Source organism: Dasypus novemcinctus, chromosome 24 (genome assembly GCF_030445035.2).
Source record: "Dasypus novemcinctus isolate mDasNov1 chromosome 24, mDasNov1.1.hap2, whole genome shotgun sequence".
Classification (NCBI taxonomy): domain Eukaryota; kingdom Metazoa; phylum Chordata; class Mammalia; order Cingulata; family Dasypodidae; genus Dasypus; species Dasypus novemcinctus.
The window spans coordinates 55,785,588-55,929,766 of record NC_080696.1 but is presented as its reverse complement, the minus strand read 5'-3'; the positions used below and the strand labels follow the sequence as shown (position 1 = coordinate 55,929,766).

At 43.5% G+C, this 144,179-nt stretch overlaps 1 protein-coding gene and 1 long non-coding RNA gene across 10 annotated transcripts; one reads left to right on the top strand and one right to left on the bottom strand.

The window, feature by feature from the left end:
* The first annotated feature begins 22,945 nt into the window (after positions 1–22,945).
* On the top strand, positions 22,946–100,356 carry ZFP64 (ZFP64 zinc finger protein). Of its 9 annotated transcripts, none has more exons than XM_004476971.5 (9): positions 22,946–23,174; positions 26,602–26,841; positions 41,208–41,369; positions 42,417–42,479; positions 44,950–45,201; positions 82,660–82,809; positions 83,045–83,107; positions 95,972–96,223; positions 99,061–100,356. In XM_004476971.5, the coding sequence occupies exons 1-9, from the start codon at positions 23,129–23,131 to the stop codon at positions 99,768–99,770; spliced, it is 1,938 nt and encodes a 645-aa protein (XP_004477028.1). In that variant the 5' UTR covers positions 22,946–23,128; the 3' UTR covers positions 99,771–100,356. The 9 variants fall into 9 exon arrangements, with proteins under 9 accessions (XP_004477028.1, XP_058143219.1, XP_004477027.1 ...); XM_058287236.2 differs by having other exon boundaries at positions 22,947–23,174; positions 26,608–26,841; XM_004476970.4 differs by lacking the exons at positions 82,660–82,809; positions 83,045–83,107; positions 95,972–96,223; positions 99,061–100,356 and adding an exon at positions 50,543–52,160 and having other exon boundaries at positions 22,958–23,174; positions 26,608–26,841.
* On the bottom strand, positions 79,106–108,885 carry LOC139437512 (uncharacterized). Its single transcript, XR_011647372.1, has 3 exons — positions 108,635–108,885; positions 101,364–101,506; positions 79,106–79,351 (listed from the first exon to the last, which is right to left on the bottom strand). It is a non-coding gene; the product is annotated as an uncharacterized lncRNA (long non-coding RNA).
* Between the last annotated feature and the right edge of the window lie 35,294 nt (positions 108,886–144,179).

The window sequence follows — 144,179 nt, the reverse complement described above, 5'->3', positions numbered from 1 at the left end:
GAGGAAGGTTGCGAGCTGATGCCTACACGGGTGAAATCTATGATAAGCTGGAGGTAAGTATTTGTACAGGGAAGGGATAAGATGGGGGCATAGCAATACCTTTGGGTGGGGCTTTGTGCCCTTGAGGGAGGCTAGGGTTGGTAGGATGGGTCAGATGGTCCAAGGAATTGGGGGGACGGTTGGGGGGAACCATTGAATATGGGAGAATGTCAGGCATATGGATGAAACTATAATGTTGAGAAAACTCTTTAGAAAATATAATAAGAAGGATTACGTGTTTAAGGTGCTTAAGGGGGGACATCTAGTACAGGGGCAAGCTTCTAGGGAGTGTGTGAGTGCTCATTTTGTCATAGTGTGTTTTATCATTGGGTGGAGATTCATACAATGAGTGTGAAGGTGTACCCACATCCTGGGGAGACCTGATATTCCCAAATAGAGGAAATTGTGTCTCTTGAGAGAATCAGTGGCTCCCAATTAGTTAGGGCAGTCTAGTATATCAAGCCCTCAGCATTGTTACAGTATCTGTAAATCTGGTCCCTCAAGTAGTGAAGATTGATTGTCACTGTGGGCCCTGAGGAGAGGGGGAGAGAGGTACAGTATAGATGGAAGCAGAGCAATGAGGGGGCAATAGAAGTGCTCCACAAGATAATGCAATGATGGATATAGGACATGTTAACTTACACCAACAGTGTATAAAAGTCTATAAGCTAAAATGTAAACCATAATGTAAAACATAAGGAAGCTAAAAATTTAGAAATTTGTATAGTCTAAAATATAAACCATAATGTAAACCAAAATGGAGCCATGTTTGATAGCTATGTTTCAAAATCTGTACTTCAGCTGCAGCAAATATAACATGAACACGTAAAAAGATCATTGCTGGGGAAAGGAGAAAAGGGTTTGATGTTGGATATATGGGAGTCCCCTATATTGTGTATGTGAATTACTGTGATCTAAAATATTTTTGAAGACAAAATTAAAAATTAGAAAGAAAAAAAAAAAAAGGTTGTAGACAGTGAAGAAGAAATGAAAGAAAGTCTCTTGCCGCTGTACATACAAGGCAACACCTATTACAGTGAAGAAAGGCAAAATGTTTGAAACAAAGCTTTATAATATTTTTCATTTTATTAATACACCAATTCATTTTTACTTTATTTTAGTATTTCTAAATTATTATGTATTCTATTTCTAAACTTTAAATCCATCACTATATTTCAGTTTCCTATTTGAATTTGGCAATATATTAGGCTTCATTGTTAAAGAAGTTTTGGACCACAGAAGGTTCAACTGTGGCAGGGGAGGAACACTGGTGTGGGGTGTTATTGATGAGGGGGCACGTGAGTTGGGGGGAGTTCTCCATGACATATATATAGAGGACATAAAAATGTTCTGATATATATTGGGTATTTTTATAGAAGTTACAATTACAAATGTCAACTGAAGGAGTGCTGAGTTCCTACCCAGGGGAGCTCTGTCACATTCCCCAATGGAACAACAATAATCCCCCAAGTGCAATGACAAAGACCAACGAGAAAGGATGGTCCAATAATGAGCCCTTGATACTGATGACTATGCTTATGAGTCTGTGTGCCTGAGCCTAGGCCTAGAGCTGCAGGGTGCCTAAGAGTTACCTCCTGAGAGCTTCCATGTTGCTCAAATGTGGCTACTCTCCTCAGCATGTAAATGCATTACCTTCCCCCCAATGTGGGACATGACTCCTGGGGATGAGCCTCCCTGGCTCCAAGAGATTACTACCAATCACTAACTGGTGATGCAACTAGAAAGAGACCTTGAATAAAAGAGTCAACTCAGACAAGCAGAATATCTCAGCCTGTATGTTGGATCAAGTATTAAAAACTACTTTTTGACCTTGAATAAAAGGGGGAAATGGCAAAGACAAATGAATTTATATGGCTAAGAGTCTTCCAAAAAGTCAGGAAGTCATCAGAGGGGTCATGCTTACACACACCTCAGCAGGATCCCAGAGAGAGCCAAAGTAGATACAACCTTAGGTGCTGATTCTCCTGAAGGCTACAGAGATCCACAGGGTATATGGTCATGGCAGATGGATTTGGAGTTCTGTGCCAAGTCAGAGGGCCCTACTTCGGAATTTGTGCTCCTGAGTGTAATGGAGCTGGACTCAGTTGTGACCTTCCTATACATGCCTCTTCTGTCACTTTTATAGACCCTGTGGTTGGCACTAGGGTTGGTGCATACTCAGGGAACTTGAATCTCTGGACTGTCCATGTGCCAGCTGGGCCCTGAGCCTCAACAGATTTCCAACTCCTACTCTTTGTTTTATTGGACTTACCCAGCTAACAGGGAGGTGAAGATGGTCAACCACCACACCAGAGAATCAAGAGTGCCAACAAGTCAAGCAGAGGAATTGCATCCAACATCCATGTGGAATCTAAGCCCCCTCTTTTTTTTTTTTTTGTCTTTATTTATTTTTGTTTGTTGAATGTTACATTAAAAAAATATGAGGTCCCCATATACCCCACACCCCCCTCACCCCACTCCTCCCCTCATAACAACAACCTCCTCCATCATCATGAGACATTCATTGCACTTTGTGAATACATCTCTGAGCACCGCTGCACCTCATGGTCAATGGTCCACACTATAGCTCACACTCTCCCACAGTCCACCCAGTGGGCCATGGGAGGACATACAATGTCCGGTAACTGTCCCTGCAACACCACCCAGGACAACTCCAACTCCTGAAAATGCTCCCACATCACATCTCTTCCTCCCATTCCTTACCCCCAGCAGCCACCATGGCCACTTTCTCCACACCAATACCACATTTTCTTCGATTACTAATCACAATAGTTCATGAATAAAATATCAGTAAGTCCACTCTAATCCATACTCTATTCCTCCATCCTGTGGACCTTGGAATGGTTGTGTCCACTCCACATCTGTATCAAGAGGGGGCTTAGATTTCATATGGATGCTGAGATGCAATTCTCCTGCTTTCAGCTGTAGGCACTCTTGGCTCCCTGGTGTGGTGGTTGACCTTCTTTACCTCCATGTTAGCTGAGTGAGGTAAGTCCAATAAACCACCAGAGTGTAGGAGTTGCAAGTCTGTTGAGGCTCAGGGCCTGGCTATCCATAGAGGTGGAGGGGACATCGCCATCCCAGGGCCCACAGAATGGAGGAATATAATATAGACTAGAGTGGACTTACTGATATTCTACTATAAAACTATTGTGACTAGTAATAGAAGAAATTTTAGCATCAAGGTGGAGAATGTGGCCACAGCAGTTGCTGAGGGCAGAGAGAGGGAAGAAGAGATGTGATGTAGGGGCCATTTTGGGACTTTGGAGTTGTCCTAAATGATATTACAGGGTCAGATGCTGGACTTTATATATCCTCCTATAACCCACTGAATGCACTGGGGGAGAGTGTGAACTACAGGGTAAACTATTATCTATGTGGTGCAGCAGTGCTCCAAAATGTGTTCAAGTGCGATGAGTGTGCCACAATGATGAGAGAGGTTGTTGGTGTGGGAGGAGTGGGGTGGGGGTTGGGGGGTGTATGGGAACCTCTTATATTTTTTAATGTGACTTTTTTTGTGATGTATGTATTTTCCAAAAAATGCAATTTACAAAAATGATGGAGTCAGGGAATGGGGAGTGGGGTATATGGGAACCTCTTATGTTTTTTGTTTTTTAATGTAACATTCTTTATGATCTATTAACTTTAATAAAAAAGTGTAAAAAAGAAAGAAAAATAATACTTGTTAAAAATTAATTAAAAAAAAAAAAAGAAGACGACTAGATTGAAGGAGTCAGGGCCTCTGAAACACAGAAGAGGCTACAACAACCCATCTGCTTATGACCACACTCGACGTGAGAGAGAAATGAATATCTCTTTATTCAACTGCTATAACTCTGGGTCTTTGTCACAGCAACCAAACTTATGTCCTTACCAATACTCCCTCTTAATCTGCAGGGCATTAAGAGGAAAAAGAAAACAGAACGCTTTTTAACACTCCCACCCTAATTTTTGTGAGACTTCCAAAGTAAACATAATTCCCAACAAGTATTTCTCCCTCACACCTAAGGTCAAGGGAAGGAGGGACCTCGTTTTCCTAGTTCCTGGTCTCTCCAGAGCCATGCAATTTAATGGGTAAAAACAGTTACCCGCCCAAGTGTTCAGGTTACTATTTCTGCATAACAAATTACCCTAAAACTCAGTGGCTTAAAACAACAACAATCATAACATTTTATTTTCTCTGATGGTTACTTCAGGAAGGGCTCAGCAGGACAGTGCCAGCTTTAGGATCTTGCTGTTGGGTTGGGTTTAGGCAGATGGTTACTGGAGCTACTGGCCTGGCATCTCTCTCTCTCTCTCTCTCTCTCTCTCTCTCTCTCTCTCTCTCTCTGTCTCTCTCTCTCTCTCTCTCTCTCTCCATATACTCTAAGGCCTCTCCAAATGGTCTCTTCCCATGGGCTCATTTGAGTCTCCTCCATCATAGCGACCTCAGGCAGTCTCACAACTTGCTTGGTGTCCAAAAGCTTCCAGATCGAGTATTGTGTGAGCAAGGCAAAGCTGAATTGCTTATTATCACCTAACCTAGATGTCACATCATGCCACTTCTCCTATCTCTATTGATCAAAACAGCCCACCTAATTTCAAAGAGAGGAAACATGGACCCCACCCTTGATGTGTTAAAGAATTTGCAGGCATATATTTAAATATATCATTTTCATGTCTTTAAATCTGGCTATTTACTAATTATATGGCCTAGAGTAAATTACTCATTCTTTCTGTGCCTAAGTTTTTCATCTGTAAAATGAGAATAACAATAATAGTAACTGTGTCATGGTTTGAGGATTAAATGAGGGTAATATGGAAAGTCTTAGAATAGCACCTGCTGAACAATACTATTTTGTCAAGTGGGTGAATCCCAGGCAAGAAAATTTTTTCTGCAATAAGTCAGAGCCCTTAGAGATGGGGAAAAAAAAAAAAAAAAGTCTTAATGTCCCTCTTCAATCATGAGTGGAATCACCTTAGTGGATTTTCCCACCCAAACATCACCCAAGGAGACTCAGCAATGCCTGCTGAGTTAGGGCCTGCCTGTTAATAACTGTAAGTCATCTGCAAAGTCTATTTGAGTCTAAATCAGCATTTCAGACAGGGGACCAGCAGAATTAATGCCCAAGTGACAGAACCATATCCAATTAATATTTCTAGAATCTGGGAGAGAATACAAATTTTCCAGAACAAAAACATTTGGCTTCACACAAAACTCATCCTTCCAGTCTGGCCTAATCTCTAACCCTCATTCTTCTCCAAATCATCTCCCATGCCTTCCTGTTTCATTGTACCTGTGTCAGAATCTCCTGGGGCATCTATTTAAAAGGTAGACTTCTAGGCCCCATTCTTTTTTTTTTTTCTTCAAAGATATATTTATTTATTTCTCTCCCCTTCCCCCGCCCACCCGCCCCCATTGTCTGTTCTCTGTGTCTATTCGCTGTGTCTTCTTCTTTGTCCGCTTCTGTTGTTGTCCGCGGCACAGGAATCTGTGTTTCTTTTTGTTGCGTCATCTTGTTGTGTCAGCTTTCCGTGTGTGCGGTGCCATTCTTGGGCAGGCTGCACTTTCTTTCGAGCTGGGCGGCTCTCCTTATGGGGCACACTCTTGGTGCGTGGGGCTCCCTGACGCGTGGGACACCCCTGCGTGGCAGGGCACTCCTTGCGCGCATCATCACTGCGCGTAGGCCAGCTGCACACGGGTCAAGGAGGTCAGGGGTTTGAACCGCGGACCTCCCATGTGGTAGACGGACACCCTAACCACTGGGCCAAGTCCGCTTCCTTCTAGGGCCCATTCTGATGACCTTCATCAGAATTTGGTGTTTTTTTTGTTTTTGTTTTTTAAATATTTATTTATTTATTTCCCCTCCCCCCACCCCGGTTGTCTGTTCTCTGTGTCTGTTCGCTGTGTCTTCTTCTTTGTCCGCTTCTGTTGTTGTCAGTGGCACGGGAATCTGTGTTTCTTTTTGTTGTGTCATCTTGTTGTGTCAGCTCTTCATGTGTTTGGCACCATTCCTGGGCAGGCTGCACTTTCTTTCACACTGGGCGGCTCTCCTTACAGGGCGCACTCCTTGTGCGTGGGGCTCCCCTATGCGGGGACACCCCTGCGTGGCATGGCACTCCTTGTGTGCATCCGCACTGCGCGTGGGCCAGCTGCACAAGGGTCAAGGAGGCCCGGGGTTTGAACCACGGACCTCCCGTGTGGTAGATGGACGCCCTAACCACTGGGCCAAATCCACTTCCCCTTCATCAGAATTTGGACAGGCAGGAAACCTGACTCAAGTGGGCTATGGGAAATATATATACATTTTTATTGCATTTTATTTTATTTTATTTATTTCTCTCCCCTTTCCCCCTATTGTCTGCTCTGCGTGTTCTTCTGTGTCCACTTTCATTCTTGTCAGTGGCACTGGGAATCTCTGTCTCTTTTTTGTTGAGTCATCTTGCTGTGTCAGCTCTCCATGTGCGTGGCACCATTCCTGGGCAGGCTGCGCTTTTTTTGGTGCAGGGAAGCTCTTGTTGCAGGGCACTTTCCTTGCACATGGGGGACCCCTAAACGGGGGACACCCCTGCTTGGCACAGCACTCCTTGCACGTGGCAGCACTGTTCATGGGCCAGCTCACCACGTGGGACAGAAGGCCCTGGGTACTGAACCCTGGACCCTCCATATGGTAGGCGGATGCACTATCAGTCGAACCACAACCGCTTCCCTATATATATTTTAATTTAATTTAATTTTCCTTTTTTTTTTTTTGAGGTACCAGGGCTGGGGATTGAACCCAGGATCTCTTAAATGGTAGGCCAGCACTCAACCACTGAGCCACATCGGCTCCCCTGAGTTGGGTTTTTTCATTTGGTTGCTTGTTGTTTGTTTTTGTTTTGCTTTTAAGAGGCATTTTGAACTGAACCTGGGACATCCCATGTGGAAAACAGGCACTCAAACCTTTGAGCCACGTTTGCTCCCAGAAACACATATCTAGCCAGGAATGATTCTATGTGTTGCTCTGAACAGATTTGAAGGCATGCTACAACTTCCTAGCTCAGATTTGGGGGAAAGGTCATCTGTATTTCTACTGGGTGGGGCCATTTATTCTTGCGTCATCACCACCACCACCATCATCATCATCATTAGACATGGGTAAGATATCCATTCTATTCTTGCAAAAAGAGTATACAGGTGCATTGACTTATAGAAACTAGCAGGATCTGGTTTGCCTTCCTGGAACATGAGAATTTCTGTTTTAAAACTGGGATACCCTACTAAGCTTTGTTAATATAGTTTCTGGCATCAAAGTTAAAGGTCCACTCCTGTGTCAAGTACGAGAGTAGAAAAAGTATAGAGTTGTCATTAAGAAAGAGCACTCAAGGCAAACAACCCCTAAGTTTCAATCCCAGTTAAATATTGTTTAGACACTCCAAAAATAATATAATAACAACAACTAACACTTAATATGTCCTTACTTTGATTCAGGCTCTGCTCAACACTTTGCATATGCTATCTCTTTTAACCACCACCCAAAGTTTGTAAGGGAGGCACCATCATTTTCCTCATTTTACAGCAGATCAGAGAGGTTGAACTGCTTACCAAAAGTCCCCCAGCAAGCAGGTAAGAGGTCATAGAGAGGAGGTATTGTACATACCCTGAACTTTGAGGTCCAACTTATCAGCTATATATTCAAAGTGATTATTTTGGAGCCTGACATTTAGCCAAGAACATAGCTGTAATTATTATTGGCTGCTATTTGTGCAAGCATTTAGCAGCTCGAGCTGAAACACCTCTGTGACTACTTTTAGCATTGCCAACTTGGAAGTATAATTGTGACCCAGTTCTTCTTTAATAAACCTAGAGACCAGAAACAGCCACGTGCAGTTTCCAATTTTCTAAAGCAGTACATCCTATACCTAGGATACATCAGAGTCACCTAAGAAATTTGGTGAAAATACTTATTGTGGGGTCCCACCCTCACATATTCTGATTCAGTATTCTGTGCCCAGAAATCTGCATTTTTACCATATTGCCCCCACCTGAGATGATTCTGAGGCAGGCTGTCTGAGCCACGCAGAAGTGGATCTTGTTCTCAGCATGCAAGTGTGGTCCCCCATGGGCCTCTGTGTGGCCCAGGGGAGAAGCACAGAGAACCCAAGTCTGCCGATTGCCTAGAGTAGAGATCAATGTCAGGGGAAAGTACAGAATGTGAGACTGTTGCTTCGGAAATAAGTATTTCACAATGAGTGGTCAGCAACCGGGAGTGCTGTGTCAAAAGGACTGGTACAAGGTTAATTACACTCTGTGCTTTTGGTGACACCTCCGTCATTTCAGTGGGTCAAAGATTCCTAAACCCTAAACCAGTGGTTCTCTACTGGAGGGCAGGGGACAATTCGCCTATCCCCAAGGGGATATTTGTCAATGGCTGGAGTACTTTTTGTTGTCACTACCGGGTGGGTACAACTGGCATCTAGTGGGTGAAGGCCAGGGATGATCTTAAACATCCTACAATAACAGGACAATCCCCCTTTATAAAAAATGATCCAGCCCCAAACGCCAATAGTGCTGAGGTTGAGAAACGCTGCCCGAAAGTAAATTATTTGTGTGTCTCTTCAGACATCTCCCACTTAGGAGACTGTCTTAGTTTCCAGGCTGGGATAACCAATACCGCACAACGTGTTAGCACAAACAATGAGAATTTATTGGCTCGCAGTTTCAGTGGCTGGAAGGCTTCCTTCTTCTCAGGGCGGGCAGCCTTCTGGCTAGCCAGCAGTCCTTGGGTTCTTTGGCTTTCCCACTGCATGGCAAACATTTCTTTTTCTTCTGGGTTCCGTTGACTTGCAGCTTCCTGCTTCCAATTTCCTTTGTTGAGAAGGTCTTCGGCCATATTGGATTGGGGCCCGCTCTCATTCAGTGTGGGCTCACCTTAATTAATAACATCTGCAAAGGTCCTAGTAACATATGGGACCAGGACCAGGGGTTAGGACCCAAACATGCCTTTTGTGGGGACATGATTCAATCCCCAACAGAAGCCTTTAAAGAAAAAATAAGAAAGACATGTTGGAAACTTGTACCTGGAATCGGCTAGCTATTGTGAGACCGTATTGGAATCTTCTACTGGTCAATTCTCTTCATTTTTCTTTTTCCCCTTTTCACTCTAGGTCTGGCCAGCCAACTTCAAGGGCCAAAGTCATCTTTTTCCTTTTTTTTTTTAAACTTGAGCTAAATACGCTAGGACACAGGACTAAAGAGTAATGACACCATGAAATGCTGAACAAGGTTTTTGGGGGAAAAAAATATGTCACATATCTGCCAATAAAAAATGAAGTGAACACAAAGTCTCTGGTAAAAATAAAAAAGAGTTGGTTGTGATGTTTCAACCATAAAGTCATCTTTGTAATGTGGGAAGAGATTAGTCAGTAACTTTCACTGTGGAACTTTGACGCCTCCTGGACGCGATCTCATTAGCACCATCTTTATTTCCTACGTCTACAAGAGGGTTTATGTCTGACTTTATGAACTACAGTCAGACATAAATGCTGACCCAACAGGATCTTTGTTTCTCACACCTTTAGTTGAACTTCTGTTACATTAATAGGAGTTTGGGGACTTGAATACATTTTGAAAGCCATGTAAGTGATCCTGATGTAGTAAAAGTGTACTTTAATCCAGGCTGCAGGCGTCCCTTTGAGTTATTCATTAAGTTAGTGAGTTATTCAAACACTTCTACACACCAACCTTTTTAGGTCAGGCCCTGCTACTAAAATCTCCTTTGTGTCCCAACACAGAAAGGAGGCGAATTAGTTTCTGATTGTTGCTGTGACAAATTAGTACAAACTTAGTGGCTTAAAGCAAAGCAAATTTATTATCTGACAGCTCTAGAGGCCAGAAGTCCAAACACCTGTCACACTAGGCTGAATTCCATGTGTTGGCTGGTGCCTCCTGGAGCCTCTGAGAGAAGAATCCATTTCCTTGCCTTTTCCAACTTCTAGAGGTCACCTGCATTCCTTGGTTTGTGGCCCCTTCCTCTAACTTCAAAGCCAACAGCAGAGTATCTTCTCTCCTTTCTGACCTCCGTTTCCATCGACATTTCTCCTTCCCTGCCTCTGACCCTCCTGTCTCCATCTTATCAGGATCTTTGTGACTATACTGGACCCCCCAGGTGATCCAGGATAATCTTCCCATTTCAAGATCCTTCACTTAACCGCACCTGCAACATCCCTTTCACCATATAAGGAAATATATTCACAGGCTTCAGGAATTAGGACACAGATATCTTTGGGGAGGCCAATACTGAGCCTACATCAGGAGGAGAGTTGGAAAATATGGAACCAACTGGCCTTTAATGCAGTGTTGGTGAAGGATATATTCATCCACCTCCTTTAAAATGCACTTGTCCTCCTATGACCCCCAAATCTCAACACCACAGAGCCCAGAGCTTGAAGTTCAGAAGAGACCCATTTTTCCATGAGTTAACGTCAGACTTTAACGACATGTGTCTTATGTTGGTTTTCTTAGAAGCAGAACTAATATGGGGATTCTGGTGGAAGTGATTTATTAAGGAGGGCTGTCAAGAGAACGGGATGATGCCACAGGCTGAAACAGAATGCAATAAGGCTGAACACTTATTGTATTCTGATCCCTCAAGGAATTCCAAAACACAAATTGGCCCCAGAGCTATTTCTACCTCAAGGCAACTGCACAACTGTGTAATTGGCTGAAGGCTGGAAGGGTTAGAGGGGGTGGGGGGGAAGACTGTGGAGCTGGGAGGGTCCCATCCTCCAGAGAAGGATGCTGTAAACTGTTTGTCAGCAGCAGCCAGGAGATGAACACACCAGCCTGGTGGAAGGGATTTGGGGAAAAGGACCAGTAGTACCCATTACAGCAGTGGATCTCAAACTCTTGGGTGCATCTGAACACCTGGAAAGTTTGTAAAACCCAGGTTGCAGGCCCTATCCCCAGAGTATCTGACTTGGTAGATCTGAAGGGGAGCCTGAGAATTTGCTTTTCTAACAAGCTGGGGACCACACTTTGAGAACAACAGAGCTATAAGCATGACTGATTGAATGGTAGATTTTCTCCTTCCCTATATTCCCATAATCAAAGAAATCTTAATATCTGGGGAGTCAAGGCCCTATTAAGAATCTGAACAAGCTGTGTTTGACACCCTCTCTTCTGCCTGTCCAGTTTCCCTTCATCCTTCTTCTAGTACCAGGGTCACCCTACTTAGGGGTCTCTCCTTCCTTCAGCCCTGTGGCTGCCCCTATATGGAAGTGGGCACAGGTCCCGGGCTGGCCAGTTAAGGACCCTAGCAAAGAGACCTAGGTAGGTTATGTGGATCCTTGGGAACTCACTGGAGGTGTGAGGGAGGAGAAGGCAAATTCTTGTTTTGTGAAATTGCTAGTTCTAAGGAAAAGATTAAGGTAGAGTAATGGGTGGACATTTGGGTGAACTTGTGGAGAAAGCTCAGCTAAGAAGAAAGCCAACATTGAGGAAAGCAGAGCTGAGAGAAGCACACATGCAGCTATTATCACTTCCTTTTTCTCTGAACTCCACCCAACAGCAGAAACAGTCTTTTGTAGGGCATAAACTCACTAAGAAACAGAAAATGGGAGAAGGAGCAATAGCAATAAAATTTTGAAATATTGTCTAGGAAGAAATCTGTACTTCAAGGAAATCACATGATTTGATTCTGATTCTGTGGGCACTCTCTACACCTCTGTAAGTTGTAGAGCTGATAGCAAAGCAGAATAATTCTTAATTATAGACTTGCAAATAAATTCTGTCAAGTGAAGGGATAATCCTTCCTCATCCTTCCCAACCCATTTGTGGAAGAACCAGTTTTGCCTCCTATGGGAGTGAGAAAAATGAGGTCCACATCCTAATCTCTTGTGAATCTGCTACTTTACGTAGCTATGTAGCAAAACGGAATTTGCAGATGTGATTACATTAAGGATCTTGAGTTGGGAAAATCATCCTGGACTGTCTGGGTGAACTCCATGTAACCACAAGGGTCCTTATAAGAGCAAGGCTGGAGGGGCAGGGGCAGGCGAGATGTGATGACAAAAGCAGAGGTCAGAGAGAGAAAGATTTGAAGATGCTCTGCTGCTGACTTTGAAGAAAGGGCCATGAACCAAGGAATACAGGAGGCCTCTAGAAACTGGGAATGGCAAGGAAGGGATTCTTCCCTCAGAGCTTTCAGAGGGAGCATGGCCCTGCCAACACCTTGCTTTCAGGACTTCTGACCTCCAGAACTGTAAGCCAATAGGCCTCTTAATATTTTAGGTCACTAATTTTGTGGTCATTTGTTACAGCAGCACTAGGAAACTAATACACCTCCATTTGCACATTCATGTCAATATTCCTGAGCTATTAAGGTGTCTATTCTTTAGATTCTCCTTTGTGCAGGTTCTACCATCTCACCGGTGTCCTTACTGAGTTAAATAAAATCTTTAACGTGTTTATTTTCTCTTGTATGAGAGTCATGATATCACCTTTTTAAAAAAAATTTACCTTTAATGCTGGAAACCAGACGAGCAAGTGGTAACTGAATTAGCAGACCTGGAAAGCTGAATGCTAAGCCAGAGTGGGAAAGGTCAAAAGGAGCCTGTGTGTCCTGCAGAGCCCTGGAAACACTCAGGAATCAGTGGGACCTGCTACCTCTTCATGATAGAGGTGAAGTGAGGCAAAAAAGAGAGAAAGAGCAATTGCAAATCTAAGCAGTTAGACCTCCAGATTGCCTCTCCTGTGCCACATGGTGACATCTGATTCTCGCCTACCCTGCTCAGAAGACCTGACTTCATTCATTTGAGAGGATACAAGAGAGAGTCTCTGGACTAGATAGCATTAGGCCCAGGTGAGGTCTGCCGACTAAACTGAAAAGAGGGAGCTAGAGGAGGGTTTATAAAATGATTGCTGAGACCCTTTATCTCCCTTGTCCACCAAGTTCCAAGAGCAAGGAAAAAGGATTATATCCTCTAGGTGGACAAGTAGCCCAGTGTTCCCTGGGAAATTTGCCCAGTTTAGAAACAAGAAACCTAAGGACACTGATATGGGGACAGGGGTGGGGGGTTAAGAACACAGCCCAGCCAGTCACCCTGCAGTGACGCCCCTGCTTGACAAGCACCACCACCCCCATGCTCTCAGTACTGACAGTCAGCTCTTTCGAGCCTCCTTCGAGGGTGTGATTGGGCAGCCAAGGCATTTGAGGAAACTGAAAGTCAAAGGCAAGACCACCAAGTACAAAAAAGGCAGGTCATGCAGAGACCAAAACTATGCAGTTGGAAAAAAGTTCCATCCCCTAAACATTCACATCCCGAGATGTAAAGCACTGCAGCCACAAATACGAAGAACGATTTTATTTACACATATTAATAAAGCATATAATTTATCCAAAGTGTACAATCAATCACATAGTTGGGCATCCATCTGTCATTATTAGAGCATCTTCATTATTTCAACAATAATAATAATAATACAAAAAACAAACAAGAAAATTCTTTACCTCTCAACCTCTCTATGCTTCCCCTTGTGTACCTAGCTGCTATTTCTTTTGCACATTTATTTATTTATTTATTTAGCAGTTTTAATGAGATACATTCACATACCATAAGATCTATCCAAAGCGTGTAATCAATGGCTTTTAGTATAATCACAATGTTGTGCATTCAATACCACAAAAAAGTTTAGAACAAATTCACTTAACAAAAATGAACTCTTTATTCTATTGAATAAAGAGTTCAGGGAAATTAAAAATATGAGAACAGAAAGGAAAAACTAAATAGAAAGGATGAAAGATACAGTTGAGGAAATATCCCAGAAAGTAGGGCAAAAGGACAAAGACATGGAAATTGAAAATAAATGACAAGAAAATGAGAGAGCCAGAGCAGGTGTTTCAATTCTAAATAACAGGAGTTTAAGAAAGACAAAACAGAAAAGACAGAAGGGAAGAAAAGTTATTCAATAAAACGCTCCAGAACTAGAGAAGATGAGTTAAGTAGGGGGTCATCTGAGTGCCCCGGACAAGGGGTGGAAGTAGACCACACTGATAAATATTACCTCACAGTTCAGATTATTAAAAGACAAGGAAAAGTTCCTGAAAGCTGGCAAAAAAAAAAAAAAAAAAAAAAAAAACAGAGTTCCCTAAAGCATCAATGATCAGAAAGGCAGCGCTTATAATCAGCAACATGGGAAATCCAAGGACCATGGAATCATGCCTTCAAATTTCTGAGGGACAATTACTTCTTAGAATTTATTTTATCTTTAATTTAAAATATAGCTATCTTGATTTTTTTTCTTCTTTCAGTATACAATTCCATGGGTTTTAATGCATGTATAGATTTGGGTAACTGCTACCACTCTCAGGATACAAAACAGTTCCATCATCCCAAAACCCTCCTTTGTGCTGCCCCTTTGTGGTCACACCCTCCCCACCATAACCTCGGCAATCACTGGTCTGTTGACCATCACTACAGTTTTATCTTTTCAAGAACGTCATATAAATGGAATTGTACAGTATGACTTTTTGAGATTGGCTTCTCTCATTCACACAGTATCTCTGAGATTTATCCAAGTTTGTTTACTTTTCATTTTTTATTTTTATTTTTTGAAGTACTGGGGCTGGGGATTGAACCTGGGACCTTGTATGTGGGAAGCCAGTGCTCAACCACTGAACCATACCGGCTTCCCTGAGTTGGTTTTTTCACTTACTTACTGGAACTGAACCCGGGACCTCCCATGTGGGAAGTAGGTGCTTTACCACTTGAGCCACATCGGCTCCAGTTTCTTTTTTATTACTGAGTAGATTCCACTTACCCTAGAATTTTAAACATAGTCAAAAACCAACAAAATTTGAGTGTAGAATAGGTATGTTCAGACCTGTAGAAATTCTATTTTAGCAAATTATTCTATGGATGTACTTTCTCATGTGCATATAGCAAGACAGATACAGATCTTAACATTCATTGCAGCTGCATTTGTAGTAACAAAAACCTGGAAACAGACTCAATGTCCATTAACAGGGGCTGCTTAAATAAATTTGCTCATGTCTACTTACAGTGAAAAACTGATATCTTCCTAAAGCAATGAGACAAATCTATCATATAGATGTACTTACAAGCAAGGCTTTCTAAGACACATTGTAAAAAAAAGGAGGGAGGGAAGAGAAGAAAGGAAGAAAGAAAGGGAGGAAAGGAGGAAGGAAAAAGAGAATGAGAAAGAAAGAAAAGGAAAGGAAAGGAAAAGAAAGGGAAGGAATGCTTTTTGCACTGTAGTAAAATTTGGTAAAAATTAAGGGATGAATATACATATGCCTTTTTTGTATATATTTAGGAACGTTCTGAAGAACACCGAAGAAACGGGTAACACGGTTGCTTCTTAGAATGGAAACTGGGGGGCCGGGGAAGATGAAGGGACACTCACTTTTCACTGTTTATTTTTTGTACTATTCCTTCATTATCTCATAAAATAATGAAAAAATCAGGCCAGTGCATGTTCACACATGAAATTATATAAGTGAGTAAACTATTAAAACACAAGCGTGCCACCTTGGGTGCCAGGCGAGACTCAAAGCCAGCTCTCATCAAAATAATTGGCTGTGTAGTCACCACTTAACACCCAACAGGTCTAGTCTTGATCAGTCATATTATAGAGGGGTTCCCGCCTCTTTTAAGTTTCAGGTGTTCCTTCTCTGTGTGCATGTGTGTAAAGGAAGGCAGGTGGTTGTTAAATATTGTTAGTGAATCTATTTGGGGGGCGGGGATTCCCACTGATCCCCTTCCAAGCACTCAGGAGGCACCGGTTGAGTCGCCAAGGCCTGTCTACCCTTGGGGCATGCCTGGACTGCAACCCCAAGATCGTGTTCCAGGGGAGCTGGGTGGTGCCCGCGCATGTGCATCCCTAACAAGTTCCCGCAGGAGGTCCTGGGGCACTGCCGTTAAGAGTCCTCTTAACTGGAGTTAAGAAAAAGCAGGAATAAAATTCTAAGTCCCATATCCTTTAATCCAGCTATGTCAGTCAGGGTCCAGCCAGAAAAAGAGAAGCGACTCTGAGAATGTAAGTAAATGTACTGCAGGGCATTTGATACGCAGGTGATGAAAGAGTTGAACAGCCAAATGGGAATGGGTAAGCAGCCCAGAGATGTTTAACAGCTGGAAGCCACGAGCCCCTCTCCCCCAGTGGTGGGGGCGGGGGGGGGGGGGTGCTTCCAGGGACCAGAGTCACCCCGCCTGGCAGAATCGGAGGCCACAGCAGGCCCATCCGACGGGTTCTGGAGCAATGGAGGAAACACCAGGGCAGGCTGGGAGTAGGCGGAACACCTGGCTTCTCCCACCCACCCCTTGGCAAACCCGGCAGGGAGCTATAGGCCCTGGGAGGTGGAAAATGCAGCCAACAGTGTTCAGCCCGCTGTCGTGTGGAGGACGGAGGGCAAGGAAGGGTCAGAGGGCTACAGACCTAGGACTGACCCAGGAGCCTGGGTTAAATGTAGAGTTCGAAACCTGAGACTACAATTTTCTGTGGTTCTTATGAGCAACTTTGAGTGGAAAGTCTTTTGACGAAAGTGCTTTGGAGACTGCAAAGCCCTGGGTTAGCTACTCTTAGATTTTGTTTTGAAAAATAAGGGAGGTTTCAAAATATTTGCATATCGGTTACCATAAAATTGAAAAGAAATTATACTGTTTTCTGGATTTCATCATCATAACACATTTGGGTGCCTGTTTATTACAAGGGAAAAAATGCTTTCCTGTGATAGTCAACAGTTTAACAGTTATCGTCCAAAGCAACTCTTCATTCATCCATCCATCCACCCATCCATCCATCCAGCTCTTTCTAAACACTGCTTTAGCTGCCTGGTATACAAGGCACGACAAAAAGTTTGGGCCTGAGAACTTCTACAGGAAACTGTGTTTGTTAAAATGTTTACTACAGAGAAACTTTTGGCCACTTGAAATTGTAAACTATTCTGTTAAGAGAAGGATTTCTTGGCTCACAAAATTTATGATAATTAACCTACTATGACTTCTTTATTCGCGTGATTAGTTTCCAGAATTTTTTAAAACGTGTATATTCTCTTAAAATTTAAGAATGTACCTAAAGACCTCCTGCCCGAAATTATCTAAGCAAAGGAGAAATTCTAACAGATTGATTTAGAAACACTATGCAAATCTCTTTCATTTACAGTTTCTGATGTTAGCACTCAAAGATTCTTAACTGACAGAGTCCTTTACTGGCCATATGATGGCAGAAATTTAACTTACTGCTGTGAGACTCAATTTCCTTTTCTATATAATAGCGAAAATGGTTTTTACCCATCATTCCTGTTTTGAGAATTAAGTGACATAGTGTCGTTAAAGTAGGTAATACCTTGATAGAGATTTTTAATCAATAGATGTATTTAAACCATGGGATGGAAAAATCCATTTTTTATTAAATATATACAGGAAACGTTGGAAAAATTCAAATATATGAAGCACAAGGGCAAAGATATACTCAGCCTTGATTGAAGGCGTAATTGGGAGGGGTGTGGTCTGGGGTAAACTGGAAAGTTTGGACTCCATTCAAAGAAGGACTGATTTTTCAGGTTCAGTCAAGTGTTACCATACGACAATACAGTCCAGGTTTCCCAGATCGTTCCATGTGTTTCAAAGAAACAAAAAAATCTATAAAATCCCAATTTTTATGAGAAATCCATCAACTTTTAAGCATTGGCAAGAAAGGCAAATTTAATTTAGATCCTAGATTTACAGCATGGAGTAGGATCACCAATATATCAACATCCCACCAGAAGTTGGCAATTTCTATAATATATTTTATCTATTAAATGAGAAGTGATCAGAAACTTGAAAAGAAACCATGAGTATTCTACTCAAGCGAAGGCTGTTGACATTTCAAGATATGTAACCTTACTGAGAAATAGATCTAGAAGGAAATCATCTTGTGAAAATATCAGAAAAGGAGAAGGAAGAAAAAGTCTTCCAAATGGTATTGAAACAAGATACCCAGGCAGCTACATGTAGGAGGGTTGTACATAGAGGCATAATGGAATCACATGAGCCAATAAAAAAGCTACTGCAGTACATTACTTAGAATATCCAAAAAGAGCAAACATCCAGTAGCACAGCAAATAAATTATGATGTAACCCCATAATGAAATATTATACAACCATTAAAAGTAATGGCGGGGAGCAGAGGTTTTTAAACACAGGGTACATCAGGGAGTTTGTCAAAAGTAGAGATGCCCAGACCTCACCCCATCATTCTAAAGCTGTCTCCGAAAGTGGGATTGGGACATCTGCATATTTAACAACTTCCAAGGTTGATTCTAATGGATCCACTAAATTGTGGAAACTCTTCAAAATGAAAAAGTCAATTATGAAATAGTAGCATAGTATCGTATTTAATATGTGAATTTAGGGGAAGTCGATGTGGCTCAAGCGATTGAGCTCCTGCCTACCACATGGGAGGTCCCAGGTTTGGTTCCTGGTGCCTCCCGAAAAGAAGACGAACAGACAGCAAGCACAAACAACCAGGGGGTGGGGAGAAATAAATAAATTTTTGAAAAAAATTCTTAAGTAAAACTGGTTTGTTTATAAATAAATATGTGAATTTAATTCAGCTGCACGTGAAGGAAACCCCCAAAGAACAGTAGTTTAAATAAGGCAAAATTGTATTTCTTATGTGAATGAAGACCTGTAGTAGGCAGTTCAGTTGGCAGTTCCACAAAGAAGTTAGGGACCTGGGCTACTTCCTGCTCACCACTCCACCACACCTAGGGTGTAGTTTCCTTCTCCTAGTCCAAAACGGCAGCTAGAACCCATCCCAAATAACAAAGGATAAAGAAGGAGCAAAGGATCTATGTCATCAGTACTTTTTAGGAGATATCCCAGAAGTTGTAATATTCCATTTGCATTGGAATAACAACATTCCATGTATACTTCCAGAATTTAGTCACACTGTCAGACCTAGCTGCAAAGCATGCTGGAAAGTGTCTTTGCAGGAGGCCATGTGCCAACAGAAAATCAGGAATTGTATTCTAAAAAACATGGGGAAAACAGGTGTTGGGTATACAAACAGCACTCTCTTCCAGAAGGATAATATCAAGTGGGAATATATGTTACGTTGAACCATAAGAAACTATCACCTTTAAGTACAAATAAATATCAGTAATTTATATAGTTCATTCTATTATATTTCTAAAGAAAAAGTCTAGAAAAATACACAGTACATAATGATGTAAATACTTGTTATCTCTGGTTGGTGGGATCTCTCAAGTATTATTTGTATTATCTGTATAGTTTTAAAAATCATGATCAGGGAAACAATGTGGCTCAAGCAGTTGAGCTCCTGTCTACCATATAGGAGGTCCAGGGTTCGATACCCAGGGCCTCCTGGTAAAGGCAAGCTGGCCCACATGGACTGCCGGCCCACACAGAATGCCACCCCACACAGGAGTGCTGACCCACATGGAGAGCTGATGCAGCAAGATGATGCAACAAAAAGAGACACAGAGGAGAGACAATAAGTGATGCAACACACCAGGGAGCTGAGGTGGTGCAAGAGAATGATCACCTCTCTCCCACTCTGGAAGGTCCCCGGATCAGTTCCTGAAGCTGCCTAATGAGAATACAAGCAGACACCGAAGAACACACAGTGAATGGACACAGAGAACAGACAACGGAGGGGGAGAGAATAAATAAATAAAAATGAAAAAAAAAAATCATAATCATAGTATGTTCATAAAAAATGAGGTTAAAGCAGCACGTAGGCAACAGATGTGGCTTAAGCAGTTAAGTACCTGCTTTCCACATGGGAAGGTCCTGGATTTTGTTCCCAGTGCCCCCTAAAAAAACAAAAAAACAAAGCAAACAGGCAAAACAAAAAAATCAACTCAGGGAAGCCGATGTGGCTCAGTGGCTGAGTGCTGGCTTCCCACGTACAAGGTCCCAGGTTCATTCCTTGGCCCCAGTACTTAAAAAAAAAAGCAAGCAAATTATGACATTTTGGTAAAATATATAAATACTATTTGTGTGAGAGATTGTGTGTGCATGCATATACATGTACATACATATGGGTACACACACAAAGAAAAAAATCAAAATGTTATTACTGGGTAGTAGATTGTGAGTTTTTATTTTTTTCCTTATATTTTTCTGGTTTTTTTTCCCCTAATTTCTAACCAAGAACTTACAATACTCTTGTAATAAAAACAATTACAGATATTTTTTAAAAACCAAGAAACGAAAAAGAGGACAGTTTAAAATAAGTAATTGCAATGATCCATGTGTGCAAAAAAGACAGTCTGACTGGGCATGGCAGCAAAGGGTTAAAATGCAGCTGATGGTACAATTTGTGATTTCATTCAACAAAAAAAATGTACTGGGGGCCCCTGTGTGCTAGGTCCTGCTTAGTGCCCAAGCATACAGGGTGAATAAAATTGAGGGGCTCTGTGCTTTCTAGAGCCTAATCTGGTGAGGAGACAGATAATAACCAAGTGTAAATAAAAATGGTAATAGCTAAGATTTGTTGTGCAGTTATATGAGCCAGGCACTATTCTGAGCGCTTTATGCATATTGACTCATTTCCTCTGCAAAAGAACCTAACGAAGTAGATACCACTCACCTCCAATTTGCAGGAAACTGAGACCGAAGGGTGGACCCTACTGAAGTATAGTAGCACCAAGTTTTGTCTGGCTGTGGAATGGCCTGACTCCAGGACCCATGCACTTGACCACTAAGCCATTAATGCTCAGACTTACATCATGATAAGAATTATACTAGGGGCATTTGTGAAATACATGCAAATTTCCAAGGCTTACCCCAGGAGATTGTATGCAATAAATCGGGGTTGGGACTCAAGCATCTGTTCTTTAGCAAGCCCTGTGGGTGCTGCCTTCTCCTCAGGCAGATAGGAAAAATACTGCCAGCACCACAAAGGCTGAAAGAAGTCAGTAAGTGGTTAATTAACCTGCAGGGTGGGGGAGCAAGACGAGCCTAGATCGAGCCTAGATCGGGTAGGTGTTTGAGGGAGCCAGCAGGGTGCTGGAAATGTTCTGTGTCTTGATCTGGGAGAAGAGTTAACCAGGTATACACATATGTAAACATTCATCGGGCAATAAAAAAAAAACATTGCCCTAAACTGCAGTTCCTTTCTGGATCACATCAGCTGGGGATATGTATAAGAAAGGTGATGTGGTAGAGAGGGTGAGGGAGAAGGTGCTTTAAATAGGTGACAGAAAAGGTCTCTCTGGGAATTTGACCCTGGATGGCCTGAGAGCAATTCAGGCAGAGGGAGGGGCAGTTGCAAAGCCTCTGGAGCAGGAAGAGCTGAGCATGTTTGAGGAACAGCAAGGAGGGAAGGAGTATAGCAATGCAGGTGGCAAGTGGTAAGACTTGCAGTGGGACTGGTGAGCAAAAGACCAGTTCACCTCTAGCTCCTTCCTGCCTCAGGGTTCTCACTGCCCTTTCCCCTCCCCTCCTCTCCAACCCCTCCTTCCCTCTTCCCCTCCTTTTCACTCCTCCTCACAGGGCCTACGCCTTCCCAGCTCTCTTTCAAATATTACCTACTTAGAGGCCTTCCTTGCCTACTCCGGCCAGTCCCTACCCCATCCCTGTTTTATGGTCTTGCAGATATCATTCCCATCAGAAATCACACCGCTGATTTGATCCCCACACTTGGCGAAATTCTATTAGAGCGCAAGCCCCGCCTTCCTAACTGATAGGACTAGCACTGGAGTATTTAACGTCATAAATAGTTGCTCAGTGAAAAGATAAGACCCTAAGCAGCAGGGAAATTTCCATTAGTCACACAAGCATTATTTCCTGAGAGCCTACTATGTGTCAGGCACAGTGGTAGTTGCTGAGGATACAGCTATGAAACTGACTTTTAAAAATTCTAGCTTTTATGACTTTAATTATGAATGTAAGGGAGAGAAGTGTGGGGGAAAACTGACAATATACCAGATAGAGACATGCATGTCGATGTTTAAGTTAGATGTGGTAAATTCGAAGAAGGATAAGGCAGGCAGGAGGGAGGTAAGTAGGGGGGCAGCGGGAGCTGCAGGGTTAAAACAGGCCTGCAGGCGTTGGGGGGGGGGGGGAGGGGGGGCGGAGGGGTATCTGGGAAGTGGGAATAGTAAGCCCAAAAGCCTGGGGGCCAGAACGTGCTGGAGGGTCGCCACAGAGGCAGAGACCCCAGGGCTGAAGCCGGAGGGAGGGGGCGAGCAGTAAGAGATGACCGGGAAAGTGGACAGCCCAGAGAGGCAGCGTGGACACCGACCAGAATCAGGGACATCGCCTGGGAACTCAGCAATTCAAATTCCTGGGCCCAACCCCTCCTGCCTCAGATCTACCGAGTTAGACACTCAGGGTGGGTCCAGCGGTCCGGGCTGTCGCAGGCCTCCAGGGAATCCTGGTGCACAATAAAGCTTGACAAACCCGGGAGCGGGCGGCCCTCGGCCCTGACGGCCACGGCGGTGAGCCTCATCACCCGCATCATCACAGTCCCCTTCCCTGCACTCCCCGGGCCGGGGGCCCGCCCAGCGCTGACGCTCGGCAGGGGCTCTCTCCCAGGCCCGCGGCGCCCACTCGCGTCCCCCGCGCAACTGCAGCGGTTCTCTCCCCGCAGCCCCCGGGCGCGCTCCCACAGCCACGCGGCACGGCGTCGGGGGCCGGGGCGCGCAGGCGGCAGGTGCAGAGGCGCCCCGAGACGGGAGGCCGGAGGCGGCCGCGAAGCGCGGGGGCGGCGGCGGCGCGTCCCCGGCCGCCCGTGGCCCCCCACGGCCGCCGGGCCGCGGGTCCCCTGCCCGGCTCCCCCGGGAGGGCCTGCGGGCCCGAAGCCGCGCGGCCGGGGCCTCGGGGTTTCCCCGCAGCCTCCCCGGGGAGCCGCGGCGGCGGACGCAGGTCGGGGCCGCCGCGCCGGGCCAGCGCCCTCTAGGCAGCGGAAGTGGAGCTTGCTTTACATCCGTCCTCCCCGCCGCGCAGAGTTGGGAGAAGGAAGGTTGGGGGGGCGGGGGTGTGGAAAAATAAAAAGGAAAAGTCCGTGCACCATGTAAACCCGCGCCCCCCACCCCGGCTCCGCGGCCGCCCGGGGACCCCCGAGGCCGCGGCCATGAACGCCACCAGCGAGGGCGAGAGCTTCCCGGGCTCGGTGCAAAGTAAGTGCTTTTCCGGGCGCAGCGCGCGCTCCGGGGCCCAGTGCGCGCTCCGGGGCCCGGGCCCAAGCGCGTCGGCGACGCAGCGAGCAGGCCCGGGGCCCCGAAATCGGGGTGACGGGCGCGAGCGGGCGTCTCGGGGACCGCGGCGGGTGAGCGGAGCCGGCGGCGCCGGGGCGGGCTGGGGGTTGGGGGGGCGCAGGCAGCAGGCTCCGAGCGGGAGGCGCCCTCCGGCTGGGCGAGACCCCGCGGAGGGGAGCGGCGGGGACAGGCACGCCGCCGACACAATCGCCACCCCCTCGGCGCATTCCCCGCGCCCCGGGCGGAGTGAGGGGGCATTGGAGGCCCTGCTGATGGGAAAACTTCTGCCTCGGTGGCTCGAAATCCCTGGAGCCTGGGATCGGTGGCTTTTGTAAGGTTTGGCTACCCGGGCTTGCGGCTTCCTCGCAAACCTTTTCTACCTTCCAGGTGGGAGCTCTGCATTGGAAACGGGGCCGTGGTCGCTTTGAGTTCGGGGTTCATTTTTATTTCCCGTTAAGGGCGGCAGCCTTTTTCAAGTTCTGGGTTTCGCCCGGTGCATTGTTTCCCAAAACGTGATCCAGGGACGGAGCGCAAACCAGCCACCTGGGAGCGCGAGCGCTCATTAAAAGAAAAGGGAAAAAAAGCTTTCCTGAGCCCCACCCATCAGCTCCCTGGGGGTGGGGCCGGGACCTGGTGTCCTTGCCTCGCGGCCTGGGCGATTCAGAGTCACACAATAAAGTGTTAGAAGCCCTGGCCGGGGGATCTGCCGACACCTGGTACGTAGTTAGCGCTCGGTTCCTTAGCTATTGCTGTGAACAACTTTGGAGACACTGGCTCACAAACGTAGCTGGGTGCTACGCGCGCAACCTGTGAAAAGCACAGGATCCCCCCAGCCCTACTTCCCTGCTCCACACCTGGCACCCATTGGGAGCCAGTCTCCTAGGTGGGGCTCAGATACCTCCACTCACGCCCCCGCCCCCGGCCTGCCCTGGTCGCGCTGACGCTGAGGCAGGTTTGGAGAACCTTCTGAAGGAAAAAGACTTGTGGAGCCCATGCCTGTGCTCACTGCCTTTGATTTGGTCTCGGTTAATTCTCACTACAAGCCCACGAAGTAGGTATGTTTATTACTCCAAATTTCAACCGCGGGATTCTTTCCAATTCCAATAGGGTAGGTACCTTAGGAATCGCCGGGTGAGGTGACATGCAGTGTGTGTGTGTGGGGGGGAGTCCGGTGGCTTTTACAAGCACCACCTCATGTACTCCTTACAGCAGTCCCACGACTGCTCAAGGACAGTGAGGAGCCCCAAGCTGCCGAGGGTCGAGTCCAGCGCAGGTGTAGTCAGTACTTTTTCACTTTCTGTGACACTGTTAATTGTTAGTCCTGGTGAGAAATGAGGCCTGGCTATCTGTCCTGTTCCATCATTTAGGAATTCTCGCAGGTGCGAGTCATATCCTCTCTCGGTCCCTGATTTTGCTTTCCTCTGGGTACCCTGTAGGGAGGCAGTGCTCCAGAGAAGAAAAGTCTTCATTCCTTCAAGCTGTTGAGTTCAAAGCACTTAAGTGCACAGGCTGCTGCAGGATGGCTTGTAAAACATGCCCCAAGTATCTCCCCTTAGGAAGCCAACCAAATTGTACTTGCACATAGATTTCTTGTCTTAGGTAGACCTAGGGAATATTGGATATAATGTAAATACCTTATAATTGTTCAGAAAATGATGCACGAATACCACCCACTTATGCACAAAAATAGTTAACCAAGGCCAAATAAAAGGCAGAATTAGTTAGACTTGAGGAAGATTGGAAATAATGTAAAATACTGTATGCTCAGAAGGTTAGTGACACATGGATACCATGGAATAATGTATTATCATTAAGTGTATTTGTAAAGCTTTTCGTGATATAGAACAATGTTATATATTATGTAGAAAAATTAATTTTACCGTGCATTATGACTTTATGCCATCTTTTTAAGTGTAAGGAAACTGATGAATGGAAGAAAATATTTCTTCATGTTCATGGTAGATATGGGTGGAAAGGTTGTGAGTGATTTTTCCTCCTGCTTTTTTTTTTTTTTAAGATTTATTTTTTATTTCTCTCCCCGCCCCCCTCCCCAGTTGTCTGTTCTCTGTGTCTATTGCTGTGTGTTTTTCTTTGTCTGCTTCTGTTGCTGTCAGCGGCATGGGAATCTGTGTTTCTTTTTGTTGCATCATCTTGTGTCAGCTCTCCGTGTGTGCAGCGCCATTCCTGGCAGGCTGCTCTTTCTTTCAAGCTGGGCGGCTCTCCTTACGGGGTGCACTCCTTGCGCATGGGGCTCCCCTATGCAGGGGACACCCCTGTGTGGCACGGAACTCCTTGCACGCATCAGCACTGTGCTGGGCCAGCTCCACACAGGTCAAGGAGGTCCGGGATTTGAACTGCAGACCTCCCATATGGTAGACAGTCGCCCCTATCCATTGGGCCAAGTCCGCTTCCCCGCTCCTGCTTTTTTATGTTTCTTTTTTCAGATATTCTGTTATAAGTGTGGGTTATCTTATAATAAGACAAAGAAAACTTTTTAAAAATTTAAATGAAGGTAGTCACCTTGCCTAGAAATTTATTAATTACATTTATTTAACAAACATGTATATAGCATTTTCTAGTATAGTGTCAGGCTGTGTTAAAAGCTTTACAAATGGTAACACAGTATTAAATGTTGCTGACACTGCTAAAAGGGAATAAGGTCCCTATCAGGAATGATTTTTGGCTGCAAGTAACAGAAACCCCATTTTTACTGGTCTAGCAAGAAGTCTGGAGGTAAATGGTTCCAGGGTTGGTTCAGGGGATCAGTGAAATCAGGGCTAGCATCTGTAGGGGATCTTAGCATTTTCCGCATACTTACAAGATGACTGCAAAAGCCCCTGGCATTACATCTGCATTCAAGGCCAGAATAAGGGAACAGGAGATAGTGCCAACCTTGTGTTATCATGAAAGCCAACTTTTCCCAGAAACTCTTCCCGCAGTGTGCTGCAGGAGTTCCCAAGTATTTAGGGGACCAAGATTATTTTGACTTGGTTCCAGTGGGGGAGTTGTTTGGAAGTGTGGGGGAACTGGTTTTCACGATAACTGGGAGGTAGGTACACCTGGCTTTTAGTTGGGGTAGGAGACAGCTGCTCATCCTGCAAATGCACCAAAGAACTTTTTTGCCCAAAATGCCACGAGCACCCCATCGAGCTACCACAATGCGTCCCCTGGTCTGAGCACACTGCCGCTAGGATGGAATTGGGATTCTGTTTGCAAGGAAGAAGGGGGGAGCAGAGTGGATATTGGCCAGGTCTTCCACCATGCCCTTCTTTGTATCGTGGAATCTGGTTTTCACTGTAATATGAAGTTGGTTGCCGTTGAGCCGTGACTTTCCTTTCGTCCCATGGAGTTGCAGGTGGCACCACGGTGCTGGTGGAGCTGACGCCCGACATCCACATCTGCGGCCTGTGCAAGCAGCAGTTTAACAACCTGGATGCCTTCGTCGCTCACAAGCAGAGCGGCTGCCAGCTGACCAGCACGCCTGGGGCGGCCCCCAGCACGGTCCAGTTTGTGTCGGAGGAAACGGTCCCAGCCACCCAGACTCAGGCCGCCACCAGAACCATCACCTCCGAGACCCAGACGATCACAGGTACGGGCGGGGGCGGGGCCTCGCTTACAGCTGGCCTGGCTGTGCCCCAGATGCCTCTGCGGAACTTGTTAAAAATATCGATTCCCAGGGCCCACCCCTCACAGTTGCCGATTCATTATTTTTAATAAGCCCCACTGGGAAGCCAGCTGCCCAGCCAGGTTTGGGAACGGCTGGGTGAAAACATTAGCTGTGAGCAGTTATAAAGTGTTGTCACACATTAAACAAAACAGAAAACAAGAACCTTTATGCTGAGGGGGAAAACGCTTGCAGGAAATATGTCGCAATGAGAAAGGGGGTGGTTTGGGATGATGGGAGGATGTATGTGACCCCGTGTTGACATGCGTTGTGTAAAGGGACAAAGAGGCAGTGTCTGAAAATTTAGAAACAGCTCTCAGCCTTAGCACCATTGCTTTAGAAACCTTGGCGCCCTGAGAGCCAAGGGGAGGAAGAAGCAGCTGTGCAGGCTGAAGCACGAAAAACACACGGGGCAGAGGTCCAGGTACCAAATCTACAAACAGGCGTCCATACCTCCCGCCTTAGTTTCCTCGGGCTGCATAACAAATGACCGCAAATGGGGTGGCTTAAAACAGCAGCACTTGATTCGCCCGTGGTCCTGGAGGCTGGAGGTCAGCAAGGCCATGGTCGGGCAGGGGCTCTGCGGTATACCCCCTCCCTTGCCTCTCGCAGCTTCTGGTGGCTGCAGGCGTTCCTTGGCTTGTGGCGGCATCGCTCAGCCTCCTGCCTCCACCTTCACAGGGCCGCCTTCTCCCTGTGTGTGTGTCTGTGTCCAAATTTCCGTCTTACAAGGACACCAGTTATATTGGATTTAGGGCCCACACAGATCTAGGCTGACCATATCTTAACTCAGTTTACATCTTCAAAGACCATATTTCCAAATAAGGTGCGTTCCCAGATTCCAGGTAGGCATGAATTGGGGGAGGAGGGGGGCAGACTGTTCAACCCAGTGTCCCCCGTTCCCCTATGCTGCTGACCAGGAAAGCAGAAAAGCCTCCCCCTACTCTCCGTTGTCTCTGCTCGCCCCAACACAAGTAAACTACAGATAGATCGAAAATTAGATGGACAAAATGAAACCGTAAATGTTCCAGAGTTAATGTTGTACGTGCACACATGTACATCTCATCTGTCTTAAGGAACTGGACAGGTAAGTTTAAAAGTTTGAAGGTAGTTTAGTACAGAAAGTATTGGGGCCTGCAGACAAATGGAGAATGCATGCCTTACGCTAAAGGTATTCAGTTTTTTTAAAATTAAAAAATATATATATTTATTTTCCTATCCAGGAAGACAGGTTTGTAGCCCTGCCCTTTGGCCCCCCATAAAGGAAGGGAATTGTAAATGTGGTTACAAATAAAGTTACAATTTTTCCAAAGTAAAAAACAAAGTATAAGCAAAGTCAATAGAAACAACTTGGAAAAATTTTTGTAGCATATGTGACTGAAGCTTAATATCCCTCATATACAAAGAATTCCTAAAATCATTGAAGCTCGAGAATAAGAGCCAAGTGGGAAAGTTGGCAAAAGGGCAGCAGATGATATGCAAAAGGGTCACTGAACATAAAAGGAGGCTCCATTGCCTTAGTAATTAAAGAAATCATAATATGGCTAGGGAAAGGCTACTGCTTTCATTTTCTGACAGTATAAATTTGTATAATATATTTGGAAGGCAATTTTATGATACCTTTCAAATGTTAAAATGAATATAAAAATGTTTAATAAGTCCACTTCTAAGTATTTATCCTATAGAACTTCATAAACAAATATACAAGAATATTGGTTTAAATATGATACAGAAAAAGTAGAACGTTTATGTTTGCCAAAAGAACGTTGGCTCAATAAATGTCAGATTCAGACAATGGAATATAATTTATCCTTGAAAAGGGAAGCTAAAAGATTCTCAGAGTAAATGTAAAAAAATACATATGCATATATATTACAAGGTATTATATGCAAGAAAAGCTTCTAGAACAGGTGTGATGCAGGTAATAAGAGACATAGACTGTGCATAAGGCATTAAGGAGTGGTGGGGACTATGGTGAAACTGAGAAAGCAGGTGCGTTTGTTCTTCAAACCAACCAGTTAAATATTTGCGTTTTTCAGGAAAGATGGAAAATGTGAAATGTCCCATTTTTTAAAACTTTGTTGACCAAAGTACATCTATGAGTCTGGTTGAGCCTACATGCTTCTGCTTTACTCTCAAAGACTGTTTACCAAATAGTTAAACTTGAGCTGGAATGTGGGGAGCCGCTGAGTGGGGAAGCCGACTTCCACCTTATGAATTGTATATTGGTGCAACATTTGACTGTTTGGGCAATAAGCAACTTGTGGTTGTTTTCTTAATCCACCCAAAATAATATTTCTGTGAGGTTTTAAAACTTAATCAAATAAACTGATCACCTCACAAAGCTTAATCAAAGTTGCTCTAGGCCTTCCCACTTTCTCCTGAGTTTATTTCAGTTCTCATCTCAAAGGAAGTCACTGAGAAAATATAAAACTAGAAAACATCATTGAGATGGGCCTGGCACAATGCACTTATTTTACAGCCGGGCACACTGAGGCTGCAAATGGGGAAGGGGTATGGCCAGCGTCCTACTACATGCTCAGGACTTCTGTGTTTGGGCCCTTACCCTGGTTGGTTTCTCCCAGAAGCCTTAGTGTTTGATGCCCTGTCCCCCAAAAACAAACTCCTGGTAACCCCACACACTGAATGTGAAGCGTCAAAAACAGGTGTCTAGCAGCCTTAGGAGGCCCATGCTTTATTTGTGGCTGTTGCATCTGTCTGGGTTCTGAGACTTTCCTTATGCTGTTCACTCTGCCTGGAATTCCTCTCCTGCCTTTGCCTGGTTGAGGCTACTCAGCCTCAAGACTTAAGGCTCATCACCATTTACACACAAAGGACCCGGCTTCAGCTTGCCACCTTCTCCTCCTGCATATCCAGCAGCCCTTGACGAGCTCCCTCCTGTTTTCAGAACGAGTGGCCCTTAGCCTTGGAATCTTTACACTGCATGGAACTGACTTAGTTCTTCTGTAGACACCTGAGCTCTGCTTGAAGGCATTTCCTCCAAAAGCACTTCTTTGATGCCACCCCACACCCTGACCAGGCCAGGGGTCTGTACTGAAAGGATTATTTGTGGAACAAGCTTCAGGTCTGCCCCAATCCCTGAACCGGAAGCAGCCCGAGGTCAGGGCTGCACTCCTCTTGTTCACCACTGGATCCCCGGTGCCTCGCCTGCCGCTTAGCTCAGGGGCACCCAGTACCTGCTGAGAAAACAAACACCCGCGAGATCGCTCATCTGTCAGGGAAGCTGAGTCCTCCCCCACATCACTGCTCCTCCTCTTCTCCCCCTGACTCTTTGTTCAAAGAAGAGGCCTGAGTCCTCTTTGTGGCCAGCTCATGGTGGCTCTCCCAGCACAGCGTTGCATGTAGGATGCAGGTAGATTGCTTCCTAACGTATCCCCAACAGCCCTGGACTCTGGGCAAGGCACTTGCTCTCTCTCGTTTAATTTTCCTTGTGCGTAAAAAGGAGTGATAATAGTAGCTGCGTCATTGGGTTATGGCGAGGATTCTGTGATAAGCCACGGAGCGGCCTGGGATGCAGCGGCGCTTGCTAAGTGATCCCTTTTATTAATTAGATGGTGCTGAATGGATGGCGAGCAAATTACAGGTTTGCAGTGTGTTCCAGCTCGGCCTGACTCCCCTCCTCCTGCCTGCCCCTGCTCCTATGCCAGCAAAAAGCAGAAACCTGCTGTTGTTTTTGGATTTTGTGGGTTGTTTTAAATTGTGGGCCCAGCGTCCCCTCGTTTGAGCTTCAGTTTCAGCTAGCTGGCAGTCTCCAGGCCTGCCTGTGGACCAGCACCCCTGTGGAGCTTATTAAAGATTCTGGTGCCTGGGCCCCAGTCCTCAGGCCCAATCTCTGGGGCCGAGACTCGGGCATCTGTATTTTTAACAAGCTCCCTGGGGACTCCAGGTCTCAGCCAGGTTGGAGAAGCACTCACTGCCCGAGGCCACAGCGCAAACCCCCAAGACCAGCCGTCTTCTCCAGAGACCCTCACCCCAACATTTTCCTGAACTTCTTTGTCCCCTCCACAGTCCTTGATGAAACCAAACCCTTGCTTCTCTTTCTTCTCACACAGCACTTAGGCCCCCTGTCTGTCCACCCATACCTGGGTGTAAAGTAAATTTATTCTCTGCCCAACAGCTTTGAAAGCTGCCTCTTGTTTGGCATTGGATTTAAGAACGTTCACATAGGAACAGTGAAAGCAGGTGTGGATGCTGGGGGAAGGTAAGTATCCTACATGGGTTTTCTCAGCTCAGGGATTAAAGTCATGGGGCTTTGGAGTCAGGCCCCTGAGTTGAATCTGAGCTACACAGAGCTATGTGACCATGGGCAAATCACATGACCTCTGGGTGTCTCATTTTAAAGTGGGAACAAGAATAAATTGAGAGGCGGCAAGAGTCTGGGGTCCAGCAGAGTAGGTGTAGCTCAGTGGTTGAGTGCCTGCTTTGCAGGTACAAGGTCCCAGGTTCAATCCCCAGTACCTCCTCGGGGAAAAAAATATATATATACACACACACACTTATATATATATAACTGGGGAGCAGATGTAGTTCAAGTGGTTGAGCGCCTGCTTCCCATGTGCAAGGTCCCAGGTTTAATACCTGGTACCTCCTTTAAAAAAAAAAAAGGAATCTGGGGTCCAGAGTCAGCCTGCCTGTGTTCAACTCCTGACACACCATTGCTAACTGTGTGACCTGGGCAGGTCACTTACGGTCTTGGTGGTCCCACGTCCCCATCTGCAGTATGGGAGTCATAACACTTCTCACCTTAGAGGGGTGTAGTACAGGTTCAGTGGGTTCCTACACTTAGAGCTCTTCAGTGTCAGCCGTTGGTACTTACCAAATCAGGGGACTGCAGAAATTAAATAAAACTGCACAAGCCACAACCAGTGTTAGCTGAGTTGATGGAAATCCTGGAATGATCTTTCCTGTCTCTTCTGGTTAATTCCTGCTCTTCAGGTTGCAGGTTAAAAGTCACCTCCAATAATCATAATAATAATAACAACAACAAAAGTTACCTCCACCTAGAAGTTGGCCCTGCTTGCCCCGTCACCCCCACTGCCTAGGTGAGGTTTCTCAGTTAATTACAACTTATCACAGTTGTAATTTGGTGACAATCTTTAATTAGCCAGAGCAGTGAATTCAGATGCTTTCAGGGCTCAGCGTGTGCAGCAGCAGATACCCAGTGGAGACTGGGAGGGCTGGCGGCCACCTAAGCGAGTAAGAGCAAAGCAGCCGCTGACAGCGCAGAACCATCACCAGCTGGCCTGGGTGTCGCTGGGAGCTGCTCAGCGCTCAGAGCTAAGCCCTGCTGTTCTCCCACTGAAAGAAAACACATTAGCGGCAGACAGGGCCCACCCTGTGATCATGGTGGACCAAGGCAAACGCAAGACCATTCTGTAATCATGTCTGCACACAAACGAAAGCATGAACTTTGTCCTACCACTGAAAGAAAACACATTAGCGCAGACAGGGCCCACCCTGTGATCATGGTGGACCAAGGCAAACGCAAGACCATTCTGTAATCATGTCTGCACACAAACGAAAGCATGAACTTTGTCCAAGCCACAAAGTACCAAAGAGCCTCCTCTCCCAGCTAATCCAAGTGTCAGCTGCTGCTTTACTCATCACAGCTTTAGCGTTGCTCTAGTCTCCTGTCCTTGGTAATATTTATTAAGATACCAAATCACAGAATTATTCCCCCTTTCTGACATCATCCCATCCAGGCTTTCTTGAACCCTCACCAAAATCATCTAACATGAGCCCCAAACCTATAAAGGCCCTTTCTCACAACCCCTGTATGAGTCAGAGGTCTCTAGGGAAGCAGAGCCAATGGGCTATCTGTAAATATTACGAGATTTTTCTTAAGTATTGTCTTACGCAACTGTGGGGCTGTGCAAGTCCAAAGTCCATAGGGCCGGCTGCAAGTTGAGAACTCCAATGGAAGTTTTCAGTGGATTGGCCAGGAGAAGCTAGCTGACTGAAGTAGAGGTGGAAATTCTGCTGAAATCATCAGGTCTGCTTTTAAAGCCTCCAACTGATAGCCTGAGACTTCTCTCATTGCTGAAGGTAGTCACCTCTTGGTTATAGATGTCATCGGTCATAGATGCAATCACCTGCCTGATGATTTAAGTCCACGAAATGTCCTCACAGTAATCAGGCCAGTGCTTGCTTCATCAAAAAACTGGGCACCATCACCAGGTCAAGTTGACCCAAGAGTATAACCATCACATGCTCTTCCTCAAACACTCCGGAGTTCCCACGGTATGAGGTTCCCTCCTTGCAATGAGCAGTAACCCAACTTGTTCAACTGCTGATGTGTTCCTGGTGGTCTTTGGCCAGAGACATTGACGTATGGAAGATCCACCCCACCTAATGGATTTTGAAAGACTTGCAGAAGAATCTGATGCCTCCATTGGCCTGTGGATGTCATTTTTAGTTTCCTGGATTGTAAGTCTTCCTGTGAGCAGGGACCCAGTCAACCTCCTGTCATCTAGCACTGGCACATCATAGGCATGCAGTAAAACATCTGTTGAACAAGGGAGTGAGTGAAAGGGTAGATGGAAGGATTAAATGAGCAGTGGTCACAAGGCGCTTGGCAGGGTATCTGCTCCATCATGAGGGTTCAGTGAGGGCGGCTTTGGAGACTTATGTGCCAGATGGTGGAGTCACCTGATAGAGAGATACTCACCCTTGGAGAATGCAGAGCCTCTGGGGAGGGGAGGAGGATTTAGCCGTAAGACCCACAAGGCCAGCTGTCTGTGACAAACGCAACCTTAAAGGTACAAAGAGTTAAGGGAGTAGGTTGATTCCAACTGGGAAAGCTAGGGAGGGAGGGAATTGCGAATGAGATAAATTGAAAGACACATCTGCCTTTGGGAGGAAGATGACAGAAAGAGGACATTTCTTTCTTAACAATGGTTTGGAGATAGGGAAGCTCAGGGCAGGATCTGAAAACACTGGCAGGGAATGTACAATATGAGCCATGTTTCAGCTCCAGTCTTCTGAAGGAAGTGGGGAGCCATTGAAGATTGTTGAGCATGTGAATGATTTAGTAAGACAAACTATGTAGTGATTTGCCGAAAGGATCTGATAGTAATAATAATAATGATGATAGCGGATTGGTATATAGTGTTTCCTCTGTGTCATGTACTTTTCTTAGTACTTTGTATGAATTAGTTTTTCACAACCATAAGTTAGGTACTAATAATTATTGTCCCCTTTTTGCCTATAAGGAAACTGAGTTTCAGAGAGGTTAAATAACATCTCCAAGAAGATGGAACCAGAAAGAGGCAAAACTAGAACTCATACCCAGCCGTCTGGCTCAAGTCTGTGCTCTTGACTGCTAAACAGACTGCCTCTTGGTAAAGTCCTCATTGTACTGTTTCTCAAACTTTTATGTGTAAGAGCCACCTGAAGCTTCTGTTAAAAAATGCAAATACCCAGGCCCCTCCCTCTAGGGATAGCATCTCCGTGGATCTAGGGTCCTGGGAATTTGAACCAGCCATGAGTGGTTGGGTCAGTGCGATGCTTTCCTCTGTGCTTAACTCCACCAAACTGAGAGCAAGCTGAGCAGTAAGCCATTCCCTGTCTCTAGACTAGAGAAGCCAAGGGACAGCAGGGCGGATCCAAGGTCAGGTCTGCCGCTCTTGCTGTCCTCGCAGGGAGGCTTATCCTTTGGCTTTGCCCCTTGTGGCCACAAGATGGCGGCCACTGTTTTAGACCTTGTCTTCAGTCAGCCATGTCTGGAGACTCGAAGAGGGGAAGAGAAAGCCCTCAGCTCTCATTGGTTAGCAAGAGACAAGGAGGAGGGACCAGCAGTAGAATCCAATCCCAAAGGGCCCCTGTGCAGAGCCAACAGGCCTGCCAGTGCCCAATTAGAATGGACAGGCCAGTGGGGAATCCACAAACTCTGACGTGCAAGAGAGTGACCTGGAAAACTTGTTCAAATGCAGCTAGAACACTATCCAGACTTTACCCCAGATCTCTGCATCAGAATCTCTGATACATGATCAAGTTTGAGAACCCCTCAGCCAGGAGAAGGGAAAAAAAAGGACAAACTCATTGGAAGCAGTTTCTGGCAATAGTAGATGCTCCATAGTGAATCCATGAAGCACAAAATGAAAGAATTACTAGTGGGAAAGAAACTCTGTTCCACTAGTGGGTTTTGCTTTTTGATCTTTGGTTTCTTTCCTGTTCAATGAATTCCCAGAATAGTGCAGGCTGATTTTCTCTTCCTGAGAACAGTTTCAGCTAAAGAGAAGACTTTATTTCTAGAAATATAGGAAATAAATCAGACTTACAGGGCAAGGATGCAGCTAGAGCTCAGAAAGAGACTGAAACCAGAGCTAGAAAAACTGCAGGGCTCTCTAAACCCCTGTAGCTCCCAGGGCGGCCCGAGACCATTGCCACCACCTGGGAGCCTGCTGGAAGGGCACAGGCTCAGGCCCACCCCAAACTGCTGAAAGGGAATCTGCGTTTTAGTGAGATCCCACGTGGTCTGTGTGCACCAGACAGTTTGAGAAGCGCTGCTGTAGACGTCTCCTCTGCGGGACAGCTCTCTCTGCTTAGTGCATGTGACTGTCCTCAAGTTTTATGGTTGCTTTTCTTAGTCCACACCAAACCGGAACATCTTTGTCCCAAATCCTCATTCTGGAGCAAGAGAATCTGATGGCCCGGCTTTGTCAGGTATCTGCCCCTGGTCTAATGAGCTGTGGCAGAACGAAGGGGCGGGGTCAAGGATTCAAGTGTGGCACAGAGGCTCCCTGCCTTCGGGGAGGACATCAGTTTGGCTAATTAAGACCAGGGCCAGATGTATAATACAAAGTGTAAAATTAGTTGGAAAGCACATAAGAAGCCTCTACGAGAAAAGGGGGTGGGTTTTCTCCCCGAGAGTGAACTCTTTACCTTCATCCCATTCGCCAATAATAATGTTTGCAGATGCAATGCATGCCTGAAGATCAAATACCCTAAATGTGGATCCTAAGCATAAAGCTTTGGAAAAAATCACAGAAGGAAAGATCAGTAGATTTGAACGTACAACAATTAACTAATATCCTTAGTCTGTAAAGGGTATTTACAAATCAGTGAGAAAAAAGAAAATTCCAATAGAGAAATGGGCTCATAGCATAAACAGTTCACAAAAGAAGATGCGTGAGTGGACAAGAAATGTTCACAAGGTATTTGTCCTTGCTAATTGTGAAAGCAATGGAAACCAAACTAAAATGAGTTAAGTTTTCTGGGAGGGCCTTATAATTTAGAGCCATCAACCAATAAACTGTCCATACTATTTTGACCCAATTCTTCAACTTAGAAGAATTTATGTAAAGATACTAAAATAGATGTTATTTTTTAAAGTAAATGCCTAAAGGGTAGCAGATGTGGTTCAAGCAGTGGGGCATTTGTCTCCACATGGAGGTCCTGGGTTCAGTTCCTGGTGCCTCCTAAAAAGATGAGCAGACAAATGAGGGAGCCATCTTAGAGGGAAGGATTTAAAAATTTTTTAGAAAAAGAAAGTAAATGCCCTTAATGTTCAAGAAAGAGAATTAGTTTATTAAATTATGCTATAACCAAAATGAAGGAATTTTGTGTAGATATTGGAAATTGTGTTTTGATAAATAACATTGCAAAATGCTCATCATTTAGTAGTAAAAAGAGAATATAAAATTATTTAAACCATGGTCCCAGTTTTATACTTCTTAAATCTGTATGCAGAGGACACATTAGCCTTTTAATCAGCTAAGTCAGTGAGTTTTTGTTGTCATTGAATTGTCAAAAATTAATGGAGAAAGACAATGTCTGTCTTCAAATAGAGAAGAGGATGGCCATTAAATAATTTCTCAAATAATTATTTCATCACAGTAGAGATGAGATCTTTGGAGAAAAGCACAGAATATAATGAGCGTATAACACTTGTATACATGTAGTGACATTGTTGGGCAGTTTTTATTTTCTTTACACTTTTTCTATATTTTTCAGGTTTTCTACAATTAACATTTATTTGTATTTTGAAAAAAATAATTTTTTTAATTGAAAAAAAGAATAGCAATGGAGTTTTTAAAATGAAGAAGAGAAGGATTGGGGCAAAGTGAAAGCCATCTTCTGATATTGGAAAGGGGATTTTTTTTTTTTTTTGTGGTACTAGGGCTGGAGATTGAAACCGGGACCTCGTATGTGAGAAGCCAGTGCTCAACTACTGAACCACATCGGCTCCCCTGAGCTGGTTTTTTTCGTTTGTTTTTTCTTTTTTTTAGGAGGCATCAGAAACGAACCCTGGACCTCCCGTGTGGGAGGCAGGCGCTCAATTCCTCGAGCCACGTGTGCTCCCTGAAGCGAAATTTTTTAGACAAGCCTTAAGTAGTTCGTATAAGCCTAAAAGGTAGAAACTTCAGAGAAAAGATTTAGGTTCTCTGTGAAATTTATGTAGCAATCTTACATTTTAAGCAATTTCATGAACTAATGAAGAACTTGAAGACCTAAGACCTTCCTGCCGCAAACCAGGATTAAATCCAAAACCCAGCCTCTCGGTCACACTCGTGAATGCGCCCAGGAAAGCCAGGGAAATCCCCAGGGGCCAGACGACAAAACCGAAAGCTGGCAGCGAGCGCGTGGGGCCAGGAGCTGTGGAGGGGTGGGGGAGGTGGGGGGCGCTTGGTCTGTCTCAGTAGGCAGCGTGGCTTCGTCAGCCACGCCAGGGCAGGAGTTGAAGCCCAGGGTCTTGCGGTGTTGGAATTAAGACCCCACATAAAGCAGTGACAGGAGGGACTAGAGAAGGTCCTTACACGGGAGCAGGTCTGCTCAGCGCGCTGCCCACGCCAGGCTCTGAGACTCCACCTCAGCACAGCTGGGGTGCTTGGGGTGGTCCCTGCTGCTTTCACTTCTGTTGGGCACTCTGAGATTCCCAGGGCCACTGTCACCCACACCAGATCTGAGTGCAGACCATTGAATAATGTCCCACTGCTTGTAGAGTCACAACAATATCAGCTGACGGTTATCAAGCACTTGCAGTGTGCCCAGCCCTCGGTGTGCCTTAACCCCTCAGATCTTTACTAAAACAATGTCCTGAGGTCACTGCCATCAGCCCCACTTTACCAGCAGAAGTGAAGAGCAGAGAAGTGAGGGGACTTGGTCACGGTCCTTCAGCTAGTGAGTGGTGTGAATGAGTAACAACCCCAGCAGCAACTAACACATAAACCACCAGGTAACCGAAGGGGCAAGGGAGGCTGCTGGTGACAGTGATCAAGGCCACCCGCAGGCTGGTCTTGCAGGTCCCGCCGAGTACAGGGAATCCTGGAAAGAATCCAAGTGGAGGAAGGGACGGGAGGGGTGACACTGTTAAAGCCAGCAGAAGCCTCCAGCACAGGCTGGGTGCCTGCATGAGATGCCCTGTCACTCAGTGCCCCTTTGGTTCTGTTGAGTTCCAGACATCTGCAACAGAATACCAGTACTGTAACCATTGTGTGCTTCCGTGTCTTAGATTCACATGTCGCCTTACTGGGGCCTTCGTGGACCACCTTCCTTAAAGTGCCAAGTTCCCAGCACTCCCTATACCCCTTACCTGCTTTGTTGTTCTCCATAGCACTCAGTGCCCCCTAATTAACCACAAATTTAAATTATTTATTATATCTACAAGCCCCCATCCCCACCCCCCAGCTAAAATGTCACCTCAAAAGGGAATTTTTCTTCCTTTGGCTCATTGCTCTGTTTCCAGCACATAGAACAGTGCCTGGCACATACAGGTGCTCAAGAAATAATTGCTGAACAAATTGGTGAATAGTGACTACAGCAAGAATAGTTTTCCATGTCTGATCTTTAATTCTTACAGTAGCCCTGGAAGATAACAATGGAAATTGTCCCCTTTTCCAGGTGAGGAGAGGTAAGACTTCAGAGCCCCAAGCTCTTGAGCAAATTCTGGTCTAACAGCCATCTATCAAACTTTGGGGTGACTCATGTTGCCTGTGGTTAGCCCTACCCCCAAAATGAGCCCTGCAGTTGTGTGCCTGACTCCCTGTGCTGTGTTTAACTTGTCCACACACAATAATTCCCGCTGCTTTCCCAAGACCCCCTCTGGGGACTGGGATGCCCCTGTGTTACCCCCTGCTGTGACTTGCCAGTAAAGGGGTGCTAAGGATGGGGGCGGTAGGCAGTTAGGAGAGGAAGCCCAGGCTTTGTCCTGGGAGGGCAAGAAGTCATAGGCTCAAGAGGACCCTGTTCCCAGCACTGACCTTCCGAAAGGATTATAAGGACATGAGCTGACCTGTAGAGAGGACCTGGCCCCGGGCAGGCTTCCTGCTGCTGCTCCCACACTCACCCCACTGAGCGCTTCCTTGGAGTTGCAGAGCAGAGGTTGGAAGGTCGTGATGGCGACACCAACCGTCCTAGTTTTAGCATGGAAGTCCTGGGTGCACCAGGATGGTTGGTCACCCGAGATCATGACCATTCCAGTTGAGAACTTGGGAGGTGGTGCCTAGTTCGAGTCAATGGCAGTAGATAGTATTCATTGAGACTTGAGTATGGAACGTCCTGTACTACAGAATTATCTCATTAAGCTTCACAACCACCTGAAGAAGTAGGCACTGCACATATCCCTGTAGACTAGTGAGTTCACTGAAGCTCAAAGAGGTGATCTAACTTGCCTTAGGTCACCCACATAGTAAGTGGCTGAACCTGGATTCACATCAACTGGAAGACACCTTTTAACATATCTGAAATAGAGATGCATCTTAGAGTCTATCAAACTACTATCGACCAAAGGGCAGTCAAAATGAAATTGTCTTCGTGTGCATGTCTTGATAAAAATCAATCACATTTTTGTCGCTTCATTAGAGTCGTGTCTGTTTCTGGAACTGCATTATTGAGTGTAGTTGCAGTTTAAAACATCTTCAAAGATATTGCATGATTCAGCTTTAAGATGTGAAGTAACTGTGTACTCAGAAATTCCGAGAAAAGTAACAGAGGTTCAACTGGTTATTAATGAAGCAAATGTTTGTTGTTGGAAGAATGACTGTAGCTCCATATGGGCTTGCAAATTAGCCAGCAAGAATAGCTGATTCCTTCAGTTAGACAAAGCTGGGTTAACTTTTATTGCTGTGCTACTTGGGAAAGAATTATCTAGGCCAGTGGTACTTGACTGTGTATCAGAATTACCTGTAAGGCTTGTTAGAACACAGATTGCTGGGCCCCATCCCCAGAGTTTCTAGTCTTGGTGGAGCCCAAGAATTTGCCTTGTGACAAGCTCCCAGGTCATGCTGGTACTGCTGGGTTGGGGACTGCTCTTTGAGAACCCATCAGTGCAAGTGAAAGCCGAAGCAATAACCAGATCCCCCGGAGGAGGAGAAAACATAGCAGCACGGGGCAGGTGTGGTCGATTCATGCTGACTTTAAATAAAAGCCACTTAACTGCCTGAGATGCATTTCAATTGAGAAAAATAGAAGCCATGAGTTTACCCAGATACCAAGGGCTGTTAAAACCCAGGTATTCTTTGACATGAATCAGAATTATCCTGTCATTGTGAAAGAGATGGTGATCAGGAGCCTGAGGAGCCTGAGTTTCATGTCAAATGTCCCAAGAAGTCTGAAAGATCACATTTAATTAATATAAAATATCTAAGGAATATTAAAGCATTGTGTCATAATGTGTCTAATTAGCAGTTAAAAAAATTAACAGCACTTAAAATAATGGTATATCTTAGAATCTATAACATCTTAGATCCAAAGAAATATGGTATTTGTTTTAGTGTGTAAGACAGAATGTAACTAGCACCTCAGTCCTATGGCATGGGAGCAGTTGCTTTGAGCAAAGCTAAAATAGATAGTGATGTTAGGCCTGCATTGAGTTACATAAATATAATCAGTAAGTAAAATGGCAAAGGTGGTACCTCAGAAATGAAGTTTGGGAAACAAAATGTGACAGTGGCTTTCAAAATTATCATCAGGTCCTCTCAGCCTGAGAAGGTAACCCAATGAACAAACTCCATTTGATCATGTTTACTCCTCACTTTCAGCCAAATCTCCATGTGACAAATTTTACATTGTAATAAAGGAAGAAAGAAAATACTTCAAGTTTCAAACCATAGACTAAGTTTAGTTAGCAAAGTAGTCACAAAATTCTTTTATAAGCAGAAAAAAAAGAACCAAAGAAATTTGGGGCTCCCTAGCAGACATTCTCTAGTGCACATTGGCCAGAACTGGGTCACATGATCACTTGTAAACCACAAAGGAACCTGGGAAATAAGTCTAGCATGTTAATCGTCTACAGAGGGAGGGTAGCAAAGTTAATAATTGTTGTCTTTTAGTTTCAGCTCCAGAATTTGTTTTTGAACATGGTTATCAAACCTACCTGCCCACGGAAAGCAATGAAAACCAGACAGCCACTGTGATCTCTCTCCCTGCCAAGTCACGTACCAAAAAGCCTGCCACCCCACCTGCTCAAAAAAGGCTCACCTGTTGCTATCCAGGTAAAGACAGCATTACAGCTTCATTGTGTAGAGGATGCGACATTTAGCCAGGTTCCAGTTCTCTTCCTTTAAATGCCATGATGACTAGACATTGATGTGCTCCAAAACGCCATCCCTAGCTTAAAAATCACAGCGCTCCATGCCATTTACTAGGGCACAACTAACTGATCTCTCACTTTCATTAATCATCATGCATGTGGACTGTCAGACTTTTGTAGACAGGGGCTTTGAAATGGGACTTGTGAAATTCAAATTGCTGTGAATTTTTCTTCCTGTCTTATAGCTTAGGAAGACATCCAGAAAGATTGCTTACTTTTTTTTTTTTTTTTAATTTTATTTTGAAATAATTTCAAACTTAGAGAAAAGGGCACAAAAAAATCATTTTTAGTAATTCCAGTATCCCCTTATATAAATTCCCCAAATATTAACATTTTACCACATTTGCTATGTCACTCTCTCCGTATATACGTATTTTTTCCCAAGCCATCTGAGATTAAATACTAAAATACCTCAGTGTGTATTGCCTAAAAATAGACATCCATCTCCATAACCACAGCACAATCATCAAAATCAAGAAATTAACATGTATATATATTATTATCAAATCTATGAACCTTATTCAAATTTCATCAGTTGTCTCACTGATATCCTTTGTATCAGAAGACAAACATGTTTTATCCTGGTCAGAATCCACTCCAGTATCACACAATGCATTTCGTTTTCATGTGACTTTGGCTTCCTTTAATCAGCACCAATTCCTCAGCTTTTGTCTTTCATGACCTTGACTTTTTTTCTTTTTTTTGAAAGAACAGGTCAGCTATTTTGTAGAATATGCTCGTGCTTAAGATTTAGTTCATGCAGTTTGGGCAGGAGTCACAGCAGTGATGTGGTCCTCCTTGAGCCTGGTATCAGGAGACTCAGGATACCTGTTGACCCATTACTGTCATGTTAACTTTGATTACTTGGTTAAAGTGGTTTCTGCCAGTTTTCTTTACTCTGAAGTTCCTAGGTTTCCCTTTGCAATGAACCTTTCCTCGTGTTTTTTAGGTTGCCAATTCAAGACTGCCTATGGCATGAAGGACATGGAGCGTCATTTAAAAATTCACACAGGTAAGTCACATTTGTTTCACATATGTGCCCTCCATACCTGCTCTGTGCTAGGAGTTAGATGCTGATATAATGCTGACCTGACTGGTTGTCAGGAAAATGCAAATACAGGTTAAATAAAAATAAGGTACCCATTTTTGTATAAAGGTAATTATTTCTGATGACTTTAATTTTCTTTAATATATTATTTTAATGTTTCTCAGATTTTCTGCATGAAAAAGGACTTACTTTTAGACTATTTTAGCAATCATTAAATGTCATGCTTCAAGCAGCATAGACATGTATAAATTCAGAGTATAAATCTACATAAAGTAGAGAAACTCTGAAGTTGGCTTTGGCTTCACTAATTGCCCAAAATCTTCTATTTAGCTTCAGCCTGTGGAAGGTGAAATAAATGACAGTTATTTCTTATATTCCTTGGCCATGATCAGGGATTGCCTTATGCAGTGGGGCCACTATTGTATCTAATCAGCATCACGGCATTTGTAATTATCCAAATGTTAGATTTCAGGTATTGGTGAGCATGTAAAGAGCAGTGAAAGTCTCCTTGTGGGTTCTGTATGTTGCAGTTCTATCAGTCATGTTTTTGAAAAAGAGGAAGCGCTGTAATTATTAATACTGATTGGGGAAGCTTTATAAACATTTAAGTGAGAGCAATGACCTCAAGTCTGTTCCTGTGATTCTTCAGAAAGCATCTTCTATACAGTTAGCCAAGTTTCCAGGGTAGTTTCCATACACCTGCAGCATCTCCATGGACATCCTCCAGTCTGAAAGCTGATAAGGTGTCTTTACCTTAGTTACTTTCAGAGAGGAGGAGGTATTTAATCTCCCATGCGGATGGGGGATGGGGTGGGTGGGAAGCGACAACAGCAGAGCTCTCTACAGGCAGAGCTAGCCAGAAAAAGTCAGCTCTGCCACCTTCAAGCATCTGCTCAGTGTTGCAAATAGACAGTACAGTGACCACAGGGGTGATTTAGCAGCTGGTTGCACTGCTGAGAAATTACCATTTTTGGATTTTAAAATTTGATTACTGGGGAGTGGATGTTCAAGTGGTTGAGTGCCTTCTTCCTGTGTACAAGGTCCTGGGTTCAATCCCCAGTACCTCCTAAAAACAAACAAAAACAACCAACTCTCATCGGGGAGTGGATGTAGCTCAGCATTTGAGTTCCTGCTTCCCATGTACAAGGCCCTGGGTTCAATCCCCAGTACCACCTTTAAAAAAAAAATTGATTACTCAGATTTAAATAATAACATTATAATTTTCAGAAGTTAAGTCCCAGATGTTCATTCTGTGATATTCATGATCAGCTTTGGCTGACCCTTGACTCTTTAGCATTTGGCCAAAATACATATTTGATGCGTGTGAGATACAAAGTAAAAAGGGAAAATCCTGACCCATAGCCCACCTTCTTATCCCATACCCCAAAAGTCACCAGCCTTAGTCATTTAGTATGTATCATTCCAAAAATTTTGCATGCCTATACCAAACCTAAAAACACACAATTTTTTCCATCTCTTACTAAGTTGTTACTATATATGCTATCATTGCAACTTGCTTTTTTCATTGATACTGGACATCTTTCCATGCCAGTCAGTACCTGTCCATGTCTTTCTTTTTAATAACCAAGTAGGGAATTGGTTCAGTAATTTATGGCACATCCATACGGTGAAATGGCATCAGCCTTAAAAATCGTGTTTTGGATATTTAATGAGATGAAAAGAATGACTGAAATTATTTAAGTACAAGAAAGTTGGGAAGCGAATATGCCTTAAGTGATAGAGCTTCTGTCTACCATATGGGAGGACCTGGGTTCGATCCCTGGGACTTCCTGGTAAAAAAGAAGAAAAAGCATTCCCACACGGTGAGCCAGTGCCCACACAAGTGATTCCAGCAGCAAGATAATGATACATCAAAGAGAGACAAGGGGAGAGTCAAGGTGAAGCACAGCAGATACCAGGAACTGCTGTGGCGCAGCTGATAGGGAACCTCTCTCCCCATCCAGGGTCTCCAGGATTGAATCCTGGTGAATCCTAAAGGAGAGAAAATGAGAAGAGAAGACACAGACAGCTAAAACAGCAGGGTGGGAGGAGGGAAAGAGGTGGAAATAAATACATCTTTAAAAAAAAAAAAGAAAGTAGTCAATGGGGCTCTATTGTAAAAAGGAAGGAGAGAATGCATACAAGGGCCAATTGGCAGTGTTTTATTTAACTTAGTTTTAAGTTTTTATTTTAGCTGCCTTCTATTTTTTATCAATAAGGAATTCAAATCATTGTAGAGCAATCAGAAAATACCAATGAGCACAATAGAAGAAGAAAAGCCTGTAGTCCTAAAACATTAGTCCTTTGCCAGGCATCATTCCAAGTTTTCTGAATATTCTATGGTAATTGTGTTATGACTTTATTTTCAAAAAAGGTGGGGTATAACCCCCTTTTTAAAAAATCTTATTTCCTGACGCTGTCTGTGTGTTTGAAGGAGACAAACCCCACAAGTGTGAGGTCTGTGGCAAGTGCTTTAGCCGGAAGGACAAGCTGAAGACGCACATGCGGTGCCACACTGGCGTGAAGCCCTACAAGTGTAAAACGTGTGACTATGCCGCGGCCGACAGCAGCAGCCTGAACAAGCACCTGCGCATACACTCTGACGAGCGCCCCTTCAAATGCCAGATCTGCCCCTATGCCAGCCGGAACTCCAGCCAGCTCACCGTCCACCTCCGATCCCACACGGGTAAGTGACCAATGGTGCTTTCTCCCTTTGCTCCTAACTTCCTTGAGCTTCAGTCATCAGCATTTTAAAGCATCTTAAGGAACCTAGATCATAACTTAAGTAAATGATGTAGGCGTGTCTTGGCAAGCCCATTGCTTGTAGTGTTGCTTGTCATCTGCCCATAAGAAACTTTTTCAGAAGTAAAATAGGGAGGAAAAAAAATCAAATGTGTGACTTCATGTATGTCTTTATGTAACTTTATAACTTAGTCACTAGAAAGAATGTAATTGAGGAGGTAAAGGAAATAGAAATATAAACAATGCATCTGTCTTAATGAATTTCTATATACTGTATATTTAGTTAGGCATTTCAGTCATTTTATTAAGTCTTCTTGACTAGTTCAGCATGGGATACTAAACTGAAAAATACATTAGCAAACTTGGCAAGAGTAGGTAACTCAACAAGTCATGTGCATTTTCCTTTGGCGAGTATATCAATTAGCTTTTAATGATACTGTGTAACAACAACCACAAAATCTCACTGGCAGATAATAGTAAGCATTTTTTACTCTTATTCCTGAGGACAGGTGAGGGTTAGCTAGACAATTCTGTCATTCTTGGTTGGGCTTGATCACTTGTGTGGAGTGGGCTAGGTGACCCCTAATCTTCACTGGGGCTATCTGCTCTCCTCATATCCTTATCCTTATCCCAGGCCTAGTGGACTAGCCCCAATTAGTCCTTCTCCAAGCAATGACAGTGGTACAAACAGGCAAGCTCCATTATGTAAGCCCATATCAAGCCTTTGCTTACATGAAGTTTGCAAGCCTCCCATTGGCTACAGCAAGCCATATGTTTGGTCCTGGTGTCAAGAGGTGGGGCTGAACTCACCCACAGTGGGCACCGCAAGGCAAAGGTCAGAAAAGTGAGAGGGAGTAAAGAATTGGGGCCAATTTTTCAAACAACTACAGTCTGCCTTCATGCCCACCACCGTTCACATCTCTCCACATGCAAATGCACTCCCTCCCTCCCAAGACCTCCACGAGTCTCATCCAGTCATAGGGTTGGGCCTGAAGACCAGTGTCTTGTGATCTTCATCAGGGCAGAATATGGCTCCTCTCAATCTAGGGGCCTTTGAAGTAAAAAAGACAAATCGTCTACTCCTACCCCCAACATACAATGGTAAAATAATTATGGTAATTATGATAATCCTGTCATTCAAGAGGGAAAGAATGGAGGTGTTTGGCAGTCACTGGTCCGTAGCATTTCTGAAATCCCTCTGGACAAATGTTCCCGGTCTCCTCACCCTGGAGACAGACACTGTTTCTTTAGTAGGTCTTGACTCAGCTCTTGGCTTTTAACTCCACCATTGGAATGAACTTTCTATCACCTTTCTTAGCCATTTCTGAATAGGATTGGAAACTGAGTACTTTGAGAAACTTTCTCAGACTGCTTCCTGCCTACTAAAAACCAGGTCCTTTTTGCACTTAGTTTTAGTCTTGGCTGATAACAATTTTGCCCTTAGAGCTGTCTTTAAAACTTAGTGAGTTTCTGGGTATCCATTAGCCAGAAATCACTACCCATAAGTCTTTTGGAGACTTGCCTCTTTCTCTAAACTCAATTATGGGCAATTTCAGCATATCAGACTTTGTGGGTGGAGTTCCTTGAGATTTCTAAGAGTGCTTTTGTCCAGGTTAGAGAGCCTGCTTGACACTAACTGGGCTTTGACAGGAGTCTTACAGTCACAGTTCTCATTTGGTCTTTATTCTGTGGTCAATTCCTTGGATACCTTTGTCTGCAGACTTTACCTTACTTTGAACATCTTTTGCTAGTTGGAGAGGCTGGAGATGAGAAACTTTATATATCCCAGCAGCTCTGAGACTTTCTATATTTCCTCTAAATTCTGCTTAGAAAATGACTGGGACTTTTTGGGGCTTGTCTCTTTGTTATGGTACCTTGTCACATGCAGCTTGTAAGTCACTTTCACTGTTCTGCCTGAATTTAATCTCTTTGCTCAAGTTCAAATGTTTATTAGGTTACGTGTATTTTCTACCAAGTTACCACAGGTGACAGTTGACCAAATGTTTTGCCATTAAATAGTATGATTTGCTATTTTTCCAGCCCCCATATGCTACCCAATTACAAAGCCAACGCTACATATTTGGAATTCTCCTGTAGCTTAAGTAAGCATCCCGTTTCTAGGTCCTAATATTGTATCAGTTATCTATTGTCACAATAATGCAGCATAACAAAAACAAAAACACAAAAACACAGTGACATACAATGATAAGCCTTTTTTGTTTACTCATTGGAGATCAGCTGGGTGTCAGCTAGGCAGTTTTGCTGATCTTGGCCGGGCTCACGTATATATCTGGGGATCTGGTGGCTGTGGGTTGGCTGTCCACCGACCTTAACTGGGGCAGTCTGTCTCTGTTCTGTGTCTGTCCTCTTCCTGGGACCAGTAGGCCAGGCCAGGCTTGACCTTCTCATGGCAGTGATAGAAATGTAAGTGAGCAAGCCCCAATGTGCAAGCCCATTTCAAGCTATTACATTCATTACTTAGCATCCTATTGACCAAATCAAATGACATGGTTGGGCCTATTGTCAGGAATCATGGCAAACCATCCTGCCCCTGGTGGGAGAGTATACATAATTATATGGCAGAGATCATGGCTACAGGGAGGATGGGGGAGAATTTGGGAGCCATTTTTGTAGCTACCACAAGTGAAGATATTAGCATTACAGATATTCTGCCCAACCGATTTTCTTCAGAAATCTCCCCAGCCTAAGTTAGAGGGACTGAATGATTCACTTATGATTCAGAATCATTTTGACTTATAAAGATGAACTTGTCTTTTATAGTATCATAATTAAGTTGGGCTAGAAAAGATGCGTTTTCTAAAAATTTTAATGTGGGCCATTTTATTTACTATCGCCAGGAAATGTTCACTTTCTTTTTTATTCATCTCTGGCACTTGTAAAATTTTAAATGAATAGGATTTTTTTTCCCCTTCCATTGATTTGATCAGCTCCATGTTCATTCATCATGGTTACAACCTAAACTCAAGAAAGATTTCTGAGCTTAAATATATCAGTCACTTATTCATTCAACAAACATTCATTGTACCAGACACTGTGAGGATCAGATAGTAGAAGGAATGAACATAATCATTCGCTTCAGAGAATTTACAGTCCAGTGAGAATATTTCTTGATCTGTATGGCTTATTTAAGAAACAAATCAATGGTTTAAAAAAGAAGAAGAAAAAGGCACGTCAAACCTCATATTCTTATCAAAAAGTTAGGAAGTGCAACTCAGCTGTGAGATTTGGTTGTCTGGTTTCTCAGGAGCTCACCTCTGCAGATTCCAAGGAATGAAGAGATCAACACTCTAATTTAGGCGGAGACATAGCTGGAAAACTTAGTAGAACATCCTGGAGCAGGGGTTCTTCATCTGGGTCCACAGACCCCTCTTCCCGGGGGTCCATGAATAAAGTTTAGCAGGTTCATGTACTTGGATGGGAAAAACATTCCTTCTTCATTTTCACTAACCTCTACTGAAATTTGGTGTGTCCTTCAATTATGAAAGTAGGCAAAAAATCTCCTAACTGCATGTGACCTTGTCATGAGCAGAAGTCGCAGACATATTCGTAATACATCACAGCCATTGTAGATAGATCAAAATGTCTTTTATGCTTTCCTCTAGAAACCATCATAGTTATCAGACCCATCATGAATGCTTATTATTTAATGTGTTAATAAAGAGCATATATTGCTGTCTCACAGATTTTTTCTTTTAATATTTTGATAACAATTTCACTATAATTGACTTATAGTCTTTTATTTTAGTGTATTTTGTGCATTAAATTTTCATTTTGGTTTATTTTGGCATTCTGAGAAAAGGGGTCCATGGACTTCCCTAAACTGCCAAAAGGGGCCATGGCATAAAAAAGGTTAAGCACAACATTCCAGAGCAAGGGTGGGCAAACGTTTTCTGTAAAGAGCCAGAATATCCCAACTACTCAGCTCTGCCATTGTAGCACAAAAGCAGCTAGAGACAACACCAAAACAAATGGCACAGCTGTGTTCCAATAAAACTTTATGTATAAAGTGGGCGGGATTCAGCCTGTGGCCCGTAGTTGACCAGTCCCTGTCCTAGAGGTTGGTGCACGTGGTCTTTGTGTTATTTTAGTCGTATGGAGCCTTATTTGAGTTTAGGTTTCTCAGTTTTCTAACAGCCTGCTAAATTTCTCCCTGCCATAGTTAATTGCATGTATTAAGCAGTTTATGGTGATGTTTTAGATCCTCTACCAAAAAGCTGGGCTACAATCCCTGCTCTTGAGCTTATGGCCTAAGAATGTCTATGTATAATTTACCTAGCAGTTAAGAACCGGGGGTGGGATCCAAGCTCTGTCATGTATTACTGGGTGACCAAGAACAAGTGATCTGGTCGTCTCATGGTCCAGTAGTGTAACCAATCATAAGAACCTGCCTTCCGGGGGTGTTTGGGAGCTTCAGATTGCAAAGGCTCAGCAGAATGTCTGGCATTCCAGAAGCAACGGAAGAATGTTAGCTGCTGTTATTTTACTTCCTTAAACAATATCCAGCTGGGCGGGCTCACCAATTTGCTTCAAATATCAGTGCCTTAGATAATCTGGGCTTGACATTCCTTGAGGAAATAAATTTGGAAGATCTTGTCCATTCAGAAGTTTGCAATTTCACTTTCCCTGCTCATCTTTAGGTGAAGATGAATTTAAAGGGGAAAAAAAACAAAAAACAAGCAGCTGGATTTTATAACTTCACAAGTAAAGAATGCAGCTGGCAAAGTGGGATAAGTAAATTTTGCGCAATAAACGTCTTTATTAATAAAAATCTGCATGACATAGAAGCTGGGTGTTTCAATCATTTTATAAAGGATACCCTCACGGTGCAGCACAGAGCTGACTGCTTTGAACATTGAATCAGTTACAACATATCACTCAACCAAAATCAACGGATTGTGCAAAATCCTACAACTATGAACCACTAACAACAGAGCGGGCACGTTAACTATGTGAACGATAGCCTGATTGTTTTTCAAGAATATCTAAATATACTGGCAAATCTCATTTGATTTGGGACAACTGAATAGCTCTTTTCAGTCTCCCGGCTTCCTTCGGGCTTTACAACTCTAGCCGTGGTTCAGGTTTGGGGAAAGACAGGAAGCCCTTGGCTGCGTTTTGTTTTCTCCCAGGGGCTGCTAGGAGCTGCAGTTAGAAGGCCTGCACCCGCCTGCCTTGGTATAAGCGGTTTTCTGGTGTGTGCTTCGGGGGGATCCGCTGTGGTTGTTGCCTGCCTGTTCTTATCGAAACTCACCTTGTGTTGACAGGGGATGCCCCCTTCCAGTGCTGGCTCTGTAGCGCCAAGTTCAAAATCAGCTCGGACTTGAAAAGGCACATGCGTGTGCACTCGGGGGAGAAGCCTTTCAAGTGCGAGTTCTGCAACGTCCGCTGCACCATGAAGGGGAACCTCAAGTCGCACATCCGCATCAAGCACAGCGGGAATAACTTCAAGTGTCCGCACTGCGACTTCCTGGGCGATAGCAAAGCCACGCTGCGGAAGCACAGCCGGGTGCACCAGTCGGAGCACCCCGAGAAGTGCTCCGAGTGCAGCTACTCCTGCTCCAGCAAGGCCGCCCTGCGCATCCACGAGCGCATCCACTGCACCGACCGTCCCTTCAAGTGCGGTTACTGCAGCTTTGACACCAAGCAGCCCAGCAACCTGAGCAAGCACATGAAGAAGTTCCACGGGGACTTGGTCAAGGCCGAGGTCTTGGAGAGGAAAGACACGGCCAGGCAGAGCGGCCGGCAGGTGGCCAGGCTGGACGCCAAGAAGACTTTTCACTGTGACGTCTGCGACGCCTCCTTCATGCGGGAGGACTCGCTCCGCAGCCACAAGAGGCAGCACAGTGAGTATAACGAGAACAAGAACACAGACGTGACCATCTTCCAGTTCCAGATCGACCCCAACAAGCAGCCCCCGGCACCCCTTGCTGTGGGGCATCTCCAGGTGCCCCTCCCGCCCGGCCAAGCGCCCCAGTTCGGGGAGGGGAGGGTCAAGATCATTGTGGGGCATCAAGTGCCCCAGACCAACGCCATCGTCCAGGCCGCCACCGCTGCCGCGGTCAATATCGTGCCGCCGGCCCTGGTGGCTCAGGGCACGGAGGAGCTCCCGGGGAATGGCCGCCTGCAGATCCTGCGCCAGGTCAGTCTGATGGCCCCTCCTCAGTCCTCAGGGTGTTCGAGCGAGGCGGGAGCCATGGCCCAGCCGGCTGTCCTGCTGACCGCTCACGGCCAGGGGGACGGAGCTGCCCTGCACCAGGCTCTGATCCCCTCGGCCCCGGGAGGCGCCCCGGAAGGCTCCGGCAGCCAGACTTTCATCACCAGCTCCGGCATCGCTTGCACTGACTTTGAAGGCCTTAACGCTCTGATTCAGGAGGGGGCGGCTGAAGTGACCGTGGTCAGTGACGGAGGCCAGAGCATCGCCGTGGCCACCACGGCTCCGCCCATATTCTCCTCCTCCTCGCAGCAAGAGCTCCCCAAGCAGACCTACTCCATCATTCAAGGAGGGACCCACTCGGCTTTGCTCTGTCCAGCAGATTCCATCCCTGATTAGTTCCTAAAAGTAAAAATGTAAAGAAGGAGGAAGGAAGAATAAGTGACCAAAAGAAAAGTCACAAGTAGAATTCTCTGAGAGGTTTGCTCATAATGGTTTTAAGGATTGATGTGGATTTCTGCCCCCTGCCCGGAAATAAGTTGTAATTTTTTATGCTTACTCTTAATTTTTTAATACCATAATGATTTTGAGAGCGCCTGTGAATTGCCGCGTTATAACTTGTAGGATCCGGTTAGGGGGGTTGAAAGATATTAAATGCATTAAGTAGTAGTGGATACATCCGTTTGTTTCCAACTTGATTTCCCCACTCTAATAAAGGTTTTTCCACGCCATTCCATTTGTGTAGTAGATGGTACTTCCCAGCCTCTCTTAAGTCCCCGACCAGAAGACGTTTGGGCATTAGTCGTTCAGTACACGGACACAGATCTATTGGCATGACATAATGTCCCATGGATACTTGACAAAAGAAAAATGCTAAATGCTGATAAGCAAAAAAAAAAGGAATGGTTTCCTAAGTAAATTGATATATGATTAAAATATACTGAATGTTAATGATTCTTTAGAGTCAAGGTGTGATTTAGACAGGAGGGGATGTGAGTCATCATCATAGAGTTAAAGCAAACCCAAAGAAGCAAAGGTTTTTAGTCCACTCTCATATATTTCACACAAACGTCTTATCTCCTATACAGTAAGATTAAATTGGTGCGGCACCTACAGTGACCCAATAACCCTTTTCATTTTGAGACCCCAGACTGACTATCCTGATATTTCTGTTTAGATGCAAATATAATGCAAGTTCCTATGAACATTGAGGACAGAATTTTCTAGGGCATCCTTTTTTTACATATTAATATCTGCAAATTCAGGGTCCAGATGAATAGGGTTGTAAAAGCCCCTGGGTTTTTCCAAAGCACAGACTATATTGAAAAAGGGAGGATTCAAATTTTATGGTTTTAAATTGAAGTGGTGCTTGATCAGTAGGTGGTGCCAGAGAGCATGCCAGAATTACCCTGGTTTATGTACTGCCTCTTAATATTTATGTACTATCTCCTTCATCTCTGATTTCTGGGCCTCTGGCATGATCTTCATCTCATGGTGAGCTCTTAATAAATGTTGAACGAATGAAGCATGCTCTTAGAGAAAGGACTGGTGAGGAAGGGAAGTTACTCCTGTGACAGAAGGTTATTTAAAATGTCTTGAGGTACTTCCATACATTTAGATACATTTTTACCAGTTGTCTGGGCTTTCATTCTTTCCTGCACGCATAAATTAATTTAATCAGAACTGCCAGGCAGATTATCTGACTTCTTGTACATGAAGATATGATTTTCACCTTTTGTGTGTCTGTGTATATGTGTGTGTGTGATAAAGTAGGGAAATATAAAATGGTGCTTTGGAAACCTTGAGGGTTTGCTCCCTGTCAATGGAAAATCAGCTTCCCTTAGGAAACAGCTATCGAGTTAGAGCTGGATTTTCTCTCCTTTCTTCCTTTCTTTTCATATTTAATATTTGAACACAATTCTGATGACTCCCTGTGTTTTCTTTGCCAGAATTTCTTTTATTTTCCTACCAGCAAAGGCAATTATGAATTATTAACCATGGTTTTGTTAAGAAATAGAAAAAGCTTGTAGCATAGTGTATTAATATTTGAATAATTTCATCACTTTGGCATGATTGTTTGAGTTCTTTAGAAAATTATTTGGCTACTGAATTTGACCTGGGAAGCTTCTACTCTCCCGAACCGGTTTTCTATATCTCTTTATCCCCAGAGTGCCTTTTAACTTTTAAAATGATCCTTTCCACATTAAAAATGTTAAATATATTCAGAGTAGAAATTTTGGGAAAAACAAAATTATTAAGAAAAAATTACTAATAACAGTCCACCCAGACTTAAAAATTGTAACCATTTGATGGCCGCCCTTCTAAACTTTTCTGTGTTAATTTATGCATGTTTTCCACTCGAATTATAAAGTTGAGGTTGAATTGGGCCTAATATTTTCTTATTACTATATTTCCTTTTTTATATCTTTATATCGCTACCTAGCTGTTGCTCTCCATAAATATATATGCATTTACAGGCACACATGCATTTTGGATGTTTTTTTTTTTTAACGAACTAGCAAACAGCAAAACTCATTCCTTGCACTAAACTATGTACAGACAAGGCAACAACCCCAAGCCCCCTCCCTAGCCTCACCCCACTCAAGATAAATAATGTTAGATTTTCTTTGTTTTCATACCAATATACCTAGACTCAAAAGATTGCATATGAAGGGATTTTTCCTCTTTTTGGCAATAATTGTATCACAGGATGTGCATTCCAACTTGGTGGGTTTTTTTTCATTTTTATATCTTTTTTGTTTAAAGATACATAAATCACACACAAAAAACTTGTTTTTCTTATTCCCTTTTAAGGTTCCTGTGGGTCAATACAAATCTCCCTAACTTTAAAAAAAAAAAAAAAATAGAATAAAAAGTCAGTTCTTTTTTTTAATTTGCTGTAAAATATTCCATAGTATGACCAACCCAGGCTTTATTCAAACATCTTCCTATCATGGACCTTTCAGTTTTGTTTTTGTTTTTGTTTTTGTTTTTGGCCCTTAACAAACTGTGGCAGTAAACATCCTATGGAATTCCTTATGTGCATTATCAGTTGCCTTTTCTTCTCTTCAGGTTAGATTTCCAAAAGTGACTTTCAGTGAGTTTGTATAGTTTGTACTTGCATAGATACACTCAGGTTACTTTTTCAGTGAAAGTGTCATCCGTGGTGTGGGCCCAAAGTCACCAACCCTGGATGTTCTGAATCTTTTGAACTCTTGTCAACTTAATGAGCGAAGTGGTTGTTTGGCCTCTGGGCAGCTCTCAGCTGGGGTTTTGATTGCTTTTCCGGGACATCTCAGCCTGGGTTTCTTTTCCATCTTTCCATCTTTCATCTGCCCTGGTTTTTCTCTGGGGGTTGGGGTGTTGTCTGGCAAATTTCACCCATTTATAGTCTGCTTTTGGCTTGCATGGTGGCACGTTACCTTGCAAAAGTAACTATCATTTTATGGAGTCAGCTTCTTCTGTTGCTTTATTTGTGGCTCCTGTGTTTTCTGTCTTCAGAAAGTCCTTCCTTCCTCTGAGATTGAATGGGTATTTTCTTCTAATGGTTTGTTTGTTGTTTTTAGTTAGCACCTCAATGCAGCCAGAATTCATATTTATAAATGTGTAAGGTGGAAATTGCTGGCCACCTGTGCCAGGACCGTTTGTTAAATAAAATATTCTTTTCCCCAGAACTGAAATTCTAATTTTGCCTTTTGTTCAGGTGAATTTCACAAGTACAGTTTCATCTATTTCTGGAATCTCTGTTCTGCCCTCTGATCTTTGTATTTTCTCTGGTTTGCCAATGTCACCTGTTCTGATTATATTAGCACTAAGGTAGCCTTAATATCTTTAAGACTTACAAAGCCTCCCTTGAGCTATTCTTTCCCAAAATTTTGTTAGCAATTCTTAGATATTCATTCTTCCAAATGAACTGTCATTTTATCCAGTCCTGTTCCACCTCACTTCCCCCACCAAAAAAAAAAAAAATTGAGATTTTGATTAGAATCATATCAATGTTAAATATGAACTTGTGAAAAGAATGACTTTTTAAACATTGTTAAATCTCCCACCCAAAGACCTTTATTTACTCTTCTTGTAAACATTGTTATAAAATCATATAGGTGGGAAGCGGATGTGGCTCTAGAGATCGGGCTCCTGTCTACCATATGGGAGGCCCTGGATTCGCTTCCTGGAGTCTCCTGGTAAAGGCAAGCTGGCCCACACCGCAGAGAGCTGGCAGCCCGGAGAGCTGGCGCAGCAAGGTGATGAAACAAAGGGAGACAAGCAAATACAGAAGAATGAGCAGCAAATGGACACGGAGAGCAGACAGCCAGCACAAGCAGCAAGGGGGGGGAATAAAGTAAATCTTAAATAAATTTTAAAAAATCATATAGGGAAGCAGATGTGGCTGAAGTGATAGAGCTTCTGCCTACCATATGGGAGGATCTGGGTTCAATCCCTGGGGCTTCCTGGTGATAAGAAGAGAAAGCATGCCTGCGCGGCAAGCCAGTGCCTGCGCGAGTGCCTATGTGGTGATCCAGTGCCCTGTGCAAATGAGTCACTCAGCAAGATGACACATCAAGGGAGAGACAAGGGGAGACTCAAGGTGAAGCACAGTAGAGGCCAAGAACTGAGGTGGCACAATTGACAGGGAACCTCTCTCCCCATCAGAGGTCTCCAGGCTCAAATCCCAGTGAATCCTAGAGAAGAGAAAATGAGAAGACAACACAGACAGCAAAAAAACAGCAGGGCAGGAGGACGGGAAGGGGGGAAAATAAAAAATAAATAAATTTTTGGAAAAAAATAGTAAATGTACATCAGGGCACATATCAGGGCAATCAAAATTTTTAAAAATCTTAATAGTTTTCTTCATATACAGTCTATTCTTTTTATATAAGGTCTATACGTTTCTTATAACTTTTGTTGTAATTATAAATAGGATTTTCTCCATTTTAAAATAACTTTCTTGCAAGCATAAAGAAAAGCTATTTTTGGTATATTTGTCTACATTGTGCTGCCTTAGCAAATATCTTACTAATAAATAAGTGTATTACAAAATCTTGGTCTCTGATAAATATGATTCGTGATAATCATATGAAATAGTTGCCTCATTTACAGATTACTTCATCTTTTCCCTTACATTCATACTGCTCATTTTGTTGTCTTGACCTATTGCAGTAGCCAGAACTTCCAAACAACACTAATTTAGTTAGTATCCCTATTTTATTCTATTTTTAACTTGAATTCCAATTTAACACACTGTTTCTTTGACATGATGGTTTTTGTATTTCACTTAGAGTTTTTTGGTTTTTTTGCTTTTGTTTTTTCATTAGGTACCGGGGACTGAACCCAGGACCTTGTATGTGGGAAGCCAGCGCTCAACAACTGAGCTACATAGGTTTCCCTGACTTGACTTGTTCTTTTATTTTGCTTGTTGTTTTGTTTTTGTTTTCAAGAGACACTGAGAATCGAACCTGGGATGTGGGGGGCAGGTGCTCAACCGCTTGAGCCACTTACTCCCACTTAGAATTTTTATCAAAGTGCATTGCTGAATTTTATGAAATGTCGTCTACATCTTTTTATATAAGTATTTGGGTTTTGCCTTTAAATATGTTGATGGAGTGAATTAGTGCAAGAGATATACTTGTGTTGAATCACCTTGCATTCCTGGAGCGAACCTTCTTGATCCTGTTGGGTTATTCTTCAGTACATTGCTGGATTTCCTTTCTAATATTTTATATGGAATTTTTACAATTATATGCACAAGTGAACTTGAACCCTAGTATTCTTTTTTTGTGGTAGCTCTATCTGATGTTTGTTTGCTTGCTTGTTGTACGTTTACTACTCTGAAAATAAATTGGAACTCTTTCCTTCTTTTTCAGTGACGTGGAATCAGGTTAGACAAAGCTCAGCAGCAAAATTATCTGGGCCTGATGCCCTTTTTCATTGTGCATTCTTAACAACTTTATCATTTTTTTTCTGTAATTACTGGTCTGTTCAGGTTTTCTATTTCATCTGGATCCATATTGATAGTTTATATTTTGCCCCAAAAAAATCATTCACTTTCCTCTCAATTTTCAAATCTATATAATTCTGTTTAACATTCTCTTAGAAGTTAATATCTTTGCGTTTTGGGTCTATTGGCTTTCTTATTAGATTATTATAGTGTATATTTTTGGTCTTCTTAGTTTGCCAAGGGCTTGTCTATTTTGTCATTTGTTTCCAAATGAAAATGCAGGTTTTGCTTTTATTTACTTGTTCTCTGCTCCCTCTCCCATTTTATTCATTTCAGCTTTTGTTTTTATTCTTTCTTACTGCTCTTTCAATTTTGTTATTCTAATTTTCCTATCTTAAGTTCTCTCTCTCTTTTTTTTAAAGATTTATTTATTTATTTATTCCCTCCCCTCGCCCCGCGCCGCGCCGGTTGTCTGTTCTCTGTGTCTATTTGCTGCGTCATCGTCTTTGTCCACTTCTGTTGTTGTCAGCGACATGGGAATCTGTGTTTCTTTTTGTTGTGTCATCTTGTTGTGTCAGCTCTCCGTGTGTGTGGCGCCATTCCTGGGCAGGCTGCACTTTATTTCGCGCTGGGCGGCTCTCCTTACCGGGCGCACTCCTTGCACGTGGGGCTCCCCTGTGCAGGGGACACCCCTGCGTGGCAGGGCACTCCTTGCGCACATCAGCACTGCGCATGGGCCAGCTGCACACAGGTCAAGGAGGCCCAGGGTTTGAACCGAGGACCTGCCATGTGGTAGGCGGATGCCCTAACCATTGGGCCAAGCCCACCTGTCTTAGGTTCTCTTGTTTTCAGTCTTTAATAATAAAAGCATTTGAAGGTTAAGTTTCCCGTTATGACTTCACTTATGCTTAAAGATAATTTTTTGAAGTTTTAATCATGACTGTCCTACAGATATAAAAAGACTGTCAAGATTTCATTTAATTACCAATAAATGAGGGAAAGAAGACTTCAATAAGTAGTAAACAATCAGGAATGCTAAAATCATTTTCAAGCAGAGAAAAAGCTGACCAGGATTCCTAGGGCAACAATCAATTGCATTCCACTAGACAAAATCTGTTTGCATTCCTAAGGATGAGTCATTTGCACTATTATACATTCCTACAATTTGCAAAATTGTGAAAGACATTGAAAGGCACTAACCTGCACAGAATCAGATAATCTGCTGGAGTGGGGATGAGGTGGCGGATGGGGGGTGGGGAATGTTTTTGAAAGTTTTTGAAAATATCTGTATTGCTACAGATTTTCTATATGAAGTTTCCTTTTATAAACTTCTAGATACTTTAATTTTAGAGTTGATTTGTTTATTTGAGAAGGAGGAGTGGGGCAGAATCCAGATATTATATTTCTTATTTTTCAAGTAATTACAGTTTGGGAAACAATATTTTGGTTTTTAGTTTCTGATGTTAATGGACTTAGGTCTGAGAATCTGACCAGTAAATACGTAGGTTTATTTTTATAATTTATTAAGGTTTTCTTTCTGGTCATGTACTTGACCAAATTTTATAAATGTTTTGTGAGTATCAGATAAGTTTTTCTATGAATCAAGCATGTTGATTTTGTCGTTTGACTTTTCCAATCCTCCCTTAATTTTTTGTCTTTTTTTTTCAGTTACTAGGGGTTTTTGCTTTATTATATTTTTCCCAAGTTGTTTAAGGCATAAAGGATCAAGACATTGTAAGTTCTTTGTCAATTTTACCTCTTGTTCTTATATTATCTCCCAGGTCTTTTCATTTAATAGCTTTTGGTCTTAAACTACACTTTATCTCATGTGAATATTCTTAGTCCTCTTTTATATTTTATTACATTTGCCTGGTTTATCTTTGCCCCTACTTTTATATTATGTCTTTCTTTATCAGATTCTCTAAGTCTTTATCTTTCATGGAAGACTTAAAATCTTTTGCTTATAAGTAGCAACATATATTTAGTATTATCACTTCCATCCTATTTATTTTTAAATTTGTATTTCTCTATTACTATAACTCAAATGAATATTAGCCATGCCCAAACCTTGCACTGATGAGAGGAGACCTTTGGACCTCAAATCTTTCAACCCCCTCTCCCCAAATCCTGAGTTTTGCTGAGATAGGGTGCATGTTTATTTCTAGGCTTTTCTTACATTTATGTCTCTTACATTCCCAGTCACTTTACCATCTTCCATTTAAACATTCATTGTTTGTTTTTTTTTTTATTTTCCCCTTTCCCGCCACCCTTTTTCCCCAACCCCCGCCCTGCTGTTTTTGCTGTCTGTGTCCATTTGCTGTGTGATCGTCTGTATTCCTGTCACTTATGCTACTTTAGTTCCTGGTTTCTGCTGCGCTTCACCGTGACTCTCCCCTTCATCTCTGTTTTGTTGCATCATCATCTTGCTGTGTGACTCACGCAGGCACTTGCCTCGCCACATGTGCACTCAGATCGCCATGAGGACATTCATGCAGGCACTCGGCTCGCCGTGCAGGTACTCGGTCCGCCATGCAGGCACTGGCTCACCGCGTAGGCACACTTTCTCTTTTTCCTTTTTACCAGGAGGCCCCAGGAATTGAGCCCAGGTCCTCCCATATGATAGGCAGAAGCCCTATCACTTGAGCCACATTCACTTCACTAAACATTCATAGTTCATCACAGTTTCTCCTTCTTCCCCTATCTTGAGATCTTCACTCTGATTTTGTTTTATTCCGTTATAGTACATTCCTCAGAAAAAGCACAGAGGTGGTGCTTCTTTTGTCCTGGCAGTTGATTGATATCTTTGGAAACAGGACTCTCTTCTCTTCCGTAGTCTTTAAATTCTGTTCCAGTGGAGATGAACAATTTGCTACCGATCTGATCCAGTTCTAGGATGCCACAGGCCATGTGGCCAAGCAACGCTGGGACAAAATGGCAGTGCCAGGCGCTCTTCTGGAAACTCGGGACATATCAATAAACAAAAATGATTCTTGCTCTTGCGGAGTCCACCTTCTAATGAGAGGAAACAGGCAATAAACGGGAAACAAAATACATAAGGCCATTATGTATATAGCACTTGGATGTCCTAAAAGGTGTAAATGCTGCTGGGAGAAAAAGAGAAAATTGTGTGTGGTGAGGGGAGTAAGGGGTGAGGAAGAGGGGTTGCAGTTTTAAATAGGGTGGTCACGGGAGGTCCCTCTGAGAAGTTAAAATTGGGACAAAGTCTGGAATGAGGTGAGGGAGAGAAAGAGTGTTCCAGGCAGATGGAGCAACCTATACGAAACCCTCAGACAGGACCATGCCTGGCCTGTCTGAGGCTAATGTGGCCAGAGAAGAGTGAGCAAGGGAACAAGGTGAGGGTAGGAAGTGGGATTGAAGGGAATATTATTTTCTATATTTTCAAATGCCTGGCAAATTTTATAATAATAACTACTACGAAAATAGCAGTTACATTCATCCAGCTAATAGTGGTTGCCCAAAGGGCATACAATAGTGATGAAACAGAAGAACTGGGATCCTTGCCCTCTGGAAACTTATGGTCCAGTACAGCAGCTAGGCAAATAAGCAGTTGTCACAGCACACAACTGCTCTAGTAAGGGGCACAGACATGACAGGGGAGGGCCCAAGGGAGGCTGCCTTGGAAAAGAATGAGTTGAGTCTAAATGACTGCAGAGGCAGAGGAATTGCAGATGAGCATTCTAAGATGGACTGGACATGTGAAGATCTGGGGGAAGCGAGATCATTTGTAACTGGGGCATTTTTCTAGGAGAGAAAAGGCAGATAAAAAGACTTCTCATGGAAAGTTAACTCCTGGGAAGGTAGTTCAAAAGAAGTATACCAAGGGCCAATATTTTAAATATACTACATTTGGCTCTTTTTCTACATTTTCATTCTCCTGAAACTCTACCAATTTTATTTTTGTCATTATTTCAAGCAGGGAAAGGGGCCTTGCTAAACAAGAAATGAAATCCATGCAACACATCTACAAGAAGGACACATCCACCCTCATGTCGATAAGCTTCATACACGTGAAAACTGGTCATCCAAATAGGTCATCTAAGGGGATTTCCTTGAGCATTGAGAGATGTCTCATCCAATCAGATGAAGGCATTCCATGGAGAAGTGATTTCAACAGTCAGGAGAGACACAATTGACATCAGTTGTTCAGCCAACCAGTTCCCCTGAGGGAATTCATCTTGGCCTTCATCAGAGTTCCTATTTTGCAGCCTGCCCTATGGAACTTGGACTTGTGCAACTCGATAGTTGCATGAGACAATCTTATAATATTTCATATTTATAGATATCTCCTGTCAGTTCTGTTTCCTTAGAGAACACCGACTAATAAACTCTAGGAAAGGTGAAAAAAAAAAAAAAATATATATATATATGATCATTTAGACCATGTATATAGCAACCTTTTAGCCCATCAGCTAAATTTGGGCACCTTTGAGAGGGAAGTGGTTACTATTGATAATTATAGAAGGATAGGTGTAAATCAGCCTCTGATTTGCCCTTATTAGTGATGGGAGGCCAAACCCAGAGCTGTAACATAATGACCAATGCTGCCCCTACTGGTAGAGTGCAGCAACCAACCCAGCTAGGCAAAGATTAGGTTCCTATGAGGTGGGTCAGTTTCATAAGAAAAACAATTCACATGACACAAAGTTTTCCACCTAAAGTTGTACATGTAAGCTTATTATTACTGTAATTATATCAGTCTTTATCAATCTGTTTATTAGCTGTGTGATTTTATTTATATTTTCAATACTAGTGGCAGTATAGATTGGACTACTGTTTCCTCATCTGTACCCTTTACCCCTCCCCATTAAACAATTATATTTACCCATTCTTGCCCATTGGCATCGTATCGGGTGGAATATGCTTCCCTGCTCCACCGAGTTTTGGACAAAGCCATGGGACTTGCTTTGGCTGGTGAAATATTAGTGGACCTGGAGGGAAGAGGGTCTTTAAAGGTGCTTTTAAGGTATGATTTGACTCTCAAGTGATCTGCCATGAGAAGAACATGCTCTGTGTAGCTGATGGCCCAAAGAGAAATGAGTAAACACATGGAACAGATCTGAACCCAGCTCACACCCTCTAGCCAAGCCCAACAGAGCCACAGTGAACCCCAGAACCATAAAGAAAGAAAACAAATATTCATGATGGGAAGCCCCTGAGATTTTGAGATGCAGCAAAACCTGACTAATACAGATGACTGTTAGCAAATATCCTCAACCTACCATCTCCTACTGAATTGCCGGAAACTGTTCAGTATTTATATGGATGAATGAAATGTTTGTCTTACAGTACTACTTTAAAGTAACTTTCAGCACAAGATGAGAAAAGTATTTGTCCTTGTAAAGTCTGGATGCAAATATAGCAAGGTCTCTTCTCATCTTGTCTTGCCTCCTTTTCCTTTCCTTCTTTTTTTAAAATTATTTCTGGAAAGCTCCTTTTCCACTAAAGGAAAACCTGCCCACAGGACTCTCTACCCAATCTAATCAAGCTGTGAGCCTCCATATGGGCATCTTTTGGTAAAGGCAGCATTTTCCCTGTTTGCTCCAAGACTCAGTGTCCCCAGGGAAAGATGTGCGAAAGTAATAAAGCGCTGGAAAGGCTTCAGCTTTTATGAGACTTAACACCTTCCTAGAGAGAATCCAGTTCATTTTGAGCTAAATCTGCATTTCCATGTGACTTCAGAAGGATAACTGGAGTTCAGGTTAATTTAAAAGATTGGTGTGTTGAAGGCCCAAGAAGAAATTTACCTTTTTCTTAGTATTATAATTTCTTGCAAGTAAGCAAACCAGCAGTCATCTTAAAGAGCACCTTTCAGCTTAATCCAAGTAGACACCCAAATTACCTTTAAGTAAATGCAGTCATTCTAAGGCTGGATTGTACAGAAGACACAGAGAGACCTGGAACATTTGGCAGTAGAGGATAGTCATTAAGAACAATGGAGGTCAGACAGAATTGGGTTCAAATCCCAGCTCCACATCTTCCCAGATATATGGCCCAGACAAGTGATGTAACCTCTCTGAACTTCAGTTTCTTCTTCTATAAAATGAGGATGATAACAACACCTACTTTACCATGTTGTAAGGAAAGATTGAACAAAGTAATACATGTTAAGTGCCTGGCACATAGTAAACAGGCAATTATTGTAGTTGAATACAGTGGCAGCTTTAATGATCTGCCCTCTCAGTGTTCAGCCATTGATAGTTTATAGTATTCATCTTTAAGGCTGCTCGGGATCCAACCCCTTCCTATGCAGAGGACATCTGTCATTGGGTCAGGCTTGGAGGAAGGCAGTGTCCTCTCCCTATCACACAAGCTGGAGGGCATCAGCTACACCCTCTCCTACCCCCCTAGCAGCTGGGGGACAGGCACATAACCTAGACTTAGCCAATTAGATGCTTCTGCCCAGGACTGAGCAAGTAGGGAGCGATTAAACATAGCGGGAATTAAAATTCGTTCACAGTCGCAGCCTCTTGGCTGAGGTGTAACAGTGTGGAATGGCAGCAGCAGTGGTTTGGGGGGCAGTGGGGCCCAGCTGTAGGGGTTGCCAGTGCATCAGTGCCAGAGATGCTCCCTGAGCATCTCAGCGGACGGTCCCCACAGGGTCCCACAGCCGTGGTTACCGCTGGCCGCCAGCCTCACTCCATCCATTCCTGAGCCTGGGCCTCCACTCCTCCCAGCGATTCCCTCAGCTCGTAGCCTACCAGTAACTTCCTGGTGCAATTGGCCAGCGTCAGTTTCTGTGGCTTATAATCAACAGACCCTAATTAGTACACTCCCAATGGGAGTGATGAATGCCGAGGGCTCCGGTTGTGCAGAACTGGGGGCCGTGCCAACCTTGGAGTCACTGCTTTAGAGCCAGCCTTGCCCTCGTCAAGGACACCAGCTTAGATGGCTTCACCTCTTAACAGTGCAAACCTCAGTGACTTTATGCAGAAAGAGCCCCACCGCCACCGCCACTGCCACTGCCGCCACCACCCTGGGTGCTTTCCTTCCTTCAGAGAGTCCGATGGGAAACAGCCATCAGCCTCAAGGCCGGTGGGGCCTTCAACTTCATCAAAAAAAGGGAACTTTTTAAAGTAAAAATCCCCCAATGCATTTTTTGTAAAACGTTTGAAAAATACAACAAAGTTGAAAGCATTTTTTAGTGAACACCCCTATTCGTTCCACTGAGAATCTATCATTACCATGTTGCGCTATTGCTTTATCACGTACCTATCCATTAGAGTAAATGTTTTCATTGCACAGAGTGAAAAAATTCAAACATTTCAACGTGGTAGAGAATGAAAAGTGATTCTCCTTCTCACACCAGATTTCCAACCCTCTTCCCCAAAAGCCATCACTTGAGGTGGTTTCTTTTGAATTATTTCAGAAATTTTCTATGCTTATATAGGCTATATACATTTTTTTGTGTTTTTTTTTCTTGATTCTTTTTAATGGGCTCTTGCTCTCTAAAATGTCCTGTAGTGTGCCTCTCTTTTTTCCTTTCATTTAACAAGCTATCTTTCATTCAGGAGTCATTCAGTAAACATTTACTGAGCACCTACTGTGTACTAGGCATCCCAAGAGGACAAAGACCCTCATGTGGCAGGTGGCAGGTGGCAGTTCCTCCTTGGCCCTTGGGCTGAGGCTTCCCTGCCAATCTCACTCCTGGGCCTCTCCAGTGGACAGTTTGCACAGGGCAGCTGGGAGAGCAAGCGAGGGCGAGCAAATGGGAGGCCAGTGTCTGTTCATAGTGTCATTTCAGAACTGACTTCCCCTCACTTTTCCCATATCCTGTTTGTTAGAAGCAAGTCACCAGGTCCAGCCCAGGCTCAAGGGGAAGGGACAGCACAGGATGTGAACACTGGGAGGTGGGCATCCTTAGGGGTCAGTGCAGAAGCTTCCCCATAAGAGAGAAGCTGCCAGGGAGGGAAGCAACACCCAGGCAGGGCGAGCTTGGAGTTGCTGAGAGAGGCCCAGCCGCGGAGTCGGCAGGCAAGCCCCTGGATCAAGCTGCCGCTGAAAGAAAAACGGCCTCCTGACCTTCAGTTCTTTGACCCAAATTCTTCTTTTTCCCTTGAGGCTGTTCTGGTTGAGTGATTTATTCCTTGCAGACATAAGAGACTCATTAAGATACTCTCTACTGCAGATACTGAGTCAAAGAGACTTTGAGTATCTTTAGTAATTCTTGGTTAAAAAAAAAGTCATTCTCATTGTCTCCTCCTTTGTATCAAGTCATGCCCCAAACTCTTTACAAACGTCATCTCACTGCAGCCTAATACAGCAGATAGTGTAAGAGTGTCCATTTTACAGATGAGAAAACCAAGGTTCCGAAACAATAAAGCATTTGTCCAGAATTATAGAGCTATGACTTGACCAGGTCTGTCCTACATCTGGGTCTATGTTTTTGAATATTCATTAGGCTGCACTACCCCTCCATAGGGCCTTTTTGGAGAAGAGACCATGCTTTCTATTTCTTTGTAGACTCTTATCAGAAGCCTGAAACTTAAGTACCTTTTCCAGGTATAGTTTTTGTTTTGTTTAGCAATCTAGGAGTAATCTTCAGACCTACAAATTTATAGAAGGTGAATTTTATTAGACCCTGCAGGGACGTTTGACTCTTACAACTTTGAGAGCAAGATAGGGTGGGTGTTGATTATGTCCACTTCTCAGATGATGAAACTGAGGCCCAGAGGACATGGATTCGGCACCAGCCCACTTTGCTCACTGCCAGCCAGCCATTGGCCCTACCAGAAAGCCACAAATTCATCGTCATGTTCAATTCCCCCATTCCATCTGCAGGCTTGGCCTTGTGCCCCTAACAGAGCAGTGTTAGAAGAGACGGGAGAGACTCAGGCATTGAAATGCAGTGCATGGATGCCAAACCAGCTGGCGCTTCTTTTTAGGACTAGAACCCCTGAGCTCTGTGTGGCATCTGTTATGAATAGTTCATACCTTAAAAATGTTAACTATCAAACTAACATAAGCTAGTGTACACTTTGAAGTCTCATTCCCACACCAAATTCCCTGCCTGTCCTCTTTGGGTAGCCATTTGGATTCATCTCTTTTGTCTTAGTTGGGTTTCCCCAGGAGCCGACTCTGAGAAAGGATTTGAGTGCAGGTTGTTTATTTGGGAGGGGAACACAAGGAGGGAGAGCAGCCACAACAGGGTGCGTTGTCCACGCAGTCACAGCTGTGGGCAACCAGAGCTTGAGCTGCCGGGGAACTCGGGGAGAGAGTGAGGCACGCGCCCTTTGCGTTCTCCCACCTGAGCAGCGAGAGATCTAGGGTATTTATACACTTCCTTCCATCAGTCGGAGATTAAGGCCTGTTTCCAAGGTGATGGTCAAGGGGACGGTGGTGAGGAGGAACAGCCAACATGCCCGGCCTGCTGCACAGGCCGGAAAGGTGGGTGCTGGCGACCAGAGAGGGCGCTCAGGCGAAGGAAGAAGGCGTTGGGCCAGGTCATCATTGCCAGAAAGGGAAGTCGGTCAGCGTGCTCCCAGGTGGTGACAGGGAGATGAGCGGCGCTATGCCAGCGTTTGCTACACTGTGTAGCCTTCCAGTGTTACTTCAGGAAACAGAAGCAAAAGTGAATGTGCCTTCTCACAATAGTCCCTTTCCCTTCGCACACTATCGGGCTGTATGTGCATACTCCATACACAGTTCCAGCCCTGGCCTTTCTCACTTAATGTGGTCAGAAGATCTTACCACACTTGTACATAAAGAGCTTCCTCGGTCCTTTTTTTTTTTTTTTACAGTTGCAGAATATTCTTTTGTGGTTTCGTCAATACGTGACCTTTAGAGAAACACTTGGGTTGTTTCCAGTCTTCTGCAGTTCCGAACAGTACTACAATGAGTAAGCCTGTAGGTGGGTCATTTTATGTGCATGCCAGTGTGTCAGTGGGGTCAATTTCCAGAAGTCCCCCTGCTTTTTAGGTGGGCACATTGCCACCCCACTGGAACCTACATCCCCAGGCCTCCTTGCCACTCTGAGTAGTCATGTGACTAAATTCTGGCCAAAGTGACATACACTGTTGGTCATACCTGCTTGGCCTGCTCTCCCCCTTTCCTCCTCCTCACAGGCCATGCCAGACTCAAAGAAAACACCCAAGGGGATAGTAGAGCAACAAGCGGGGAGAGGAGCCCCTGAATGAGCTCTTGGAACCAGGCCACCAACTCACTGTACTGCCTCTCAGTTTCTCAAGAAGGAAAAATGCACCTTCCAGTTGAAGTCACTTTTGCTTGTTCTGTTTTGTTTTGTTTTTAAGATTTATTTTATTTATTTATTTCTCCCCACCCCCCTCATTGTTTGCATTAACTGTGTCTGTTTGTTGTGTGCTGGTCTTCTTTTTTCTTAGAAGGCACCAGGAACTGAACCCAGGACCTCCCATGCGGGAGGGCAGCACCTAATCCTTTGAGCCACCTCCACTCCCTGCTTTGTTGTGTCTCGCATTGTGTTTTCTTCCTTGTGTGTCTTGTTGTGTCATCTTGTTGCATCAGCTTGCCACACCTGCCCATCATGTCAGCTCACTGTCCTGCTCATCTTCTTTAGGAGGCACCAAGAACGGAACCCGGGACCTCCCATGTAGTAGGCGGGAGCTCAATCACTTGAGCCACGTTCGCTTCCCCTTGCTCTCTGTTAAAGAACCAAAAGCAACATTCTAACTGTGTAGATGGACTCTCTTAGGGCCTTATCATATAGCCAAACACTTTTTCCAAACAAAGCCCCGTCTGTCTTTTTCACTCACATATCCCCAGCATGCTTCACATATTGTAGGTGCTCAATAAACTTCACAGTCATTCTGATTATGTTTTTAAATAGTTTTAAAATTAGAATAGTATCAAGGTCTTAGTTGACTGCCAAGAAGAATAATAACTGATATTCTTAGTTATTTACTGCTTGCCAATCCCTTTATATATATATATATATTACTCTCTTAATACCTAGAAAAACTATTCAAGGACGGTAGAATTATTATTCACATTTTTACAGGAAACTGAGGCTCAAGAAGGTTAAGAGACTTGTCCAAAATCACACATCTGTGAAGAGCAGGACTCTGGTGAGATCATATGCATAAAGTGTATTTTAAAACAGTTCTCCGCACAGAGTGAGGAATCTAAATATTCACCCTTTTCTTTGTCACAACTGCCACCACCACCACCATTGCTTTACAGCATTGTCACTTAGGCTAGGAGACATTGAGGGATCTTCCCCAAAAGCCTAGAATCTGGCTCTAGATATGTCTGGAGAGAAGGGGAAGGAGGGAGGAAAGATATCATAGGGAATCAGATGTGGCTCAAGTGATTGGGCTCCCATCTACCGGATAGGAGGTCCAGAGTTCGATTCCTGGGGCCTCCTGGTGAAGGCAAGCTGGCCAGCGCAGAGTGCTGGCCTGTATGGCGTGCTGGCCCACATGGCGTTTGCTGGCCTGCACAGGAGTGCTGACCTACACAGATTGCTGGCCTACCTAGAGAGCTGGCACAGCAAGATGATGCAATAAAAAGAGACAGAGAAGAGACAATAAGAGATGCAGCAGACCAGGAAGCTGAGGTGGCACAAGAGAACGAGCGTCTCTCTCCCACTCCAGAAGGTCCCAGGATCGGTTCCCAGTGCTGCCTAAAGAGAAGATAAGCAGACACAGAAGAACGTGTAGCAAATGGGGACAGAAAGCAGAGAGCAAGCACAAAGCAATTAGGGGGACAGGGAGAAATAAAGAAATCCTTAAAAAAAAAGATGTCATCACAGCCACCTGCATTCAAAGTCTTCTCATCCAGTCCCACCCACCTATCTGGCCTGTCTCCGGTACAACCCCCACCTCCAGCCAGTCAGAGTGCTTTCCCTTTATTGTCTGGTCTTTCACAACTTTCTGTCTTCTTTCTTTGCCCTGCAAAATCCTACTTACCCTAGAGTCTGGGGTTGCAAATCCACCTCTCCCAGGAGCTTTACCTGTCACCTGTGTGAACCTTTATCACACCGTCTTGTAGCGGCCTGATAGCCTGTGTATCCCCAAGTGCTCTGTGACTTCCTTAAAGGTTGTGCATTCCTGAGGTTAGCAGGGGCCAACAGATGAGGAATCGTGAGAAGAACATGGAAATGACCGTGAGTTCTGTGCCACTTCATCATTGCCAGAAAGGGCTGAGAAACACGTTTTGCTCAGGGCTGGGGAAGGCAGGAGACCACCGCACCCCGCCTGGCCTGCCCACCCCTGCCCCGTGTCCAGAAGGAGAATCCCTATTCCTGGAGAATGTTCCTTTACAGTTCAGGAGCTTCCAAACCTCGGAGGACGTTTGCTTTCTCTCTGAAGGCCCCACTGCTGCCTAAAACAGTACCTTTCTCGCAGCCAGTATTTCATTTCAGATCCTGATCCAAGACAGAGAGGGCCTGGGGCTCGAAAGCAGGGCCAAAAGAAAGGAGGACGCAGCTAGGGTTTTTTATTTTGTTTAAAGCAGATTTATTCACACGTCGTACAATCCATCCAAAGAGCAGCTAGGTCAGCACTGGTGGTGATTTCCATTTTCAACTAAGTCTAGGTGTCCTAGAGACTCTTCAACTAGTTTCTTTTTTTCTTTTTAGCTAAAAAATAATAATATATACTGATGGAAAGGTAAAGTGATATCACCACTTTGGAAAATACTTTGGCATTTTCTAGGGAAGTTTAGTATGAGCATATGCTCTGATTCAACCATTCCACACCCACCCCGCAGTTCTCAAACTTACTGTGCATAAAAATGACTCTGGGGGATCTTGTTAAAATGCAAATTCTGATTCCAGCCCTTCTCACGATTTAACATGCTGGCAGATCACCTGGAGACCTTGTTAAAAAGCAATTCTGATTTTCTGCTCAAATGTTAATACACAAAAGAATTACTCAGGTATTTGTTAAAATGCAGATTCTGGGCCTAGAAAAACAATTACCCATGTGAAACAGGAAACCTGTATAAAAATATTCATGGACACATTGCTCATACTTACTAAAAAGTGTGACGTGCAAAAGGAGGCAATAATAAACACATTATTTAGGTGGCAAAACTATTAAGTAACAATTACACGAAATTAGAGTGAGGCGCAGCAGAAGGAGGGAGAGGCTGGTGGGTAGGAGCACGTGAGGGATTTCTTAGGTGCCTAGCTGTTGGTGGGCACACGGGGGTTTGCGTTATTCCCTTAAATTGAACAAATAGGTTATAGACTTTTTTTTATGTAGTCCACATTTTATGATTTAAAATTAAAAAACATAAAAGATTGCCAAAAGGTACGTAGCAAAATGTAAGTCACTCAGCCAACCTGATCCCAAATACTCCTGCCTGTGTCCCCAGGGGCACTCCTGTCACCAGTCCTATAGACTCCTTTGCATTCACAACCTTTTGCCTCCAACTGTGTGTGTGTGATTTTTGTCAAAATTTATATATAGAGAGAAATGCTGCTATATGTGTACGTAGTCACATGCACACACACACCGGACAGTACACATACTTTGTATACTTTTCTGTCCTTTGGATATTTCAATTAATATGTTTTGAGGAATATTCCTTATCCATGCACACAGAACTACATTGTTCTTTTTTATGGTTGCATAGAACTTATTTCATGGTATGAAAGTACTGTGATTTACTGACTTACTTTAATTTTATTACTTCATAGTAAAGTAGCATATTAATACCTTCTGCTTGAAAAAAAGAAAAGGAAATGCCTCTAAGAAGGATAATGCTCTCTTGCACACAAACACGCACACACTTAAATCTAGGTTCGACAATCTTTCCTCTCCCAAACTACTCTCCCACCCACCCCTGCTGGCTTAGCCAGTGCGTATCCTTCCAGTATGTTTTCTCTGGACTTACAGTCATACATACATATTTTACCAGTGAAAAAGTATTTGGATTTGCATGCATGTTTAAATCTGTGGATCTTTTATGGGACTTTTTTTCTTTTATGCAAAATGTCTTGGAACTCTAGCCATGCTTGAACATATAAATTGCCTGATTATTTTTATCTGCTGTCTGGTATTCCATGGTACAGCTACACCTTACCTGAATCAAGCCATTCCCCTACTGTTGGACATTCTGGTTGTTTATTTTTATTTATTGTTCAACAACATCCTTGAACTTGCCACCTTGTACATGTATATAAGTCTTCTCTGGAATAGACTTGATGGATCACTTATGGGTGCATTTTTAAATTTATTGCCAAGTTGCCCTCCAAAGTGACTATAAACATTTATGCTCCCACTAGCAATGTGTTAGAAGACCAATTTCTCTGCATTCTTGCTAACAGTAGACATTCTTAGTTTGTATTGATCTGATAGGTAAGGAGAAAGAGGGAATTTATGGTTGTTTAATACTTATTCACTTATAATTAGTCAAGTTGAAAACCTCTTACATTTGCTGCCCATTTGTATATCCTTTACTTTGAATTGTCTTTTTAGATACTTTGACCATCCTTTCTATTAGATTTTGGGTGTTTTTTTTTTTTTTAATTGACTCGTGAGTTCTTTATATAAACTGGATTTTAATCCTTTGTTTTATGTGTTGCAAATATTTTCCTCCTGGTTTGCGTCTTATCTCTTAACCTTGTTTAGAGTTTTATTGTGCATTTTTGAGTCCTGACGTAATCAGAGTTATTAATCTTTTTCCATATGCCTTTTGCATTATCCTTTCCTCTACCAAGGTCATAAGTTATTCTTTTATATGTCCTTCCAACTCTTTATATTTTTGTTCATGTATTTGCATTTTGTTGTCATTGTTTAGGTCTTTAAAGCATCTGGTATTTTTTTGAATGATGTGAGGTAGGGATCAAATTTTTTTAATGGATATTGACTATAATTATTTATCTGGACCCCTAAAAAAAAGACTCTGAGGTTGTTTCCAATCTTTTATTATTTTATTAATGCTGGAATAACCATCTATACATATTTCTCCTTTTACCCAAGTTAGTATATCTGCAAATAAAATTCCAAAAATTAGGATTACTGGGCAAGAGAGTAGGTGCATTTACAATTTTGTTAGATGCTGCCAAAGAAGTTGCACCAATTTAACTCTTCCATCATGTCTGATAGCAACTGTTTCTATTATGTATTTGGGTTTTGTTGGTTTTTTTTTTGTCTTTTCTATTTGGACAGGTGAAAAACAGTATTTTAATTTATTTCAACTTGCATTTTTTTTAAATTATAAATGAACTTGAACATTTTTTCCAAGTTTCTACATGCCCTGTTTTTCTTTTTTTTTTTTTTTTTTGCCCTGTTTTTCTTTTCTGGAAATTACCTAATCTCTGACTCTCCATGTTTTGCCTTAAAACACCCACTTTCTCCTTTAGAGTCTTTGCAGTTGCTGTTCTCGGTAACAGGAAAGCTCTCTCTAGTTCTTCCCATGGCTGGCTACTACACTCAGGCTTTAGCTCAAAGGTTACTTCTAGCCAAACTCAAGTTTCCCCTTTACTAACCGCCCAGACATTTGATCACATCACCCCGTTTTATTCTGATCATAGCACCTAATGCTATCTGAAATGATCTTGTGTGTTCACTAATTGTTAGCTAGTAGTTTTGTACATCACTATATCCCCAAGACCTAGACCAGATTCAGACATTATAGCATAGGCTTTAAAAAATGTTATCAAATGAACAAATAAATGAATTCCTAACAAAGGTAATGGTGAGGAAATAAGATTTGCTTCTGGCTAGCTTTTACACTCCTTTTGGGAATCATTTGTACCTGCATAAAGATTTATTCATTCATTCATGTATTCATAGCAGAGTGGAAGTAGTTATGAAAGAAGTCAAATGAGGTGGTTTAGCAGAGCATGTCCCAAGCAGGGTGCTCACACCCACAGGAGGTCCAGGATATTTCCTTTGGGTTCAGGGAAACATTATAATTCAGTTTCATATACTTTCCTTTATAAAAATTAATTAAGCTTTATTCATTTAATATAATGCAATAAAACTGGTATGAAGCCTGGGAATTGCACAACTCAGAAGTATTGAGGAATGTTGCCATTTGCTTGTTTGCTTCCAGTTTATTTCCAGGTGAAACAATATTTGCCTAGTTAAGTGGAATGACTGATTACATGAATTTAGTGATTATTATAGAGATCTATATTCCATACCCTATTACCATAAAGAGCTAACACATAATACTGCCTATCTGCTAGACATTGCTCTGTATATGTTATTTACATTCATCCTCACAATCAGCTTTCCCATTTTATCGATGAGAAAACTGGGACAAAGAGCAGCTTTCTTGAGGTCACACAGCTCATGGCAGAACTAGGATCCTAACTCAAGCTGGCTCTAGTCTGTGCTTTTAGTTATTACACTCTACTCTACAGCCTCTTAAACTACATGAATCTTTATAATGCTCTGTAAAGAGATGAAGAGGGACCAGGAGAATCTTTGCATAATTCCGAGGTATACTGTTTATCTCTTGGCAGAATACTTAAGAGTTGCCCAAATTACAGTTTGTCACCACTTTTCCTTTATAAGATGGCAAAGGATGCAAATTTTATATAGACTTTCTGTGAAGACAAGGGACTACCTAACATCCATTTTTTAAAAATCAGGATAAATTTATAAAAAATGATTGGTAAAGAATGAAAAAGTAGAGAAATATCCTAGGAGAAAGCATTTTAAAATGTGTGTTTGACCATAATTCCCTTGTTATATTATTTTTGCTGAAAAGAATGAGAAGTTATCACCTTTGAAATTTCATATCTGCCTGTTTCAACTTTTCAACTGAATTTTCTAAACAGTTTAAATATCTCCCAAATAAAGAGCTTCAGTAGATTTGAAATCTATTTGTTAAAGAAATAGTGATGCACCCTCTTCATTTTAATTTGCAAAAGCCCCTGTTGATTATCAGAGAAAACTGAAATTTACTAACTGGATTTCAACAAAAAAATGTGGTCAATTTTTATCATTGGTGAATGGGATTGAAAATGGAGAATCATGGCTTAGGAAGCATAGCCAAAGAGTGGATGTAGCTCAAGCAGTTGAGCACCTGCTTCCCACATATAAGATCCCAGATTTGATCCCCAGTACCTCCTAAAAATAAAACAAACAACAAATGAAAAACCTAACTCAGGGGAGCTGATGTAGCTCAGTAGTTGAGCGCTGGCTTCCCACATATGAGGTCCCAGATTCAGGTTCAATCCACAGCCCTGGTACCTCAAAAAAATGAAAAAAAAAAAAAAATAGCTGATGATAACTTTCTTTCATTTAGATCAATTTATTCTTGTGAAATATTTTTTTCAGTTATGACCCTTAAAATCAGGCCATTAAAACCATACACGATAATAAACTAAATTTAGGACCAGAACTTGGAATGGATATACTGCAAAGTATTAAAACGCTTTAAAAAATGAGACAAAAATTTTTTTAGAAGATTCTAATGTGTTTTTATTAATTAGAATTATGTGTATAGTTGTAATCCTTCAATCATACACATACTATATGACAAATTTAATCAGTTGCTGCAATTAAAATATATTTAGGGAAAAAAGAATTTTCACTTTATTTTTATTATGAATGCATAGAGGAGATACAAATCAGCACCATAGAGATATCATTTTATATCTATCTGATTGGCAAAAATTAAGATGTTTGATGATAATACCAAGTGTTGGAAAGGAGGTAGCTCCTGGGTATCTCTTATACCTTGCTGGGGGGAGTATGAGTCAGTGTCAGTGCAACCACTCCACTCTAGCATTCTCTCTTAAACATTTACAAACAGTCCACGTCACAGTGTACACGTGCTCATGGAAATGCTGACACTTAAAAGAAAGATCACAGCAGCTCTGTTCACTATAGCAAAGACTGGAAACAGCTCAAGTGTCCAGCAGAAGAGTAGGTGAAAAAAACTGTATTTTCACGCTATGGAATATTACACACCAGTTAAAATGGATGAATTACTGTGGCAGCAGTTTGGATGATCTCAGCAAAATAATATTAAGTGAACAAAAATAATTCCAAGAAGACTACATACCTTTATATATTTTTTAAAATTAGAATTGTATACTTTTTTCAGGAATACATGTAACTGTAATAAAATCTGCTAAAAAGAAAAAGGAAAGGAATGAAGTATGCAGGTTTGGGTTGAGAGATATCAAATGAGGGGAGAAGATAGGGGCATATGATGAGATGTGAGATGTAGATTGTGAATGGGGTCCCAGTTTGGGGTGATGGGTACTTGCAATGACAAGGAGCAAGCAAGCAAACAACCAAATTAGGCCATTGATGGATCAGTGATGACAATGGGTCATGTAGCAAAGACTGACTAATCTAATTGTGTGACCTGAGGGAAAGAAGTAATATATACTTGACAAATACAAATACACATTCCCCAAGCAGTCTAAAGGGGTAGAGTACAGGATGCCTCCCATCTCCTACCTGAGTGACATCCATCCCACCCCTCACCACACTTTGGCTTCCCTCCAGGCACTCACTGTTCCCAGTTAATCCAGTATCCTTCTAAGATATTCTTAAAACGAGACACGATAAACACAACTACATGCACACAAATACAAATTTTCAAATGTCTTTGAATATATATATATATATGCATTCCAAAGAAAATTCCAAAGGTTGTACAAAAAAAATTAACCTCGAGTGACTTCACCTGGTATTACACAGCCATCTCTAAAGTCAACTCAGGAGTTGAAAATCAAGGGGAAAATAGCTCAGCTTTAGAGAAATATAAAATCGAGTAAAAATCTCTTCTCGAAGGACCGCCCTTGCAACCTCACAGAAGGCAAATTACAGGACACTGCCAAAGTTCACAGGGTCAGAGCAGGTGGTGTTTCTGGAAATAGCCCTATCTTATAAGGTGTCCGCCAGGCTGGTTAAATATGCATGTCCCCAGGCCCCGCCCCCAGCCTGCGGATTCGGAGCTGAACCCGGATCTTTTTAAAACGAGTGCCCCACGTGATTCTCAGGTTTGGGCAAGCTCGGGGCACAGCCCTACCTTGAGTCCCCGATTTGAAGAAAGTAAACACCCGAGGGATGAAGGCAGCTTCCTTGCTCCCTGTTGGATGTCAGCACATCTGGTGCAAGGAGGGGGCCCCCTTGGGTCTCCCCAAGGTCCCAGCCAGTCTGAGCACGAACTCTAATTAGCTCACCTCCCCGAGGACCGCGCCTCAGTCACCTGCTGGGCGGGGCCCAAGCGCCCCCGTCGGCCCCAGAGGCGTCTCCTGTGTGGTCCTAGACCCAGTGCGGCAGTCCCGGGGGTGGGGGGGGGGGGTGTATAAAAATGCAGATTCCTGGCCCCTGAATCCAAACTTTCGGACTCTGCATTTTTAACTGGTTCCTCCGGGAAGTGGTTCGCCCTGAAGTTGGAGACACTCCGGCCTCATTTAAATGTCAAATTTGAATATGCAGCCAAGTTGAGAACCACGAGTGGAGGTCGTGCTGCCTATCCGAATCACCCGGGGGGCTTTAAAAAAGAAAAAAAGCCCACGTCTCAGTCCAGACCAATTAAATCAGATCTAAAAGCCCGGCCCGTTGCTGCTTCACCTGGGAGCTTGTTAGAAATACAGACGCTCGGGCCCCAGCTCAGACCCACTGAGTCAGAATCTGCATTTTAACGAGATCCCGGGTGATTCGCGTGCACATTAAAGTTGGAGGAGCGCCGTGCTTCTGAAATTTTAATGGGCACACGAATCACCTGGGGATCTCGTTAAAATGCAGACACGGCATCTCAAACTTTAATGTGCACGCGAATCACTAGGGATCTCGTTAAAATGCAGATTCTGATTCAGCAGGTCTGGGGCGGAGCCCGAGAGTCTGCATTTCTAACGAGCTCCCAGGTGGTGCCGAGGCGGCCGGCGCGCGACCGCACTTCCCCCGGACCCCGGCGGCCTTGGCTCCCGGCCATCCCGCAGCAGGACTGTGGTTAAATCGCCCCGCGCCGCCGAGGAGCCGAATTGCCTGGGACATGCGTGGCTCGGCCAGCTGTTGGGGGGAGTAGTTCCCCAACTCCGGGGATCCGTTGTCGAGCCTCTCGCGGAGTCTCCGGGAGCCCGGAGCCTCAGGCCATGTCGCGGCGTAAGCAGGCCAAGCCCCAGCACCTGAACTCCGCCGAGCCGCAGCCCGAGCGCCGGGAGCCCGCGGCCGCGGCGGGGGAGGTGGCGGCGCCGCGGCGGGGTGAGTAGCGCGGGCGCGGGGCCGGGGCCGCCGCCTGGATGTGCCCGGGGGCCCGCGCGGGCGCCAGCTCTGGGCAGGGGGCATGGAAGGGCGGGCGAAGCTTGGCTCCGGCTTGGGCGCGCCCCCAGCCCCCGCCCGCGTAGTTCAACCCCCCACCCCTGTAAGTTACCCCCTCCCGGCGTGGGTCCCTCCGACCGGTCCCCCAGGCGCTAGTGGACGTGGGCTCACTCGCAGACACCCTGGAAGGAGTCTTGCGACCACCCCGGAGCTTGTCTTCGGGGTGCTCATTCACGCGGGTCCCCGACTTCCTTGGCGCCAGGCTGGGGCCGCGCGCCCCGGGCGTCCTTGTCAAGGGGGGCGGGGGAGTAGAAAGCTGGAAAACGTCCCCGATGCTCGGCAGTGGGGGCCGTCCGTGAGCAGGGACAAGACTCCGGCCTCCTGGAGCTTTGGGTCCAGGCGGGACGACGACAGACCGGTCACACACGCGCTGAAGTCGGTGAAACGTGGAGGGTCAGGGGCGGCTACTGGGGAGACACAGAAGGCTGGACGTGAGGCCTGGGGGTGGGGGGAGTTCACTGAGAAAGGGATCTTCGAGTAAAGGCGTGAAGAACCGGAGGCGGCGAGCGGTGGGGACAGCGGGGTGAGAGCCCGCAGGCAGAGGGACCCGCGGGCGCGGCGCCGGGGGGGTGGGCACAGATCGCGGCGCGCCCCGCGCGCCCCTCGAAGAACTTCGCCTTTGACTCTGGGCGAGGTGGGAGCCGGGCGAGGGTTTTGAGCCAGGGAGGCGACAAGGTGGGACTTCGTAGGCTCGCCCAGGCTGCTAGTGGAGGAGAGCCGGAGGGGGTGGGGACCGCAGCCGAGGACCCTCCGCCACCCTCAGCCCCCGGGCGCCCCTCCTCAGCCTGGGGTCGTGGATCCCTGTCTTCGCAAGAGGCTGCGGGCGCCGCGGGGCTTTTCCCACTCAAAGGAGCAGAATTTCTCTGCGTCTCAGGGGGTGGGGCCCGGGAATCTGCATTTCTAAGGCGCTTCGCCTTCTGAATACTTTGCGCGGGAGACCGAGACCTTTTAGGTTCCTACTTTCTCCGCCCAACCGGGTCCTTTTTTTCTTAGCTAAGGGACGGAGAGGGGACTCTGACTGGACTTTCTCCTGCCTCGCCCCGCCTTGTCCTGGCGCTGCAAGGCGCAGGGTCCCTTCTCGGGTGAGGCTCAGACCGCCAGGGACGCGGGCTCCGGTTTCTTCCCGACCAACTTCCAGAACTGTCGGGTGAGCTCTGACCACAGCCTCCGGGATAGGTGGAGGGGAGTGGCTTCATGCGGCACCTCCTAAGCTAGTAGTTTGTATTTAAAAATAATAGTAAAGCTGATTGGATGGAATGCCCATAACCAGAGTTATTAGCGGGCCGCCCTGCGCTCACCGCTAGGCCCCCGGCCTGAAGTAGGGCTGGGTAGGCTGGAGCTAGAGGGCCTTTCGGGGATTGGGGGGCTGGGGGGAGAGACAGGGTGCAGATTTGGGAAGGTGTTGGTATTGAGAATGCTGAATCTTTGGGGGAAAGTGATAATAAAAGATATTTCCTGAATAACCCCGAGCTAGAGGTGAAAGTCAATGTCAGGCTGGTGAGAATTTGGGACCACTTTTTAATTCCTGAAAACAGCGTGGTGCAGCGCCTCGAGCCTCGCCCCGTGTTCGGGGCGTCGCGGGGTGGGGGGCTGTGTGTCGTGTAGTATTCGAGGTGTTGCCCCCTGTGGGAGCCGGACGCCATCAATGCCCGCCCAGTAGTGTGTGAGCATCAACCGGAGAAATTCTTCAAGAGCTTTACATTCTTCTGGAATGTCTAAGACGTTCTGAAGAACACCAACTCCTCTAGGAAAAAAAAAAAAAAGCAGTCTGCCAACTGATGTATTTTGTCCCTGTTTTGGGTCTGTGACACAGGAGAAAGTCCAAGAGGCCCAGCTGTCTCTTAATCTTAGAAGGTCCAGCCACTCCTAATTTGCAACTGCTTTGCAACTCAAATAGCTTTTGGAGGAAAATGTAATGAAACAGGTCAGTTAGTAGACTTCCAATCAAGTCAGCTGAAAAAAAAAAAAAGGGTCAGGAAGAAAACCTGCTGGAAGAAACCAGTAGTTTCTCAAAGGGTTAAAGCACCCACAGTTCTCAACTGGACCCCCATTTTGAAGGGTCTGCCCTGCCACACATTCTCAGGGTCTGGGGTTTTGATATTCCTGGTGAAGCATTAGACTGCACATTTTTCTCCCATCTGTCTAATTTCAAGTTTGCATTGCAAAATGCTTTTCCCTCCACTTGAGAACCCAGTAGCTTATATGTATATACATCAAGGAATAAAACTAATATTTATAAAGTGCTGGTTTTTTATGTGCAAGGCTCTTTTACGTATATTAAAGAGTTTAATCTTCATCCAAGTCTACGAGATAGACCATAATCTCCCTTTTGCAGATGAAGGAACTGAGGAACAGAGAAGTTGAATAATTTATCTGGGGTCACACAGCTAATAAGTGATAGAATCAGAAATTGACACTAACTGATTCCCAGTCAGTTCCCTAAACCACTGTGCTTTACATTCTCTCATTTAGCTTTCAGTCTTACTTAGCTTTTGGGGGACAAAACACCCTCAGGAGTTTGACAGTTTTCTAATAGGTGAGATGCTAAGTGGTTGTAAGGTTTTGTTTGTGTGTTCCCTTGAGGGGTGTAATGATGGACTTTGGGTCTGGCAGGTGTGGGTTCTAATCCAGCTTTAAAACTTCTAGCCCTGCAGTCTTGAGGGCCTCCTCTAACCTCATTTCCTTTCACGTAGAACAGAGGGTCTTAACATGTGATCCCCTAGCAGTATCAGCGTCACCTGGGAACTCGTTAAGAGTGAAAGCCAGGAGCTCTGGGGCCCTACTGGTGATTCTGTTGCACACTCAAGTCTGAGAGCCCTTGGTTTTGAGTTGTGCTTCTCATTTTAATGTGCATACAGATCACCTGGGCATCTTAAAGGGCAGATTGATTCCGTAGGTCTCTCTGGAGCCCGGATGCTGCATTTTTAACAAACTTTCAGGTGGTGCTGATGTGGCTGGTCTGGAACAATCCTTTGAATAGTGGGGGCTTAGAAAAGCATGACAGAATCGACAGAAGGTGCTATGAAATGCAGATTCCTGGGCTCTAGCCCCACGCATCAAACTCAGGATTTAGGTGATTCTGTCCTAAGGGGTCTCAGGGTGGCACTGGGAAAAAATATCAATGGGACTAGCACAGGGTGGCTCAACCTCGGCTCCGTTGATGTTTGGGGCCAGATACTGTTGCCAGCAGCTACACACACACACAGGTGACAACCAGAACTGTCTCCAGACATTCTCAAATGTCTGCCCCCAGTTGAGACCCAGTGGACTAGATCACTTGTTCAGACTGTTGTGAAGGGGCAGCACACCTTGGATGTATGACCTCTAGTTATTTTCTACCTGGAGCCCCATCATAGAGAGCACTAGCTCCTCAACACGGGATGGGCACTGTGCTGGTAATTTACTTTTTTTTTTTTAAGATTATATATATTTTTAAAGATTTATTTATTTATTTCTCTCCCCTTCCCCCGCCCCCACCCGGGTGTCTGTTCTCTGTGTCTATTTGCTGTGTCTTCTTTGTCCGCTTCTGTTGTTGTCAGCGGCACGGGAATCTATGTTTCTTTTTGTTGCGTCACCTTGTTGTGTCAGCTCTCCGTGTGTGCAGCACCATTCCTGGGCAGGCTGCACTTTCTTTCGCGCTGGGCCGCTCTCCTGATGGGGCACACTCCTTGAGCGTGGGGCTCCCCTAGGCGCGGGACACCCCAGCATGGCACAGCAAGGCACTCCTTGCGCGCATTAACACTGCGCATGGGCCAGCTCCACACGAGTCAAGGAGGCCCAGGGTTTGAACTGCGGACCTCCCATGTGGTAGACGGGCGCCCTAACCACTGGGCCAAGTCTGCCACCAATTTACGTTTTTTATCTCGTTTAATGCTATACCTCTAAGGCAGGTAAGTTAGCTCATTTTATAGATAAGTAAGCAGGCTGAGAAATGCTAGTAACTTACCAGTGGTCACACAACTGGCAGGTAGCTGAGCAACTCTATGCCTCTGATTCTAGAGCTGAAGCCCTCACCAATGTCCTCTGTAGCTTCTGGGTGTAAGAATCCTTTACCCTGACAAACATCTCAATGAAGATGGAATTTGCTTTCGATCATAATCTGGGACCAAAAAACCCCAGACCTTATCTGATAATTCCTAAAATAGTCAATGTATTAGGTTTTTTAAGTCAAGTCTTCAGACATTGACAGTGCCTTTATTATTTTTTAAAAATCTGTTTGAAGAGAAGTCAATTTAGAATCTCTTGGGAGTATTTAGTCAATGTTAAAAAAAATTTTTTTTCATCTGTATTAGATTGAACCAAATGAAATTATTGCTCTTTGACCATTTTGGCCACAAAATGTGGTGCTCTCACATGGTTCAACTTTACTAAAAGGAGAGAAATTGATACAGTGAACTTCCAGCCAGCCAGCACTTGGCACCAACAATTAACTACAGGTGGCCACTGATTCTTCTGTGCCCTAACTATTCCCCTTCCTCAGAGTATTTTGAGCCAAATCGGACAAACTCAAATATTTCAACATGTATCCTTAAAATATAAGGATGCTTTAAAAAGCTACAGCTTCATTTTCATACCAAAAGTCTTTAAACCAAACTTGTAAGTTTTCACATTTCTGACTGTCTGAATTGATTTTTACAGTGTGTTTGAATCAGGTTCCACGTAAGGTCCTGGCATTGCAAATTGTCCTCAAGACTTCTGTTCTCTGACTTTCTCTCCTTCAACTTTCTTCTTTTACTTATTTGTTGAAACAACTGCATTTTGTCCTGTCGGAGCTGTGATACTTGAAGTGTGGTCTCTGACTCTGTATTTACCTGAGGCAAAACCAGCTCAGAAATCAGGAGTAACCACTTAAAAAGAGCAGCTTGACCTTGCCCTGGCATCCAGCTTTCTGTTGTGAGAGGACTGTGTATAAGACTTAACTGTACTTGGCTTTCATCTAAGAGTTTTTGGAGAGATGGTAGAGGGAGGGGCAAAAAGACCAAGCCTGCTACATTGTAATAAGACATGGTGGTTGTGTTTGAGAAAATAAGTAACTTCATTTCTTCATTTCAGCTCTGGAACTGGATAATGATGTTCCAAAATCAGCCTGCCTTTCCCCAGAAAGCAGTGACGCTCAGAACGCTCCTGTCGTCTCCCTTCCCTCGGAGTCAAAGGAACAAACCGGCACCCTTGGGGAGAGGACATTCAACTGTTGCTATCCAGGTAAAGAACAGAACACTGTCCACTGAGGCCCTTCTCTGGGCCGAGTATGTTGTGCGGGAAGTCACTTGCTGGACCCTGGCGTGTCCATGTGTGGCCCTTCCCTACAGATGCTAAGAGTCCCTTGGCGCCCAGTGAGCTCAGTGGGAGCCTCACCAGGACTTCAGATTCACCGCGCTTCCTTCTGGAGGTGATATAGTAAGAGGAGCTGAACCTTCTTTTCTCTCTGCTCTTCTAGGATGCCACTTCAAAACCGTTCACGGCATGAAAGATTTGGACCGCCACCTGAGAATCCACACAGGTAGGTAGCCGTCTCTTTGACACTTTAGTAAAGAAACAGGTAAATGGATGTGAACTACGTGCTGCATGTTTCGTGGCGATCAAGATGGAGGTGGCCTCTGCCTCCTGAAATGGCGCGGGCAGTGACCAGTCAAGTCACAAACCAAGACAGAAATGCAGTCGTGGCAGGGACTAAGGGAAAGGGCTTTGATCCAGGCCGGTCAGGAAAGACTTCCTGAAGAAAGGACCCTTCACTAGAAGTGTAAAAGATGGGTAAGTAACTGGAGAAGGAAGGATATTCCAGGCAGAAGGGATGAGAGGCAACGGAGGCTTGGGGGAGATAGGAAAAAAGGTATGCGAGATGTCGTGGGGGAAGTTGGCAGAGAATGGGCCACCCAGAGGCCTCGTGGTCTTAGTAATCTTAGATGAGAGCAGAAAGATTGGGTGCCTTGTTTTGGGCAATTCCATGCTACCGGCTGAGAATACAGGAGAATAAGTTATGTGGAAGCAAAGGAATACCATTGTTACAGGAGGGGTCTGCAAACTGTGGCCTGCAAGCCAAGCCTGGCCCACTGTCACGCCCATTTGTGTATGTATTGTGTCTGGCTGCTTTCATGCTACAACAGCAGAGTGGAGTGGTTGTGACACACGAGACCAGATGGTGCACAGAACCTAGCATGTTTACTATCTGGTCCTCCACAAAAATTTTTGCCAACCCTGGCCTGTATTATAGACTCTACATTAGGCTGTATGAGTTAGGATATTGGCTTGCTTGCTCTTACAGAAACCAATATAAGTGACTTAAACAAGATAATCGAGTTAAGTCTCAAGTGGCAGTAATCACATAGTCCACAGCTGGTAGAATGGTTCTGCCATCCTTAATACAAGACTTTCCTCTCTGGGTCCACAGCAGCTGCTCTCGCTCCCCAAATCTCTTAGGTGGAAAATAGAGGAGGGATCTGGGAGCTCACAAACATGTCTCCCTGGGGCATGACCCAGAAGTAGCACCACTTGCAACTAGTAGAAGAGTGAGACCCAAACTCAGGATGGCTTTAAGCCAAAGTTTATTTCTGTCTGACAGTCCAGGTGTAAGTAGTCCAGGCTCTTATGGTGGCTTGTCCCATGACTTCAGTTTCCCTGCCACCCCAAGGGTGTCGCTCTCACTGGCAATACATCACGGGCACATTACAGCCAGCAGGCACCACTCCTTTAAAGGCACGTCCTAGAAGATAAGCTTGTCGCTTGGGCTCATGGTTGGCCAGCACTTAGGCACATGGACCCTCCTAGTTGGAAGGGTGGCTGGGAAATGTCTCAATTCTGGGTGATCATGTGCCCAGCTCCAGATAGGAGGTTCTGTTACCATGGGGGGGAAAGGGAGAACTGAGAGACTCCTGAGACATACAGGGTCTCTGACACAGCTGTAAGTGGGAGGCATGGTGGGAATACTTGCTTCTGTGATCCTTTAAGGCCTGAGCTGGAACATTGTCAAATGGGTAGAACAGTGGTTCTCAAACTCTTTGGTATTTGGACCCTTTTACACTTAACAATGGAGTTTTTGTTTATAAATATTCCACCTAGCTATAGTTACTGTGTTAGAAATTAAAACTAAAAATTCAAAATATTCACTGAACAATAACAGTATGCCCATTGCATATTAACATAAATAACATTTTAATGAAAATTTAACTGTTTTCCAAAACAAAGGTTTTCATGAGAATGTGGCATTGTTTATACTCTCACAAATCTTTTATGTCTGCCTTAATAATCAACTGAATTCTCCTATCTGTTTCAATATGCAGTGTTCTGTGATGTATTGTTTTGGTTGAGTATATGAAGCCTCTCATACATGCTTAGAAATGGGTGGTATTTTAATATCCTTTTCAGAATAATTGTTGATATTTTTCTTTAATACTATACAAAAACACAACAAATGTTCATTTCTTAAATGAAAGTTAATTACAAAATAAAATCTGAACCTATATCAATGAACATTTTGTCCTGTTGAAACCTATGGGTCAGTTTTGTGCTTTGGCTGGGTCTTACTCCTGCTAGATTTTTATAACCTCGTGCACTAGTCATTCGGAATATACTCGCTCTTCACTTACGTAATTCTTGTGAATATTCATCCGCATCAGTACACTATAGGGGGAAAAATCACTTAATATCATCAGTCTCATCAGAAAAATCTCAGTATTATGAAGCTTCAAGCTTGGGATAAAGGATACTTTATTTCAAAATTTTTAACCTTTACTTGAGTATTTGGATGTCATTGGCAACAAATGCTGTCAGTAACTTTCTTGAAATGGCAGACTCACTTCATTTATTTTTAAGAAAATGGCTACCAAACATCACACCTGAAAACCATACCTTGTCAGATATCCTTCCAAGTGAAAATGTGTTCCCTGGAAAGAGTGGCTAGTTTGGTTTGCAGTGCAAGCCGTCACTTAAGAGCTAGGTGCTTTTTCTCACATCAACCATCATATGTCAGTATGTAGCAGAAGTACCTTATGCTTACTTCCCATTTCAACGCAGAGAATATTAAAAAGACTTGTTTGAGGCTAGAGATCTAATAAACTAATAGTTTCTACTGCCTCACCAGGGATATTCCTATGTGAACTAGCTCTTTACCAGGAGCATGTGGCAGGGAAGAAGGCAATGACTCTTGGTACAGATGGTGCATGGCCTTGACTCATGCAAAGGTGCCCTTGCTCCTACATCATCAGTGCAAATGCTGACAATGGAGAGACCATGTTTTAGAATTACTGTGGCAACAGTTTTGACCATATGCTCACCAGTAGCTGGAGTCCCCAGCTATTTGCAGACTGCACTTTGAGAATCGTGGAGGTAGAGCTTGACTGGCCAATGCAGGAGATACAGAAATGGTGCTGGGCAGGTAGGTACAGAGACAGGCAAAAGTGCCTGCGTGCCTGGAATGCAGGCTTCCTGAGGCCTTATCTGGGGAGAACAAATTAAGAAGGAGGCTGTGATCACATTGGTAGGGTCTTGCAACACCAGGCTGGGAACTTGGCTCTGATAGTGCTTATCTTTATTACACTTATTCTAATGTTATGTTTGGTTTTTAATATTTTCAATACTAGTTCTTTCCAGAGGAAATGAGCTAAATTTTCAAATACACAATAGAAAAGGGCAGAAGGTGGAGGAGTGGGGGAAGAACAGGATAAAAAATGTTTTATTCCCATTTTTTTCCCATGTAAAATCTTAAATGTAGGGGGGAAAATCAACATTAACAGTAACTAGTTTTGGATCGAGGATGGAAGAATAGCTTTTTTTTTAATTTAAAAAAAGACAGCTTATGTACAGATATTTGCTAGCAGGATAAAAAGCTTACATTTTTAAAATTTTCTACATTGAGTATATATTGCTTTTTTTTTTTTTTTAGGAGGTACCGGGAATTGAACCCAGGACCTCGTACCTCATACAAGGGTAGCAAGTGCTCATCTACTGAGCTGCATCCACTCCCCAATGAGAGTTGTTTTTTTCATTTGTTTGTTTTGTTTTTAGGAGATACTGGGGCTCAAACCTGGTACCTCATACACAGGAAGCAGGCTTTCAACCACCTGAGTTACATCTTCTCCAAATTTTTAAAATTCATTCCAGCAAAAGAATAAACTATATTATTGGAAAGTTTACAGTGGCAAGATGAATTCTTAATCCTATATTTCCATACCACTATCCCACCTACTTTCTGGGTAGTAAAACTTCTCTGAAGGAGAAAAGGCACAGAAGTAACCAAAAGGTCTTAGAGAACAAAAATGATGGGAGTCTTGCAATTTCAAATTAAAATGCCATAAAGATATAATTTAAGCCGTGTGATATTAGAACAGAATAGAATATGGAGACTCATGTGCCTGTACAAACTCAGTACCTGATAAGAGGGCATTCTAAGACAATGGATGGTTGAATGACCTCTGATGTGGTACTATAACAATAGGTATCTTATTAGGAAAAAGGTTATAGCCCCTCACCTCACCATTTACAAATTTTAGATAGATTAAATTAAGATTAAGTTTAATCATTAAAGTCTGCAAGTGTAGTAGGAAACATTGGAGGATGAATATTTATCATAGGCACATGACCAAATAATAAATCAGCAAAGACCACAAAGAGGAAGATGGATTAAATATGACTAAATCAAAGTGAAGGATAAGAAGGCCCCATGAGAAAAAAATAGACAGATGACCCATAAGAAGACACTTGCAACACAAGACAGAATTAATATTCAGAACACACAAAAGAACTCCTACAAATCAAAGACAACATACCCTGAAAGAAAAGGACATGAACATGCAATTCACCTAAGTATAAGTTCTCAAGTTCACGTGAAAATCCCATAAACAGCGAAGTATAAATTAATCACTGTATCTTCCTCATCAGTCTGGCTTAAAAAATACTGTATTAAAATAGAGACTCAGCGGTCACCATATGTCACCTGGCACTTAATTTAACCATCCCCATACCTGCCCTCCCCATCTCTCTATTCAAAGAAAAATGTGGTTCTCTTTAGGGAGAAGATCCAGGAGCAAGGGGGATATAATACAGTAGAGTGTTTTGAGGGAGTAAAGCTATTTTAAGGTGAGTTTTGTGTGTTGACATTTTCTCTTGGCCCCTTGTTGTCCTCTCATTTATTCTAAGTTCAAGTTGATTATTTTGGATTTTGAGGTAGACAGACTATCATATGCAAATAATGTTTTCTCCTTCCCTCTCTACTTGATCTCCACTAGTCAGAGCAGGGGCTTATGGAGGTCAGGATTGATGGAGTTTTAGCTCAGGTCCATCTCAGTGGGTCCAGTGCATCCCCAGACCCATTCTATGGTTATTTCCCCAGTTTCCGAATGCATAATTGGAATAGATATATTCAGTAACCAGCAGAATCCCCACATGGGATCCCTGACTTGTGGACTGAGGGCTATTATGGTAGGAAAGGTCAAGTGGAAGTCATTAGAACTCCCCCTACCTAGCAAAATAGTAAATCAAAAGCAATACCAGATTCCTGGAGGGATTGTAGAGATCAGTGTCACCATCAAAGATTTGAAGGATGCAGGGTAGTGATTCCTACCACATTCAACACTCATATTAAATATTTGGCCTGTGCAGAGAAAGGATGGATCCTGGAGGATGACAGTATATTATTGTAAATTTAACCAAGTAGTAGCTCCAATTGCAGCTGCCGTCCCAGATGTGGTATCATTGCTTGAGCAAATCAACACTTCCCCTGGTAGCTGGTATGCAGTATTAACCTGGCAAATGCTTTTTCCTCAGTTGTCATTAGTAAGGACCACCAGAAACAGTTTGTTTTCAGCTGGTAAGGCCAGCAATATACCTTCACTGTCCTGCCTCAGGGGTATATCAACTCTCCAGTCCTATGTTATAATATTGTCCACAGGGAACTTAATCAAGACGTCTTCAACAAGACATCACACTGGTCCACATGTTGACTGGACCTAGTGAGCAAGACGTAGCAACTACTCTAGACTTATCGGTAAGGCATTTGTGTATGAGAGGATGGGAGATGAATCCAACAAAAACACAGGGCCCTTCCACCTCCGTGAAATTTTTAGGTGTCCAGTAGTATGGGGCATGTCGAGATATCTCTTCTAAAGTGAAGGATAAGCTGTTGCATCTGGCACCTCCAATGACCAAAAAAGAGGCACAACCCTTAGTTAGTCTCTTTGGATTTTGGAGAGAACACATTCCTCCTTTAGGTGTGATGCTCTAGCCCATTTACCAAGTAACCAGAAAAGCTGTTAGTTTTGTTTGGGGACTGGAACAAAAGGAGACTCTGTGACAAGTCCAGGCCTACTGCTTAGGCCATATGATCCAGCAGAGCCAATGGTGCTGAAAGTGTCAGTGGCAAATAGAGATGTATCTGGAGTCTTTGGCAGGCCCCTATAGGAGAATCACAATGCAGACCCTTAGGATTTTGGAGCAAGGCCCTGCCATCCTCTGCAGATAACTACTCTCCTTTTGAGAAGCTGCTTTTGGTCTCCTACTGGGCCTTAGTAGAGACTGAATGCTTAACCATGGGCCACCAAGTTACCATGAGACCTGAGTTGCCTGTCATGAGCTGGTTATTGTCTGACCCACCAAGCCATAAAGTTGGGTGTGCACAGCATCTCCCCATAAGAAAGTGGAAGTGGAATATATGAGACAGGGCTCAAGCGAGTTCTGAAGGCATAAGTAAGTTACATGAGGAAGTAGCCCAAATGCCCAAGGTCACTACCTCTGCCATGTTACCTTCTCTCTCCCAGCCCACAGCTGTGACCTCCTGAGGAGTTCCTTATAATCAGTTGACTGAGGAAGAAAAAACTTGAGCCTGATTTACAGATGGTTCTGCATGATATGCCAGTACCACCCAAAAGCGGGCAGCTGCAGCATAGCAGCCCCTTTCTGGGACATTCCTGAAGGACAGTAGTGAGGGCAAATCCTCCCATGGGCAGAACTTTGAACAGTGTACTTGGTTGTTCATTTTACTTGGAAGAGGAAATGGCCAGAGGTGTGTTTGTACGCTGATTCATGGCCTGTTGCCAATGGTTTGTTGGATGTTTAAGAATTTAGAAGCAACATGATTGGAAAATTAGTGACAAAGAGGTCTGAGAAAGAGGTATGTGGATATACCTTTCTGACTGGGCAAAAAACATGAAAATATTTGTGTCCCACGTGAATGCTCATCAGAAGGTGACTTCAGCAGAGGAAGATATTAATCAAGTGGATAAGCCGCTTTGTGGCTAATGCTCAGCCTCTTTCCCCAGCCACTCCTGTCTTTGCCCAGTGGACTCATGAACAAAGTGGCCATGAAGTTTATGCATTGGCTCAGCAACATGGACTTCCCTCACCAAGGCTGACTTGCCTGCTGAATGCCCAGTCTGCCAGCAGCAGAGACCCATATTCAGCCTGCGATGTGGCACCATTCCCCAAGGTGATCAGCTTGCTACCTGGTGGCAGGTTGATTACATTGGACCACTTCCATCATGGAAGGGGCAGTAATTTGTTTTAACTGGAATAGACATTCTCTGGATGTGGGTTTGCCTTCCCTGCACACAATGCTTCTTCCAAAACTACCATCTGTGGACTTATTGAATGTCTTATCCACTGCCGTGGCATTCCACGCAGCATTGCTTCTGATCACAGCAAATGATGTGCGGCAATGGCATATGCCCACAGAATTCAATGGTCTTACCATGTTCCCCATTATCCTGAAGCAGTTAGATTGATAGAACAGTGGAATGGCCTTTTGAAAACTCAATTACGGCACCAACTAGGTGGCAATACCTCGCAGGGCTAGGGCAGTGTTCTCCAGGAGGCTTTTAAGAGCTGTTTGCTTTAAATCAGCATCCACTCTATGGTGCTGTTTCTCCCGTAGCTGGGATTCACAGGTACAGGAATCAAGTTGTGGAAATGGGAGTGGTATCACTCACTGTTAACCCTAGTAATCTAGGAAAATTTTTGCTTCCTATACCTGCAGTCTTAAGTTCTGTTGTTCTACAGGTCTTAGTTCCAAAAAGAGGAGTGCTTCTACCAGGGAATGGGACAATAATTCCATTGAACTGAAAGTTAAGACTGCCACAGTATGGCACAGAGACCAGAAATAGGAATGTTAGAAATGCAGATTAAAACTACTGAAAAAGAATCTGCATTTTAATGAAACCAATCACCCCAGGTATTCAGCATGCACAGTAGTACTGAGAAGCTCAAGTTTACTGTTAGGATCTAGCATCAGGTCTATTAACCCAGGTGTGAAGCAGTGATACGCATTGATGCTACTTTGAGAACCTCAGCAGATGTAATAATGGAATGAACGTTTCTCATGTCTACTGACGAGGGTCTCAGGTACCAGCATTGTTAGTGTGATTTGTTGCCTGCTTTCATAATTGAAGGAAATGCTAGAATGCAGTTAGAGGTAGTGAAATTAAAAACATGATCTTCCCCAAACCAGTTCTTGGACCCCCGAATTTTGTCCATAGACTCCAGATTACGAATGCTTCAAGTTATCTTGGGCAAGTGGAATGAGTCTGGCAAACCATGCACTTGTTCTTAAAAAAACATTTGCCTAGTAATAGTGACACTTGTCACTTTCAGTCATATTTTTTTTGGCCAGAACAAGTCTCATGCCCAAGCCTAAATGGAAGCATGATTCTCCCTGGAAGAAGGAGAGTAAATACTTGAGAATACCAAACAATTTGCCATATGGGTAGATCTTTGACGTAGTAATGTTTGGTTTTTTTGTTTTGTTTTTTGTTATTGATCTGTTTTTCTATTTCTTGATTCAGTCTTTGCAATTTTTCATTTTCCTGGAACATCCATTTTACCAAATTGTCTAATTTTACTGGGGTAAAGTTCTACTTGCTAGTCACAATTAAATTTCTCTATCTATAGGCTCCTTTCTCTTTTCCAATGTCTATTTTAGTGGTGCTCAGCTGGGGATGATCCTGCCTCCCAGGCAAAGTCTGGAGGAATTTTGGGTTGACACAGCTGGGAGTGCTACTGGTGTCTAACAAGTGCAGTCAAGCATCCTCCAATGCATGGGACAGCCCCCCAGCAAAAGAATTAGTCAGCCCAAGTGTTGATAGGACAGAGGTTGCGGACCCTCATCTATTGGTATCGTCTCTTTTTTAGGAAACCTCACAAATGTATACCTATTCATTGTCTTTTTAAACCAGCACTTTTAGTTTTTATTGATCAAGTACTATAATGTATTCCATCTTATTACTTTCTAGTTTCTTGAGTTGCATGGTAAATAAGTTAACTTACTTTCAGCCTTTTGTTAAGAGTAAACTTCAGTCTACAAATTTTCTTCTGAAAACCATTACAAGTTGTAACTTACAAGTTTTGATATATGGAGGTCTCAATGTCCATTTCCAGGGAGTTGGTAATCAGACTTGATTCTTGAACACAAGTAATTTTAGAAGACGTTTTAAAATTTCCAAAAAAGAATTTTTTTGAAAATTCATTTGTAAAGTCAGGTTAGAGTCATAAAAGTTTGACTCCTTTCTATTTGGTGAGTTTTCTCTCCTTTTCAGCATGAAATTTTTAATGGCTTTTGCCATGATTTCTCTTTTGCCTTATGTTAAAATTGATGTCCCTGCTTTCTTTTAGCATTGCTACTAGAATTTTTTTTCTATCGCTTATTTGCCACTTCTGTCATTTTTATTTAGGTATCTCAAGAGCATTTATCTGGCTTAATTTTTTTTTCCTTGATGACGTTTAAATCTTTATTTAATCCCCTTATGTTTATTGTGTTTACTGACATTTAGTTGTTTTTTGTTTGTTTTATTTCTCTCCCCTTCCCTGTGCCCCCACTCCAGTTGTCTGCTCTCTTGTGTCCATTCTCTATGTGTTCTTCTGTGTCTGTTTGTATTCTTGTCAGTGGCACCACGAATCTGTGTCTCTTTTTGTTGCATCAGCTCTCCGTGTGTGCGGCACCATTCCTGGGCAGGCTGCACTTTTTTCACGCTGGGTGGTTCTCCTTACGGGGTGCACTCCTTGCACATGGGGCTCCCCTACGCAGGGGACACCCCTGTGTGGCAGGGCACTCCTTGCACTCATCAGCACTGCGCATGGGCCAGCTCCACACGGTCAGGAGGCCCTGGGTTTGAATCCTGGACTTCCCATGTGGTAGGCAGATGCTCTATCCGTTGAACCAATCCGCTTCCCTTGACATTTAGTTTTATTTTTTATCTTATTTAGTGTTCTGTGCTTCATGGTTTTTTGTGGGTTTTTTTAAACTTTTTATTGTAGTAACATATATGACTCAACTTCCCATTCTTTTGGATAAATAAATATGGTTATAATAGAATGGACTATTATTCATCCATAAAAAGAATGAAAAGTCCTGGGACATATGACAACATCAATGAATCTTGACGACATATTGAGTGAAATAAGCTAAACACAAAAGGACAAATATTGTATGATCTCACTGTTTTGAAACAATTAGAATAAGCAAACTCAGAGTCAGAATCTAGACTGTACATTACCAGGGGGCAGGGTAGGAATAGGGAATGGGAAGTCAGGCTTAAAATGTACAAGGCTTCATTTGGAATGATGGAAATGTTTTAGTAATGGATGGTGGTGATGATAGCACAACATTGTGAATACAATTAACAGCACTGAAATATATCTGAATATGATTAAAAGGGGATATGTTAGACTGTATGTATGGTAACAGAATAAAAATTTTTTAAAACCTGTGGAACTGCACTACCCAAACTGTAAACCCTAAATTAAACCATGGACTTTAGGTAATAGTACAATTATAGAAATGTGCTATCATCACTTGTAACAAATGTTCTGCACCAATGCAAGTTGTGGTGGTAGGGTGGTGTATGGGAATCCTGTATTTTATGTATGATCTGTAAACCTACAACTTCTCTAATAAAAAAAATCCCTTTCTTTCAAGTGTCTATTCAGTGTTATTAATTATATTCACAATATTGTGTTAGCATCGTGGTCTGTGTTTTCTGATGGTTTTGTTTCTCTAATGGAAATGGAAGCTATGCCTTCCATTTTCTAACTTTCTTAAATTCCACATCTTAATTTCCATTTTGGGGGGGTGTATGTGGTTCAAGTGTGATATCCTGAGTCATCTGTCAAACTGCCTTTATTTTCCCTTCCCACTGAATGCTAGCTCAACTGTAGAATTCTGTTAAAATAATTTCGTAGAGCTTTTTTTAAAAATTTATTATATATTTTTTTAGATACATGGATCACACAAAATGTTACATTTTAAATGTTTACAACAGCTAAAATATGTGTGTATATGAATATTATCAGGATTAAAACTAACAAGAAATGGAAAGAAAAGTATATGTAGAAAGTTATAAAAGTTTACTGCATGACATTTTTTTTCACCAATAGCACTTACTTTTATTTATTCATGTTAAGTCACCTGAAATGATCTGGTACATTTAAATGTTCATTAATGTAAAGGACTGAACAAATCCATTTTATTTTATTTTTTTTATTTATTTAACTCCCCTCCCCTCCCCTCCCCTCCCCTCCCCTCCCCTCCCCTCCCCTCCCCTCCCCTCCCCTCCCCTCCCCTTCTCTGGTTGTCTGTTTTCTGTGTCTTTTTGCTGCGTCTTGTTTCTCTGTCCGCTTCTGTTGTCTTCAGCGGCACGGGAAGTGTGGGCGGCGCCATTCCTCGGCAGGCTGCTCCCTCCTTCGCGCTGGGCGGCTCTCCTTATGGGTGCACTCCTTGCGCGTGGGGCTCCCCTCTGCGGGGGACACCCCTGTGTGGCAGGGCACTCTTTGCGCGCATCAGCACTGCACATGGGCCAGCTCCACACGGGTCAGGGAGGCCGGGGTTTGAACCGTGGACCTCCCATGTGGTAGACAGACGCCCTAACCACTGGGCCAAAGTCCGTTTTCCCAGAACAAATCCATTTTAAAGGATACTCATATCTCACATAGTAAGTCACTTCAACACAGCTTCATGACAACTCCCACACTAAAACAGTACTTTATTTTGTAAAATTTGACCCATTATTACTCCCATGTTATGGTTGTATCATTTGTTAAGTGTAAAATGTGAAGAAATATTTTAAACAGGTTGCACCTGGAAAATAAATTTCTTAAACCACCCCCCCCCCAAAAAAAAAAAATCTGTAGAGCTTTGAACGTATTGTTCCCATCTTGCTAGCATCTAGTATTGTCCAAGGAGTTTTGTGCTGATCTGAGCACATCTCTATTTTCCCTATTGTCCTTTTGGGAGCCCTCTGGGAGATTCTTTAGTTCTATCTTCCACTTTTAAATTTTTTTTTTTTAAACTTTTTAAATTTTTTCTTTATTTATCCCCACCTCCCCCAGATTGTTCTCTTATCTGTCTGCTCACTGCCTGCTCACCTTCTCCAGGAGGCACCGGGAACCAAACCTGGGCCCTCCCACATGAGAGGCCAGTGCCCAGTGGCCTGAGCCACGTCCATTCCCCGCAGGCTACAGTGTCTCCTGGCTCGTGGGCAGGGGCAGCGTCTAGCTCACTGTGGCCGGGAAAGTGTTGGCTCATCTTCCTCTAGGAGGCACCAGAACCCAAACCCAGGACCTCCCATGTTGTAGGCAAGCACCCAGCTGGTTGAAACACATCCACTTCCCGTAAATCATTTTCAACATCCTTTCTGCAAGTCAACTTACTGGAAGTTTTATTGTGATGATAGTTATTTTTCTTTTCATAGTAATTTCAGTTTTGTTTGCTTCAATACCTTTTCTCAAGCTCTTGAGTTGGGCATGTTTTTCTGGTTCTGACTTTCTCCAAGCATTTGGTTACGGGGTAGATTCATTTTTATATGGACATGGTCATCCTGGGATTGTTGTAGCAGAGGTATAGAACTTGGTGGCAGGTGGAAATGTTCTGGGCATGGATCTTTCTATTTTCCAGGACAACTCTGGCTACAGGGGGCCCTCGCCTCATTTCTCTGACCCATTCACCCTCACATACCAGAAGCAGATGCCACTGCTGCTTGCTGTTTGGTACAAAGTGAAGGAAGGGGTCAATCTGGCCATTCTTTCTGTGGCTCATCAACTAGTGTGCCAGAAAGTTGTTCCCAGATCCCTATACCCACCACCTCTGATCTTGAATCTTTCTATAACCACTCCCATTTTCCCAAACAGGATTTGGCTTATGGTTTTCTCCATCAATCTAATTTATCTCATGAGTTTCTTAAGGAGTCTTCAAAACTTCTGCTCCATCAGTGGCACCCCTTCTTGTTTCACATTGCATAGAAGTGAGCTTCAGTGTCTTCCCATCTCTGGGTATGTGGCCAGAAGGAGGAGGTAGACCCATATGCTGGGCTCCCATCTTGGTTAAATCTTTTGTCTAGTCATCCTGATAAAGAAACCTTTTCATCCTTGATTCCTTCTTATGTGTTCTAAGGAGACAAACCACACAAGTGTGAGTTCTGCGACAAGTGTTTCAGCCGGAAGGACAACCTGACCATGCACATGCGCTGCCACACTAGTGTGAAGCCCCACAAGTGCCACCTCTGTGACTATGCTGCCGTGGACAGCAGCAGCCTCAAGAAGCACCTGCGGATACACTCTGATGAGCGGCCCTACAAATGCCAGCTCTGCCCCTATGCTAGCCGCAACTCCAGCCAACTCACTGTCCACCTCCGATCCCACACAGGTAAGTCCCTGACCTGAAAACCTCTGACCTTTCTTTTCCTCTCATTTCTAGACTTTCATTTACTCAAAACACAAGCAACTTAAATAACTGTGGTACAAGAAAAGGAATTTGGAATTTTTGCGGTGATTATGAAGCTTGTGGTTTTTCTTTTGCCCGGACAATAGCTTTCAGTAAAACAAAAGTCTGGCAGTTGAGTATTATAACTTCGTAGAATGCAACTGGGGATGTGTACCCAATTCAGTAGTCAAGATGCAGAAAAAAGCTAGATGTAGCAGTAATTTAACCAATACTCTTGTATGGCTTCATTCAGAAACATGGAGCAAAAATCAGTTGAATGTAATTACAAATCTGAGTTCTAGAAGTTAAACTTTGCAAAGAGCTTTTCCCTCCCTACTTCGGGAGATCCCGACTGAAATAACAGTAAATAACAGGCACAAGAAGAAACCGACCCATCATGCACAGAAAAATGGGGAATAGGAGATTGATAAGCAGATGAGAACTTTCAGTGGTTTTGTGGAAGATGGCAAGCAGATGGGAGTATGCTCATATTTGGAATTGAGTAAAGGAAGCTGGGGCTGACGCATAGGAGAGGTGGCCACCGAGTAGGAGCCAGCCTTTGCAGCCAGTGTCTGACTGCCCAAAGAGCTCTGGGCTTGGAAGTAGCAGTTAGAACAGCAAGACCGCAGAGCTCAAGGGAAAAGTCTATTGGCAAAACAGCCTGACCTGTCTAGTAGCAGGGGAAACCCATGGCACCTATGTTTAATCACTAAAACTCAGTCTGCTCTTGCTAAATATAAATAGCCAGCCAACCAAGGAGTGAGTCATTTGAGGGAACTTGGTAGCGTAAAATTGGCCAAGTCTAACAACTAATCCTGGAAGTAACCGATTATCTGGATAACAGATAAGAGTTCTTACATTCTAATTGGTACCTTTCCACTGGCAGAAATGTTGCATCCAAAAAAGGTTCTATGAAAAGGTAGTGAGAACAGAGATATTGAATTAAAACTAGAGTTGCTGGAATATAAAGTAAAAGAAATTTCCCAAAATTCAGAGCAAAAAAATTAGGGTTGGAGATCTGGGAAAGAGTAAGAAGCGGGAGGTCTGGCTTCTGACTGGATCTAGAACAAATAAAATAGAAGTGAGAAAAATCAAATGAGAAATAAAGAATTGAACAATTCTAAAGGGCCATGTGTCCTCAGAGAAAGATGCTCACCAGATGGCAAGCAAGACAAAGAATGTCAGGGAGATTCATACCTAGACACACTTCTCTGTGATATTGGCCCCAAGGATACAATCTAACAGTACCCTCAAAGTGGGGAAATGATTTTGAACTTAGAATTCTATACCCAACCAAACTTTCTCGAGTATGAGAAATCCAGATATCCAAGAATAGACAGTATGCAAGAACTCAAGACTTTGTTCCCAACTACCATTCCAGTGGAAGTTACTGAAAGATGAACTCAAGCAAAACCAGGGAGAAAACAATATTTGACTTGAGAGAGTTGATGTGTGAATACCTGAATGTGGTACTTCAGGACTAAGTGAGATTACAATAAAGGGAAATATCAGGATGATGCTTGGACAGAAGGTTAAGAGAAGAGATTCTGTAAATCAGTAAGACCGTCTATGAAAAAGATTACATAATTAAGAAACTAGACATATTTTGAGATTACAGTGAGGTTTTTTTTCCCCAAGAAATACATATTACAGTCAAGAAGTAAGTTAAAATGTAGCACAAAATGAGAATGTAGGAAAAGAGCATCAATTTGACCTTGATGCTAGGGACATTATCAAATGGCCTAGGTATGACGGTGACCTCCCATAGGGAAGGAGAGATAATCCTGGTACAGTATTTGGCTCTGGTGAATACCAGGTACCCATTCATAATGTAAAGTATTTGTAGTTTCATTCTGAAGTTGAAAAACAACTAGATAAAGTATGTGATTTGCCAAGGCAGAATGCAAGTGTCATTGAACTTGAAGATAAAGCCATTCCTGATAGAAGTGGGAAGGTAATGTGAGGAAGAAGAGGGAATCCTGAAATCATTTTTCAAGCTGATGGACTAAGAGGTATGAGTTGATTATTTGGTTTAGAAAGCAGTTCTAGAAGGGAAAAAGTCACAACCAACACGTGGTAGCCCGTTGGAGGAAAGGGTAGACGCTTACAGTGAACTGGTATTTAAGGTTGACAATCTCCAAAAGAACTAAGAATCCTTAACAATGCTTCTAAGGAATGGGGCTGTAAGTTAGAGAGGAGACTGTGGCTTTTCCTTTTTTGTCCCGATCTTTTGCTGTCATAGTCGCGTTAATTTCAGAAGTAAAATTCAGTGTGTAGCGACAACTTTGAAAAGTTCATTAACTGATGTAATCCAGCTCAAACACCATAATAAATATGTTAGTCATCTTAGCTTAATTAGGAACAGTCATATGTAATTTAAATCTCACCTTTTCCTTCTTCCCCACTCAATCTTGGGATGTCAAGTTAAATGAGAGTTTAGATTTGAAACTGATCGAGTGTCATCATTAAGAGTACAGGTTTGGGCACCTAGGACAAATAACTTGACCTCTCTGAGCCTCAATTAGCCCATCTATAAAATGGGGGCAAGAGTACCCACTCATAGGACTGTTGCGAGGAGAGTGAGTTAAGACTATCAAGTGCTTGGCACAGTGCCTGGCATGCGGTAAGAAAGTTCAGTAAGTTTTGTCATTATTAGGAAGCTGCAGGTAGTTGGGTTCAAAAGACCCAATGGTCTCGTTGCAGCCAGGTATCCTATGCATGCTTGGGGGTAGTTCTGTTTTGCCTGTCTGTTCTAATGGAAGCACACCTTCCGTTGCTAGGGGACACCCCCTTCCAGTGCTGGCTCTGTAGCGCCAAGTTCAAAATCAGCTCGGACTTGAAAAGACACATGATCGTGCACTCGGGGGAGAAGCCTTTCAAGTGCGAGTTCTGCGACGTCCGCTGCACCATGAAGGCGAACCTCAAGTCGCACATCCGCATCAAGCACACCTTCAAGTGCCTGCACTGCGCCTTCCAGGGCCGGGACCGGGCCGACCTCCTGGAGCACAGCCGGCTGCACCAGGCCGACCACCCCGAGAAGTGTCCCGAGTGCAGCTACTCCTGCTCCAGCGCCGCCGCCCTGCGCGTGCACAGCCGAGTCCACTGTAAAGACCGTCCCTTCAAGTGCGACCTCTGCAGCTTCGACACCAAGCGGCCCAGCAGCCTGGCCAAGCACATCGACAAAGTACACAGGGACGAGGCCAGAACAGAGAACCAGGCCCCCGAGGCCAGAGAAGGGCCCAGAGAGAGCAGCTCCCAACACGTGGCCAAAATAGTGACCCAGAGGGGCTTCCGCTGCGAGACCTGCGGCGCCTCCTTCGTCAGGGACGACTCGCTGAGATGCCACAAGAAGCAGCACAGCGACCAGGGCGAGAAGAAGAACTCGGACTTGGTCACCTTCCCGCCCGAGAGCAGTGTCTCGGGGCAGCCCGGCACCCTGGTCTCTGCTGGACAGCTCGAGGCACCCGTGGAGCCCAGCCAAGGCCTCTAGTCCAGCCAAGGAGGGTGGCCGGCTGTCAGGAATTCCAGGCACACTCCCCGCTGAGGCCAGCAAGCCAAACTGGGGTCCCCGGCTCCATCAGGCACTGCTCCAACTTTGCAGGCTTCCGACGGCGGCGGCGGCGGCGGCGGCGGCCACGGTGTGGCGCAGAGGCCTCAGTGGAGCCGTGTCAAGTGCAGTGGTCGTGGCTTTGATGGCTTCACTTTGCTGTCTTCCTTCCAAGAATTAGCTGAGCGAGGTGACTGGGTCATTCAAAGGTGCGGGTCCATTTAGCACTGTTCTATCCAGTAGGGATAGATAGCTTCTTCGTGATGGAGTCCAATTTTGAGACTGATCCATAATCCTAAATTCTTGGAAAACATTCTCTAGCATTGTTACACGACTTAGAAGACATAAAAATAAACTGAGCTGTGCAGTAGGCGAGGGTTAAGATGAGAGCGGGGTACCTGGAGGGGCTGGGGAGGCTAGAAAAGTTCTCTTTCTTAACCTGGGTGGTAGTTACAAAGCATTCGCCTTAATACGTTTGTGTGGTTTCCTTTATCTGTTTTACAATAAAAAGGCAAACTCATCTGTAGAATTGTGTAAGAACACTCCATTTTTCTTTAAATCCCTCCGTAGAGGGGTTATGGTATAGCATTCTCCATTCCCCCCAGCCCACGCCCAAGTTGGTCATTTAATTGCAAATGCACCTAAGCTTTCTTAAGGGTAAGTGAGAAAATCCAGTTTTGCACTGCAGCGACGTGAAATGCAGTTTGGTCTATAGGTGGCGTCAAAGATCAAGCTAGCGTAACCAGCCTGTGTGTGTGGCGAAATTCAAAACTGTGTTCTTGGGTCCATAAAGAAAGGACGAGGGGGTCGGCCGGGTGGGCCCTGGGCACAGTTCTGGGTTATGATGCGTGGGACAGCCTACTAAGCATTTCTTTCATTACAGGGAGCACTTAGTGTTTGAACCAACGAACCAGTGAAAACCTAACCATCTCGTAAGTGGACATTTCTCTTGGCCCAAGATTAGGAGGCCTTGGAATCCCAGTGGATATGTAATTTATCCAAACTTGCTTTGTTTGTTCTACTTTGGCATATTTCTTTCAAATACAATCTTTGTTAAATTCAGATCCTCATATGCCTTCATCAAGCTAAGCATCCTTTTTTTAAAACAGATTCAATAGATCCACTGTTTTTGATAAACTAGAAAAAAAAAAGTGTAAGAACAAATATTTATAAATTGTATGCAGGGGAACATTTCACTTATGAAATAGTAAGAGGTACATGCCTTATTTTATTACATCAGTTGTTTGAATAAACCTGACGCCATTTATTTACGTTTTACATGAGGTGGTAATAACGTACTGTTGACTCTATTGTAAGAACAAAAACTGAAGTGATGTCAGACCCATAACAGTAGTAACTGTTTTTGCTTTGGAACTATTTTTAAGTGTTTAGCAAAGTGTTTGGTTACTGAATGCTGGGACTGTGGTATAGATTTTCCTGTTACCTTTACACTGTCATGAGTCTTATCTACATTTTCTGTTCTAGAGACAGAAGGGCTGTTGGCCTTTCAAGAGGAAACACATAGATCGAACTCACGTGAATATTCCTTGTCCTTCTGGTTTTATAACTCATCAGATAAACATGAAAGATCCAACAGCTGTACAGACTTCAGGGCGCTTAAGTCCATCCCGGTATCATCTAACTAATTTGGATTCTTAGAACATATCAGCAAAATTTTTCTGTAAAATGCAGATGATAAATACTTTAAGTATCATGGGGCCATAAAGACTCTGCTACAACCACTCGACTCTGGTTTTAATGCAAAAATGATCATAAACAATAAGGTAAAGAACAAACATGTTCTAATAAAACTTTATTTACAAAAATAAGCGATGGGCCATATTTGGCCTACGGGCAGTAATTTACCAAACGATTCAGTAGAATCTTTATCTTCTGAGTTGGCGTGACCTGTAGAACACATTGAGAGAGACTGAACTTTCCAGCAAAGACATATAGGATTTGCACAAAGCTGAGAATGTAAATCAAAGCAATAAGACTGAGTTATTGAGGATTGTTTGAAAAAACCTAGGATCAGGAAATTCTCGGAGGGAGGGATGGTTTTACTCCTGTTTTACTGGCAAGGAAAGTAGAAGATAGCAGCGGATGGGATTCAAAGAAATAATTCAGGGGAAGCGGATGTGGCTCAACTGATAGAGCGTCCACCTTCCATGTGGGAGGACCTGGGTTTGATCACTGGGGGCTCCTGGTGAAAAAGAAGAAGAGAAAGCGTGCCAGCACGGCAAGCCAGTGCCCATGCAAGTGCCCGCGTGGTGAGCCAGTGCCTGCGCAAGTGAGTCACACAGATGACGCATTAAAAAAGAGAGACAAGGGGAGAGTCAAGGTGAAGTACAGCAGAAACCAGGAACTGAGGTGGCGCAATTGACAGGGAACCTCTCTCCACATCAGAGGTCTCCAGGATCGAATCCCTGTGAATCCTAGAGGAGAGAAAATGAGAAGACAACACAGACAGCAAAAACAGCAGGGCGGGAGGGAGGGAAGGGGGGGAAATAAAAATTTTTTTAAAATAACTCAGGCTTTGGGGAGTAAACTGGCTAAGCCTGCTGGGGTCAGATTTAAAGTACTCAGGCAACCACTGAATAAAGCTGGGAAACAGCCTTAATTGCTAAGGAGCTGCTCATGTGACAGCAGTCAGAATGGAGAGGTTCCTCTCCTAGACCAGCTCTGTTTACGAAGTCGATATGGAGTCAAAAGAGCAGCGATTGAGTGTGCTTGTGGTCCGACTTCACCTGGGCCAGAGGTTGGCAAACGTTTTCTGTAAAAACCCGATAGTGTTTAGGGTTTTGCTGGTCCCAAACGGTCTCTGTTGCAAGCCTGGGTCTAACGTGAAAGCAATTGGACAAATGCAAGTGAATGGGCGTGGCTTTGTGCTAACAACCCTCCAAAAACAGGCCAAGATTTGACCTGTGGCCAGAGATTCCCAATCCCTGAACTGCACTGTTGAGTGCCAGCAACAGGATATTTGGTCATGGGTAGAGGGCAGGGAGGAAATATTAAGAATGCTAAATTTCTTAAGGCCAATTTAAGGAAGTTGCCACTTCATACAAAAGATACCTGAATTCCAGGTTAGGAGCTGAGAAAAGCTGGGTCCTCTTGCATAGCTTGTTGCTAGATCTTTTTCACATCAACTGAAAAATTCTCTAGTGCCGAGTCCAGAAACCAAGGTGATATCCTCTTACATCCCCTTCTGCTTAAAATTTCTTGCTGTCTTCAAAGAATGTGATTTTTGTTGTTGTTCCTTGTGTTTAATTTCTACTTTAAAAGGGATGCTCCTTAATTCCTGTTGTAATCGTGACTAGTGCACTTAACTTTCTCTGAGGCTGGCACTCACCTAGGAACTCCGCCTGGATGCGCTGGTTTTATTCTGGTGCTGTCTAGAACTGAGACGAGGGTGAGGCAAGTGAGGCACTCACCTCAATTTCATGACCTAAGGGGGCACCAAAAACTCAGTCACCAAGAAATAGTATTTTAATGCAATATTTGTTAAAAATCAGCCTACTCTGGCCCACAGGTTGGCTCTCGTTTTTGTAAATGAAACTTTGTTAGGCATTGGCCGGGGATTAGGGTATGGGGAGGTGGGCCAGGGTGGTCCAAGTGCAGGGTTGGGTCCTGTCTTTAAAAGTCTGATCTTGGAAACGGACTTGGCCCAGTGGTTAGGGCGTCCGTCTACCACATGGGAGGTCCGTGGTTCAAGCCCCAGGCCTCCTTGACCCGTGTGGAGCTGGCCATGCGCAGTGCTGATGCGCGCAAGGAGTGCCCTGCCACGCAGGGGTGTCCCCCGCGTAGGGGAGCCCCACGCGCAAGGAGTGCACCCCGTAAGGAGAGCCGCCCAGCGCGAAAGAAAGTGCAGCCTGCCCAGGAATGGCACCGCCCACACTTCCCGTGCCGCTGACGACAACAGAAGCGGACAAAGAAACAAGACGCAGCAAATAGACACAGAGAACAGACAACCGGGAGAGGTGAGGGGAATTAAATAAATAAATAAATCTTTTTTAAAAAAATAAAAGTCTGATCTTTTGTTCACCTTGGATTTTTGCCTTTATTTTCTAAAAATATGCCTTAAAATGTCCAGACAACTGAGGGTTTCTTAACCTGAGGTGACAGCAGCACGTTGGCCCCTTGTTCAAAAGCAGAAACCGAAGCCTGGAGGTGAGAGAACTTCCTGGAACCAAACAGCGTTTCAGCTCCACGTGGTTTAACTCCAGAGTCCATGATTTTAACCAGGGGCCTAGTTTGGTCCCCGACAGAGGGAGAGGACTTTGCCAGAGTAATCAATTAACCTAGGTAGGAGGATTGACAGGAAAATCTAAAGCAGCCTTCTTCTGTTAGTTACAAGCCAGTGAAGTTGAGGAGGGGGGAGCTGGGAAAACCCGCTTCTGCCAATACTGTCTGATCAGGTTGGAGATTTTACCGCTGGTTCTCAGTTTGCTCATCTGTAAAATGGATCCGCTAGAAGTTTGGCCTAATGATAACATCTGGCTTAAAACAGCAAAACAGAGGTTTGCCTACTTCTATGCCCTTTCATCTTTTTCTTTCCTCTTATGGGGGCAGGAGGGGCAGAAATAGCCACGTGGCTTCATGCGCCTCAGGAATCACGGCCTCTGCCTCCCTTCCCACTTCCGCCGCACCGCGCCCCATCGTGGACACCTCCTCCAAGGTGGCGGCTTAAGCGCCAGCCAGGCCCGAAGAGCCCGCCGCTCCCCTGCGTGCTGCCAGCAAGCCGCGCAGAAACCCCTGTGCTCCTCGCGGGGCCGGGCACGTGGCCTGGCCAGGGCAGGAGAGGCTGGGAACCGCGCAAGCAGCAGAGCGGCCTTGGGGAGTCATTCCCGCTGGCAAAGGTTGGAGACGGCTGGTCTGGGCACGGCCTGGCACAGGTCCTGAACACCCCAAGGTGGTCCACACAGGACCCTTCTCCCTCATCAGGGCTTTCCTGGGAAGGCCTCTGCCTGCTCCTCGTGGACTCAGCTGCACCCTTCCAGGCTCTTTGCCTGACCCCGGCGTCCTCACCTGTAGCCACCTGGCCGCCATCACCTGCTGCTCCTGGGAGTGGGCGTGGGGCAGTAGTCCTGCCTAAAGTTTCCCGGGTGATTCTAAGGTGCAACCAGGATGGGAGCAGCTGCTCCAGATTTGAGGCTCTGCTGTTACCATCTTGAAATTCTTTAATTTTTGAAGCAGGGGCGCCCCGCAAATTAGGTAGCTGCTCCTGTGTAAGAAAGGTAAGAAAGGAGTATAACGAGGCAGAAGCCTGCCCGTGCCGCTGGCAGCCACTGAAATCCAGACTCCTGGCTGGAGTCAACAGCTCTGGACAGGAGGACGCTGGGGTCTTAGAGCATGTCCCTCCGGGTCAAATACCAGGCGTGGTATCAGTGTCGTTCAGACCATGAAAAGCTGAGCTTCAGAGAGGCCGATCAGCCCCACGTCGTGTGGCTGGGGTGGGCTGGTCTAGCCCAAGTTCCCAGGCTCCAGTGCCTGCTGCAGGCTGACTCCCCAGGAACTTCCCTCGTCCTGGACACTTCTGCTGGCAGAGATGGGGGACGTGGGAACGTAAGTTTGAGTCCTAAATATTGAGGCAGAAACAGAATAAGGTCTTTTGCAAGAATGACGAAGTGTATAATCGGATGGGGAAAAACTTCAAATATGGGTATTGGTTGATGACCGGGATAATGTCCCCGGGCCGACCACCTGCTGGGACAAGTATTGCCAAAATGACTGACATGCCCCCAACGCAAGCAAATTACAGAATCGTAGAGAAGCTTTTTGCTTCAATCCTGATCTCTGAGGATAAACACACTTGCACCTTCATGAATATAGATGGTCTCGTGAGCGTGTGAGGAAGCACTGTGTAGAATCTTGCCTACTCCTCACTCGTACCTTCAGACGCTTCTGTTTTACTAGAGAAGTAAAGGAGGATGTGGGAGGTGAAGAAGCTTCTTGCGGTCAAGCATCTTGTCAAGATTAGAACCCTTCTCAGAATAATAATATTTAAAGGAATAAAACAAAAAGCATAGATTTGCAAAAGAAAACATTTATATTGAACTCATTATCAAATGTTTGACTTATGTGTTTTTAACAGCATTAAAATAACAAGCTCTAGCAGCTACCCTAATTTTGACGTAGCAGTCAGCATAAATGGTATTCCAAGATATCTGCAACAACCATATTATATGAAAATAGCTGATTTACTATAATATGTTGACTAAATCGCAGGTTCTACTACTGCTACTGTAGTGTGGTACCTAATTGATTGCATTGATCTATAATTGATAGAAATGCCAAATTTCAGTTAGATGTTAGTGAAAAGAAAGGTTAAATTTCTTTCCCATTAAAGTTGTGAACCTTCTAAAGCAGGTGTTTTAACCTTGTTGTTCCACAGTCCCCTTTGCCAGTCAGGTGAAAACCACAGACCCCTTACTAAGTCCACACTACACTGTGTATTATTTAATAACTATATCACACCCTCACCAATGCATCCCCACAAAAATAATGTTGTTTTATTTAAGTTCAAGGTAACAGACCCCTTGTTAAGAATCCCTGCTCTAAGTCCCGTTTACCTCACGTTAAGTCCCCTTGACCTCATGTCAAGATCTCTGAAAGAAATTCTAGGGGCTAGTGTTCTTGGTAGAGTTTTAGACTTAAAATTGCTTCCATCTCAGCCAGACAAAATAGAACCAGCATTTGAATACTTACCCCCAAAATAGTTGCATTTAAGATGGATTTCCCAGCGGGGCTCCTCCTAATATCTGTGTACAGTCCTTTTCTGGTAAGCTGCTATTTAGATGTCTCAGTCCTCCAGTGTTTGTTTGAGGGACTTTGGCAAACAGCAAGTACGTTTATCAAACAGTTCCAAAGTTCTGAAGGTGATACACACACTCCTGAGCTCTCTGGTCACACTGTGCAATATATTTTTTGAAAGGTCGCAGAAGACTGTGACATCAGCCTACTCTTAAGGGCAGGGGTCTTATCCCACAAGTGGGAGGGCAGTAGATTAATAACAGAGCAGTTAGAGCACCTGCCTCACACTCTCCGCACTTGTCAGCTTGAAGCATCCTCACGGGTAAATGACTTTTCGGAATTATTAGTAGTTATTTGCATATTTGAAACAATCTGCCTTCTTTTGGTTTTGACAAATGATCCCTTTCCATTTAAGAGAAACGGATTCCCTATGTGTGGTTCTTTTAAAATGCATGGACAGCTCTGGATTTTGAAAGCGAGCAGTTTCCTCTTCCATTGACTTTTTGTCTCCAACAACAAGACATTTCTAATCATTGATACCTCAGGGAATCTACAGTGCAGATATCATTTAGAAACTTTTTTGTCTTTGAAGAAAAAGTCCTTATTCCAGGTACTCATTTCTTCACTAATCCTAACCTAGTCTCTATCTCAGGGGTTGGCAAACTTTTTCTATGAAGAGCTAGATAGTAAATGTTTTAGCCTTGCTTGTCATACAGTCTCATCTGCTCAACTCTGCTCTTGGAATGTGAAAGCAGCCACAGACAATACATAAACAAATGGCAAGGCTATGTGCCAGTAAAACTTTATGGACACTGAAATTTTAATTTCATATAATATTCATATGCCATAAGATATATATATATATTTTTTTTAACCTCTTAAAAATCTAAAAACCATTCTAGCTCACAAGTTATACAAAAACAGATGGTGGGTTACTGTTGGGGATTCTGGGTGAAGGGTACAGGGGATCACTCTGAATTACTTTTTACAGTGGTATGTAAATCTACAATTATCTCCATAAAACTTTCCATTCTAAAAACAAGCAGAATGGGCCAGATTTGTTTCATGGGTCGTAGTTTGCCAACCCCTGCTCTGACCAGTCAGAAATAGCATTTGAGGGAAACGGACTTTGGCCCAGTGGTTAGGGCGTCCGTCTACCACATGGGAGGCCCGCGGTTCAAGCCCCGGGCCTCCTTGACCCGTGTGGAGCTGGCCCATGCGCAGTGCTGATGCGCGCAAGGAGTGCCGTGCCACACAGGGGTGTCCCCCGCGTAGGGGAGCCCCACGCGCAAGGAGTGCGCCCCATAAGGAGAGCCGCCCAGCGTGAAGGAGGGAGCGGCCTGCCCAGGAATGGCGCCGCCCACGCTTCCCGTGCCGCCGACGACAACAGAAGCCGACAAAGAAACAAGACGCAGCAAAAAGACACAGAGAACAGACAACCGGGGGAGGGGAGGGGAATTAAATAAATAAAAATAAATCTTTAAAAAAAAAGAAAAAGAAAAAAGAAATAGCATTTGAAAATATGATATTTATGGTATTTAATTGCAAACTGAACTCTTACTTCTTAGATTGTTTTTGACATGATGATTAATTTTGAATATGGTATTTGCCCATGTATGCCTTCCTCAAATATTTGCTTTATGTTACAGCTCATGTACAAAAGCCTTCTCTGTCTAACTCTTTGGAGTAATTAAGGACTCTAGGGTTTCTCAAACATCCAAATGATGTAAGTTTGCATTTATTAAATGTTAGCTTAATTAGAAGATAACATATGATCTTTCCGAGGCATGAAAGTCATTTATGAAAAGGCCTAACTTCTTAAAATGCTTTTTATGTTTTTAAATAGTAATACATGCATATTGGTTAAAAAAGGAAACAGTACTAGAGGGTGTGCAGTGAAAAGGCTCACTCCCATCCTTTGTCCCTCCTTTTCCCTTTCAAGAGACAGTCACCATTACCAGTTTCTTGTGTAACTACAAAAGTTTTGATTTAAAATTTGTTATTGTGGCTGTTTTTATGTTGAGTTAACTGACAAAAATAGTGATTATAGCACCTACCAGTGCCCAGTGGCAGAGTGAGCTGGCCTCAGAACATAGGAGCCCAGGGCAGTTCCTTGCTGTGGCTAGCCATTGCCTTCTTGGGAAGTGCGTGGCATTGAAGGCCCTCTGTCTAGCCCACGCACTCCCTCTACATCCCCAGATGCACTCCTGCACACCGAGCATCATTGATCCTGGTTTCCCACCTTGCTGCTGCCATCCCCCATTCCCTTTTCCTTCTCTACTTTCATCTACATGTGTGTCCCATCGAGATACTCCAAGAGTCACTGCAGTCACCATGGAGATGCCTTCCCACATGTCACAATGCGCTGTGATCATCCTATTAAGGATGAATGATCTGTTCTTCTCATTCTTTAAAATGCAAGTTCTTTAAAATTGTTCTTCGGTAGGCCAAGACTGAGAACACACATCCCCCTGACCTTTCTCTTCCTCATCCTTTAGCCATAAAATCTGCCTTTTTTTAATCCAGTGTGTCTGGTTGACCATTAAAATAATCCCACATTTGTTAGGCAGACAGTTTGCAGGAAATCAATAGTCCTTCATCTGGAAATGGAGACTACAGTGGAATGAACAAAATGCATACTCCAACGAGGGCCACTCAAATTGTGGGAAGCAATGCCCTGGTGCTTGTTGGCTAATAGTTTTAAATGGTATATTAGTCAGCTGTTGCTGAGATAGTCCTGCCTAACAAACCACCCTCCAAGTCCCAGTGGCTTAGGACACAAAGCATGTATTTTCCTTGCTATGTTGACTAGGGTGACTCTGTTTTAGGTTTCTGGGTATGTGGACTTGGCGCCAGGTTTCAGGTTGGGTTCAGGTCCATTCCAAGGGTCTCAACGTTCTCTTTGGATCAATGACTACCATGATCTTCTCATGGCAGATCTCAGGAGTATAAGAGGGCAAGCCTAACACACAAATATGTTTAAAGCCTCTGTTTGCACCATGTTGACTAATATTCCATTGGCCAAAACAAGCCCAATATCAATCAGCAATGAAATATTTTCATCTGGAGTGGGAGAACTCAGATAAATTATACAGCAGGGAGTATAGACATATAATCCCATTACAAGGAAGTAAAGAATTAGAACCAACAGTCTAATCCAGACATCAGCAATGATAGCCCATGAACTAAATCCAACTTGCCACTTGTTTTGGTATACAGTGGGCTTTTTTGGTTTTTTAAAATTTGTTTGTTTTGTTTTGTTTTTATTTCAATCTACAATTGAGATCTGCCCCTTAACTGAAAAGTCTTGCTGATCCTGCTCTGACCTACCACAATGGGCACACATTCAAATAACAGTTTACACTTGTTTTGTGATTGCTATGTGCTAGGCGTTCCTCTAAGTGCTTTACTTTCCTTAACTCATGTAATCATCACACCAACCATATGAAGTAAGTAGATGACCCATTTTACAGATAAGTCAACTAAGGCCTTGGAACTTGCCCAGGGTCATTAAGGTAGTAAGTGATGAAGCCAGAATTCAAACCCTGACAACCCAACCCAAGAGCCTGAGCTGCTCTGTATCTTTTCTACCCTTTTCCAGTGGCAATGGCGACAGTGCATTTTATGTGCTTTGTGTCCTACTCAGTAGGTAGATTTAAGCATAAAAATTCATCAGCTGAGGAGTATTCCAAGGACCCAAAGCAGAGTTTAACAGCACCTTCATATACTCTCTCCTGTAAAACCAGTTTCAAATGCCACCTCCTTAGCCTGCCCCAGTGGGAATTACCTTTTTCTCCTTCTTCCCAAAGAAGTCTTTAGCTCTCATCAAAGTCTGCCTTTTGTTTTTTTCTTTAATTTTTTTTTTTTTTTTTTTGTCTTGGCAAACTCCACTGGGGATACAAACCCTGTGCTGGTCAAGCCTGTGCTAGGCTTTTTTGACATCGAGTGTCTTCCAGACTGAGGTGGCTTCTAAAGGTTTATTGATGCTGTGTGAAGTACATGGATACCAACATGGTATATTTTACAATCAGGAATTTTTTAACTTTGCCTCTGGGCGTCTCTGTGGTTTTATGACTTGATGTAATGAAACATTCTGATGCTACATGGCTGCTGGTACAAAAGATTGGATACGGAATGTGCTCTGTCTTTAAGAACTTTCAATATCTGAAGTAACTTTGTTTTTGCCTTACAAACGTAATATGTGGTCTCTGGAAGAAATGTAGAAAAGCAAAATAAAAATTTAAAACCTATTATCTAGCCATTGTAACATCTTCATATAGGGGGTATAGGGGGTACCTCCAACTCAGATGTTTTCAGGCAGGTAAGGCACTTGCGGTTTTTCCCTGTTGTAAATGCTGTGATGAAAAGTAGAGAGAGAGCTGTGGTGCATCTGTATGTCCTAAAGACCAACTCCAAATCTAGTGGGACAGTTAGGAGCACAAAGGCTGCAGTCAGGGTGCCTGGTTTGAATTCTGGCTCAGTTTTATTAGCTGTGTGACCTTAGTTATGTTACTTAAGACCTCCGTGCCTTGTTTTTTAAAATTTATAAAATGGGGGTAAACACAATGCCTTTCTCATAGGGGGTATTTATGGAGTTGTGAAGCTTAAAGGAGTTAATATTTGTAAAGAGCTAGACCAGTGCCTGGCATGTAATTAAACCCAAGAGAAGGACTAGCTAATTATTATTTATACTTTTAAAGGGGCAGTTAATAAGTGCAGACAATTTTCTACTACCCATACCTGTGCAGGAGCTTCCTTAATCCCCAAATTATTTAAATGTGACTTTGAAATTAATTATATAATTTTGTATTGGATTTACTGTGCTAATTATAATTTCTCTTGTTCATATTTGAATTAGCCAAGACAAACCAACACAAATCTTACTCTTTACCTCCTTCTCTTTGGTCAAGCAAAAGACACCTGCACTTTGAAATTAATTGGACTGATAGAAATAAGTAGACACAGTGGAAGAGAAATTTCACTGTAAACAAATTTAATTCCACAGCCAGAGCCTGTTTGGGGCAAGAAAATTCTTATACTCTGCTAGGGGAAAACTTCTTGGAGGATGATTCAGCAATATCTATCAAAATACAAAATGCAAATCCCCTTTTACCCAGCAATTCTCTTGAAGAAATTTCTCTCTTGGAATTAGTTAGGTTAAGTATCTAAAGGAAGTTGTGCAAGGATGTTCAGAGCAGGGATGTCCATGAAAGCAGTTAGCAACATACAACCGAAATGTTCATGAGCAAAGGGCTGGTCAAACTATGATGCCATCATGCAGTGGACATCTACACTGTCTAAAAAAATCTGGTTGATCCATGTGTGTTAACATGGAGAGTGACTGAAGGTCAGTTATCAAGTGAAAATTGCAAGTTACAGAGCACGCTGTACAGTAGAATCCCCGTTTGTGTTTAAAAACAAGGGTAGAAATTGTCTCAAAAGATACGGAATAGCTTAGATGGTAGCTGCCTCCGAGAAGTGATGCAAACTTGGGGAGAGGAGAACTTTCCTTATTTTAATTACCCTTCCATTCTGTTCAGCCTTTTTGCAACAAGCAAATATTATATAAATGATTTTTTAAAAATACCTTTGGAATTTATCTGCTGGGTTCTGATTTATTCACTTTGATGTCCATGTTCTAAATGTATGTGATACCTTAATATAAATGTCTAAAATTCCTTGGAGTTTAAAAAGTCTATGAACATCTCTCTCATATTTTATTCTTCCGTACAAGAATTTTTTTCATTTTTAAAATTTTACGCTTTCTGCCTCTGCACTGATCTTTTTTCCTGTTCAAATGTTTTTAACCACATTACCCCCTCAGTCTTTAGAAAATACTTGGATGACACTCTAAAAAGAGGTCTTTATAATGCAGTCTGTGAATTGCACGGAACTGCTTCTTCCCAAATGTAAGCCTGGAAGGATTGATCACTTTGATGGTTTTCTTTGTTACTCCTTTGGAATTCTAACTTAAGGATAAAATGGGAGTTTATTCAATGAGTATAGTGGTCATTTCAGCAACTGGCTTTGTTTCTATAAGAAATATTTTTCAGTTGTAGCGTGGATTTCTTTGAATTGTCTTCCCTGTGATTCCATCTATAATTTACCTCCCACTTTTGCACTTTTGTTTAATATTCCCCCAAAAAAGTTATAGCATCTTTTAACAGTTACTATTGTAATACAATACAATGTATTAATGGTACATTCACACCAAAAGAAAGTGTTGATCTTAATTTTTAAAAACTATTGCAATACAATCATTTTTATTATATAAATTAAATTCATGCTGGTAGAAATTTTGGAAAATACAAAATACAGAAAAATCTCCTATAATCTAGTCCAAAATCCATAGATAACAGTCGTTAGCATTTTGCTCAATATTCTCAGTCTTTGCTGTGTTTTAGTTTATTATATTTTCCCTTCTTTAAAATCTAACGTATTTCCCCATGTTATTATATACTACTTATAAGTTATTTCACTATTTCTCCACTAAAGGACATTTAGATTCCTTCTACTTTTTTATAATTAAAAATAATGCTGCCTACAATTTCTCTCATTTAAAAAAAAATTTTTTTTAAATAAGGCTTCATTTATCATCTTAATATAGAAAGCTCTTTCCGTATATAGGATTATTTTCTTCAGATAGATTCCCAGAAATTGAATTACTGGGTCAAAGGTTATGAATATTTTAAGGCTCTTGCTAAACGCTGCCAAATTGCTTTTCACAAAGGTTGTACAGTTTACACTTCTATCTGCAGTGGCTGAAAGATCTAGTTTACTGTCCTCTTCTCCAAAACTCGTTATTATATTTAAAGTATCAAATTAAATTAGATAAGCTGATTATTATTGTTGCATTAGTAACTTTTAATGGCATTAATAGGGGAGTTTTTAAAAATCCACAGGTTATGAAACCTTTGCATAGTTTAAGTGATATAAGATATTAAACAAAAATGTCATAAAAATATCAAAAATCATGATTGTCCTAATGACCAGGCATCAATATACAGGTTTAAAATCTCCCAGTCCCTTAGGCAACCGAGTAAGCACTCCATAGATGTAAAATTGTTTCAAAGTTCACCACTTCATTTAGTGTGCAACTACTGTAGTAACTAGCAAAATGGGAAATTATTTAAAATCTTGCCCTTTTACCCTAAGAAGGTTGGGAATTTTTCCCACGTGCCTCAATTTGCTTAAGCAATATTAAATCCCACCTTATATTAAATAAGGCTCAGCAAATGCTGTAACTTCTAATTGCACACTGATTTCACTGACCAAAAGCTGCCGGCACAATTGGTTTTTGGTGATGACTCTGCTTGAAAATTGCCCAGCAGGGAACCATTTCCAATTGATTATCTTTCATTGCTAATAGCCTCAAAGACTGTTTCTACTCCTATATTTAAATGTAAATCTTGATAGCTGAACAAAGCAGTGATCAAGGAAAGGGTATGGGGTAGGCGCCACAATAAAATAAATGTACAGCTTTGCCGGATTTTCAGGAACTCCAAGGGCAATCTGAAAATTGGAAATGTGCAGCAGTTGACAAAGCTCCTTATGTCAGATAATGAATGGGAGCTTTGGGCTGAGCTGGGTGGGGGTGGGGTGGAGCTTGTGGAGGGAATTCACCACCAGCAACCCCTCAAAACTCAACATATTAAGAAGAAAGGAAGGAGATATGCTTGTCTAGTACCTATTAAGGGCCACGCATTGTGGACTCATTTCTGTAACTTCATTTACTTATTTGGGGGAAAGATTAAGTATCGTTGCAAGGCTGCTTACTTTAAGAAGAGCTGACGTGTGATATGAATAATCCATCAGTGATCAAGGGGTACAAGAGGGCATGAAGATTATGGCTTGTTGATTTCAGTTTTCAAAGAGAGAATACCAGCACCCAACATTACTGTTTTGGTATCAGCAATATGGGATTCTGTGTGATCTAACTAAGTAACTGGCACTAAGAGAACAAAACCCTTAATGATATGACTTTATTCCAAAATGCCTGCAATGAGGCCACAGCTCACATGAAAAAAAAAAAAAAATGCTGTCCCTGATACTATTAAATAGAAAACAGAAAGTTGGTGCTGTCAGTTCAGAAATATTTACTGAGCACATACTATGTGCCCAGCATTGTGCAAGACTCTGGGAGAGACAAGAGAGCTAGGCATGCTAATATGTGGTTTTATTCCTTTTCTTTTAAGTAATTTTATCTCTTTTTCAATTTTCTTTAAATTTTTATTAAGGTAATGATCTTTTTTTTTTTTTAAAGATTTAAACATTGCATACATATAACTTAGAAAGACATTTGGGATAACTTGATAAATGTGACTGGGAAAATTGACTATCAATTTGGGGAAAAAAGTAAAGTTAGATTCCTTATCCTACTCTTGTTACAAAAATAAACTCATTGATTAAAGAACAAAGCAGGGGAGCGGACTTGGCCCAGTAGATAGGTCGTCCGTCTACCACATGGGAGGTCCGCGGTTCAAGCCCCGGGCCTCCTTGACCCGTGTGGAGCTGGCCCATGCACAGTGCTGATGCACGCAAGGAGTGCCCTGCCATGCAGGGGTGTCCCCCGCGTAGGAGAGCCCCATGTGCAAGGAGTGTGCCCCGTAAGGAGAGCTGCCCAGTGCGAAAGAAAGTACAGCCTGCCCAGGAATGGTGCCGCATGCACAGAGAGCTAACACAAGATGACGCAACAAAAAGAAACACAGATTCCTGTGCTGCTGACAAAGAAGAACATGCAGCAAATGGACACAGAGGACAGACAACTGGGGCAGGGGGAGGAGGGGAGAGATAAATTTTAAAAAAATTTTTTTTAATTAAAAAATAAAAATAAAGAACAAAGCAAAGCTATGATAATTGTGAACGAAGATATAGAAGAATATGTTTATGGCTTTATTTAAGAGGTAGAAAAAATATCAGAGAAATTTGACACCTCGAGATTTAAAACAGTAGTAATAGTGATACTAATAAGATACCAGAAGCAAAGTTAAAAGACAAGCAGGAGGAAAGCAGATGTAACTCAGTGGTTGAGTGCCTGATTCCCATGTATGAGATCCTGGGTTCAATTCCCGGTACCTCCTTTAAAAAAAAGGCAAGCAGAATACTGGAGAAAATATTTGCCACCTGTACTGGACATATGATAAATATCCAGAATGCACAAAGAACTCCTTCAAATCATGAAGCAGAAGGCAACCCAATAAAGAAAGATGTGGGCAAAGGCTGCAAACAGGCAGATGCCTAAAGAGGAAAGACAAGAAGTGATTTCCATGTGCAAGGAGCTCGACCTCACCCAGATCAGGGCAATGGACATGGAAATGGCAGATGAGAGAGTTTTCACCTGTTAGAATAGCAAGCCTTTTGCAGTTGATGGTATCAAGCATTGGCAAGGGTAACTAAAATATGAAACACGGGGTTTGAGGGTCCAGTCCCCATAATATACAAACTTGCTACATCACTGTCTTAAGCAGGCCCATGGACTTTGGATGAAGTTATAGAAGTGGGCTTGCCCTCTGCTAAGTGTGGAAAGAGTGGAAGACAAAACCAAGGCACTGCTGTGGTTAGAAGTATGGACTCATATCTCAGACCAACTGTGCCACTTCCTGATTGAGCAAGTTACCCCCAAACACCGTCACCACCCTACCCTCCCTGTAAGGTCTCAGGCAGGGCCATGAACCTCAGCATCTTCATCCAGAGAGTGGACATGGGGTTGCTGGGAGGACTAAGGACATTGGTATCTCTGGCTCCCCATCCAAATCCTGCCACATAATAGGTGCTCAATTAAGGATGACTGTTGGGGTCATGGTACTTGGTCTGCCGTGAATCGCATACCGGTGACAATAGATTTGTTTTGCCTCAAATATTAAGTTATTAATGAAAACAAAATCTAAACTAATAAAGCTGGACTCCTCTGCTCTCCATATTTGGCCATTCTGGAAATTTAGGAAAGAGATAATGCCCAACACTACAACTACTATCTGACATATAAAATAGATTTTACCATGTACACACAAACAGGTGCATGGATAGACAGACAGACACACCCAGATTGTTCAGGGATCATTCCTCAGTTCCCCTGAGGTCTTAGAGCATTTTCTTCTTATCTTGCCTGAGAACAATGAAAAGCAGGGTGTAAACTTGGATTTCTCCTTTCCGTCCTCCCCAGAGCACCCAGCGACCATCAGTCATGTTGCCCCTCTCTCCAAATCCTAACTTTGTTTCCTGGACTTCTTATTTTGACTTTTTATTTTTTTTGTTTTCTTAACATTTTATTTTGAAATAATTTTAGATTTACGCAAAAAGAAGTTGCAAAAATAACACCCAGAGTTCCCAGAAAACCCTTTCATTCCGCTTGCCCAAATGTTAACATCTGACACATCCACAGTACAATTATGGAAAAGAAGAAACCCTGATACAATACTGTTAACTAACTTATAGGTCTATTTCAAATTCCACAGTTGTCCCTCGGCTGTCCCTTTTCTGGTCCAGGATCCAATTCAGAACCCCGCGCTGCCTCTCGCCGCCTTGGTCTCTTGAGCCTCCTATGTTTTGCACAGCCTTGTGCCTTCACAGGGTTACTTTGTAGCCTGCTCTGGCTTGGGTTCCTCTGATGTTTCCTCACCATTGGGCTGAGTGAGGTGAGGCATTTTCAGGAGGGCCACAGAAGTGCCATCTTGCACATTTCCAGGGCATCATACCCAAAGTTCCAGGAAGTCACCTGCTAGCGCCGCTCACCCTGGCCACTTAATGAAGGTGAGGTCTTAGGGTGTCTCCATTATAATTTTACTCTTTTTCCCTTTGGCCTTAATCAGCATCTTGCAGGGAGATTCTTTGAGACTTTGCAAATATCCTGTTTCTCCTTATTCTTTTGTCCACTCCTCTCCCTGCTCTGTGGTTCTTGCCTACAGCAGTCACATCTGTCGTGTCTGCAAACGGTGGTTTTCAGTCTTGCCTTCCTTTCCTGTTTGTTAACTGGAATTCTCCTGTAAGGAAGAGCTGTCCCTTTTCCCAAGTATTTATTTATTCAATTCTTTATTTACGTAATTTAGTACTCTCATTACTTATTTTCTTGCTCAAATTACCCCAAGTTTGGCCATTGGGAGTCCTTCAAGTCCACCCCTGTGTCCTTTCAACATGTTCCCATCAGATTTGTTGTCGTTTTTTAAAGAAATTACAGGTTTACAGAAAAATCAAGCGTGAATTACAGGTTCCTATATACCCACCCTATTATTAACACTTTGCATTAGTGGGGTACCTTTGTTACAATTGATAGAAGAGCATTTTTATAATTGTGCTCTTAACTACAGTCCATGGTTTACATTAGAGTTCACTGTCTTGTGCCCATCTGTTTTTAAGCCCTTCCTTTACTTTCCAGCATCTTAAGTTGTTCCAGGCTCATCTTGGACTTTCCCTGCTCCAGCCCTGGAATCAACCATTTCTGCAGGGAACCCAGCTGGTTTCCTTTTATTGGAGAAGAGTATTTAGAAATCAAGACTTGTCCATTGCTACGGAGGTGACTCTGTATTTGACATCTTCCGTCTCCTCTCTACCCCACTGGCATCCCCCTCGTCCAAGCCATCATCACGTTTCACCTAGACAATTTCCTCTTTATTGGTCCCTCTACTTCCAGTCTTGCTTTCCTCCAATCTGCCTGTCACACAGCAGTGGGGGAAAAAAACAACCTTAAAACATAATCTGGATCATATCCCCTTGCATAAAACCTTTGATGGCACATTAGTCAAGTTTGGGTCAGAAAAATAGAAATCACGCTATGTGCTCAAGCATGCAGATCAGGAGTCCTCCTGAACTCAGTGACGGACAGTATGGCCCACCAGCCCCTAGCACAGGGGTCAGAAAACGTTTTTGTAAATGGCCAGATGGTAACTACTGTAGGCCTTGCAGGTCCTAAGGTCTCTGTTGCAGTTACTAATTTCAGCTCATGTAGCACCAAAGCAACTATAGGCAAAGCACAGCTGAATGAGCATGCTGTGTCCCAATAAAACTTTATTTACAGGAACAGGGAGTGGGCCAGATTTGGCCTGTGCGTCATAGTTTGCCAATCCCTGTCCTAGCAGGTCGTTGCCAAAAAGCTCCCGAGAAGCTCTAGGAAGCTTCCGCAGCTATCTCAGAGGGCTACAACCAAAGTTAATCCTCAAGAAGTTTCCCAAGAAGCCACCTCAGACTTCACGTCTGCCCACCTCTGCCTCCGGCTGTCCTCTCTTCTGCCCGCCGGGTTTCTCACAAATGCCTCCCGCTAGCTGTGCCTATTGCTACGAGGGTGCCTCTAAACTAATCCTGATGTGCCCCACCTGGCTTGACAAGGCATTTATTAGCAAACCTGATATTCCAAGGATTGGGACTGCCTCATTAGGTAGCCTCTTACCCAGAACACAACAGAGAAGGGAATTCTGAAAACTGCCAAGCTGGCAACACTCAATTCAGCCAAGCTATCTTGCCGTTTCTTATAGATTCGAATCCATGCCTTACTATGACCACCTTCTCCTCTTGCTCATCGCATGCTCTCCACCCTGGTCCTCTCTCAGTTCCTCAAACCTGCCAGGCTCTTTTTCATCTCAGGACCTTTGCACATTCATGACATTAGCTTGGAATACTCTTTCTGCCCCCTTCTCAAGGCTAGCTCTTTCTTTTTAGTTTTTTTTCTTTTCCCTCAGTGTAAATTCAGCTTAATAAAACTTTCTAAAATTTGAACATTGTATTATTTATCCAACTTCAAGTTGTAATCAAAGACTTAAAAGAAAAACTTCAAAACCATTCTCATTTCTCTGCGTAGTTTCCTAGAGTGTTCTGCAGAAGTTAATAGGTCTTACGTGATAAAAAGGATTCTGTGATGCGATAATTTGGGGAAATTCTGGGTTAATCATATTTTATTACTGCAGGACTTTTCAGCATTTTCAGTATTTTAATATATACCATGAATCATGAACAGTAAGATATAATACACTTTGTTCCCAGAATATTTACATTCCATGAACACTTTCTCCATAAAGCATCACATAGTAATATGGAAAAGGAGGAAAAGAAGACTGGACTTGTAAATAAGACAAACTGTAGAAGGTATTAAAAAATAGACTGTACAGTTTATATTTAATATTATATTGAGGGATGCAGACATGGCTCAACTGATAGAGCCTACCGTATGGAGGGTCCAGGGTTCTATACCCAGGGCCTCCTGACCCATGTGGAGCTGGCTCACGCATAGCGCTGCCACGTGCAAGGAGTACCGTGCCACACAGGGGTGCCCCCGTATAGGGGAGACCCACATGCAAGGAGTGCGCCCTGCAAGGAGAGCCGCCCTGCATGAAAAAAAGCAAAACCCGCCCAGGAGTGGCGCTGCACACATGGAGAGCTGACGCAGCAAGTTGACGCAACAAAAAAGACACAGTCTCCCAGTGCCACCTGATAATACAAGTGGACGCAGAAGAACACACAGCAAATGGACACAGAGAGCAGACAATGGGGGAAGGGGAGAGAAATAAAATAAATCTTTTAAAAAATAATATATTGACCAGCATTTCCCAAATTTGTTCTTTAGGAAGCTAGCTCTCTTTTATCCTTTAGGTCCCAGATTAAAGGGTACTTTCTTGGAGAGACCTTCCCTTGCCCCTCTATTTAAAAGAGCCTCCAGTGGAGCAGGTGTAGCTCAGTGGGTGAGCACCTGCCTCGCATGTATGGATTCAATATCCAGTACCTCCTAAAAAAATAAATAAAATATTTTAAAAAAAGAAATGCATGTATAATAGAAGCCTTCCTTAAAATAAATAAATAGCCTCCTTTTTATTAGGGTCTCTCTTAACTCCTTTAAGGCAAGGACTGTTCTGTTGCCTATTACATCTCCAGGAATTGAACAGTGCCTGACCAACAGAGGTGCTGAAATATTCATTAAGTGAGTGTAACACCACAGTTGGTTAACATTTCTCTTGTCTGTTTGCTGTTTGATTGCTTCACTGATGATCCATCTCCTGTAAATGTTCTTTTAGGGCAAGGATTGGGACTGTATCATTTGTTGCTTATCCCTAACCCCTAACACAGTGCCTGGGACATAGTAGGTATTCAGTAAATATTTGCGGAACGAATACATGAATGAGCCTCACTCATTTTTTAAAAACCTCATTGTGGATATCAGGTGTTGCAAACCATGGGTATCAGGTAAAGTTCCATCGCAGAAGTTTCTCATGAGTAAGTATTTTCTGATGTCCATTCAGTGTCCGGATTTCTCATCTTCTGATGTGGCCACCCATCAAAGGAAAGGAGCCCTGGATTTGGAAGTTCCTGTCTGAGTGGAGGACGGCGTGCCCTGTCATTTCTTTGCCTCACCTTAAGATAAGTGACTTGGCCGTGGCTTCCCTGGCTGTCAGGGAAAGAGCCGGGAGGTCGGGGACTGAAAGGGAGGAAATGACCCCGCGCTATGAACAAATCTGCCACTTCCTCGGCACTGGCCAGACAAGGTGCTGATGTGCCCCACCGGCTTGACAGGGCATTCATTAGCACACCTGATCTTCCAGAGCTCTGGAACTTTCTGTTTTCCACTACAGGCAGAAACTTAATAAATCAGATCAAGCCTGATAAATCATGTCTGTTACCCACGACTGACTCCCTGTTGTGGGTCCAGCATGCTTCCTACGGCACTAAGGTGAACTCAAGAGAAATGATCAGTAATATCTCTGTTCTCAGGAAGCAGTTAGGGAGCTGAGATGTTCAGGAAAGAAAAAATTAAAAGTGGTGCAAGGAGCTGATATGGCTCAAGCAGTTGAGCACCTGTTTCCCGCATGGGGAATCCCGGGTTTGGTTCCTGAGAGCTCCTTAAAAAAAACACTATGAAGGAAAAAACCAACTCAGGAGAGCTGATGTGGCTCAGTGGTTGAGCACCAGCTTCCCATATACAAAGTCCTGGGTTCAATCCCCAACCCCAGTACCTGAAAAAAAAAAAAAGGTGGCGCAAGATAGTACATGCAATGCAGTATTCTGGGTAGGTCATTAGTGGAAAAACTGGTGAAGTACAAATAAAACCTGTGTTGCCGTATTTTCTCTAGGTTCTTGGCTATGTTCAAAAAAAAATTTAAGTACATGCCAGTTTAGTTAGGCTAGTAATTTATTAAGAAAATGGGAGAGGAGAAATGGGAGAAAATATCAGATTATGGGTGCCAGGTAGAGAGAGGAAAAGGGCTAAAAAAGGACTGATTTACAGACTGTAAATCCCCATTACAGATTACAAATCCCCATTACAGATCACAAATCTCCAGGTTTACTTGCGTGCTAATCTGGGCAGGGAGAAAAAAGGCAAAACAGAGCAAAAACAGGGTCAGTTTGACTTCCACACTTGCTTTTCAAGCCATTAATTATTCTGCCCCTTTGCTAATGCTGGGGGAGTAATCCCAGTTGTTTGCTGTTTTGATTGGTTACCCCACCCATCAATCTCCCAGGAGGGTCCAATGATAAGGTCCCTTGAGAACATCCCGGGCTTTTCCTTGATCCTGGAGGAAATCCTGTCTTAGATAGGGAATTCTTGCAAGGTTCTTCCAGCCACCATCTTGTGAGGTCTTTCTCTCAGGGAGGATTCCCATGCCACATGTTTTATGGCTGCGATTTTTCTGCCAGGTTGCAGATTCATCTCTTTATTCCCTAATCTAGCCTGCCTTACCTGTAATTTAGTTAACAGTGTCGTGCCAATGTTAATTTCTTAGTTTTGACCAGTGTACCATAGTTTTTACATAAGATGCTAATAATGTTAAAGGAACATGCATGAAACATATGCAGGGGCTCTATATACTGTCTTTGCAACATTTCCATAAATCTAAGTATTCTAAAATTAAAAGCTGTAAAAGCATACCAGTCAGTGTTGGTTTAGACGATATAGATATACATTGTAGACAGTGAATGAATTCCTGAGGTCAGACAGACCTGGGAATGAATCACACACCTCATCATATACCATGGGCAAGTGACTTAATTTCTCCAGTCTCATTTTCTTACTTTCAAAAAATGTCCATCTCACAGAATTGTTGTGAAAGCTCCATGAGATCACCCATAAACACTTCTAGCACAGTATCTAGATGAGATAATTTTTCAAAATGCCAATTTTCCCTCCTCTGTCATTTCAGAAAAAAGCAACATTTCTCTAGGTTTAAATATTTAAATACTTAAATGTTTAATGAAAGAGATGAGAGCTTTATACTAGATCTTTGAGGTTGGCTAGAGTTTGAATTACAGAAACAAGAAAGGGATAAGGGTCCTTCTGGAAAGCACAAATCTGAGCCAAAGAATGACTTTTGATCAGTTTTTAAATCCATAAAAGTTATTCCTTAAATTAATTGGTCTCAAAAATCAGTCTTTAAAATGCGTTTCTTTTTCTAAGATGAGCAAAATTATATTTGTGAAATTTATTCATTGTAACATTGATTGTGAAAATAAAAGATCAGAAGTCTCTTAAATGCTCCCAAACAGGAGTCTGGCTAAATAAATTATTATCCATTTAGTCTTTGGAATTCTCTATAGACATTTATAAATACTAAGCAAGTCTGTCTCTAGATAGGTAGGTAGGTGGATGGATGGATGGAATGGACAGGTAGGTGGCTGGCTAAGTGGCTGGGTGATAGGAAATGGTCTCTAAGATACATAGGTGGAAAAGTAGGATGCAGAATGGTATACATAGTATGCTCTCCTATGTATATGAGAAAAAGTACACATGAGTATTCATTTATATATTCATAAAATATCTCTGGAAAGAGACACAAGGAGCTGGTAATGCCAAATTATTTGAATGGCATCAAAGAAAGGGATAGTTCAAGTCATATCCATCTCATTAAGGTAGTATTGCCAATAAAATTTTACATTTTGTTTTTGCTTAGTTCAAAATTTTTGACCATAATTTGTGGCGCACATTTTTTAAACATGTTTTTAATCTTTTTTATTAGGGAAAATTTCAAACATCTACAATGGAGAATCATAATGAATCTCCATGTACCCATAAACCAGCTTCCAAAATTACCAATCTTCTGCCATTCTTATTTTGTGATACACTCATGTTGTTTTTATCAATTGCTTAAACATAATAATTGTAATAATAAATCTATTCTAATCAAAGGAAATTAAAAATTTAAATTTATATATAAATTTTCTTGCAGAGAAATTTGATAGGATAATCAAGTAAAAAAAATACACTAATATAAAATTCCATGAGGGTAGTGGAATTGAAGTACAAGTTTAAGGAAAAAACTGATGATATAAAACGTAATTCATTTAAAAATAGTTTGTTCATCTAGTGTTTAAATGGATAATGGGGAACAACAAAGATCCATAGTATTTCAATTTCTTTGGATACGTTTTTTAATTTTTAATTTTGAAATAATTCCAAACATACAGGACAGTTGCAAAAACAATGTAAACCCCATAAAAATAACCCACTGTCACCCCGCCATAATTCCCAGATCCACCAACTTTTTTTTTAAAGATTTATTTATTTATTCCCTCTCCCCATTGTTGGCGCTCACTGTCTGCTCTTTGTGTCTGTTCATTGTGTGCTCTCTGTGTCCACTTGTCTTCTTTTAGGAGGTACTGGAAACCGAACCCAGGACCTTCCATGTGGGAGGGAGGCGCCCAATTGCTTGAGCCATATCCACTCTCCTCCATCAACTTTTAATCATTTACAGTATCATTCTATCTGTTACTTTGGATACTTTCCAAGTAATGATGTGACAAATATTTACCAAACCCCAGAATCCTCTTTTTTACATGCATGAAAACATTTTAGCTATCAACTTTAAAATATGCAGAGGAGTATATACTTTTTAAAAATTATTTTTGAGTGTATGAGAGAGAAAAAGTTTAAAGATCACTGTTCTAGAAGACCCAGTATTTGTTCCCAAATCTGAGAGAGCTAGTACGTTGTTTGGACAGAAGGTCATATCTGCCTGAAGCCTCAGGAAATGAACGGCAACCTGGAACCAGAAGTCATGTCTGATCAATGTGTCTCTTTCCCAATATTCCTCATAACCCAGTTGAATTATTCCAGGAACACAAAGTTGCTTTAATACTTAAAAATCAACGAGTACAGGTCACACACGCAGACGTTCAAGTCCCCTTGAACCATTATATATAAGCAGGAGCCACTGTCCCTCCAGCCACTGTCCCTTCCTTTATTCGCCAAGCAAACTCCAAAAGCAACAGTTTTCTCTTGTAGACTTTGTACTTTCTCCAGTGGCTCAGTGGAAGACAAGACACCTACCTGTCTCCTCTTCCTCACTGCATACTCAGTCCTTCACAGGCCTTGCTCAGAGTGCTTTGCTGATGATCTACGCTTAGGATCTTGGTGGCTTTCTAGACCTACCGAGTCAGACTCTGCATTTTGAAGATCCCTTCCCCACGTCACCCCATGCCCCTCCCTCCATGTGATTCGTAGGCAAGCCTAAAGTTTGTAAAACACCACTCTAGCCTTACTTTTGCTCTCTGCCCTGTTCTGACCTTCCCTTTCTCCTGCTTTCCTAACCGCTCCCTCTCTGACCCCTTTGAAGGTTTCACTTCCTTGCCCTCCCCCGTAAATACGTATGTCCCCATGAAGTGATAACTTCAGATAGCACCTGTCCACCTTTTGCAGATGATGCCCCAATTCCCACCACTCTTCCCAGCCACTCCCCTACTAATGATGGCCAGCATTTACTGAGCATGTTCTGAGGAATGTGCCTACACCTTGACTTTCATCAACTCATCAATTGCTCACAGCAGCCCTTTAGGTTGGCCATGATTCCACCCTCTTAGAAATGAGGGACTGGGAGCTCAGCGGGAGAAGCAAGTTGTAAGTGCTTGGGACAGTCCGTCCTTCTCACCACTACACTAGGCCACCTCCCGTGTACTCCCAAATGCCTGCAGCACAACCTGCTGCCTTCCTCCCTGCCCCTCCCCCATGCCCAGGCCAGAACCACAGAGCTGGAACCATTACAAACCTTGAACCTTGTCTCCTGGAAATACTTTCTCAGGTATCTAACGTTGGTCTTCCACCTTCTGATTTCACCTTTTTCATCACTCACTCTGCTGAAAGTGAAAATAAGTTGAAGTACCCTGTATATCTTTTTTAAATGACCCAAATGTAGTCACAGAGCCAAAAGTGGACTAGTCTCTCCAGGCGTGGAAGCTTCTGTACTTATAAAAGGATATTGCTGAGTCCATGTTCTGCTAAGGCAAAGGGACAGTATCCAGGAAATCTTTGTGTATATAGATGTGAAAACTTAAACTCTCACTTTCTCTTCTAACCTAATCCCATACCTCTTCTTCTTCTACACTTTTGACCCTGTCATTGCTTTAGTATTTATCCAAAATGAAGAATTAGTAATCATAAACATTTCAAAAATAAGCACATGCGCAGCGAAGTGCAGTGGACCAGAGAGTTGAGCGGGGTGGCTTTTGGAACAAAGACAGCCTAAACGTGGGATCTCCCCCAACTCTGCTTTTTTTTTTTTTTAATTATTTGCCAATATTGATTTTTTCACATAAAATCCAAAATAAGGCCCCTCTTGAGAAATCAGAAGGTGCGGTCATGCGGGGTCCATTCTCCCCCATGTCAGTAATTGGCAAGGGCAGACTAGGACAATTCCCTTCAGACAGTTCCCAGGTCCCTACAGGATCCACCACCTCCTGGTCAATCTCTGGTCCTGTCACAGAGACAGCAGTCCTTTGTCTCCCCACTGAGTGTTCTGCTTTGTTGTTTTTTTTTAAGATTGTTTTTTCCTCTCCCTTTGCCCACCCCCCCCCCAGTTGTCTGCTCTCTGTGTCCATTCGCTGTGTGTTCTTCTGTGACCACTTCTGTCCTTATCAGTGGCACTAGGAATCTGTGTTTCTTTTTGTTGCATAATCATGTGTCAGCTCTCTGTGTGTGCAGCACCATTCCTGGGCAGGCTGCACTTTCTTTCGCGCTGGGTGGCTCTCCTTACAGGGCGCACTCCTTGTGCGTGGGGCTCCCCTACGCGTGGGACACTCCTGCGTGGCCGGGCACTCCTTGCACACATCAGCACTGTGCATGGGCCAGCTCCACACGGGTCAGGGAGGCTGGGGGTTTGAACCACAGACCTCCCATGTGGTAGATGGACACCCTAATCACTGGGCCAAGTCCTCTTCCCTGCTTTGTTTTTAAATCTTTTTTTTTTTTAGAAGGTATGGGGAATCAAAACTGGGTGCTTGTACGTGGGAAGGCAGGAGCTCAAACCACTGAGCTACACCCGCTCCCCAAGACATGGGCAAGAGGGGACCCTGCCCTGTACTCCTCACTGGTAGGGGCTCTGAATATAAAAAGCACAAACAAATTTTTTAATTAGAAATCATGAGTACCAGCCTCCGGTACTCAACGGTGGCATCAGGGAACCCACATAAACATCCATGCTCACCCCTGACTCTGCACAAGCCCCAGGGAAACACTTCCTCACATCCCTTGTCTGCAAACAAACTTTTGTTTCTGCAAAACAAAAGTCAGTTGCTTCCAAATGCTTTGAAGGTTTGTTATTGTTCTGGGGCCAAAATCAGATAGATACTGCTCCAGAGCACAGGGAGGATTTGAGCTGCAAAAGCACTTGGGACAGAGAAGAGAAGTGAAGTAACTGTCAGTCTTTTCCCCCCGGAGCATGAAAGCAGCAGTAAAGGCACCTCAGCCTCCACTTTCTTGCTTTACATTGTCCCAATTCATTATTCTAATGGTGCTTACAAAGAACAGGGTATTCCTAACAGGTGCACGTGGCAGCTAAGGGACATTTTGCAGTGTTAAACAATTCATATCATTCTTATATTTGTTGAAAATTGTTTTACTTTTGTAAAAATAATTTACTAGAATTTAGCCAAAACTTAAATTTATTTCAAGTCTAAGTAACATTGCTACCATGTCTTGATATGAATTACCACTTGTATTTTACCTTTCAATCTTAAACAATTTTTAATATTTTAGAAAATGCTTTTAAACATTTATAAAATGTGTTTTTGTTTTTAACATGTAATTTAAAGTCTTATAGGGAAACAGATGTGGCTCAACTAATTGGGCTCCCGTCTACCGTATAGGAGGTCCAGAGTTTGACGCCCAGAGCCTCCTGGTGAGGGCAAGCTGGCCCATGTGGCGAGCTGGCCCACACAGAGTGCCGGCACACATGGGAATGTGGTCCTGAGCAGGAGTGCTGGCCGACAGGGAGAGCTGGCACAGCAAGATGACGAAACGAGAGACGCAGAGGAGAGGAAATAAGAAGACATAGCAGAACAGGGACCTGAGGTGGCGAAAGAGAATAATCGCCTCTCTCCCACTCCGGAAGGTCCTAGGATTGGTTCCTGGAGCTGCCTAATGAGAATACAAGCAGACATAGAAGAACCCACAGTGAATGGACATGGGGGGGCGGGGGGAGAAATAAAAAATCTTTAAAAATAAGTCTTATGAATGTCTACATTTTTAAATACCTTTATAATTGCATTTGGAATTTTTCAAATTATTGCCAATAGCTGGGCCTGGCAAATGATGGGCAGAGGGCCAGATCCAGACAACAAGTTAAGAATGGTTTTTATGTTTTTAAAGGCTTGTGAAATAAAGAAACAAGCCAAGAGACATGTGTCAGAGACTATATATGGCCTGCAAAGCCTAACCTATCTGGCTCTTCACAAAAAGAAATTTGCCAACCTCTCCCTAGTTAATAGAAGATACATTATGTAAAAACTTGAGTATAACTACTTATTGAGTGATTTTGCTGGAATGAAAGCAACATGTTATTAAATAAATATATAATTTATGAGTTATGCTGCTCATACTAATAATAAGAGCCCACCAACAGAATATCTATGCTAAATAATAATTAAGTTCTCTCATCTTTGGTATTTTCTGACTTTCCCATCATACATAGCCATAGCATTACTCATATGGTTTATTTTTGTTATTATGGATGTGTATTTGTCAAAGTAGGAAGAGAAATGTTTTGGGTAAGAGTTTGTTGGTTTGGTTGATAACTTTTGCACATTCTGGAAATGGTGTGGGGCCCAGGCCCAAAGATTCTGTGGGAAGGTCTATGAGCATGCGAGCCGGTCATGCTCTGCCCGCTGAGTGTATTTGCGTTTCAATCCTGGCCTTAGACAAAGCATTTGGGGACTAAATGACATATTGCAACATCTGCCGCCCTCTATTGGTGGTGGGCAGAGTTGGACTCTTGCTTCTGCATGGATTTCTGTTCAAATCAATAAAAGTTCTGAATTGCATATTCAAAAGTAGAGGAATTTATGTACTTCATATTAATGCATTTAAACATTTTTACTCCAGAAAAAAGTCATGCTGGCCAAATTCTATTTTTCTCTTGAGAAATCATCATCACAGGTTGCAAATGCTTGGGGCCAAAGATGCCCATTTAGTCTCAGACCTGAGGCATTTTTATTGATAATATTTGCACACCCAGAAAGAGATATAACTTCCGGTTTCTTATGGAAGAAATAACTCAAAGGCAAGGAGTAGGGACCTATTGATATTCCTAAAGAAGAAAGTCTCAATCCCCCCTTGCTACTGGAGGTGAAAGTTGAGTCCCCAAATAAGAAGGGAAGGAAGGGAGAGAGGGAAGGAGGGAGAGAGAGAGGGAGGGAGACGACATGGGGAGAAAGGGAGGCGAGAAGGAGAAGGGAGGAGAGGAGAAGGAGGGAGTCTGGGGGAGGTGGGGGATGAGGACAGGGAGAAGAAGTGAAAGGAAAAGGGGAAGGAGAACGAGCTGCCTGGGGCTCTGGCTCCTCCTGAGCTGGGGTTTGTCAGTCTTCTCCACCTTAGCAGCCTCCCCCCTGCTTTGCTTTTAGGAGTACCCTCTCTCAGGGTAAAAGGAAGGCTGAGAGTTGCGGTACAACCTGCTTTGGCAGGTGAGCCTTGGAGCGCCTGCAGCATTTTTGGCTCTTGCTCATGCCTGGCTGGTGGCATCCAGCTCTGGGGAGCAAACTGACGGCCCTCACCAAGGGACTCACCTGGAAACTTCTGTCATCCCCTCTGGTCATTCTGAATGATGGCAGTCCTGAGAACTTCCTTCAATTGCACCAGGCTACCCTCTTGTAGAATGTGCAGGCTGAAGAAGTTGTAAAGTACACACAGAGCAAGGCTTGGAATCCTGTTCCGCGGTTAGTATAACTGGATTGTTCCAGGAGGGTAGATTGCTTTTTAATAAAGGAATTGGGTAAGTTCCTTTTCTCCTATTTTAATCAATGTTTGACACATATTTTATCTTGCACTGTAAAAACTACTCAACATTGCCAGACATTTTCCTAGGTACAGTCTTGCCCATCCCATTAAGTTACAGATCCATTGGAGAATCTTTACCATAATCTGAGAACAAATTTATACAACTATAGGTTATTATATATTTGAGTGTTTGTTCTATGTTCAAGTGTTATAATCGACAAAAACCAGAAAGGGAAAAAAACTTTGGTCTAAGAAAATAAGAAAGGTTTCAATGTTTTTTGGTTTTTGAGAAAAGTTTAATTCTTCAAATCACTTCTTAAAAATACATTGAGAAAGGAAGTGCTTCTAGCAAACTCACTCCATCTTAACATTCCAAAAATTGTCCAAAGTACTTTCTAAAAATTATTTAGCACATTTTACAATGACCTTCATTCACTTTGAATTGGGGTAAAAGGTCTTGGGATTTGTTTCTGTTTCTTGTTTTTGAAAATATTGACTTCATAATGAGGTCCTTTTCCCCAGACAGGACTTTACTTTTAAACTCGAATCCAGTGTCTTGGCAGGCTAGGACAATGGAGTATTTGTGGGCCTATATATTAATTTCCCTTAAATCCATCGCTGACGTAGTTTGATGTCTGTAAACCCAAGAGAAGGAAGGAGGCCCTCCCTAACAACAGAAATCGGTCAAGAAAGAGTTGGGGCATCTCTGGGACACTGACTCCTGAGAAATGCCTGGAGAGAGATTGGCCATTGACGATTTAAATCTTCAATGCTTTATCTCTTTGTCTGAGTCTTGGAATGCCATTGATACCTTCTTTGTATTTATAATTGTTTTAATTAGCCACCCAGCAGGGGCCCCTCTCCCAGCGTGGATTATGGGCAGCCCAGCGGGACAGTACGGTCAGTTAAAATAAAGCACAGACATTATGGCTAGCTTAATTTCTTTTATCTGTGTCAAATTTCTTCTTTTTTGCTCTTCTTCTCCTTCGTTTTCTTCCTCTTTTTCTTTTTTCTCCCCCTTGCTCTTTGTGGAGGGAAGGGGCAAAAAGCTTTGACTCCTCTAAATGGCTGTGCTTTTGAAGAAGCACAAAAGTATAAGAAGGAAAAAAAAATCCTCTGTGGCTATTTATCAACAATTCACATCTCTGGGAGATAAAATACCCACCACGTGCTGTTCACTGCTCTTCGTGACATTTCATAAACTTCCAGCGGGATCATATCCGGAGGGATCACACTGAAGTTGATGTCAGTTGCTTGACTTTGGTGGGCAGAAGGCAGGGAAAGTTTGCAAAAAAGGCTTCTGCTGCTGCTCCCTTGGTGACCACTTCTTTTGTGGAGGGAGATCTGGAAGATCGATTATGATGCAGATCTGATACCGGTTCCATTTGTGGGAGCGGCTTGGCCCACCACGTGGGACTTTTGGAAATTCTTGCATTGTTAAAATTGTCTCCCCCCACTTTGAAGTGGCTGCTGCGACTGATGTGATAGCAAACAAACTGCCTGACCCAGAGCTTTTCGTAAGAACCTAGAGAAACACAGGGCTTGTTTGTGGCTTCAAAGGATAGCCAGGTCTCCCTTTGTTTATGAATCCATAAAACTATGTTTGGAAATTAAAACCGAGCTGCGCCCTGTGGAAGCATCATTTTAAAAATTAATCCTTGGGGAGCGAGTGTAGCGCAGTGATTGAGCTCTGCTTCTTCTGTATGAGGTGCCCCTATTGCCTCCTAAAAAAGCAAAATGAAACAAAGAACAAAAAGGGAATCCTGCAATATGCCACCAATGACGTAGTTTCATTTTTTTTTCTCATCATACTCTAAAATGTCTTATCTACACGCACACAAAAAAAAGATAGTTCAAGTATTCACATATGGAAAAGGCTTTGAACTCTCTCCCATATTTCACTGTGTTAAAAGATATTAAATGTTAAGATCCATTTTTATTTCTGGAAATCTCCAACTGTAAGTACTAAGTCTATCCTCATCCAAAAACCTAGCAAAAAGTGGGGAATTCTTTTCAGCCTGTGTGCAAATATTCTGTAATGCGGGGCCTTGAAATTAAGTATGGTTATAATTAAAATTTTCTCTGAATTAATTTGGGCTTTGTAGCCAATCAGAGAAGAGACCTTGTCATTTGCTTCCTTTGTAAACTAGGCACATATCAAAGAGACTGTGAATAAATACCCACAGCAATTTGTTGCCGGCATTGTAAAGCTTTGAAATTCAATGCAAGATTGGGAAGAGGTGGGAAACCCAGTATGAGAGAAAGACCTAAGGGTTGGGAGATTTTTTCCAGAAGCCTAGTGTCCTTGAAGTGGGTGGGGGGGAATAAATTACTAAAGAGATAAAATAATGAAACCTGCTGTGCCCAAAGTTGGGATGTGCAACAGAAATATGGTCATGAAAATAATATAGTAATGAAGATTTGGAAAGCACTTTAGAATTTACATATATCTATTTTTCAATATGCTTTACCTGGCTTAATCCTCATAGTCTCCCCTAAGGGCCCATATTTTGAATATTAATCTTTTGTAGCTGAGCCCTGACTTACCTGTCATCAGCCTCTGGTGAGCAGCTGGAGCAGAACTGGAGACCTTGAAACCCAGATCTCGTCTCTTTTACCCTGTCACTTTCTCTATGGAATTCAGCAGCTGACCAATGACCACACCGATTTATACATGTACATTTACATGTTTCATGAATACCTTTGGCTATTTAAACAGCATTATAGTGGAAAATGGGAGCCGGGCAGATCTGCAATGGGAGGCTACTAGTTACTTGCTCTGAGCTTCACTTGCTCGGTCTCCACCTGGGGTGTATACCCTTCTCCCCCCCAAACCTCCCAGGGCCATTGTGCGATTTCAAGAGCCGGGCTAAGGCACTTACTTGGCAGCAGCAGCCATATAATGAGAGCTCAATGATGAGTCATTTTTGTTTCTATTATTACTGTTATTGCTGTCATTTTTGTTCACGTTTAAGTGTGATTGGCTTTGTAAGAGTGACAACGTTGACCAAGAGGCAGAAAATTCTTTTAACAGTAAGGATGGCCTGAAAGTTAAGGATAGCTCTGGCTAAAGAGTAAAGCTAAGTGGGACTGTTTTTTTTCCCAATAATTTATTTGGGAGTCTTATTCCCCTCACATGTCACTGAGGATCATTATCTATCAGTGTGTGTCTAGAGAGAGCTTATGTATATATGCTATATATAGCTTACTATAAGCATGCGCATATGTACGTATATGTATATTATATAGCTTGCTGTAAGTGTATATGTGTATATATGTATATTATATGTATGCGTATATGTATATATGTACTAAAGTCCATATTCGTAAAATACGTATTTAGCAAATATGTAGAAGAAAAAATTAGAGAAATCCCTCGTTGTCCCTGGAGCGGGAGGGCCCACAGTCTTCCCTTTCCGAGGAGCATATTTTGTACCACTTGATACTTGTTAGTTTTGTCGTCTTCATGCTTCTATCACCAGTCCTTGAGGGATCCTCCATACATATTGCTTGAATCAATATATACAGTAAATTTATAATCATAGAAACAATAAAGAAAATGTTTTCCTTGCTTACATATATAAAGTAAGCTTTGTTAACTAGCATCTCTTATTGATATCAGAAAAAAACAACCCATGACAATGGGCTGGTCAAATTTCAAAAAAAAAAGACTTACACCCAACTTTATTTTTTACTTTCTTTCCATAAGCTCAAGCTAAAATAAGAGGCACATTTTCTTCAGAATTTACCAGGGGCTACTGAGCTCCTGAAGGGACAAGCTATAGGGTTCTGGCATTGGCTAAATTACATTAGCAGAGGCCACGTATGGCTTTACGTTGCCTTACCAGCTTCAGATGCTTTTCGGCTGTAGCCATGAGGTCCCTTTTAGTGACATCATTCGCATCTGTGGCGACTTAAGCCTTCTGTTTCTTTGAAAATGGAATTGGAGACTATGAAGGGCTTATACTCTCTAAACTAATTAGCAGTGACTAGTAACCCGAGGAGGCCAGCCTGCGGTTCAGGACACTCGGCTTACCTGGGCATCTCCCTGAGTCATTTGAACCCTTCACTGTCACTTTGCCAATCCCAGAGAGGGAGGAAAGGGGGCATATGCTCTTTTTAAAACAGAAACCTAATTCAATATAGTTCTCTGGAAGTATTTTATATGACTTTATATGAATTTATAACATATGGCACAATTTTATATGACATAATAAGACAAACATACAGCACTTAGTAATAGAGAAATGGATTTTACAAGGAAAGACCATGCTTCACAGAAGTACGTTCAATGATATAAGGCAGTTAGATCGATGCTTTAAAAGAGAAGACAATGAGTAGGTTTTCTTGTTTGAGTGTATTAATAATTTATGAAATATATATTTTAACATCTAAATACAGAATATGTTCCTTATTGAAGATATAGTAAATGAAGAAAGCAAAATATAAAACAGAATCTGTGCTGTAACAAAAAGCATGTGTGTACACAGAAGATAGATAGACAGATAGATAAATAGATAGATAGATATACACACATATATTTGCCTACATTTGCATAGCAAATTTCTGGAAGAATACACAGAAAAAAACTTCTAGGATCAATAGCAGTGCCTTTCCAAGCCATATTGGAGCCTGAGGCAAAAGGGAAAAATCAATAATACTGACCCTGCCTTTATTTAAAATTATGATATTTTGTTCATCATGGATTTTTCCATTAATTTTTAGTTTTTAAATTATTGCATTAAAATAGTGTTTACCTTAATTATTGGGGTTTTTTGGGGGGGAGGGGGCACTTAAATTTTGCATCCCAGGCAAATTATACATTGCCTCACCCTTGTCCTGGTTCTGGCTACCCTTTTATACTGTTTGATTATATTTTTACCATGTGTGAGTATGGCCTATGCAAAAATAGAAATAAAATAAGTGCACTTAACCACAAGTGGTATTTGGAGTGCTTTGGAAGAGTCCTTAATCTTTGGGGGATTATACATCCCACTGAGAATCTGAAGACAACTTCAGAGCCTCTGCCCAGAAAAACAGATTTATAGATTATATTCTGTATTTAATTTCAAGGGGTTCACAGACCCCCTTGAATTCCACCCAAGAATAGCTACTTCAGTGAGAGAGATTACCACGAAACCAAACTTCCTCCTTTGAACTGTTTTCTGATTTTCTCTACACCACCCCTACCATAGGAATGAACTAAATACCTTATTTCTATTTTCTATGACTTTTTAGCAATATTTAAGTGATGGGGTAAACGGTATCTGTTGTGGAAACAAATGATGCCTTTCTCCCCAAATGAACCCCACTGTCTTGATGGTTACCTCCAAGTCCTCCTGGGGGCTGAATAATTCCCCAACAAAATGATATGACATGGTCTAGGACCCACCCCAAAGAAGGAATTATTGCTCTGAGTTCATGTTGCATTGGATTGCAAGAGAAGAGTTCCCTCCGATGTACCACTGAAGAAAGATCCAGACAAAAGTTTCCCAACCCTGGCACTGTTGGCATCTGGGCCCTATAATGCCCTGTGGTGGGAGCCTGTCCTGTGGGTTGTAAGACAGTCAACCACATCCCTGGCCACCAGCCACCTGATGCCAGTAGCACATCTCCAGGTGAAACAACCAAAAATGGCTCTGAACATTGGAATACGTCCCTCCCCCTCCCCACCCTCCACCCCCCCCCCCAAAAAAAAACCACTGGGCTAGGTCATGCGAGCCATTTGAAGATTAGGTGACTGTTTTCCAGTTTTTCTTCAATGTTTGGTAAGATGGTTGCATTTCCTACAGAAACGATCGGTGCGTTGGGTAAACGAGAGCCACTGATTTCCTGGGGCAATGGGTTATTCACAGAAGAGGAGAAAGGCAAATTCTGACTTTCTGTCCTTTGTAGAATAAATGCAATTATTATTTATGAATTCAAAACCATGGGAAAAAATCGTAAAGACCTTTCTCTCCCTCACTGAAGTCTTCTCCCTCCTCCTAAAATACCCCCTTCTGCCAGCCTGCCCACCTCAGCCCTAACTCCAGGAAGTTAAAACACAACCGTGTACTTGTTACAAATGACTAACTAAAGTAATCCCCAGTTTTTATGACCCCCAACTTTACTTACTTCCGAATGAGTGTTTTTATCCAGCCCTAGAAAGTATTACTTTCTGAGTGTAATTAAAATCCCAGTTGTCTATGCAAGAATGCCATTGCCAGGAAGATATTAATTGTCTCTCAGAGCTTGAAAGGATTCTTCCGAGCAGGATTTAATGGAGCATACAAACCCAAGAGAGATTCATAATCACTGTCCCCTCTGGAAATATGACACTGTTGGAGATGGATCATTCGCTTTCACTGCTTTAGGATTTAATGGGGGGTAAAGTTTTTAACCTACTTGTTGGGAGCTTAATATTTCTGAGTAAGAAAAGAGGTTATATAGTTCCAACAGCCACACAGAAGCTCTTTTTTTTTTTTTTAATTAAGTCTAAATGTTCTTTTTTATTTTTCTTAAGGAAACCTATTGGTCATCATATTTCTTTTTAATTACATTACTTTTTCCCATACTTAATTACTAAATATGCATGCAGTGCAACAATCTTGAAATATACAGAAGAGGCACAGGAGAGCAAAATAAACCACTCAGAATACAAAGAGCCAGGGAAAACCCCAGTGGAGACATCGTACTGCAACTATTGCACACCACCATTACAGAGGAAACTCAGAGCAGCAGCACAGAATTGGTCCTGGAACATCAGGGCTACCTCCACGTGTGAGGAAGACTTTATATTCCTTAAGTGAATTCCATTAGCAAAACCTAATCTGTAACGTGATTTCAAGACAGAGCAAATTCTAAACCAATTCTTCTTAATTGGGGGGAGGGGAGGGTCAGGACACCCAACTAAAGTGTTCTGGTGTTTGGGACTTTTGTTTGTTGTTTTCATGTGTGTGATTTATTTATTTAAAAGAGGTCTTCCATTCACATAAGACTCAAAATGTGCAAAGGGCTGCGCAGCAAAAATTTCTCTCCTTGTTCCCCATCCAGTTCTCAGCCCAGAAACAACCATCATTATTAGCTTCTTGGATATCTTTCTGGAGATTTTTGTACATTCAAAAGCAAATACTTTTATATTATATTTTTTATTTGTTTCTACAAATGCAGCCTGCTAGACACAGTGAGCTGTCTCTGCTCCATTCACTTCTACATCTTGAAGTTTGACCATATCATCAGTATATGAAATGCTACCTACCACATTCTGTCTTTTTAAAAAATATATCTGGGAAGCAGATGTGTCTCAAGCAATTGGGCTCCCGTCTACCATATGCGAGGTCCAGGGTTCAATTCCCAAGCAGAGTGCTGGCCCACGCAGGAGTGCTGGCCCACACGGCAAGCTGGCTGGAGTGGAGAGCTGGTGCAACAAAAAGAGACACAGAAGAGAGACAAAAAAAAGACAAAGTGGACCAGGGAACTGAGGTGGTATAAGAGATTGAGCACCTCTCTCCCACTCTGGAAGGTCCCAGGATCAGTTACCAGTGCCGCCTAAAGAGAAGACACAGAAGAACACACAGTGAATGGACACACAAAGCAGACAACAAGGGGGAGGGGGAGGAATACAGATTGCTATACTTATGGTTTCTGCACTCCTTCTACAACAAAAGTGCTGCGATGACTATTGTAAATAGAGGAAAAGATAATTTAACAACCACCTGAATACCACTCAAAGCTCAGGAATTAACAGATCCCCATCCACCCAGCCCACTACCACAATGCATGACAGACTAAGAAAGCTGATTTAGAAGTTTTAAAAATTATTTTAAACTAATTTTTATGAAAGCTTGGGATTTACTAAGATATGTCATAAGTTTGTCTATCTCTAAAGACCTTGGAAATGGAGGGAAAAACTTATTTTGTAAGGTACTATGGACAAGGCTCCTTCCATTGTGAAAGAAACCCAGCCTCAATGGATGTAAGCAAATCAGAAGATTGGTTTGCATAAATGAAAAGGCCATCAGTACGCTAGCTTCAGGTATGGCTGCATCCAGGTGATCAGACACTGTCCCATAGGTCCTGCTTTCCTCTCAGGCAGCCTCTGTGTGGGGGATCCTCAGCAGCACCAGTCTTCTATCTTCCCATCTCTCAACCCAATACCAAGAGGCATATCTTTCCTAAAGGGGACATCAGGAGTTCTGAACAAGAATTCCATTTTGTTTTGTTTTTTTCTGATTGGCCTGGCATGGGCATGGGCATGGGCATAGGCCCACCCTTGAACCAATAACTGTGGCCAGGGAGATTCAATCCTGGAAGAGAGCCTCTGCCCACTCCCTTTTTTCCAGTCTGCGTATGTGGCTGTGTGAGGACCTGGTGGCTGGGGCAGCATCTTGCAACCATAGGGCAGCCAGCCTAAGGATGGAAAACCCATGCAAGGAGGGGGGCAGAGCAGAGGGTGGGGAGAGCCTGACCTGTGGTGGCTTTGCTAGGTCACCAAACCCACCTGGCGCCACTTACCTCCAGGACATCTTATGAGATCACTACGCATGCTTGTTTTTAAGCCACTGCTACTTGCCGCTGAAACTTACCCTAATGGGCACAACATCCGTTTCTTATTCCCATTCAATGGATGAGTGTAGCTCAGAGATTAAGAGGCTCAGAGGGGCGGGGGCAGATCTCACATTAGAACTCAGGTCTTCCAATTCCCATCTCTAACCCACCTGCCTGGAGGAACCATTCACCTCTCTGTTGGGCTTAACAGCTTCCAAGTGTTTCAGCTGTTTTGGATCATTCAATATTCCAAGCTTCACAGCAGGTAGACAAATATAATTACCAGGTCTCCTTTCCCGATGGGATAACTGAATTGTTTCAGACAGTTTAAGTGCTATTATTTTCCACGTACCATGAAGTGTTTCATGCTTCTCCTACCCCTTCTCCCCCTGCTCCATGCACTCAGGGCCTGCCGTGGTTCACCTCTCTGCCTGAACATAACCTTGTAAGTAACAAACCACGTGCCTGATTCTGTCAGTCAGGTTCAGCCGGAGGAGCCGAAGCAGGAGTCAGGCCTCCCCGGTGCAGGGGCTAAGCACGTCGAGGGCTGTGTTCCCACAGCTGATGCTGGAGTTCGAAGTCTGCAGGGAGACTATCAGGAAGGGAAGGTGGGTCAAGCAAATGAGACCAAAGACAGGCTGGAAAAAGAAAGGAAAACAAAACAAAACAGAAAAGACAAAAACACACAAAATAACAAAAAAAAAGAAAAAAAACACGAAAAACAAAGACAGGCTGGAACCCACAAACCCAAGCTGGACACAAGGACAGCCTGAAACCTGTGCCTCTGACCCTGGTGACAGGTGTCTTGCAGAAGCGGGCCCTTCCCCACGGAGCTGAACCCAGGAGTCGGAGACACTGAAGAGGGGGTCCCGGGGAAGGTGGAGCCCAGATGGGGCTTCACGCCGGCGAGGTGAGCCGGGGGCTCAGCTGCAGAGTGGCTGCTGCTTCCTCCCACCCTCCAAGTCTCCCAAGCACTGCCCTTGTGGGCTGCCCTAAATGAACACAGACATGCAAGGAAATACTGGTACAGGGAGGCCTGCATGTCCCCCCGCTCCTGGGAGCCCCTCATGAGGCCCTGCGAGGGCAGGTCCCATTGCGTAGCCCGGCCTGGCAGGTGGAAACATCACCCCACTGCTCTGGGGCCTGCAGCCAAGGTGAGCCATCAGACGGACTCCTGCGGCTGCTGGGAGAACCCAGTGGGATAGCTCAAGTGCCCAGCACAGAGCTAGCCACCCACACGCTGATGTCAAGCAGCGGGCCTGGCCAAAACTCAGGAAGACGCACTTGCTGGGGCAGTTCCTCCTCCGCAGCTTGATTCTTTCTTTTTTTAATTAATTAATTAATTAATTTCATTTATCCCCCCCCCTTGTGGCTTGCTTGCTCTCTGTATCCATTCGCTGTGCTTTCTTTCTATGTTTGCTTGTCTCCCTTTTGTTGCATCATGTTGCTGTGTCTACTCTCCGCAGTGCGTGAGGCCAACCTGCCTTTACAAGGAGGCCCCGGGACATGAACCCAGGGTCTCCCATATGATAGACGGGAGCCCAATCGATTGAGCCACAGCCGCTTCCCCACAGTTTGATTCTGATGAGCCCAAGTGAACAGAAGCAAGAGGACGCAGTAGTTGCCCCACTTCACATGAGTGAAAAGTAAGAAAGCAAAAGTGGTGGGGCTGACAATCTCAAGCACTTCTTCCCTACTTCGAGTCTATGTGATTTGTGGAAATCAGCAGAGCCCAAGACTTTGACCTTCCTGTCAAAATTTTCAGCTGTGGCTACACTTTCACTCTTGACCTTGTTTCCTGGGGTATGGGGGGGGGGGGGATGTTCTGTGTGAGAGTAAATGAAGTGCAAAGAAACGAATAAAGGAAGGGGGTCTAAGCTGTGGGTTTGCACATGCCTTTTCCCACCCTCAGCTCGCCTGTCCCTTGTCATCTTCCACATCCTGTTAAAGGCATCACCTGCCTCAGGTCCAACCCAAGCAGTCATCACCAATTCTCCTCTCCTAGCCCGTCCCACCCAATCCACCTTCAAGACTTCACTCTGTCGCTGCCACCCCAGCTGAGCCCAAGCCCAGGTCACCAGCCTCTCCTGCCTGGGCATCTGCAGCAGCCTCCAAACTGGCCTCTCTGTTCTGACCCTCGTGCTATATTCTGCACCTAATGGCCAGGGCGAGCTTTTTGAATTAAATTAGGTGCTGTGACTGGTTGCATATAACCCTTCAATGGATTCCCATCACACACAGCAGGAAACCTGAACTCCTTCCCTTGAATGAGGTCCAATGATTGGGGCCCAGCTCACCTCCCCAAACCGAGCTCCCAGCACCTCCCCCGGGCCTGCCCTACTCCCACCACAGTGGTTTCCTTTGAATTCCGGTGGTCTTTGGAAAGGGAATTGGAACAGCCTGAGTCCTGCACAGAGGCCTGCAGGCTGAACGGGGAGGGCAGGATGGCGTCCCACTGTGTCATCTCTGTCGGCTGCAGGTAACTCTACTGGAAGCCAGGCACAGGGACACCTAGTCATCTTACAGCCTAAGAGCCCTTACCGTGGGGCCAGGGTCCTCAACCCGGGGTGATGTGGCCCCCCAGGAGACAGTTGGCAATGTCTGGAGACCTTTTGGGTGTTACTACTGGGGGTGCTACTGGCATCCAGTGGGTAGAGACCAGAAATGCTGGTAAATCTCCTACAATGCACAGGACGGCCCCCATAATGGAAAATCCCCTGGCCCCAAATGTCAGTCATGCCGAGATTGAGAGACCCTTGCTGCTTCTTGTTCGAATCGGCTCCTAAATCCAAACTTGGTCATTGTCGGTAGAACAGTCGTCAGACTTCTTCACGCTGTCTTCCAGCACGGTACCCCCACGCATGTGCACATTTACATATGGAAATAAATATGAATTTTTTTTAAATTCAGAAAACAAAACAGGTCATTTTTTCTGGGAAGCCTTCAGTATCCACCACCTGCCTCCCTCCCCCAACCCTCTCACCACGATGAGAGCTTCCCTTTCACGGCACTCGGCAGCAAGGCAGTTAAATCATTTCATCTGGGCATTTTGGGTAACATCCGAGCACCCGCTCAACTGTGAGCTTCCTGAGAACAAGGGTCATGATCTTCTGGTTCTTTGCTGTAAATCCATTGCTTGCCATATGTTCCATGAGACGCTCTGTCAATGTTTGCTAGAGAGAAAAGAAAAGAAGGAAGGGAAGGAAAAGGGGGGAAAAAATGAATCTAGAGCTTCAGTTTTTGTGGATTTTTAAAAAATATCTATTAACACATTGAGGCTTCATTTGGGGTTTGGATGGATATCCTTTATGATGGGTATAAACCAGGAGCTTGTATTATGCTAGTTTATATGTTTATTTTATATTAATTTGGGGCAGTGAAAATTGACACTTTAAGAGCACAGGTAGAATTGACAAAAGTGAGTTGCCCCTTTCTGTATAAGCAAATCTTAAAGTCCTTCTTTTGGCAAGTTGCGTAACAGCTCCTGCTCTAGACCCAGTGAGGCCGGGTCCCTGCCCTCAAGCTGCTCTCCCACTAGAGGGAGAATTGGACTGGGAGGCAGGTGACAGCAAAGCTGCATATCAGGAGGGGCCGAGAGTCACGTGTGGCCTGGACAGCATGGTGCGGCTAGTTGTTATCCAAACAGGTCAGCTCCTCCTGCAAATGGCACCACCCGGGGGGCGATGGCCTCCTCCAAAGCCAGCCTGGCTCGTGATGTCAGGGAGCATGATGAGCTCTGCTAGAAGTCAGATGACGTTCAAGGTGCGGTGAGTGCGTCAGGCCAGCCCCCGGGCCTTCGCTCCACCTACTCTGGTCCCTGGGCGGGCCTGTGTGGAAAGAGCTGTCCTGAGCCACCCTCGTATTTCATTTCCTTAGTGTTTATATATATGATCCCTCAGGTTTAAACCGTTCTGGATGCTTTTATAAAACCTTTTGCTTTACATTGCAAAAACCGCAAATGAACCAGTAAAATATATGTATGTACACATTTATATATGGGAATATTAAATTTTTACTCATATAAGAAACAATTTATCCATGTCCCATCACTCAGCGGTAACCACTGCTAAGATAAAGTGTTCTTTTGCTGTACATACATTTTTACACAAAAACGGGATCATTCCATACATGCTAAACATTTATTTGGAAATAATTAATTTTCGATTCACGGGACATAGTGGAGCCCAGTGAGGACTTGTGTACCCTTCCCGCGGCTTCCCCCAGTGGGCACATCTGACATCAGCTGTAATGCACATACTGTTTTGGGTTTTTTTAACTTGTCACTCTAATGTGAACATCCTTCTGTGTATTAAATATTTCTGGTCTCCTGGGTGCCTCCCTTCTCCCCTGCAGTCTAGTTTTCACAACACAGAGGGGTACCTAGAAAACCAAAGGCAGAGCAAAGCCCACCTTTATTCAGAACCCCTGAGGGGTCCCCACCTCACTCAGAGTCCAAGCCAAAGTCTTCCCAGTGAAGCGCAAAGCCTTGAGTGATGGGACGGCCGCCCCCCGACCCCCGCTCACCCAACCTCTGAATTCTTCGGGTGCTCTCTCCCTCGCTCACTCTGCTCCAGCCACCCTGGCCTCCTCGCTGTTCCTCACACACCTCAGAAGCCCTCCTGCCTGAGGGACGTGGTGCTGGCTGGCCCCTGCCACCGAGCTCTCTTCCTGCAGGCGTCCATCCGTGTGGCTGAACCCTTCAGCTCCTTCAAGTCTCGTCTCTAATGTCACTTTCTCAATGACCGCTCCGATCCCTCTGTTTTAAGTTCCACGTACACAAACCCCACCACTGACCTCCAGGTCCTCCTTTCATGACTCACTTGTTTTTTCCATTGCACAAATAACCTTCTGGCACATTTTGTGGTACGCTGGATGGCTGGGTCTATCATTCCCTGCCTGATTCCCACCCTCACTAGATGTAAGTTTAAGATGTGTCTCTCAGACACCAGGGTCCATGACAGGGGTCCATGAAAATGTTTATTAACCAGTAAATGAATAGTGATTAAGAGCTTGGGTTCTGGGTTCGAATCCCAGCCCTACAGCTTGCCAGCTATGAAGCATGAAAGAATTACATCTCTGTGCCTCCGTTCCCTCATCTGTAAAATAGGGAAATTATCATTATTTAGCTCACAGGACTGGTATGCGGACTACATTAATTAGCACACGTAAAGAGCTGGTGCACTGCCTGGCAGAAAGTAAATGATAAATGTCAGCTCAATTATTTTTTTAACCATTGTTTTCAATTATGTGCCATAAATTGATTTTAACAACCCAGCTGGATATTCAGCCTGCTTTCCATTTTTCACTGGTTTATAAAAGGGCAGTGAGCTTCCTTATAGCTAAGACTTTTCACATATCCTTATCTTTAGGAAAAAAAATATTTGCAAAGGCTTCTGATTTATTTTTTGAGCATAAGCTGCTAACCCAACCTGGTTATTTCTCTTGTTGGAGAGCACTTTCTTCTGCTTTGGCTTTGTTTCCCTATTACCAGATAGGGAGTCTCATATCTCTTAAGCAGTACCAACAGCCCTCAAGCAATAGTTTTTGAATGAATAAATGTAAAAATGAATGAAAGATGTACTTTAGTTTTCTGGTATAAGCTGATAAACTAATTGACTCTGCCATCAATGTCCCATAAATGGCACAAGATAGGTACCCATGGCAGGGACTGCTCTTGACCCCAAGTAGCCATTCTCCTCTTCTTCCAAGTAAGCAGAAAACATAATTAGCAGGATACATTGCTGGCTACAAGAAAGACTATAGGGAGGTATATGGGGACCTCATATTTTTTTAATGTAACATTTAAAAAAAATAAAGAAGAAAAAAAAAGACTATTTCCCAGGTGCCCTTGCAGCTAGGTGTGGTCATGTGACTACATCTGGCCAATGGGATATAAATTAAAG

Coding starts and splice junctions, on each gene's coding strand:
- ZFP64 (XM_004476969.5), top strand. CDS start 23,129: ATGAACGCCACCAGCGAGGGCGAGAGCTTCCCGGGCTCGGTGCAAA. Junction 26,842..41,207: donor CGAGACCCAGACGATCACAG/GTACGGGCGGGG, acceptor GTTGTCTTTTAG/TTTCAGCTCCAGAATTTGTT. Junction 42,480..44,949: donor TCATTTAAAAATTCACACAG/GTAAGTCACATT, acceptor GTGTGTTTGAAG/GAGACAAACCCCACAAGTGT.